Source organism: Hemiscyllium ocellatum, chromosome 15 (assembly GCF_020745735.1).
Source record: "Hemiscyllium ocellatum isolate sHemOce1 chromosome 15, sHemOce1.pat.X.cur, whole genome shotgun sequence".
NCBI classification, from domain to species: Eukaryota; Metazoa; Chordata; class Chondrichthyes; order Orectolobiformes; family Hemiscylliidae; genus Hemiscyllium; species Hemiscyllium ocellatum.
In genome coordinates, this window is record NC_083415.1 from 20093387 (window position 1) to 20237565 (window position 144179).

Below are 144179 nucleotides of genomic sequence, written 5' to 3' on the forward strand. Positions count from 1 at the left end.
GTACAGCACAGCACAGATCCTTCAGCCCTTGATGTTGTGCTGAACTTTTACCAAACTCTAAGATCAAACTAACTTATATACCCTTCATTGTACTATCATCCACGTTATTATCTAAGAGTTGTTTAAATGACCCTAATGTCTCTGACTCTATGATCACCGCTGGCATTGCATTCTACACACCCACCACTCTCTGTGTAAAGAACCTACCTCTCATATCTCCCCTAAACCTGCCTCCAATTACCTCAAAATTATGCCCCCCATGATAACCATTTCTGCCCTGAGAAAAGTCTCTGACTACTTTTTTGCAAGGTTTGTAGCTCAGGTTGAGGTTTAGGATGTGGGTTTGTTTGCTGAGCTGTAGGTTTGATATCCAGATGTTTCATTACCAGGCTCGGTAACATCATCAATGGTGACCTCCAAGTGAAGCGAAGCTGTTGTCTCCTGCTCTCTATTCATATCTTTCTCCTGGATGGGGTTCCTGGGGTTTGTGGTGATGTCATTTTCTGTTTGTTTTCTGAGGAGTTGATAGATGGTATCTAGATCTATGTGTTTGTTTATGGCAACGTAGTTGGAGTGCCAGGCCTCGAGGAATTCTCTGGCATATCTTTGCTTAGCCTGTCCCAGGATAGATGTGTTGTCCCAGTCGAAAGAAAGGACAACGGAGAACTACAAACCTGTGTATACAGAAAACTGACAAACACTGACCAAATACTTAACTACACCAGCAACCATCCTAACACACACAAACGAAGCTGCATCAGAACACTATTCCAACGAGCCACCGCATACTGGAGCACAGATGAACTTTGGAAAACAGAGGAGAACCACATATACAATGTATTCAAGAAGAACAGATACTCAAAAATTACAGTCCACAGATTCCTCAAGAACAAACCACGACAAACAGACCAAACACAGCCAGAAACCCTAACCACCTTACCATACATCAAAGAAGTTTCAGAAATGACAGCCAGACTACTAATCCTAGTAGCACACAAACCCACCAACACTCTCAAGCAAAAAACTAACAAACTTAAAAGAACCAGTACAACCCATGGACAAAACCAACATCGTCTACAAAATTCCATGCAAGGACTGCCACAAACACTACGTAGGACAAACAGGAAGAAAGTTAGCCACCAGGATACATGAACACCAGCTAGCCACAAAAAGACACGCCCCTCTCTCCCTCATAGCCCTACTCATGGAGGAAAAAAAAACACCATTTCGACTGGGACAACACATCTATCCTGTGACAGACTAAGCAAAGACATGCCAGAGAATTCCTAGAGGCCTGGCACTCCAACCACAATGTCATAAACAAGCACATAGATCTAGATACCATCTATCAACCCCTCAGAAAACGAACAGGAAATGACATCACCACAAACCCCAGGAACCCCATCCAGGAGAAAGATATAAATAGAAAGTGGGAGACAACAACTTCACTTCAAAGTTTGTGCGAAGATTTGTAGCTCGGGTGCTTGTTGTAGTGGTTCTGTTGGCCGAGCTGGAAGTTTTTGTTGTAAACGTTTCGTCCCCTGGCTAGGAGACATCATCAGTGCTGTGGAGCCTCCTGCGAAGCGCTTCTTTGATGTTTCTTCCGGCATTTATAGTGGTCTGTCCTTGCCGCTTCCGGGTGTCAGTTTCAGCTGTCCGCTGTAGTGATTGGTATATTGGGTCCAGGTCGATGTGTCTGTTGATGGAATTTGTGGATGAATGCCATGCCTCTAGGAATTCCCTGGCTGTTCTCTGTCTGGCTTGCCCTATGATAGTAGTGTTTTCCCAGTCAAATTCATGTTGCTTGTTGTCTGAGTGTGTGGCTACTAGGGATAGCTGGTCGTGTCGTTTCGTGGCTAGTTGGTGTTCATGTATGCGGATTGTTAGCTGTCTTCCTGTTTGTCCTATATAGTGTTTTGTGCAGTCCTTGCATGGTATTTTATAAACTACATTAGTTTTGCTCATGTTGGGTATTGGCTCCTTTGTTCTAGTAAGTTGTTGTCTGAGCGTGGCTGTTGGTTTGTGTGCCGTTATGAGTCCTAGGGGTCGCAGTAGTCTGGCTGTCAGTTCTGAAACGCTCCTGATGTATGGTAGTGTGGCTAGTCCTTTTGGTTGTGGCATGTCCTCGTTCCGTGGTCTATCTCTTAGGCATCTGTTGATAAAGTTGCGCGGGTATCCGTTTTTGGCGAATACCTTGTATAGGTGTTCCTCTTCCTCTTTTCGCAGTTCTGGTGTACTGCAGTGTGTTGTAGCTCTTTTGAATAGTGTCCTGATGCAGCTTCATTTGTGTGTGTTGGGGTGGTTACTTTCATAGTTTAGGACTTGGTCTGTGTGTGTTGTTTTCCTGTGTACCCTTGTGGTGAATTCTCCGTTCGGTGTTCTCTGTACTATCACGTCTAGGAATGGGAGTTGGCTATCCTTTTCTACTTCTCTCGTGAACCGGATTCCTGTGAGTGTGGCGTTGATGATCCGGTGTGTTTTTTTCTATTTCCGTGTTTTTGATGATTACAAAAGTGTCATCGACATATCTGACCCAGAGTTTGGGTTGAATTTGTGGTAGGGCTGTTTGTTCTAACCTTTGCATAACTGCCTCTGCTATGAGTCCCGAGATTGGTGATCCCATGGGTGTTCCGTTGATTTGTTCGTATATCTGATTGTTGAATGTAAAGTGTGTAGTGAGGCAAACGTCCAGTAGTTTAAGTATGCCGTCATGATCTCATTCGACGTGACGGCACTGTTCACTTCGATTGACAAAACCCTAGCCAGAGAAACAATAGCCAACCTACTGGACATACACAACAGAAAACAGGAGGCGGAACCTATCAACAAAGACGGCATACTTAAACTACTGGACTTATGCCTCACTACACACTTTACATTCAACAATCAGATATACGAACAAATCAACGGAACATCCATGGGATCACCAATCTCGGGACTCATAGCAGAGGCAGTTATGCAAAGGTTAGAACAAACAGCCCTACCACAAATTCAACCCAAACTCTGGGTCAGATATGTCGATGACACTTTCGTAATCATCAAAAACACGGAAATAGAAAAAACACACCGGATCATCAACGCCACACTCACAGGCATCCGATTCACGAGAGAAGTAGAAAAGGACAGCCAACTCCCATTCCTAGACATGATAGTACAGAGAACACCGAACGGAGAATTCACCACAAGGGTACACAGGAAAACAACACACACAGACCAAGTCCTAAACTATGAAAGTAACCACCCCAACACACACAAACGAAGCTGCATCAGGACACTATTCAAAAGAGCTACAACACACTGCAGTACACCAGAACTGCGAAAAGAGGAAGAGGAACACCTATACAAGGTATTCGCCAAAAACGGATACCCGCGCAACTTTATCAACAGATGCCTAAGAGATAGACCACGGAACGAGGACATGCCACAACCAAAAGGACTAGCCACACTACCATACATCAGGAGCGTTTCAGAACTGACAGCCAGACTACTGCGACCCCTAGGACTCATAACGGCACACAAACCAACAGCCACGCTCAGACAACAACTTACTAGAACAAAGGAGCCAATACCCAACATGAGCAAAACTAATGTAGTTTATAAAATACCATGCAAGGACTGCACAAAACACTATATAGGACAAACAGGAAGACAGCTAACAATCCGCATACATGAACACCAACTAGCCACGAAACGACACGACCAGCTATCCCTAGTAGCCACACACTCAGACAACAAGCAACATGAATTTGACTGGGAAAACACTACTATCATAGGGCAAGCCAGACAGAGAACAGCCAGGGAATTCCTAGAGGCATGGCATTCATCCACAAATTCCATCAACAGACACATCGACCTGGACCCAATATACCAATCACTACAGCGGACAGCTGAAACTGACACCCGGAAGCGGCAAGGACAGACCACTATAAATGCCGGAAGAAACATCAAAGAAGCGCTTCGCAGGAGGCTCCACAGCACTGATGATGTCTCCTAGCCAGGGGACGAAACGTTTACAACAAAAACTTCCAGCTCGGCCAACAGAACCACTACAACTTCACTTCACTTGGAGGTTGCCACTGATGATGTCACCTGGCCAGGTAATGAAACGTCTGGATATCAAACCTACAGCTCAGTGAGCAAACCTACACCCTAAACCCTCTCTGACTACTCATTCTATCTATGCTTCTCATCATCTTGCACACTTCTATCAAGATGCCTCTCAGCCTTCTTCGCTCCAATGAGAAAAGCCCTCGCTCCTTCAATCTTTCTTCATAAGACATGTCTTCCAGTCCAGGCGGCATCCTGGTAAATCTCCTCTGCACCCTTTCTAAAACTTCCATATCCTTCCTATAATGAGGCGACCAGAACTGAACACAAGTGTTCAAGTGTGGTCTAACTGGGGCTCCATTGAGCTGCAGTTTAACCTTGCAGCCCTTAAACTCAATCCCATTGCTAATGAAAGCCAACACACCACATGCCTTCTTAACAACCCTTTCAACTTGGATGGCAACTTTGAGAGATCTATGTACATGGACCCAAGATCCCTCTGTTCCTCCACACTGCCAAGAATCCTGCCTTTAAACCTGTATTCAACATTCAAATTCAACTTTCCAAAATAAACCATTTCATACTCTTCCAGGTTGAACTCCATCTGCCACTTAACAGACCAGTTCTGCATCCTGTAAATGCCCTTTGCAAAAGCCCTCCACCAACCTTCATGTCATTGGCAAACCTACTAACCCAACTGTCTAATTCCTCATCCATGTCATTTATAAACATCACAAAGAGCAGAGGTCCCAGAACAGATCCCTGCGGAACACCCTGGTTACTAAGCTCCAGGCTGAATACTTTCCATCTCCTCCCACCTCTATTTTCAATGGGCCAGCCAATTCCATATCCAGAGAGTCAAATTTTCCTGGTATTCCGTGCCTTATGACTTTCTGAATGAGCCTACCATGGGGGAACTTATCAAATGCCTTGCTAAAATCCATGTAGACAACATCCACTACTCTGCCTTCATCGAGGTATTTTGTCACATCCTCAAAGAATTCAGTAAGTTTTGTGAGGCATGATTTGCCCCTCACAAAGCCATGCTGACCATTTCTAATCAAACTATGGGTTTTTAAGTAATCATAAACCCTGTCTCTCAGAATCCTCTCCAATAATTTGCCCACCACAGATATAAGACTGACTGGTCTGTAATTTGCAGGATTATTTCTATCCGTACTCTTGAAAAAGAGAATAACATTTGCCACTCTCCAATCATCTGACACTACTCCAGTGGACACTGAGGATGCAAAGATCATTGTCAAAGGTGCAAAAATCTCTTCCCTCACTTCCTGTAGTGATCGTAGGTGTATCCCATCTGATCCAGTAGACTTATCTATCCTTACATTTTTCAAATTTTCAGTACATCCTCCTTCTTAATATCAACCTGTTTGAGCATATTAGCCTGGTTTACACTGTCCTCACAAAGAAAAAGGTCCTTCTCAGTAGTGAATATTGAAGCAAAGTATTCTTTAACGACCTTCTCTCCCTTCTCCGACTCCACGCGCAAGTTCCCTCCGTTCTCTCTGATCAGTCATATTCTCATTCTGGCCATCCTCTTGTTCCTCACATAAGTATAGGATGCCTTAGGGTTTTCTTTAATCTTACCCGCTAAAGCTTTTTCATGCCCCCTCCTAGCTCTCCTTAAGTCAATTCTTCAGTTCCTTGCTGGCTACCTTGTAACCATCTAGAGCCCTCTCTGATCCTTGCCTCCTCAACCTTAAATAAGCTTCCTTCTTCCTCTTGATTAGATGTTCTCCATCCATTGTCAGCCAAGGTTCCTTCGAGCCTACCACCCTTTCCTTGCCTCAGCAGGACAAACCTATCCAGCATATGCAGCAAGTGCTCCTTACCCTACCTCCACATTTCTGTCATGCATTTTCCTCAAAACATCTGTTCCCAATTTAGGCACCCCAGTTCTTGCTTAATAGCATTGTAATTCCCACTCCCCCAATTAAAGGCTTTCTCATACAGTCTGCTCCTATCCATCTGACTCCTGCCTGGTTCATTGCCAAGCACCAAATTTAATATGTCCTTCCCTCTAGTTGGCCAATCTACATATTGAGTCAGGAATCCTTCCTGGACACACCTGACAAAAACTGCTCCATCAAAACTATTTGAACTAAGAAGGTTCTAATCAATATTAGAGAAGTTAAAGTCACCCATGACAACAACCCTGCTACTCTGCAACTTCCAAAATCTTCCTCTTAATCTGCTCCTCCGTGTCTCTGTTACGATTGGGGGAATCTGTAGAAAATTCCCAATAAATTGACTGTTCCTTTCCTGTTTCTGACTTCCACCCAAAATGACTCTATCAACAAACCCTTCTCGATGACCTCCCTTTCTGCAGTTGTGGTACTATCCCTGAATAGCAATGCCACTCCTCCACCTTTTTTACCTCCCCCCCACCCCCCAATCCCTTTGAAATATCTAAACCCTGGAACATCCAATAACCATTCCTGCCCCGTGATACCCAAGTCTCCATAATGGCCACACATCATAGTGCCAAATATTGGTCCATGTTCTAAGTTCATCACCCTTATTTCTGATACTTCTTGCGTTAAAATAGACACATTAACCCATCATACTGACTGCAACTTTACCCTATCAACTGTCTAACCCTCCTCGCAGACTCCCTGCATGCTGTATCTGGCTGTTTACTAACTACTCCATCATCTGTTCCCACCCCCTGACAAACTAGTTTAAACCCTCCTGAAGGGCTCTTGCAAACCTCCCACCCAGGATATTGGTGCCCCTCCAGTTCAGGTGCAACCTATCCTTATTGTACCGATGCTACCTTCCCTACAAAGTATCCCAGTGATCCACATATCTGGAATCCTTCCTCCTACACCAGCCCTATAGCCACGTGTTCAGCTGCACTTGTTTTCTCTTCCAAGCCTCACTTGCCTGTGGCACTGGTAGCAATCCTGAGATTACCACTCTGCTCATCCTGCCTTTTAGCTTCCAACCTAACTTCATACATTCACTTTTCAGGTCCTCATCCCCTTTCCTAGTTACATCATTGGTGCCGATATGTACCACGATTTCTGGCTGCTTCCCCTCCCCTTTAAGAAACCTATGGACCCAATCTGAGACATTCCCTATGCTGGCATCCGTGAAGCAATATACCATCCAGGAGTCCCATTCGCAACCACAGAATCTCCTGTCTGTTCCTCTCACCATTCAATCTCCTATCACTAATGCTCTCTTATTTCCCCCCTTCCCTAATGAATAACAGAGCTAGGCTCAGTGTCAGAGACCTAGCAGCAGTGGCTTTCCCCTGGTAGGTATTCCCCCTCCCAATCTGTATCCAAAACAGTATACTTATTGTTGAGGGGGATGGCCATATGGGGTCCCTGCATTGTCTGCCTATTCCCTTTCCCTCTCCTGACAGTCACCCAGCTACCTTTATCCTATAACTTAGGTGTGCCTCATTATAACTCCTCTCTATCACTCATCCACCTCCCAAATGATCTGAAGTTCTCCAGCTCCAGCTCCAGTTCCCTAATGCGGTCTATTAGGAGCTGGAGTTAGGTGCGCTTCCCGCAGGCAAAGTCAGCAAGGACACTAGTGATGACCCCTACCTCCCACAACCTGCAAGAGGAGCATGCAACTGCCCTAGCCTCCATTCCCTCTGCTTTAAATTGCCGAGAGAGATTGAATAAATAAAAAAAAGAAAGACTTACCTTACCAACCCTCCTCACAGGGTGTTTCTTTTGTTAGAGGGGGAGGATGGATGGGAAACACTATGCATGTAGTATCTTGGGTCCAGCCACAGCCCGTTCATGTACCCAGCAGTCCCCGTGTCCATGTCCACTCCTGTTGAGCCTTCACTCCACCTTTTCTCAAGGTAATTATTGAACAGAAACATTTACCTTCTCGGCAGTCACCTGGTCCTTACTGTCACCACTCCCACTGCTGCAATGGAGTAATAAGGACGGTTCAGCTTGAGTATCATGATGGTAGAGGTTAAAAGATTTCTGATTACCGGTGACATACAGAGTTATGGGATGGATGAGTGTAAAGCATTGAAGTGTTTGATTAGCAATGATCGTACTGAATGGTGGGCAAGCCTAATGGCCTTGATGTTCTTCTGAGTGACAGTAATATGTAATCTTTTCAATATTTCAGTGACAATGTCTATTATATCAATATAACCTGTAACCAGGCGCTAACATGCAATTAACAATATCTTAGACCAGGAAGTTGTTTCATCAATGATACTAGACAAGACAGGACCTGTAAATTTTTACATTTAAAGGGGGTGGTGGCAGGATGGTGAACTGACATGTTCAAACAAAAGTTCGAAACATTTGAGTTCAAATCTTCGAGTGGACTTCTGCATTTTGTTGTCTTCTCCATCTGAGCACAAAGCTCTCCTCAAAAGAATCCCTCTGATTCGCTGTAAACAACATTTCAGAAGTTAACCTGGTCAATCTTTCAAATAGAATATGTCTTGCATTAATCGTACCTGTAGCATAAAACATCGTTTCATAAAAATTGTACCAATTGAAAAACTTTTTTAATGTGAACTCACTTTGCTATCACAAAGGTGTACTGTACTCATTCATTGAGCAACATCATAGAAAATTCATAAATCATCCAAAAGCAATGTTCATCTTTCGAGTAATAAATCTTATGCGCAATTTGCAAGGATTTTAAAGGTGCTACTATAGAAGTAGATAATATAAGATTGCCTTACATAATAAGGTGCAGTTTATTTTAATCATTCCATGCTCAGAAACCAAACCCCAGTGGGGAATTACTAAGAACTTAGATGTTTTAATCAATGTTTTTGGACATGTTGGTGATACACACCTCCAAGGCAGGTAGGGTCCAGAGGTAGGGACAGAGTCATTGTATCTATAAATGGGTCTTGTAGCCCAATGAACATTATTCATTAGGCATAATTTCAGGAATGAAATATGCTGCATCTGTTTAAGCCAACATGTGTACAAGATTAATTGTTCTCCTCCCAAAAGATTGCTACATAATCAGATTAGGTAGAACAAATTAACTTCAACAGTATCTTAACTTGCACAACATCACCTACCAAGCATTTTTATCATAGCTGACTTTTATCCATTCATGTATGTAACCACTTTTACATTTACAACCATTTCATCTCCCCTGAGTCTCTGACTTCACAAATGAAGGCAACATAAAGGTTATACATTTATTTCAGAATGCATTGCTTTCTGACATGTCAGATTTGTAGTTTTGGCTTATGGTCCTTGATTCTGATCTTTTGTAAATCACTTTTTTTTATCACAGAGATCATTTGGGAAGAGCACTATTTCAATAAACTCAGTAATTAGTTTGTCACCTCATCTAGAGAACCCTTATTCTCCAGAATTTTTTCCAAGTGAGTTCTTCCCTGTTGACTCAGATTGTTTCTTTAATCTCTTGGATATACATCATGGAAGATGGTGATCTGTTTAATTGAGGACTTTCTTCAGTGCAATATCCTGGATTTCTACACCAGCTAATTGTTCTTTGTATTGACAAAGTATTCTCTTTTTTGCAGTATCCTGATGTTCAGATCAATCAATTTCTCCTTTATGACTGTGTTTCTGAATCAGTGGACATTGTTTTCCTTCAATACTGAGATGATCAAAATTTGAAACAACCTTCATAGTTTGCTCTGTCTAATCTTTTATCCTTCAACTGAAGCATTGAAATGATTTTTATGGTCATTTAGCTCATTGCTGTCTATGTATGAAAATTAGGATCAACATGTCTCATGTTACAAAATATATGAAATTTCAAACATACCATATTTATTGCAAATAATTTATTTATGTTCCAATAACAAGGAATGTTGAAAGACACCTTGAAAATGCAATCCAATTGTTTGCAATCTAATGCCAGTACAGCTTCTGTCAATGTTGTTCTTTCTATTGTAGATATACGTATTTCAGGTGAATTGAAAAAGGTCTTCATCAATGGTTAATAACAAATATCATTGTAAGGTTCAGTGATTTCACTGAATTTTCGTTTTTGCTTCAGTTCAGTAGCTAAGTATAAACTATTCCATTAAGACCCAGCTGTTATTATCAGTAAGAATAACCATCAAATGCAAGTACATAGAAAACTATTGTTATTTGTGTATCGGTAACAACTCTATACTTGCTTCATACTTGAGCTCTATCTGAATAATACCTTCAGCTGAACCTTTCTATTATAGTGAAGCAATTTCTCAGAAAACAGCAATTAGGAGTTGTTTTCCATTTTCTGTGCAGCAGAATCTTCAGTTAAAAGGTCTGCAAGAAATATCAGGATTCTTCACAGCAAATATATTGGATACATAATGCATGACTGTAACACCAAATGTAAGGTTCAAGAAGAAAAAGGATATCTCTCCACATGCTCATCTGTGGCAGTGTCCCAAACCCAGCAATTGAGATGAATCCTTCCCCCTATGAATAAGAAACGCATGTTCAAAAAAAATGACCAGACTATTATTTTCAACAGCTGTGGGGATCTAGTTTCATTGCTGACTGTGTTTATTTCTGGCATTTCCAAAGTCTTTCTACACTTTCAAAATGTGTACAGTCCAAAGTAAACAACAACAGGCCTTCGCTTTCTCTGTTACATGTTGAATAAGAGAGGCAATAAGAAATTTGTTGGCATTGAAGTGGTTCAGACTACAGGTGAGGGCAAGATTGAATGGGTGGTGGGACATTCTGCCCCAAGAGTGGAAAAGCCCCTGCAAAACTCAGTTATGCTCTGTACAGCCATTTAACACTGTAAGGACTGTTAATTCCCTTGAGTGGGCTTCCTGCCATCTATATGTGGAGGAAGCCCTGCTTCTAAGAGTTGCTGGTCAAGCTACTTGGCTGGAAAGTCTCTGGTCTCAACAGTGCCATCGTGAGCAGTGTGTACTTCTTGGACTGCAATCAGCTTATAACTAGACCAAGGAACCTATAAATTGGTGCAATGTTTAGCAAGGCCGAGTAAGGACGTTTGGGGAGGAGGATTAGGGAGATGGGGGCTGAGATGCATAGGCTGGAGGGGTTGTGGGAAATGGGCTGTGGCTGGTGGCATGCCTCAGGGCAGACCTGCGAAAAATCAACACCTTTCCCACCTGGGCTCTCCCTCCACCAGCTGAGAAACTGCTGCCAGGTGGGAAGTCACGCTTAAGGCCTTACCAGACCCATTAAGACGTGGTCAGGTTGGGCGGTAGGTGGGTGGGGAGGTGGCAAAAAAGACACATAGACATTTCATGGATGCCCATACCTAAAAACCCATCCACAGTGACCATAAGATTGTGTTCCAAATCTTCAATGAATTATCACCCCACTTCCGTCTTACACCCATCTGGAGAGAGGGTTTGATGATGTATGATTGGAAATGTTTACGTCAGCATTTTGATGAGCTCCAGTCAGATGTATTTGCTTTGTGGAGTATTCAATAACTTGTTTAAGCACCCCAAACAGAGCAGATTGGTTATCCAAATGACTAGTTAACTGCGTTAACACAAATCCAGCAACTGTCTTTCTCACAACTCTGGAAAGTGCTGGTCAATGAAGCTCTTCTGAAGATTTTTCTGCACATTTCTGAAGCCAACTTACTTTTCCTGTGATTGGGTAGGAATATGAGAAATGAAAGCAATCAAGGATTAAATGATAAACTAAACCCCTGAAACTGAGAAATCAACCCAGTTAAAAGTGTTCTTTTTTAAAGGTCATTGAAATATTATATACAATCTATCGGCTGACAAATATCAAAAAGAGACAACAGGGACATTTTATAATTTGGTTTTTGAAAACAAAATAACATTTTCTTTCTGTTGAAAAATCAGACTGCTTGAACATATTTCGGCACACTTCTGTAATCATTTCATCCTAAGGTGGGAGTTGAATCTAGATAAAGATAAGATATGAATACTGTACTGTGAGATCCAATTTTATTTATTTTATTGAGATCTCTGACACTGAATATATGATTAAGTGATTTGTGGTGCAAATATTTTCTAACTCATCATTTTATGGAGTGAGAAGTGATAAGGTGATTGTCCAATCCATGCCTAATGCACCAATCCTATTACAGGGACCTCCTTTCCCACTTTGCACTGAACTCAGACCTTTGCCATCTATTATTGCCCAATCACCAAATTCTTTGGCCAGGATGACAGCCTCTCTTTCTGAGGGACATGATTACCTGGCACACTTCCACTTTACCCTGCATTCAGACGGAGAGTGAGTCTGGACGCATGATCTGATACAAATCATCTCAGTCATATGTCCATTTTAACAGGACTTAGAAGATATCAATGATGAGAGACAGATAGCTGTCTTCCACGTGCAGCCAGTCCTGAAGCAGCAGCTGATGCTCAGCCTCAGCTAAACCCTTACCATGTTGAATGTGTGAAAATCACAGGACCATGTGCATTATTTATGCTCACCCTGTTGATGCGGAATAGGTCATTGATGTCTTTGTAACTCTGTACCATATACCTTGCTGATCCCCAGAACCTTCAATACTCTCACCACTCAGATCTCCTTGACAAGACCAGATGCACTTTATCACCTTTATAGGGAATAGTACCTCCAATTATTCCGCTTGGGGGAGAAATGTTACTGAATCATGAGGCCACCATTTGTCTACCTTGCAATATGTTTCCTCCAAGTTATTCTTGTTCCACTCATAGAAGGAGGATAATAATTCTTCCGGGTGAGCTTGGAGTTGCAATGGCTTCAGTCGCAAAACAATTGTTGTAAGTTCTCAGTGGCTCCCACATGAATGTGGAGGCTTCATTCTCAATTCATTGAGATCCAGTAACCATTTCTAAATGGTTCCTGTTCTGGTTCTCACAACATTTGATACCAGGATTGGAGTTTTCTTGCCCTATCTCTCAACTTGACTGAACAATATCAATACCTCTAGCTTGTTGTTTCATCTCCCCCTGCATTACAGTCAGCCAGTCACTTCCACCCTGGCCCCAAACAAGTAAATATCTAGTTAAACTCCTCAGTAACTATTCAACTGTCTGCCAAATCCACTACTCACAATCTCAAATCCACATCGATCAGAGGGGCCTTTATACCCAATCTGGGTCTGCCTCTAGATTAGATTAGATTAGATTAGATTAGATTACTTACAGTGTGGAAACAGGCCCTTCGGCCCAACAAGTCCACACCGACCCGCCGAAGTGCAACCTACCCATACCCCTATATTTACCCCTTACTTAACACTACGGGCAATTTAGCATGGCCAATTCACCTGACCCGCACATCTTTGGACTGTGGGAGGAAACCGGAGCACCCGGAGGAAACCCACGCAGACACGGGGAGAACGTGCAAACTCCACACAGTCAGTCCCCTGAGGCGGGAATTGAACCCCGGTCTCTGGTGCTGTGAAGCAGCAGTGCTAACCACTATGGCACCATGCCACCCTCTAGTACTCACGTTTGAGGCATTAAACATCACACAGCTATTTTGCCAAGACAGAATCAGCATTACAGATAGAAAATTCAACGTAACCTCACCTGCAGCTGACAGGGAGCACTGCATAACTGTTTGATTTATCATTTGATTAATGGGGTAATATGTGTATGTTGGAATGAATGTAACTTATATTTTAGTCACAATATGATACTTTCATGAAATTCTGTTTTTCAAAATGGGATACAAAGTGGAATTAATAGCCTGAATTTTCTGATGATCAGATAATAATTTCTAAAGTGTAGGTGAGATTAAAGCATGGGATCCTGGCACTCCCAAAAGAATGGCTCAAGAAACTGAAGATGCTGCTGGACAATTCCCCGACACTGGGAACCTGGGAAGTAACCATTGAAATTAAAGAATTTGGGGGGCTCTGCTGCAGTTCAGCAAATGGTTACTCAGAAAAACTTCGACAATTAAACACCTAGTTAAACTCTTGACTAATTATTTAACTGTCCTCCTAACTCACTACTCACCTTTTCAAATCATATTTATCGGAGTAGTCCATACACCCTCACAGATCCCATCGATAAACCCCATCCAAGACCTGACATTCCCAACACCACCGCCAACATGGGACCCAACACAGCTCATACCCTCCATCTGACCTGATATCTCCCACTTCATTGAGTGACCTTAAATGTTCATCACTTACTAGACTCCCTTGTCATCTTGTACTTTAGCACAATACCTACCTAGAAACCTAATCCCTGGCCCCTCCCCTGTATCTACTGTTGGCATCCTACACGCATCCCTAACACATCCCCTATCTACTCATCACCCTACTTACCTGGCATCCTGTCCATACCTACTGTGCACTTTACCTACTGGCACCCTACCCATACCTACTGTGCACTTTACCTACTGGCACCCTACCCATACCTACTGTGCACTTTACCTACCTGGCATCCTACCCATACCTGCTGTGCACTTTACCTACCTGGCATCCTACCTTCTGCCTTCCTGGCATCCCACTTACTGAGCGTACTAACTTCTTATCCACCTGGCAAATTAACCTACTGACACCCTAATCCTACCATATGCACTTACTCTTTCTTAGGAGCTAAGATCTAAGGTATAAATATTTCTTATTGTTAGTCACAAGAGCAAACTTTACACAAAAAAAGCTAGTTTACAGCCTTGCTTTTGTAACGTCAACATGCAGTAGTTAAGTCTAATTCATCCTCCCAGTGCACTAAATGAATTCTTGTAGCATTCAAGCACAGAAACATCAGTTCATGCTGCTAGGGTTCACCTTTTCTACTTGGTCATGAGATAGGGGCATCACTGGCAAACTCCGAATCTGCTGTCCATACTTATTCACCCTTGAGAAGTTGTTGGTAAGGGTTATTTTGAATCACAGGAATGTTGCTACATTGCACACTGTAGATGGTACGCACAGATGACATGGTGCTTTTGTGGTGGAACAATTAAATGTTTAAGGCATTGGGTGAGACATCAAATGAGTAGGCTGCTTTATCATAGATGCATTGAGCTTCCTGAGTTTTGTTGGAACTGCATTTACCCAGACAAGTGGGGTTTATAATATCGCACATCACCAGATTTATTTCTTGCAGATGATGAAAGGGATTTGAGGCTGTTAGGAGATGACTTAGTAATGACAAGATGCCAAACCTCTGGCTGACTCATGTTGCTAGAGCAGTTATGTGTCTTGTCCAGTTCAAGGTCTGGCCAATGGTAACATGGATGTTGCTAGTAGAGGATTTTGTGGCAGTTGTCCTGTTAAATGTAACAGGGGGTTGGTAAGTTTCTCTTGCTAGCTTATTAAATAAAATATCAATCCAAATATAATAGAGAAATGCAGGAAATGAATAGATTTCCATTGTGATTGATATTGGTCCAGGCCCATGGATTTGCCTTTCAGCAGTAAATATTGAATTCACCAACAGTTTGTTCAAGCATCAATCGTTGATTGAAAGGAAGGGCGGAAAGTGATTTTCTCCTGCTGAAGTATGTTTCTTATGAATTTACTGACCTTACAATTTATAATCTAGATTTAAATGCAATAATTAAAGAAATAAACCTTTCTCCTCCTACTCCTCACTTTAAAGTGATACAGCGGGTCTCAGCATTATGATATTTAAATCCCTGAGTTGACCAAGAGAATCATTTTATAACAAAATAGAAATGAAATACTGCATGAATACTTGGGTCTGAGCTGTTGGGTAATATTATGTCCTCGTCTGTTGTTGTTAATTAGTCACAGAAAGTAACATTCACACGGGAATAGGCCATTCAGTTTCTCGTTTGTTTAGACATTCAGTTAGATTATGGTTGGTATAAACCTGAACCCCATCAACCAGCTTAGTTTCCTAGCTCTGAATATGCCTGCCGAACAAAATTTCATCAATCTCAGTTTTTGAAATTTCGAATTGACTCAGCCTCAATAACTTTAAGAGCAAAGTTATTCATACATTGTGGCTGTAGGGGACATTGGGTAGGCCACTTCTGGAGTATTGTGTGCAATCATGGTCTCCTTCCTATAGACAGGATGTTGTGAAACTTGCAAGGGTTCAGAAAACACTTACAAGGATGATGCCAGGGTTAGGGGGTTTGAGTTGTAGGGAGAAATTGAATAGGCTGGGGCTGTTTTCACTGGAGCATTTATAAATTCATGAGAGGCATGAATAGGGCAATTAGACAAGGTCTTTTCCCTGGGGTGGGGGGAACTAGAGGGGATAGGTTTAGGGTGAGAAGGGAAAGATTTAAAAGGGACCTAAGGGGCAACTTTTTCACGCAAAGTGTGGTGTATGTACAGAATAAGCTGCCAGAAGTAGTGGTGGAGGCTGGTACAATTGCAAGATTTAAAAGGCATCTGAATAGGTATATGAATAGGAAGGGTTTGGAGGGATATGAGCCAAGTGCTGACAAATGGGACTGGATTAATTTAGGATATCTGGTCGGCATGTACGAGTTAGATTGAAGGGTCTGTTTCTGTGCTGTACATCTCAATGACTCCACGACTCTATGACCTTCTGTAAAGTAGTGCTTTCTGATATTTACTCCTGAACAACATTTGATCAGTATTTTAGACATTCTGAACTGTATGGTCACTTTAAAATTAATGGATGAGCTCAAACTGGAGAGTCTTTGCTCAACGTTAGATATACAAGGAATTGGATAGGAATTTTGCACATGAAAGGGTTTGCAGTTCCTCTACCTAAAAAGCGAGGGAGAATGATCATTGCAGCTCCACAACAAGTTATTTCTCCAATAAAGGATGTCTCTGAGCCACTTCCATAGTAGACAGGAAAATGGGCTACAAACCCACTGGAAAGGCAAGGTAAAATTCTTCACACTGCCATTATATGTGCTGATGTCAAAGGGTTTCCTGTTAGCTGTTACAACCAGGTGAGCTGTAAAGTAATACTGAGGTGAATTGAGGGAGGATGACCTAAGCAGAAATTAAGCTGGCTTCTATTGCCTGGAATTAGCTGAAATCTTTGAAGTGCACATATTTTGGGCAGGAACTAAAATAAGTGAGTGATGCTCAGTAATACAGTACCATGGTGGTTATGTTAGTAAAACATTACCCTGAAGCTTAAAGAATCCTTGAGAAATGTGGACTTAATTTTCACCAGGGTGGCTGAGGAACCTAAATTCAGCTAGATCATAAATTCACCAGATTAATCTAATACCAATAATGGCGACCATAAAGCAACTAGATTTTTGTAAAGACCCACTTGATTCACTAATACCCTTTTGAGAGGAAAATATGCCACCACTGTTTGTTCTGGGCCACATGTGACTCCAGACTCACAGTAAAATACCTAACCTAACTGTTGTATGAAATAGCCCACTAAATAGCCTTGCAGTTGAATTCAGCAAGGTGACTCATTACCATTTTTTAAAGGTATTTGGGCATGGATGATGAATGGCAGTGAATTCCATATCCTGTGAATAATTCTTTTTAAAATCAGACACTTTTTCCCCTTTATATAAATTAGCACCAGATCTGAGTAGCCAAAATATCATTCATTTTTCATTTGGAAGAACAGAGCAATTATTGTTGTGTTAAAAGATCTTCATTACATTCCCAACATTAATAAGCAGTCATAAATGTTCTAAATGAATTCCATCTCTGAACACTCCCATTATTTAAATTTCAAGACTTCACACTGGATAAGAAATAACCTTCAGGCAATGGCAATGTATTTTACAATTCTTGTATGTAAACTATCATATTCTCTCATTAGTTAAGTCACTACTATAAAGATCATTTAAAAAAAATGTTTTTGATTGTGGGCTGAATTGGGAAAAGGCCTGTTTATAACAAAGGACTAAAGAAGGAATTGCACTTTTAAAAAGCAAGTTAGTGAAACTCATTGTAAGTTGAGTTTACACTTGTACTTTGCAAGCAATAGAGAGAAAGTGTAAGAGGAAACAACCCAGCTCTGGGGGCTGGGTCAGCGTAGAAAGTGAGAATGGCCAGCAACAGGTTGCTGATTAGTTTGTGGAGATGAGACTAGTTGTGGATGCCAAAGTCCATTAGCCTGATAACAATGATGAGATTTGCTTCTGAGCAGCTGAACAGCTTGTAGGTATGAACCAATACTGGCAGAATTCTTCAGACTACTGAAATGATAGATGGTGTGTGTCTCCCTTGTCATTAAAATACTGAAAGCCATTTTATTTTCTCCCATCAATTTATACATGATGTTGGTTTTAACCAATAAATCTGACAGTTTATAATTGTTGAACTTCAGGTGCCTCCTGTGGGAAAGTGAGAGAAGATGCCTCAGATTATCCATGATCACAAACTGCCTCTATGCCCATCTCCAACATACTCAAGCCTTCTCTACATTTCATTACAGGAAAGACTGGCCCACAATTTGACCAAGAGACCCAGAACTAGTGGGGGTGATGATGGTATACATCAGGTACCTTACCCACATGGAGACCGAATAGTTTAACTATTGGGGGCCCACTCACAGACTCATTCCTGTGAGTGATGGTGAGATAACAATGGACCATCAATATAATGCTTACTGGTCATGGAACAGCACTAACACCTTTCTCTGCTCAAACAGCTCACCAACTTCACCAGCTAATTTGCCCTCTTCTCTAATGCTGACAGGAGTGGTATCTCATCAAGTAAAATATATTTAATGCCACAGCCTGAACTCATCTTGTCAAAACTGCCTCTGAAGAGGAAGCCACTCACCCTCCAGCAACACAGAGAAAATCTATCCAGACTGGATTCTGGGTCACAATCTGGCAAGCATATCACTAAAATGTAACCTCGGTATGTGGAGGAAAATACAATCCAAAACTTTGACACTCAGAGGACCGAGGATAAACATGCACTTTTTCAGTCCCATGCTGAAGACATGCCACTGCATTCAGTCAGAAATATTCAGCAATCCTCAACCTGCAGAAACAGATGTGGGTACATCAGGCAAGTACATTAGGGGCAATTTAGATTAGATTCCCTACAGTGTGGAAACAGGCTCTTTGGTCCAACAAATCCACACCGACCCTCCGAAGAGTAACCCACCCAGACCCATTTCCCTCTGACTAATGCACCTAACACTATGGGCAATTTAGTATGACCAATTCACCTCACCTGCATATCTTTGGACTGTGGGAGGAAACCGGCCCACGCAGACACGGGGAGAATATGCAAACTCCACACGGACAGTCACCCAAGGCTGGGACCGAATCTGGGACCCTGGTGCTGTGAGGTAGCAGTGCTAACTGCTAAGCCACCATGCTACCCAATTGGTAAAATGTAACATAGAATGGAAGAATTCCTTTATGTCTTCCCTATTGTAGTGGCTCTGTCATATGCATGCATGGCTGTCTCCATGAAAATGATAATAGTCGCCTTGGAGAATGAGGTCCAGCAGAGCTGCTGCATGTACTATTGGACCGACATACCATCATTTTAACCACTAATGCTCAGCATCTATAGCAAGAATGAAAGGGGATAAGGGATTTGATCTCAATCCAAGTGGCTCTTTCTCTCAAAGCAAAAATGTGGTACTATCAGACATTCACACAGAGTAGGAGAGACAGTCAATCTGATGTTCTGTTATTTAGTGGAGGCTTCAGGGAGACCAATGCTATTGGCTGTGGAGATATCCATTGCAGTTGAATTAGTTTCAAGTAAAATTGAGAAAAGGAGGATGGACAAGTACCCCGAAACCCTTCAGGACTAAATGAAGTCAACTGAACTTAATGGGGATCTGCTCTGTTTTTAATGGTGAATTTTTTGTAGCACCAAGTATTTCGACTGCAGGGAGAAGTTAATCGGAAAGATAGGTTAATAAGTTGAGTTGTGTAATTATGAAATGCTAATGCATGCTAATATGCTTCTTGCTGGGAGAACCTCATTGTGTGTGCAAGCATCAATCTGATTTTTTGACTCTTGTTCACCAATATTTTTCCACCCAGGAATCACACCTGTATTTCATTGGCTATTCCACAAATATATAATAGTGACACTTGAGTGTTTTTAAGTTGCATATGGAAAAGAGTTTTTAAACGATCAAGCATATCATGCCCATTGCACCACTGTGTATATTGTGTAGAAAAGGAAGGTGGTTAAAATATGCAAACGACAAAATTTGTGGTTACATGAATTGTGCAAAAGGGGTTTATCCTGAAGGATCTCTTCAGCAATGTGGTAGCCAGAGAAGACATAGTGTCAATGAAATGCAGAGGACTCACAACAGATGCAGAAATGGAAGCTGCCAGTGACTGAGTATTTAGAAGTGTAATTTGCCAGATGTATGCCCTAGGTTTATGCACAACAGAGCTGTAACCTTTTACATATTATTGCTGACTCTTACAAAGCTGTCACACAACCTTACAGATTGTTTTATCCAGCACAGCATACACAGAATCTGCAGCTTACAAATGAAGATCAAGGCATGCTGACATCTTAAAAAGGGTTTAACGCATTAAAGTGTTGTAATGCAAATTAGTTGCAAGATGTATGGTTCCTTTCTGACACAAAGGTTGGCATCAAGGTTAGATTCACATCTATCACAGTCTACAAGCCCCTAGATTTTCTGCTCATCAGGATTATTTTTCTACACAACACGAAAGCAAAATGTGGAATTCTGTACCACAGAAGACAGTGATGGCGAAATCATTGAATGTGATTAGGAAAGAAATAAATTTTGTGAAGCAACACTGGTGAGGCCACTTTTGGAATACTGCATTCAATTCTGATCTCCCTGCTATGGAAAAGATACTGAGACTTGAAAGGGTTCAGAAAAGATTTATAAGGCTGTTGCCAGAGTTGGAGAATTTGAGCTATATGGAGAGTTTGTATAGGCTGGGGCTATTTTCCCTGGAGCATCAGAGGCTGAAGGGTGACCTTTTAGAGGTTAATAAAATCATGAGGGGCATGGATAAGATAAACAGCCAATATCTTTTCCCCAGGGGATGGGAGTCAAAATCTAGAGGGTTTAAGGTTTAAGATGAGAGGGGAAAGATTTAAAAGGGACCTAAGAGGCAACTTCTTTCACAGAGATGTTGGTGCATGTATGGAATGAGTTGCCAAAGGAGGTGGTGGACGCTGACACAACAGCAAACTTTATATTTAATCTGGTAGGATAAATGATTAGGAAAGAGTTAGAAGGATATGTGCCAAATGCTGCCAAATGGAAGTAGATGAATTTAGGATATCTGATCAGCATGGACGAGTTGGACTGAAGGGTTTGCTTCCATGCTCTACATCTCTATGACTCCGAGTCTAAAAGATGGAAAGGGCTATGGGGTGAGCAGGAGTAGGTGTTGAGATGGAGAATCAGTGTCGACAATTTTGAATGACAGATTGGGTTTGATGGGCTGAATAGACTATCCCTATTTTCTATGCTCCTATAGTGCAAATGCTTGGCTTTGTCGAGGGCAGATACTGTGACCAAGCTCACATCCGCCTTATTGATTGATTTCTTTCATGGTTCCATTTGCTGAATCTTTAACTCTCTGTGCTACTCCTGCATCCCTTGTAAGATTGCAAATACCTGCTAATTGTCCATGTCGATTGCCTTGAGTTTTACAAAATGTCTTCCGCACCTCCATTCATTGTTCAAATGAATGCCAGCCACCTTTGAAAATAATTAGAAGGAGCTAGAAGAGCCTGAGAGACCTGCTTGATCTGGATCTACAATATGCCACCATTCCTCTGTATCCATTCTTACCTTTGCAGGGCCAGTAAAATTCTGCCCTACATTTGAAGTTGATGAAATTTCAATGGAAATTTAGAAGTTAGAAACAAAGCAGGCTTTTAACAAATGGAAAGAGAGGAGTGTTGGGAAAATGACAAAATGGCAAGTCCATGATACAGTACAGGTCTCTTACTGGCTCTCCAGTTGGCAGGTGGGACACATGTCACCAACGGAAGATTCTACCCCAATCATAATTTCTCTCATGCCCTCGGGGGAACAGCTTCTCTCCCTCTCCTGAGTCTGACTTCACCCTACATTTATAAATAAGACTTATATCCATCCTTCACCTTTCCAATCACAGAGTCTCTTAGTAAAGATCACTCAGGACCAGCCCTAGCAATCAACATGAGTTCAATATAAATTTGACTCTGAGCCATGGTTTTGATACTTGTTCAACTTCTGTAATAATAAGTTTGAAAATGCCATCTTTCAAAGCTGGCCCTTATTTTGATGCAGATCACCTCACAGCTGACCAGCTCACAACTTCCAGTTTCTTCCATAGCTAAAGGTTCTATAGTTGTGAGCTTCAGGAGGTCATAGTAAGTGAATAAAAAATGCACAAGTTTGATGGAGCAAATAACACACCAGAATGGGACACCTATCCTGAAGACCATTGGTTGTACGGCAGTCACACACAATTTCTCGTGTACAGTAAACGCTGACATTGAAATATTGCAATGTCCTTCATTTCAATGCTGTCATTTCCAAGGGGAAAATAATGAAGACAATGCTTAATATATTTGTACTGTATATATTGACTGCTACTGCTATCTCACTTGAAGTACATTAGAATGAATTTAAGCCATAAAAGGTCAGGGTTGTGTGTGAATGATTCTATTCCAAGTCATTCTGTGAGCAATATGGTTTCCTCCTATTGTTTATGAAATCAGCAACATGGAAGCTAATTTATATGTGTTTGGTACATACCTGCATCAGTGAGGGTGTATCTCTGGCATTCATCTACCCCATAGGGATGATAACTCTTACTACTGTAATTTGAGCAGACCATTCAGGACTGCGTTGTGCCTAACTGTATAAGGCTTCATCAGTGTGATGTAGTTGTAGAGTCATATTGATGGGTTGGTGCCTCCCACTAAGTCTTAGATTGAACTCCGATATCCAGAGATGTTTGAAGCTAAACAGCAGAAGCAGTCAGCTCTGAAAGTTAATTGCCTGATCACATAGCCCTGCAGGAACACTGCCATTTTTCCATCTCCCACGTGTTACCTACTCTCCCCCTTGTTTTAAGGTACCTTGTTTTTATCTTCTTTTTCCAAAGTTACAAAATAATGCAGCAGCTTGTAGAACAATAACTACTGCTCCAAAAAAAAATCAAGGAAATCAACTCCAACAATGAAAACAAACCTCAAAAAAGGATCAGCTCATACAGCTACAATTTTCTCAGTGCATTCACTGTAGGAGGTGGGAAGTCATGTTGTGGCTGTGCAGGACATTGGCTAGGCCAATGCATTGAATTCTGGTCTCCTTGCTCAATGAATGATGCTATGAAACTTAAAAGGATTCAGAAAAGATTTACAAGGATGTTGCTGGGGTTGGAGGGCATGACCTATAGGGACAGGCTGAATAGCCTGGGACTATTTGCCCGGAGCACCAGAGGCTGAGGAGTGACATTATAGACGTTTATAAAATCATGAGGGCTATGGATAGGGTGAATAGTTAAGGTTGTTCCTCCAGGGTAGGGGAATCCAAAACTAGAGGGTGTAAGTTTAAGGTGAGAGGGGAAAGATTTAAAAGGGGCCCAAAGAGCAAATTTATCACACAGAGGGTAGTGATTGTATGGAATGAGCTATCAGAGGAGGTGGTGGGGGCTGGTACAATTACAAAATTTAAAAGGCATCTGGAAGGATACATGAATAGGAAGCGTTGAGAGGGAAATGAGCCAAACGCTGGTAAATGAGACTAGATTAATGTAGGATATTTGGTTGGGTTGGACAGAAGGGTTTGTTTCTGTATTGTACATCTCTATGTCTATATGACTAGGTCCTCCCATTAACCTGTCAACATGAAAAGAATTCAACCTCCATCATCTTGTAATGTCAGCTCTACCTGTTTATTATTAGGAATTTCTTCGTTAAATTGTTACAAAATGGTTGTGGATCAGTACCAATGATAGGCATCTGACACCAGAAGAAGGTGTGATTTCAAAACTGGCATAAAATCAGAGGAAAGTCTTCCCTGTCTCTTTCATAAAATCTAGTGAAATGCATTGGATAGAGAACTAGACATTGTAAAGTGATAAATCTTAATCTGATACTACCATTTCACAGGAAGTGGGGAGTTGTTTGAAAACATGAAGTACTTTCTTAGTGAAGAAAAATTGACCCTCCAATCACAACAAGGACAGAACGCCTCAGTCCTCACCCTACACCCCACCAACCTTCGGATATACTGCAACATCCTCCGCCATTTCCACCACCTACAAACAGGCCCCACCACAAGACACAATACCCAATACGCAGTACAGCAGCACTTCACAGGAGGCTCCATATCACTGAGGATGGCACCTAGAAAAGGGACAAAACATTTGCAAACCAACTTCCCAGCTTGGCGAACAACTACTGCAACTGATACCCGAGCTACAAGTCTTTACACAAACCTTAAAAATTCTAATAAATTTGTCCGGCACAATTTCTCCTTCATGAAATCACGCTGACTCTGTTTGGTTGCATTACATATTTCTGAATAACTCTGCTAACACATCCTTTATATTAGACGTTCTCCATTGACAGATGTTAAGTTAACTGACCTATAGTTACCTGATTCTTTTGTGCCTTTATAAGACAAGCATGTTACATTGCCGGTTATTCATATCTGTGGGACTTTTCCAAAATCCAAGGAGTCTTGGAAGGTAAAAAACAGTGCATCACAAAATATTCTTCCAGAAAGCTGTCCTAAGTGCACTATGAATTTTTGTTTGTGCTACCCCTGCCAATCTGACTTTCCCAATCAACATTAAGATAAAGTTATCCATGATTAATGTACTTTTTTTTCCTTTTCTCATTATATACTTTTTTCCCTATCCTACTATGAAACTATTACAAGGGAGCCTATAGACCACTCTCACCAGTAACTTCTTCCTCTTGTTGTTTCTCAACTCCACACACATGGATTCTATTTCATTCAATCCAAGGCTATTGCTTGCTGTTATACTTATTCCCTACCATACTAACATAGTTACCCCACTACTCTTTCCTTCCTTCCTGGCCTTTTGAAATAAGTGAGCATTTAGTTCCCAGCGTTGTTGTGGTTCTGTTCGCCGAGCTGGAAATTTGTGTTGCAGACGTTTCATCCCCTGTCTAGGTGACATCCTCAGTGCTTGGGAGCCTCCTGTGAAGCGCTTCTATGATCTTTCCTCCAGCATTTGTAGTGGTTTGAATCTGCCGCTTCCAGTTGTCAGTTCCAGCTGTCCGCTGCAGTGGCCGGTATATTGGGTCCAGGTCGATGTGTTTGTTGATAGAATCTGTGGATGAGTGCCATGCCTCTAGGAATTCCATGGCTGTTCTCTGTTTGGCTTGTCCTATAATAGTAGTGTTGTCCCAGTCAAACTCATGTTGCTTGTCATCTGAGTGTGTGGTTACTAAAGGTAGCAGGTCGTGTCGTTTCGTGGCTAGTTGGTGTTCATGGATACGGATCATTAGCTGTCTTCCTGTTTGTCCTATGTAGCGTTTTGTGCAGTCCTTGCATGGGATTTTGTACACTACGTTGGTTTTGCTCAAAGTCAGTGGTTAGAATGGGAACACTGTCTGATTTTTCCTTCCTTAACTTAGAGTGTCAGTGGAACCTGAAGCATTACTAATGCCACTGTCTAAAATCAACAAAATTGTCACAGACTAGCCAACCGGGCTGGCATCATGCTGATAGATGTGGCTTCTTTTTTCTCACAAGTTTAATTTCCAGTACTGCAGACCCAGAAAATGGCTCAGTCTTATTCCTCTACAAAATACTGCTCCAGGCTAACTTTATACTTATGGCTTATATTTTTAAGTTTAATCAAGAGACGTATCTCAATAAAACATATAAATAAAAAATAATCCTCTGCAAATTTACAGCGAGGCCCAAGGCCACACTTAAAACTATTCACTTATCTGACTCTGTGCTGTGACCTCTCCCAAACAGGTTCCTCCAAGGTTAGTTGTGAATTTCACTGTTTGTTAATTTTCCAGGTGCACTCCAATATCCAGTGAAACATGAATTCAAACAACAAAGGTAGTAGCTGCACAGGTTCACTGCTGTGTCAGTTAGCAATGGATTCCTTTCTCTCTTTGTCTCACAAACTGACTTCACCATGTGCTTCCTTTATCTGTTCCTCTGCCTGTTAAAAATGCTGTTGTTTTGACGTTTTTTTTCTCCAAAGTTCCAAAGCAATGTAAAAACATATAAAACAATAATTGCTGCTCCTGGAATTCGAGGAAATCACTTTCAAATGCTAAAATACCTCAAAAAAGAAGCAGCTGTTACAGCCAGAACTTTTCCCAGCCTCCATGTTGGATTACCCAGAGAAGCAATCAAGTGGGCTGAGGACTGGCAGATGGAGTTTAATTCAGATAAATGCGAGGTGCTGCATTTTGGGAAAGCACGTTTTAGCAGGACTTATACACTTAATGGTAGCTCCTCGGGAGTGTTGCTGAACAAAGAGATCTTGTAGTGAAGGTTCGTAGCTCCTTGAACATAGAGTCACAGGTAGATAGGATAGTGAAGAAGGCATTTGGTATGCTTTCTTTATTGGTCAGAGCATTTAGAACAGGAGTTGGGAGGTCATGTTGTGGCTGTACAGGACATTGGTTAGGCCACTTTTGGAATATTGCCTGCAATTCTGGTCTCCTTCCTATTGGAAGAATGTTGTGAAACTTGAAAGGATTCAGAAAAGATTTACAAGGATGTTGCCAGGGTTGGAGGATTTGAGTATAGTGAGAGGCTGAACTGGCTGGAGTTGTTTTCCCTGGAGCATCGGAGGCTGAGGGGTGAAGTTAGAGAGGTTTATAAAATTATGAGGGGCATGGTTAGGGTAAATAAACAAGATCTTTTCCCTAGGGTGGGGGAGCCCAGAATTAGAGAGCATAGGTTTAGGTTGAGAGGGGCAAGATATAAAAGAGACATAAGGGCAACTTTTTCATGCAGAAGGTGGTGCATGGGTGGAATGAGCTGCCAGAGGAAGTGGTGGAGGCTAGTTCAATTGCAAAATTTATTAGGCATCTGGGTGGGTATATGAATAGGAAGGGTTTGGAGGGATATGGGCCAGGTGCTGACAGGTGGGATTAGATTGGGTTGAGAAATCTGGTCGGCATGGGCAATTGGACCGAAGGGTCTGTTTCCATGCTGTACATCTCTATGACTCTATTGTTTTATGTCAATGCACTAAAAAGCAGGGTTTAAAAGATTTTTTGTTAACCCAGTTGATGAGTCAGGCTCAGAGTTAAACTCCAATTCAGAGCTGTCCAAAATCTTTCCGTTGTACCTTGAGTCGGGGAATGATATGACAGGAAGGATTGTGCTAGGATTTCCTTATGAATATCCTACTGAATATAGTCAGTGCTTTTTTACAAATGTGGGATATGGGTGTCTCACGCTAGCTGAAATTTGCAATAAAATTTTCCTGTGGAAGAACCAAAATAATTCAACTCGAAAGGATGGTTATGTTTTTCCCTATTTTTAATGTTAACAGATTTATGTTCAGAAATATTATAGAAAGTAAGCAACATATTATACTTCACTGATTCAGTAATAATACTTTGAGCAATGAACATAGTTTATTATATTAAATTGGAGGCACTCCAAATAATTCAATTTGTTGATGTACTCGTTATTCTGTCCTTGTGGATATAACAACTGCTCATTTTTTATAGTGTGTAAGTTAGGGGATCATGAATTACCAGCTATATTGTCCACAATGGGAGGCTGACATATTAATCATGAAGAAAAGAAGCAATCAGTGTTAATGCATGATTAACAAATGCACATTAGAGGAATAATTTCACATGAAGTGGCAGATTTTGAAAGTTATTTGCACCTGGTACATTTCACTAATATTGACTCTCTAGTGATCTTTTTGTGAACTACAATTAGATTGAAGCATGCCATTTGAGCTAATGGATATTTATGCTCCATCTTACTTGTTCCATCCCATCATAATTTATCTCTCCTACTCTTCTGTTTGTTTTTCCATTATACTTCTCCAGCTTCTCCCAAATACACAGGGCGGTATGGTCTCTCAGTGTTAGCACTGCTGCCTCACAGCGCCAGGGACCCAAGTTCGATTCCAGCCTTGGGCGACTGTCTGTGTGGAGATTACACATTCTTCCCATGTCTGCATTCCCATTCCTCCAGGTGCTCCGGTTTCCTCCTACAGTCCAAAGATGTGTAGGTTAGGTGAATTGTCCATTCTAAATTGCCCATAATGTTAGGTGCATTAGTCAGAGAGAAATGGTTCTGGGTGAGTTACTCTTCGGAGGATTGGTGTGGACTTGCTGGGCCGAAGGGCCTGTTTCCACGCTGTAGGGAATCTAATCTAATCTAATCTCAAGTAATGAATTAACACAAAATGAAAATAAGTATTTGTATACCAGAATCTCAAACTTCAGCGCCATAGTTTAACAGGCACCATTGATGTCTACTTTCCTATATGCTTCAGAGACTTGGATAACACACAGCGAACAACTCAAAGCTGTGAAGCCACTCAAGTGGACAGGGTTGTTAAGAAATCATATGGTGCTTTGACTTTCATTAACAGGGGTATTGAGTTTAAGAGTCGTGAGATCTTGTTGCAGCTCTATAAAACTTTGGTTAGACCGCACTTGGAATACTGTGTCCAGTTCTGGTCGCCCTATAATAGGAAAGATGTGGATGCTTTGGAGAGGGTTCAGAGGAGGTTTACCAGGATGCTGCCTGGACTGGAGGGCTTATCTTATGAAGAGAGGTTGACTGAGCTTGGACTCTTTTCATTGGAGAAAAGGAGGAGGAGAGGGGACCTAATTGAAGTATACAAGATAATGAGAGGCATAGGTAGAGTCGATAGCCAGAGACTATTTCCCAGGGCAGAAATGACTAATACGAGGGGTCATAGTTTTAAGCTGGTTGGAGGAAAGTATAGAGGGGATGTCAGAGGTGGGTTCATTACACAGAGAGTTGTGAGAGTATGGAATGCGTTGCCAGCAGCAGTTGTGGAAGCAACGTCATTGGGGACATTTAAGAGACTACTGGACATGCATATGGTCACAGAAATTTGAGGGTGCATACATAAGGATCAGTGGTTGGCCCAACATCGTGGGCTGAAGGGCCTGTTCTGTGCTGTACTGTTCTATGTTCTATGTTCTATGTTCTATGTTCTCAGTACCATTACTGGTGCTCTTGTAAGATCCTCCAAATCTAGCGGTAGCATAATCTCCCAAACCACCGTTTTCAGTATTGAGGCATTAATCACTCAATGTACTATGAAGCCTTGATGCCAGACTCCTAAAGAATAGCTCTACTTGAAACTTAACTGGAGCTTGCCAGGAGGACAGCAGCAATATAAATGTTTAACAATTAACTCTTAACTATTCTGAAGAGATTAAATATTTCAGCAATTCATGGGAAATCCTGGTGTGTGACTGAACAAAAATGGAACCAAGTTCTTTTCAAAAATACCAAAGACACCAAGAGACTTCAGTGTGAACACACAGTGAAGTGATCAGACAGAGTATTCAAACTACCAAACAACTTACCCACTTGACCTTTCGAACACCACCTACCCACAGCTGACAGAGAACAGAATTTTGTTTTAGCAACATTGACTGTGAAAGCAGGCCTAAAAAAGGACCTAATTCTACTTGAGATAGATGTGCAATATCCTGCATAATTTTGTTCCTTTTAGCTCATTAAATATGATAGCGACATAGAATGGGGTAGAAATGTCTGCCTATTGTGAGGACATTCTGGGCTCCCAAGTCCAAGGACCTGGACAGCGTTCCATTACCTAAAAACCTGGAGCATCACTCAATCTTTATTCATTGGTTGCATCCCTGGGGATATTAGAGACCAGGCCAAAAAAAAAGTGCACTGTGCTTTAGTAATGCCTTGCTATGTACTGTCTTGAAAGAGGTGAATAGAGAAGCCAAGCTCTTTTGCCTCAAGATGGGAACAGATGATCATCCTATATGATTGGGGCAGCCTGGACAGAGGTAATTTAGAGGTCAGCATCCATCGGTGGCTCAAGATATCTGTTCCGATTGGCACAAGAGAATTTATGATCTGCTACACCCTGCCAAGGTCTGTACCATTGTCTCTTCAATATTCTGTGCCCCTATCAACATAAGTTTGCATTGTAAGATTGCCACTGAAGAAGACCGTCAAACAGGAGAGTGGATGCCATATACCTCCATCAAAAACCCTTCGAAGTGAAAATTGCAGAGCTGGCAGGAAACCAAGAGCTGAAGGTGAGTTTGGATATCTACAGCCATCTAGTAACAAAGTCTACAATCTCCTATGTCTAGCTGCACATAAGCAGCTTAATAAAACCTTGGGTAATAGTGACCGCTCGCAACACTAACAATTCTTTGTGATTTTTTATGGAGTCAATGGATCCCACAGGTGGACTTGGACTGAAAAGAAGAGCCCTGGATCTGGGATCTGAATTCACCAGCCCCTCAAACCACACCATTGAGGAGGAAAAGGATGCATCAGTAAGGCCTTCCTACCCCCTTCCATCAATGAAAAGACTTTCACCACATTGAGTGATTTCTCTAGAGTAGGATCAGGATCGCATTCTGGTTATGACAGCACTGACCCATTGATGGAGGAGGATCTGACAACCCAAGGTCTTTAACACTTGGTCAAGTGCTAGTGAACCAGTCCATCCTGAACCCACGACAGATGTTGAACATTTTGATTTGATCATTTATCACTGATATAGATGAATAGCCAAACAATGACTGTCTGACAAGCAGTGCAGCTAGCAACGGATGAGTGAACAATATTGCTGAAGATATCTTCACATCTCTAGGGACAGCGTAAGCTTTTCTTCAGGAATTCCTGATAAAGAGCTTATGCTCGAAATGTCGAATCTCCTGCTCCTCAGATGCTGCCTTACTGGCTTTCCTTTTCCAGCACCATACTCTTGACTCTGATCTCCAGCATTTGCAGTCCTTACTTTCTCCCATGCTGTCCCTAGATAGCTGGTCATCTGGCAGCTATTGCTGGGAAACTTAGGGGACATGGCTATAACCACAATGTGAGACCCTTAAAGTAATACCAAACAGACTAATACAATGGAGCATATGCATTCATGGGGTCTTCACTGAACTGACGATTGTTGTTCTGAAGATGTGCTTCTGTTACCTAAACTGCTCAGGAGGAGCACTCCAGTACTCACCAGCCAGGATCTCCTGAATAGTGAATGTTTGCTGCACTTTGCACGACCTCACTGTACAAAGCCTAAGAACCTGGGAAAGGAGGAGCTGGACTAGCTCTCTGTCTTCTCAGATGAAGAAGAAGGTATATCTGAGGGGATGTTGTGCAAGCCAATGCTGATGATGAGGCTACTGAAGAAAACAGTGTAGTACTGAGACAAAGCAGCCAGGCCCAAGAGAACCTGATAAAAATTAAATTTGAGGCAAAAGATTTTGTGTTAATTGATGTGAGTAATCAGATCTATAAACCCATTATGGTGCAGAGGCATTCTTTCCCTCATGGCATGATTGTTATATATCTTCAAAAGATTACAATACTTTTCTTTGCCATTAATTCTCAGTTAATTTGTTTCTTTGCACCATTAATCTGTGTTAATTTCCTATGCAAAGCATCAGTTTGAGGTTATTTGTGAGGGCTCTGCACATATGTTTGAAACCTCAGTTTGTAAGAGGAATTTCCTATTTTGCGGAGGTTATATTCATCCCAGAGTATAGCATGGAGTGGTAGAGTCACTGCTTTCTGCATTGTGCCACATGATGTGTAGCTCAATGTGTACAGTGATCACCACCTCTCAAGGTAATCTACAAGAAACATTTAAATACTCAAAAGTTTAATGGATTTAAACAGTCTGGAAGGTGTCACATAAACAGGTTTATTTGTGTCAAGTATCAGTCTGTACCCGTGTGTTCCCAAAGTAACTTTCAATGTTGATTAATCTTTGTTTTCCAATTATTAAGTCTCAATGCCTGCTTGGCAGCTGTAGCTGAGATTGAGGAAGTCTTTGCCTCATATACATTTGGTATTTCCTCCTTGTGGTCCCAGGCCTGCTAGGGGATTTCTGCACAATTGCTAAAGCTTCAGTTTATAGGTTGGGTGAGCACCCGGCATAAAGCCACCTCTGCATCATAAGGTACATTGTCCAACATTGCTAATGGGTTTGCCTCTTCCTCGTTATACCACAAGTGAAGATCTTTGTAGCCTTATTTAATCCATAGAGCAGTTAGCCCAGTTTGATTGCTGGCAGCCTTCTTTATTCAATGAAACACAACCCTACAGCCAATCAAAAGCCTGCAGAATGGCTTCATTGCACATCCTTAATTATCAGATACATGTGCCTGTGAATGCTCCTCCATAGGTGCATGTGGAATAACCCTGTGTCTCCTCCACCATGATCACTGCTGTTTAATCATTCTTCTTATAGTCCAATGAATTATGAGTGTCGGGTGTTGATTCTGCAGTGAGTGTTTCCCATCAGCATTAAGCTCTGAATTGAGAGCTCACCCAACAGTAGTCTTCTGATTTTGTTTCAGTTCCTTCTGTTTATACTGCAGGTACATGCATAAGGATATCTTCGGCCTTTGCCATTCTTACTGCATATTTTTTGAGAAAGATAATGAAACAAAGGGATGGGTGGTTATAAATATTTCATGTGACTTATTCACACTTCACTGTCTACACTACACATTTCCCCCATCACAGTGGATGGTCTTGTATGTTCCTCTGGTGCCTGCACTGTCCTTCTTTAATCTCCTCAGTAATGTTCCTTCAAAGCCGACAGGAAACTGAATTTTTGCCGCCCACCACATTAACTTGCCCTTCTTGCTGTACTGAAGGGTCCAGGCAGACCGAGAGGACTTGTCACTGATTGTGCAGATTCCCCCATTGCTCTTGTCGACCATCACAGGAACCATTGAGTCAAAGCAGGAGTAAGTCACTCTGAAGTTTGAGGTACTGCCTAACTTGTAAGGAGAAGGTATTTGATACGCATGGATTGTTAACTTAATACAGTGGTATCTGTTCAAAGATATAAGTACTTTTCTTACTGTTTCGCCGCTCTGTTTACTGAAGCTGAAAAGAACCATGAGGGTAATTGAAACTTCCCAAACTGAATAGCAGCATTCACAAGGTTTAAATTGAACAGTAAAAACTTTACATAGGTCATGCTATCTGTATGTATATTGCAGTTAAATTGAAAGAAAATCAGATGCAAAATCACTTCTCACTGTTCTTGCTGAGATCCTAAAAAGCATGCTGCACTGTACTTCCAGGGATGACTTAGGAAGATTTTGTTTTGGGAAGTAGTCTAAATTTCAGAAACAGAGATTTATCATATTCAATTCATTAAAATATTGTCCACCTTGATGGCTAAAGATGTCCATTGACAATATTTTGCAACTAGAACAAAGTTTTTTTTGGCTTTCATTTATTCCTTGAACATTTTCACTGTTATAGAAGAGATATTTCCCAGCAGGGAAAGATCATGTTTAAACATTATGATAATATTTTATAGTTCATCAGCTCATTACTTTTGGAATAATAGGCTAATGAAGTGGGAAAGAACATTCTGGATAGATTTTGGAATATAATAATTGCAGTAATGGACTCATCCATCCTTGAACATAAGCACCATTTCTCTCATGATTCACCAATTAGAGAGGTTTAAAAATGCTGAGCCCTGACACTGAAATGCCTGCCCACAAACTCTCCACATGCTCAGGTAGTTTCCCTGGGGTTCGCTGTCCAGTTAATGGAATACACTGGGACAGATTTCTCAAGGTCTGGCAAGCTTGCACAGCTGGCAACTCCACTCAATTTTTAAAAAAACAAAAGAGTTCTGGATTTCTGGCAGGGATTTCAGGTCTGGTGTTGGAGGCTGTACCAGCTGCTGGGATTCGGCCATCAGAAATAGGAACAGGATGAGACCATTTAGCACCTTGAGCTTGCTCTACTATTCATCGGAATCATGGATGATCTGACATTCCTCATTTCCCGTTCTTTCCCTAACCCTTGATTCCTCTGCTGGGGACGTCAGTTAAATCACTTGGCTGGACAGCTGGTTAAATCCCTGCACCTGAAAGAGGTTACAATGAAGGAGCCTCTTTCTCAACCTCTCCTTGCATGGGAGGTAAGTGACTCTCAGGTTAAACCACCACCCGTCGTGTCTGTCTAATGAAGGAGCAGCCCAATGGTCTGGTAAGACATGTAATTTTATCTTTCGATTGCCTCCAATCAAGAATCAATCCCCACCTTAGATATACACATGGCCACATCGACTTCTGTTGTAAGAAGTTCCAAAGATACACAACTCTCCTCACCTCAGTCGTAAATTATTCTGAGACCAGGACCTCTAGTTGTAAGCTCTACTAGAAAGGGACGTGTGGTTGAGGGTGAAGGATAGGTCAGGAGTCATTTGAATAGTTACTCAGGTTTTAAACTAGCTATTTCATAATCTTTTCCTGACTAACTAGTTACTTAATTGTTACTCTCTGCCTTCTGCCAGTCAGCCAATCCTCTACTCATGCCAGAACTTTGTCCCTAACACCATTAACTGTTATCTTATTTTGCAGCATCCTGTTCATCATCTTGTCACAAGCCTTCTGGAACCCTCCAATTGCCCAGAAGGATCTTGAATTAAAATATAATATTATCTTTAATTTCCATAAGGGCATAAAACTATACATTATAGGAGCAGAATTAGGCCAAGCAGCCCATTAAGTCTGCTCTACCCTTCGATCATGGCTGAATATGTTTCTCAACCCCAATCTGCTGCCGTCTCCCGGTAACTCTTGATTTCTTCACTAATCAAAAACATAACTATCTCTGACTTAAAGACACTAAATAACTAGGCCATCACAGCTTTTGGCAGTAATGAATTGCCACTCTCACATTCATCACCCTCTGATTGAAGAAATTCTTCCTCATTGCAATTCTAAAGGAGTGTCCCTTCATCTGAGGCTGTGTTCTCGGGTCCTACAAGTTTAAACATCTTCTCCATGTTCACTCTCTCAAGACACTCAGTATTCTGTAAGTTTCAATCAGATCCCCCAAAATCCTTCTAAAACCCATCGAGGACACACGCAAAGTCCTCAACTGTTCCTTATATGAAATCTCTTCATTCCCGGGATCATTCTTGTGAATCTTCTTTGGACCACCTCCAAGGCCAGCACATCCTTCATTAAATACAGTACTAAAACTACTCACAATATTTCAAATACAGTCTGACCAGAGCTTTATATATCCTCAGCAGTATACCCCTGTCCTTGTATTCTAGCTCTCTTGAAATGAATTACATTATCCTTCCTAACTGCCAACTAAACTTACATTTTAACCTTATGGGCGGCACGGTGGCACAGTGGTTGGCAACGCTACCTCACAGCACCAGAGACCGGGGTTCAATTCCCGCCTCAGGCGACTGTGTGGAGTTTGCACATTCTCCCTGTGTCTGCGTGGGTTTCCTCTGGGTGTTCCAGTTTCCTCCCACAGTCCAAACAATGTGCAGTTTAGGTGAATTGGCCATGCTAAATTGCCTGTAGTGTTAGGTTAAGGGGTAAATGTAGGGGAATGGTTCTGAGTGGGTTGCGCTTTGGTGGGTCAGTGTGGACTTGTTGGGCTGAAGGCCCTGTTTCCACTCTGTAATTAATCTAAACATGGTCATACCCACAGAGTCAAAACTGACAGACAATGCCCCAGCACACCAGCACCATCCCTGGATATGTCCTGTCCCACTAGCACAGCCAACCCAGCAGAGGTGACGGCACAATGCTATACAACTGGGAGAGAGTTGTCCTGGGAGATATCAACATTGATTCTAGACTCCATGAAGGTTGAAGCATTTGCAGTAATCTTCAGCCAGAAGTGCCAAGTGGATGATTCATCTTCTCCTCCTCTGGTAGTCCTCAGAATTAGAGACACCAGTTTTCAGCCAAATTGATTCACTCTGTTCAGAGGCAATGGATACTGCAAAGGCTATGGACCCTGACAGCAATAGTAATAGTACTCCAGCAATAGTACTGAAGCGTTGTGCTCCAGAAATTGCACTCCCCTAGCCAAGCTATTCCCATAGAGTTGCAACACTGGCATCTGACAATTTAGAACTTTGCCCAAGTATTTACTCCACAAAAAAGTAGGACAAATCCAACCTGATCAATTACTGGCCCATCAGTCTATTTTCAATCATCAGTAAAGTGATGGAAGGCGTCCTCAACAGTACGATCAAGCAGCACCTGCTCAGCAATAACCTGCTCAGTGACACCCAGTTTGGATTCTACAGGACCACTCAGCTCTTGACCTGATCATAGCCTTAGTTCAAACATGGAAAGAAAAGAGCTGAATTCCAGAGGTGAGGTGAGAGTGACAGCCCTTGACATCAAGTGTAGCATCAAGAAGTCCTAAGAAAACTGGAATCAATGGGTATCAGGGGCCAAATGCTCTGTTGGTTAGTGTCATACCTGGCACATCGGAAGATGGTTGTGGTTGTTGGAGGTCAGCTTCAGGACACCTCTGCAGGAGTTCCTCAGATAGTGTCTGAGGCACAACCGCCTTCAGTTGCTTCACCAATGACCTTCCCAGCATCATAAAGTCAGAAATGGGGATATTCCCTGCTGATTGTATAATTTTCAGCATCATTTGACAGAAGAAAAATTCACCTAGAAAATAAAAGGAGGGAGAAGATTAACTATGAGGGTAAGCTAGCCAGTAATGTAAAAGAAGATATATAAAGGGCAAAAGAGAGGCAGAAATAGACATTAGGCTGCTGAAAAATGATGCTGGAGAGATAGTAATTGGGATCAAGGAAATGGCCGAGGAACTGAACAAGTACTTTGCATCAGTCTTCAAGGTAGACAACGCAAATAACATCTCAAAAATTCAAGAGTCGAGGGGCAGAGGTGATTCTGGTGGCTATCACCAAGTAGAAGGTGCTAGAAAATCTGAAAGGTCTGAAGGTGGATAAATCACCTGGACCAGATGGACTACACCCCAGGTTCTGAAGGTGACAGCTGAAGAGATGTGGAAGTTTTCGTGGTGATCTTTCAGGGTTCACAGGAGTTAGGGGTCTCTCTGGAAAATTACTAGTGCAGTCCCCCTGTTCAAGAAGGGAGTAAGGCAAAAGATGGGAAATTACAGGCCGATTAGCCTGACCCTGGTAATTGATAAGATTTTAAAGGATGAGATTTCAGAATACTTGGAAGTGTATGGTAAAATAGGGCAAAGTCAGCATGGTTTCATCAAGGGGAGGTCATGCCTGACAAATCTGATAGAATTCTTTCAGGAGGTAACGGGCAAGTTAGACAAAGGAGAGCAATGGATGTTATCGACTTGGACTTCCAAAAAGCCTTTGACAAGATGATGAACAGAAAGCTGCTGAGTATGGCCAATGGTATTAGAGGCAAGGTACTAGCATGGATGGAATCTTGGCTGTGTGGCTGGAAGTAGAGAGTGAGAATAAAAGTGTCTTTCTCAGGATGGCAGCTGATAACTTGTGGTGTTCTGCAAGCCTCAGTGTTCGAACCACAACTTTTCACTTTATCAGTAATGATCCAAATGAAGGAACTGGGGGCATTCTGTCTTAGTTTGTAGACAATACAAAGACAACTGGAGGGACAAGTAGTGTTGAGGAGATGGGGAGGCTGCAGAAGGATTTGGACACATTCGGGGAGTGGGCAAAGAATTGGCTGATGGAATACAATGCGAGAAAGTGTGAGGTCATGCACTTTGGTCAGAAGAATAGAGGCATGGACTATTTTCCAAATTGGGAATAAATTCAAAATCTGAAGTACAAAGAGACTTGGGAATCCTCTTTCAGGTTTCTCTCAAGGTCAGCTTGCAGCTTCCAGTAGTTAGGAAGGCAAAGACAATGTTGTCATTTATTTCGAGCAGACTAAAATATAAAAGCAGGAATGTACTTCCAAGGCTTTATATTGTGAGAAATTTTGGGCCCCATTTCCCAGGAAGGATGTACTGGCCCTGGAGAAGTTCCAGAAGGCGTACATGAGAATGATCCCAGAAATGAAAGGCTAAACATATGAGGGCTCTAGGTCTATACTTGATGGAGTTTAGAAGGATATGAGGGGATCTAATTGAAACTTACAGAATACTGAACGACAGTACAGAATACAGAGTGGATGTTGGGAAGATGCTTCCATTAGCAGGAGAGACTAGGATCTGAGAGCACAAACTTAGATTAAAGGGAAGACTCTTTAGAATGTAAATAGGAGAAACGTCTTCAGCCAGAGAATGGTGAATCTATGGAAGTCATTGCTGCAGAAGGCTGTGGAGGCCAGGTCGTTGAGTATATTTAAAACAGAGATAGATCGGTTCTTGGTTTTTAAGGGTATCAGAGGTTACATAGAACATAGAACATAGAAAGATACAGCGCAGTACAGGCCCTTCGGCCCTCGATGTTGCGCCGACCGAATCCTACCTAACCTACACTAGCCCAATAACTTCCAAATGCCTATCCAATGCCCGCTTAAATGACCATAAAGAAGGAGAGTTCACCACTGCTACTGGCAGGGCATTCCATGAACTCACAACCCGCTGTGTAAAGAATCTACCCCTAACATCTGTCCTATACCTACCACCCTTTAATTTAAAGCTGTGTCCCCTAGTAATACCTGACTCCATTAGCGGTAAAAGGTTCTCAGTGTCGACCCTATCTAAACCCCTAATCATCTTATACACCTCTATCAAATCTCCCCTAAACCTTCTCTTCTCCAATGAGAACAGCCCCAAGTGCCTCAGCCTTTCCTCATAAGATTTTCCTACCATTCCAGGCAACATCCTGGTAAACCTCCTCTGCACTCGTTCCAATGCCTCCACATCCTTCCTATAGTATGGCGACCAAAACTGCACACAATACTCCAGATGAGGCCGCACCAGAGTCTTATACAGTTGCAACATGACCTCAGGACTCCGGAACTCAATTCCTCTACCAATAAAGCCCAGTACACCATATGCTTTCCTCACAGCACTACTTACCTGGGTGGCAACTTTCAGAGATCTGTGTACATGGACACCAAGATCCCTCTGCTCATCCACACTACCAAGTAGCCTACCATTAGCCCAGTAATCCATCTTCTTGTTACTCCTACCAAAGTGAATGACTTCACACTTAGCTACATTGAATTCCATTTGCCACATTTCTGCCCAGCTCTGCAACTTATCTATATCCCGCTGTAACCTACCACTTCCTTCCTCACTATCCACAACTCCACCGACTTTTGTGTCATCCGCAAACTTGCTTACCCAGCTTTCAAGCCCTTCCTCTAGATCATTTATAAAGATAACAAAAAGCAATGGTCCCAAAACAGATCCTTGTGGTACACCACTAGTAACTGCACTCCAAGATGAACATAGTCCATCAACTACTACCCTCTGTCTCCTTCCAGCCAGCCAATTCCTAATCCAAACCTCTAATGTATCCTCAATGCCATACCTCTGTAGTTTTAGCATTAGCCTACCATGGGGAACCTTATCGAACGCCTTACTAAAATCCATATACACAACATCTACTGCTTTACCCTCGTCCACTTCCTTAGTCACCTTCTCAAAGAACTCAATAAGGTTTGTGAGGCACGACCTGCCCTTCACAAAACCATGCTGGCTATCCTTGATCACGTTATTCCTATCCAGATGTTCATAAATCTTATCCCTTACCATTCTCTCTAAGACTTTGCCCACCACTGAAGTCAGACTCACTGGCCTATAGTTACTAGGGCTATCCCTACTCCCTTTCTTGAACAAGGGGACCACATTCGCTATCCTCCAGTCCTCTGGTACTATTCCCGTTGACAATGACGACATAAAAATCCAGGCCAATGGCTCTGCTATCTCCTCCCTAGCTTCCCATAGGATCCTAGGGTAAATGCCATCAGGCCCAGGAGACTTATCTATTTTCATCCTCTCCAATATTCCCAGAACCTCTTCCCTGCATATTTCCAGGCCATCCATTCTAATCATTTGTGACTCCATATTCACATCAGCAACAGTGTCCTGTTCCTGAGTGAATACTGATGAAAAGTATTGATTTAGTGTCTCTCCAATCTCCTCCGCCTCCACACACAACTTCCCACTACTATCCTTGACTGGACCGATACCTACCCTAGTCATCTTTTTATTCCTGCCCTAGTCATCCTTTTATTCCTGGTTATGTGGGAGAAGGTGGGAAAACAGGGTTCGGAAAATTATCCACCATGATTGAATGGTGGAGTAGGCTCGATGTGCTGAATGGCCTAACTTCTGCTCCTGTGTCCTATGATCTTATGGTCATTCACAGCTCCTCAGGTACTGAAGCTGTCTATGTTCAATTGCAACAAGACCTGGGCAATATTCAAGCAAGGGCTGATAAGTGGCAAGTAACATTCACCAGGCAATGATCATTTCCAATAAAAGATAATCTAATTACTGGTCCTAGATATTTGATGGTGATTCCCCCACTATCAACATCCTTGAGGCTACCATTGACCACTGATTTAAATGGACTTGTGACATAAACACAATGGCTGCAAGAGCAGATCAGAGGTAAGGAATGCTACAGTGAATAACTTAAATCCTAACTCCTCAAAGCCTTTCCACCATATGCAAGGCACATGTCAGGAGTGTCATGGAATACTCCCAACATGCCTGGATGAGTGCAGCTTCAACACTCAAGAAGATTGACACCATCCAGGACAAAGCAGCCTGTTTGATTGGCTCCACATTCCCAAGCATCTACTCTCTCCACCACTGACACTTAGTAGCAGCAGTGCATAGCATCTACAAGATGCACTGCAGAAATTCACCAAAGATCCTTAGAGAGTATCTTCCAGATCCATGACCACTTCCATTTAGAAGGACAAAGGCAGCTGATGCATGGGAACACCATCTTCAAGTTCACTTCCAAGCCACTCATCATCCCATCTTAAAAATATATCACTGTTCCTTCATTGTCATTGGATCAAAATCCTGGAGTTACCTCCCTAATGGCATTGTGGATCAACCCACAGCAGTTGTGAACTGTAGCGGCTCCAGGAGGCAGGTCACCATCACCTTTCCAAGGGCAACGAGGGATGGGCAACAGAAATGTTGTCTAGCCAGTGCCACCCACAATCCATGGGTGAATTAAAAAAAAACATCAGGGCAGAATATGGCTTGGATGGAAGCTTGCAGGTGGTGGTGTTCCATTTTACAATACAACTTCCTTAAAATTAAGTGATATTTTTAAATTTCATGGGATGGACAATATGCTTGAGTTTTGTTTTATTATTTCATGATGGGCATCACTGACAAGGCCAATATGTGCTGCCCATCTTAACGACCCCTGAAACAGGTGGCCTGCTAGAGAACAGTTAAGACACAACCACATTGCTGAGGATCTGAAATTACACATATATGTGACTGAGTAAGCATGGCAGATTTCCTCGACGGTTATTATCAATTCTCTAAAAAGTTCAAGTTCCTTTCTTTGTGAATGTGAAATCTGCAAAACCTATAACAATTTTGGATATGTTACTAGTTATTGGAAAGGCATATAAATTCAATGTGATAAATTCCAGACAAGATGCGTTACAGATGAAGATATGCTCCCAAAATATTGTCCTTGCCCGATCATGGTGGATAAAGTGATTTGGTTTCTGAAAAGTTATGAATAGTGAATTATCACCAGCTCAAGAAGTTCAGCCTTGAAACTGTGTATATTTAGGCAAGATTTCGGAACAATGAACTGCAGAAATACAACCATGAGTGCATTTTGTGTACTAAATCCACTATTCAAACTATGCATATCCTCTGATTTTCTTTAGTACTTCTGCATCCATTTGACCATGGTAGGTCCATTGCTGCTGACTGAAACATCCACTTGGTCATTTTCAAAAAATGTGAAATGCTCCTCCAATCCCCATGTACTCATCAGTAGTGCACCTTAAGGCTTCATCTTTGATTATCTGACATCCCCTATCAGATGCTACCTCTCAGCAACACTGCCGATAACAACTTTGCATTAGTTTTCGACACTGTCTTGACTCCAAACTATGCCATACTCTGAGACTATCTCACCAACACAATGTTGTGAATGAGCTAGAACTGTGTGCAAAATATATGAAAAGTTTTTCAGCTTTTATTCTGTTCTGCCTTTCTCACCCTGTTTTCAAGCCAAGTTTAATTCAAGTTAGTTAGCAGCGAAATATATACACTCCACAATTCTTTTAAATTGCTTCCAATCATAGATGAACAGTATCTAGCCATTTTTCAGGTCCGTGCCAATGGAAACAAAATCATTTGTCAGGAATTGTGAAGGATCTAATTTAATGTGAAGTGAGATTAAGAAGTCACTAGTGACTGATGAAACCCTCTTAATGATAACATCAACTAAGATGATATTAAGTATCATTTCATCTTTGATATTATATCTAAGATGTAGAGCTGAAGCTTCTCAAGAGTGAGCTGAGACACTGAATATTTAATATTTGCCAGAATCAAATTGATTTGAGAGTCTCTCCACTACATTAAGCAATGTTAATCTTACATCACACATTTAATGTAGCTTACTCTTTTTATCTTGGCTTTGTTCTTCTGTCTCTCTGTTCAATTAAGGTAATAAAAATAAATGATAAGAGATAACCCAATATGTTAGCAAGGAACTTCCAAGGCCTTATTTATAACCTCAGTGTCTATGTGCAATTCATTGAAGCTGTCACTCTAAATACCATGATGTATTGTAATGTGTTGTTGCGATTACAAAGAGACTTAAATTGCCCTGAGGGTGTTAAAATGTGCAAACAAATGGCAATGGATTAACAACAATGTGTATCGTGGAAGGGAAGCAAATAGGGGTTTTCAATTTCAATACAACACCACAATTATTCAAGCTGTATTTAAATGTTCACTTAAAGATAATTGCATCCATCTCTTTGCCCCACAGTAACACCAAAAATACTCTAATGACTACTTCATTAAAGGAAAAAGGCCTAGTCTAAACAACTTATACAGAATATTCCTCTCATTTCAGGTTCCTGGAAGAAATTCATTTGTATAATTCAATCGATGCCAGGAAAACAAATTGCATTCTGTGAAGAGCAGTCGTTAGTTATTCCAGAAAGATCATTATTAGCTTTCCTTTCAGCGGTACTCTTCAACTTGAAAGGCATGTTATTAGGAGAAAACTAATCAAGGGGCTATGCTTTATGGTGCCCCACAGTGAATTTGCAGGTGCTGGTGGAGAAGAGAAAGGCAGACACTGTTCAAAATTCCAAGGGTACCTTTCCCAGTGCTTCCCTGTTTGAGCCCAAACCGGGAGAGGTTTAACAGGTAGCATACAAGCCCTCAGATATTCCACCTGCCCACATGCCATGTGAGGCCGTGAAGTGGGCAATTATTGAAAACTGAAGGGCTCTCCCCCTAATGCCATGATTTTGCACCCCGACAGGATGAGACACTAGGACACATGGCAGATAAGCCTGCCTGTGCCATGGGTTAGGAAGATTATTTTCTTCAGGGTCTCTGTTCTAATTGGAGAGGTCCCTTCAAAATTAGCATGTGTCGCCACCCCTAGCTGTTGCATCTCAGGACCACACCCTCACACTACCTGTCTCCCATCCTAACCTGGCACAACCAAGAATAAAACTCCTCCCTATAATTACATGTCAATCAATTACTGGCTGTTCTCCTTTGTTTGTGGGCAGAGGCTGGATATATTCCAAGCAGTGATACCACTTCTTTTGACACTACTAGGACCTGCCAATCATATTGTCCAGCAGTTCTTAGAGATTACATATTCTCCCTAGATGTGGGCAGAATGCCCGTCTCTAGCTAATTAACAACTCCCAAGGCATGTTAAATAGCTGGAAGAATGCATAACAGACAGGAGGCAGGTTTTACAGTGAGTTATCAGTGGCAGGACAGAAAGCCTTTCTAGGTGTAAAATTCTGGCCAAGAACTGCAATTGCTGTCCAGAAATCAGGGTGAGTTAGTAACTCTGACAGACTAACAAATGTGACAATGTAATTTGAATGTGACATGCTGGACTTTCGCAATGTGATTAACATTGTCTTGCTCTGCATTGTTTCCTCATTTATCATTTTCAGAACCCACTCTCTAACATACTCAAAATAAGGCTAATATAATCCTAATCTCATTAGGTATGACCCCATAATGGGATATTTATGAAATCATGGTCTTGCCATTTATTATTAGTCATTCTCCCCTTTTATAGTTGCAACCTCAGTAAATTTACTGCATTGAAATTAACTTGTCTGATATTATCACAAAACATTTAATATATTTGCATTAAAACTCTGTTTTAGTTAATTTAATATAGTGCTAACCTTTATATTAAAATATGTTAAGGGCTCCATTAAACATCAAACAAAGGAATATTTGACAAATCTAAGCTAGCATTAGCACTGCTGCAATTAGTAAAGTTGGACCTCTACATAGAAAGATGTTTAGCAAAGCTGACACTTCATTAAAATGCTGACCTTTCTCTTAATTAGTGCACTCATTTATAGTTCCATAATCCAACGTAAACTGTGAAGGTGAAATAAGAAGAATTAGGAATTTAGAATAGTGAACAGCTTCATTGGTATATTGTATACATGCTGCCTATGCATTTACCTGAAAGTCTAGATTAAGGTCGAAGATAAAAATAACCTATTCCTGAATCGCTTGTGCATTGCAAAATTAACATTTGTTATTGCAGACAAGCCTATGTTCCTGTTTTCATGGTGCTGGCTGTGTTGACACAGCTTAAGTAATTATGTCAAGTATAGTGTTTTTCTTCTTGTATACTGGATTCAATTCACTTCATGTTGAATTTGTGAACAATGCTTAGCACCAAGAGAGAAGTTTTCTAAGAAATTAGCTCAATCTCAGACCATTTGCATCATTAATTGCTAGGTATTCCCAGTTTATGAATATTTCACGTGTCAGTTTCAACATAGTCAATTAAGATATTGATATTATCTATTGGACAAGTTTGGAAATGTCTTCCTAATCCTAAAGCAGCAAAATAAACAAAACGGTGAGCATAGTGTATACCATGATCATGTTTTGAGGTTGATGGAATAATTCACAATTTATAAAAAGCTCCAAAGGTGGAAGCTTAAGCCTCTGTCACAACAATGGAACTACATTTTAATCCGGACTCTCTGAACATTGGATTTGCTTTTATCAGACCAAACCATTTGACACTAGGGTCCCTGATCAATTGGTAAGGGTGACAGAGATGAGGTGATCACTCTACCATGAAGTTAACAGACCATGGCATAGGTCAGCAAAGCACTCCAATGTTTAGATTTTTAAGGTTGAAGCAATCAGAAATATAGAGAGGAGTCCTGGAAAGTGCTCTTTACTTATCCTCATTGTGGAAAGATATGTTCCCTGGGATCAGTGTTGGGACCCTTGCTTTTTCTGATTTATATGAATGATTTGGAGATGGGTGTTGTGGGTAATATTTCCAAACTTGCAGATGACACTAAATGTAGGCAAATAGTAAATTGTGAGGATAAAGCTGAGCAACTTCAGAGGAACATTGATAAGTTGGCCAAATGGACAGATACTTGGTGGATGAATTTCAATGCAGAGAAATATAAGATGATTCATTTTAGTATAAGAAACACAGAAAGGCATTACAGGCTCAATGGTACATCTCTGAGTAGAATACAGGAGCAGAGGGACCTCAGGGTCCACACGCATATTTGCCTGAAGGAGGCCAGGCAAGTTGAAACAATTGTTAAGAAGGCTTATAGGATCCTTGGATTTACAAATTGAGGCACAGGGTACAAAAGAAAGGAGGTGATGCTACACCTCTGCAAATCATTGGTCTGGCAACATTTGAATTATTATATTCAGTTCTGGGTATCTTATTTAAGGAAGGATATTAAAGTCCTCAAGATAGTTTAAAGGAGATTTACTAAAATTATGCCAGGAATAAGGGATTTTAGATGCAAGGAAAGATTAGAGAGATTCCAAGATTCCTTCTTGGAGCAGAGAAAATTACAGGTGACCTTATTATGGTGTTCAAATTTATGAACAATTTTGACAGGGTAAAGAAGGATATTCTGTTTCCACTTGTTGATATGTATAACTCAAGGTCACAATTTGAAGATTGTTAGCGAGAGAGCTGGGAGTGAGATGAGGAGAAACCTCTTTACCCAGAGAGTTGTTGGGATTTGAAAGACACTGCCTGGGAAAGTGGAGGAGGCTGATTCCATAGGAGGTTTCAAAAGAGAGCTGGATATATATTTGAAAGTGATGAAGTTAGAGGGCTACGGAAATGGGGCTGGAGAGTGGGACTACATGTGTAGCTCTTTCTGGAGCCGGTATATTGGTTGGCTAGCCTTCTTCTGCACTGTAAAATTCTATGATTCTAATTAGCCTATCATAAAGTGGTGGCATTCTTAGGAAGGAAATGTTTTGAACAGGAGTCTCTCAAAAACTTATTCTGATCAAAACCACACAAGCTGCTAGTATCCACCCGTGCTCCCCACTCCAACCCCAATTCCCAAAGAAGCATATCATGTTGTGCATTTACCTCAGTTGCCATGGCAAGTTTCCAATATGTCAGGACTAGGTTCTGTGGGTGCAAAAATTGAAGAGAACAAATCGGGATACTGACACCCAAGGTCCATTTCTGAGCTTTTTCCCTTTATTTGCAATGGCCTGGGAAAGGTCTTTTCCCAGTCTCTCAACTTAAAAAATTTTATTTGATGTCTAACAATGGTGCAAAACCTAACTTTGCATCTGTCTTTACCCCCCTGCCAGACAGATGTTGCTTGCTTATTTGCTTATCTGAAATGCACAGCACAGGAGGTGGATCTTGCGTATTTAAGGGGGTTCAACACCCCTCTCCTCAATTTTGAAGTAATGGACAATTGTTCTCAGTGATCTTCAAGTTTCTCAAAGCTCAACACTAGAGGTAAAGTCTCCTTTTCCCATAACACTCAGATTAAAACTTGTCTGCTTGCTAAAGGTAATTTGGCTGATGCTGCTAAGGTTTGATTAAACGTTCAGGGCCATGGTGATCTTGACAGCCATGCTATTCCTGTGATGGAAGTTTGCTGGAGGTCAGATTCTGGGAGATTGTATAAGTCTGTCACAGCCTCCCTAGTGAAAAGAAGCATGCAAAGTCAGTTTTAATGTGAGATTCCTGGGTAGATGTGACTCTGCTGTTCAAGGTGACTGACTCCAAAGCCAACTAAGAATAGATTACACCTAAAGATTTGGCTTGCAACCCTCTTTTAAGTTTTTACACTGACATATAACATAAGGAAGGAATCCTTAATTGCCTCAATACCTGTTTTCTAAATGAGAATTACCACAGGCAAATATCTGTTAGCCCAGAACACTGGTGAAATATTTTAAAAATATAGAAATTACAAAATATAGGCCTTAACAAAAGTGAACGTGATAAGGGAAAGCTCCTTACCATTTTTGCTGGTGATATCTGAATGCATGAGATGTTTCATGGACGATTATGAAGGTTCCTGGTGGACATATGCAAACCTGATTAAGTCGTTATTGGGCTTTCTACATTAAAGCCCGGAGCGTGGCACCCCTTGCTGTAACTGAGGTCATTCTTGGGCCACCTTTAGTCTTGACAGTTGTCTCCCCTTTTTACTGGAGAGTGTATTCCTTTCAAGTGCTCACTGAATGTGATACCTAGTTAAAACAGGGTGAAGCTCTCGACCATCCTGAATCCCTACTGAGAGCCCACCATGTCTTTGTTGGAAGTCCTATCTACTAATTTCATTTATAAATACTTTTAAATACTTCAGTTGAAATTACTTTTTGCATATCTGCACAACATGACATGTATTCTTTGACATACCCAGTCGTATTATAATAAGCTAAGTGCATTGAAATGTTTTGTACTGACCGACTGAAATGTCTTTTGTACATTTTGTAATGTTTCTGATATCATCATCCAATCTGGGGGTGGCACTGTGGCTCAGTGGTTAGCACTGCTGCCTCACAGCACCAATGTCCCAGGTTCGATTTCAGCCTCGGGTGACTGTCTGTGTGGAGTTTGTACATTCTCCCCATGGCTGCGTGGGTTTACTCCGGGTGCTCCGGTTTCCTTCCACAGTCCAAAGATGTCAGGTCAGGTGAATTGGCCATGTTAAATTACCCATCGTGTCAGGTGCATTAGTCAGAAGGTCGGTTGCTCTTTGGAGGATCGGTTTGAACTGGTTGGGCCGAAGGGCCTGTTTCCACATTGTAGGGAAATCTAAACTAAACTCTGAATGCTCCTCCAAATGACTTTAATTCATGCAATTTTATGCAACCGGCTCTCCTGGAATAGGGATAGTAGGGATGTCATACAGAGGTACAGCACAGAAACAGACCCTTCGGTTCAACTCGTCCATGCCGTCCAGTTATCTTAAATTATTCTAGATGTGTGGCTGCATAAAGCTGCATACGAAAGCAGAAAAGCAGTTGACAGAGTGTAATAATCAGAAATTCTCCTCGATTATGGAAAGGTTGCAGTGGCTTGGAAAAAAGCACATGTAGCAATGCCATTCAATAAAGGAGAAAGACAGAAAACAGGGCATTTATGGGATTGTAGACATTGCTGGCAAACGTACATTTGTTGCACATCACAAATTCCTACAACTGAGTGTCTTGTTAGGCCATTCAGAGGGTTTAAATGTTGGTGAGACTCAGACCAAGTATATAATTTTCTAATTAGGGTTTAATTTCAACTCACATGTCACCAATTCACACCAAAACTGATTCTTGTTTTCTATATTCTCTAATATCCCCCAATTGTGCCCATTTAACATATTACTGCCATGTCATCCCAAACTCCATTTGGCTTCAGGCATTCCTGTCAGACATGACTAGACAAGGACATATTCTCCTGTGTTCCTTTAAAATGAATTAATATATTAGATTACTTACAGTGTGGAAACAGGCCCTTTGGCCCAACAAGTCCACACTGACCCACCAAAGCGTAACCCATCCCCCTTCACCTAACACTACAGGCAATTTAGTATGACCAATTTACCTAACCTGCACATTTTTGGATTGTGGGAGGGAACCCAGAGCAAACCCATGTGGACACGGGGAGAATGTGCAAACTCCACACAGAGAGTCCCCTGAGGAGGGAATTGAACCCAGGTCTGTGGTGCTATAAGGCAACAGTGCTAACCATTGTGCCACCGTGCCGCCATTACAGTATTACTGAAAAAAAACGAAACAAATGGAAATACAAAGAAACAACACACTTACAGAGGAGGAAATGCTGGATGTCTTGAAATGCATAAAAGTGGATAAATCCCCAGGACCTGAACAGGTGTACTCTAGAACTCTGTGGGAAGCTGGAGAAGTGATTGCTGGGCCTCTTGCTGAGATATTTGTATCATCGATAGTCACAGGTGAGGTGCCTGAAGACTGGATGTTGGCTAACGTGGTACCACTATTTAAGAAGGGTGGTAACAACAAGTCAGGAACTATAGACCGGTGAGCCTGAAGTTAGTGGTGGGCAAGTTGTTGGAGGGAATCCTGAGGGACAGGATGTACATGTATTTTCAAAAGCAAGTACTGATTAGGGATAGTCAACATGGCGTTCAACCAGGTTCACCAGGGAAGATTGATTAGCTAGGTTAGATCTCATGGAATACTGGGAAAACTAGCCATTTGGATGCAGAACTGGCTGAAAGGTAGAAGACAGAGGGTGGTGGTGGAGGGTTGTGTTTCAGACTGGAGGCCTGTGACCAGTGGAGTGCCACAAGGATCAGTGCTGGGTCCTCTACTTTTTGTCATTTAAATGAATGATTTGGATGCGAGCATAAGAGGTAGTAAGTTTGCAGATGACACCAAAATTAGAGGTATAGTAGACAACGAAGAAGGTTGCCTCAGATTACAACTGGATCTTGATCAGATGGGCCGATGGGCTGAGAAATGGCCGTTGTAGTTTAATTTATATAAATGCGAGGTGCTGCATTTTGGGGAAGCAAATCTTAGCAGGACATATCCACATAATTGTAAGGTCCTAGGAAGTGTTGTTGAACAAAGAGACCTTGGAGTGCAGGTTCATAGCTCCTTGAAAGTGGACTTGCAGGTAGATAGGATAGTGAAGAAGGTGTTTGGTATGCTTTCCTTTATCAGTCAGGGTATTGAGTACAGGAGTTGGGAGGTCATGTTGCGGCTGTACAGGACATTGATTAGGCCACTGTTGAAATATTGGAGGGATATGGGCCGGGTGCTGGCTGGTGGGACTAGATTGGTTTGGGATATCTGGTCAGCATGGACGAGTTGGACCGAAGAGTTTGTTTCCATGCTATACATCTCAATGACTCTGTGACTCTGACTTTTGTTCCACTTTTTTTTAGTGTTCCTTGGCGTTCCTCTTTTCGAAATTGTCTAAATATGACCATTCCTCATAGGTGGAGAGTAAAATCTTCTTTTTGATCAATTTTATCTATGATATGAATAACTGGCCAAACTTTTTCAAATCATTACCCTCTAATTCAGGGGGAAAAAAAACTTTTTCTATTTTTTTATAAGGATGAAAGTCTTCCAAACCTACAACTATAACCATCAAGAAGGACAAGGTCAACAGACACATGGGAATACCTTCACCTGCAGGTATCCCTCCAAATCATTTACTAATGACTTGGAATTGTATCGCTGTTCCTTCAGGGTTGCTGGGTTAAAATCTTGGAACTCTCTTCCTATTAGCATTGTGGATATACCTATACCAAATGGACTTCAGCAGTTCAAATAGACTGCTCAACACTACCTTCTGAAGGGTAACCAGGAATTTGATATTGTCCCTATCAGGAGGCCTGAATTCAAGTCCCACCTATTCCAGAGGTGTGTAATAATATTTCTGAACAGGTTGATTCAAAACTTAGAAACAACAGAAAGGCAATCCTTGACGGGCAATAAATGCTGACCCAGCCAGTGATATCGACATCCCATGAGTGATTTCAAACATAAAGTGCAAAGTCATACAGGGTTTACTCTTCAGTAAATATGTAAAGCAAGTCTACATTCAAGAAAGCAGTTTACATTCAAGAAACAGAATTGAGTATTCACAGCATGACATTTCATATTCAGGCATCTCTCTGAAGTTTTCACCAAATCCCTCTCTGGTTAGAATAATGTTTAGATTTCTATCTTTGACATAGAAACAGCTAACCCTATCGCTCCACTACTGCTATTAAAGAACAAAGAACAGTACGCATAGGAACAGACTCTTAAGCCTACAGTTAACAGCAGAGATTTAATGTTTTTTGGGAAATAATTCAGGAAAATGCTTTCTAGTCAGTTTTATTCCAACTCTCACACCATCAATTTCCACCACCACTGATTGCCTAGTTCTGAAGAAGGGTCGCTGGACTTGAAGTGTATTTTACTATACTCTCTCCACAGATGCTGCCAGACCTGCTGGGTTTCTCCTGCAATTTTTTTTAGGTTTTATTATAACTGGTTAGTTATTCTCTATATATGTGCACACAGCTGGTTAATGTCTCTCCCGCTGACTCTTAATTATCCTATAACCATCACTTGTTCCAGAATTCCACATGACCTCAGGCATCTCTGCCAGACTCTACCAGGGTAAAAATCACACGACACCAGGTTATTTAAAACCACAAACTTTTAGAGCTTCACTCACCTGAAGAAGGAGTGATGTTCTGAAAGCTTGTGTTTTCAAATAAACCTGTTGGACTATAACCTGGTGTTGTGTGATTTTTGACCTTGTCTCACTCAATCCAACACTGGCACTTTCACTTCAAGGTTCTACCAAATAATAAGAGTTTAAAGTCAAGCAATTTTCTGTGGGTCTGGAATCATATGTAATAACTAAGAACAGGAAAGAGTGGCTGCTTTCCTCCCCAAAAGAGATATTAGTGAAGCAGATGGATCTTTACAACATTCAATGATAGTGTCATTATCGCTATTACTTTCAATTCCAGCTTTTTATTAAGTAAAATTAAATTTCACAGCGGTATTTGAACTTGTGTCCACAGTGTATAGTTGTAGCTTCTGGAATACTCATCCAGTAGTATTAACACTATGCCACAGTCTGCCCCTAATATAAACCCAGCATCTGTCACTGGGAAATTGCTGGATTTGATTTGTAGGCAGTAGTAGCAGGGCATTCAAGAAATCCTGATCTGATCAAGTGAATTGAACATTTGTTTGAGAAAGAGAACTCATGTTTAACAAATTAGTTAGAGTTCTTTGAACTTGTTGTTAAAGGAAATTGGCAGGATTACAATGAAGAATGAGGGAAATCGAGAACCAACAGTGGACTGAGAAAGCTAAGGAGCCACACCTCCTTGGTGACAAGCATACCACCAAGGGTTTCTTCAGTGCCACCCAATTCAATATACAGACCCAACACTCTTGGCCTTAATTGGTGCTGAGTAAGAGTAGAACACTTCTGAGAGATAGAGAAAACAACAGTCTCTGATGGAGAGATCACTTCAAGTAACTCTTAAACTGCAATACTATTGTCAATGAAGATGTCATTAAAGAAAACCCACAATTCACCATCAAACATTACCTAATGTGACCATTAGACACACGAGGAACCGATAAGTGCAGGAGTAGACAGGAGATCCCAGCAGTGATTTCTAAATTTGGAGGAGAGGAGCTTACCCCTCATCTCCATCAACTGTTTCTGAAAATCTGGGACAAATAAAAAATCCCTGCTGATCTCAGGGATTCTGTCATCACCACTGGCTTCAATGACGGAGACAAAGTAGACGATGGGAATATCAAGGAATTCTCCCTATTCTCTATCACCAGGAAGATCATTGCCAAATCCTCACTCAGTGCCTTCTCCCAGTCTCTGAGGAAATCCTTCATGAAAGCCAATGTGGTTTCCAAGCAAACTATGGAAATGTGGACATCATCTTCACTGCTCAGTAACTCTAAGAGAAATTCCAAGAACAATATTAACCACTCTGCATGGCCTTCATCAATCTGACCAAGGCTTTTGACTGAATCAATAAAGAAGTGATGTGGAAGACCCTTCAAAGCCAGCTGTCTTGAAAAAAAATTCATCAACCGTCCTCCATCTTCCACAAGATGTCAACAATGCTCCTCACTGATGTTAATATGACAGAGTCCTTTCAGGTCAAGACAGAGTAAAGCAGAGATGTGTCATCATCCCCACCCTTTTCTACACCTTCCTTCATTTTGTCAAGAACAAGCTTTCCCTGTGGACATTGTCTACAGGATGGGTGGAAAACATTTCAACCTCGAGTGATTAAAATGCAAGAAGAAGAAGGTGTCACTGACGCCATTGTGGGATTTCAATATGCAGACAACAATGTTAGCTCTGCTCTCCAGGAAGAGAATTTTCAAACCTTTCTTTGGGAAGCAGACTAAAGAATTTATCTCATCTCAACTTCAAGAAGATTCAAATCCTTTGTCAGTCCAACACCACTTAATCTTGTCTGAATAAACATTGAGACATTGAAAAACAGATCACAAAATGAACAGAGGATGGTTTGTGTGTGGAATGAACTTCCTGAGGAAGTGGTGAATGAAGCTACAGTTAATTTAAAAGAAATTTGGATAGGTACATGTGCAAACTCTACACAGAGAGCCATCCGAGGCTGGAATCAAACCTGAGACCCTGGTACTGTGAGGCAGCAGTGCTATCCACTGTGGCACCCATTCTCTGTGAATCTCTGAGCTTTGTAGTTTTTTTTTCAGCCATGCCATCAGTGTTGGCATAAACATATATTTTAACGTCTATAAATTAACAGCTTCAAATACAACGGATATTTGATCTAATTCTTGTCTGAACAAACATAGCCCTGCTGTGAATGGTATTTTTGGATTGGTATTGTCAAATACAGCTGGGAACAGAGCTTCAAACAAAAAGTCAGATACATAAGCTTAGAACCTGCAACACCAGAGACAACTACCATCAGCTCCAAATACTCCAGGAAATGGATGTTTTTGAAGAATGAAGAGAATGTTTTAAAACATAAAGCCAATTCTTTGCTTATTTGCATACATCTGCTTCTGTTTCCTTATTCTTTGTCAAATCTTTCGAATATCTAAAGCAATGTTTTCCCTAAGTCTTGTGAGCATGTGGCAATCTGGAATTGCACAGTTCAATAAATAGGCCATGTACATTGAAGAAACATTAGAGACAGCATTTTGAATTTACAGATCTCCTTTTCGTGTTTATGGGTAAATTAACTGGTCATTTTAGTCTCTGCCGTACTGGTGCTACAAACATTGTACAATGGGCGAGAGTGGGAAATTCAGCTATGGAGAATCCTGACCAGGTTATGGAGAATCCAACCCCCTACAATTTTCCAAATGAGTTAAACGTGCTCTTAGGTCATAAAGGATTTGTAGTAATTCTGAAGAAGTCATAATTGATGTGAAACATTAACTCTGTTTCTCTCCATAGATGTTGACAGACCTGCTGAGTTTGTCCAGCATTCTCTGATCATTTCAGATTTCCAGCAGCCACAATATTTTGCTTTTATGGAGGTTCAATGTGCATGTTACATTGGCTTGACCCATTCTACAGCTGTCATAATTTATTTGTGGCTGGAGACAAAGCATTAAACTGCAACTTTCAGAGCTACAGATGGACTTGTATCCATTTCCTAAGATCTGCATAATTATGCCAGAATAAATGTACCCATATGTATTGCAGTTATGCAATAAACCTTCTTGTTATCTAAGAACAGTGCCTGTTCTGCAGCAGTTTAGTGTCGTTTTCCATTAATCATCAGATAAGCCCAAAACAAAGCAATGATAATGGAGGACTGGTGGCAGCAAACTATCTTAAGCAACTATTACCCAGGATCACACATTAATAGATACGGAAAATAGGACAAATACCAGAAGTGATACTATTTAAAACCCAAGTGTTTAAGCAAGCATTAAGTAATCTGACCTAATATCTGCATGCGACTTGCTGCCATACTTTATTTTATAATGTTTCTGTGAAAAGCTTTGCGTTTAAAAATATTGTAAATGTAAATGTTGTTTTATAACAATGTAGCAACATTTATATTTATTTTTTATGTATATCTCTGATTTTAGAAATTTAAAGGATGACCTAACAGGACCGTTTACAATGATAACTTGTTTTAAAAGAATAACACATCTTTGCTCCCACTGCATTGCAAACTGAACATCAATGCTTTCAGCTCTGTTTTTTTTCTACAGATGCTACTTGACCTAGTGTCAGGATGCTCTTCAAAAGCTCTCAGAGCATTATTGTACCCACCATACAACCAAACCTCTACCACAATTAGATCACCAGATACCTGATGTTCAACCTAAATCACTCTGGTTTAAATTATTTTGTACACTACTAATTCTGTTAGCTTTTGTCTAATTTTAGATGACAGTCATTTGATCATTAGTTAATAAGGCCATAAAGTAGTTTTTGTTTACAGAGAGAAAATAGTTTTCTGCCCAATATAGCTTTTCCCTAAATTTCAGAAGGGACTGTAGGGATGAAAGAAAATAATATCCCAAACATAGGAATCTACGTTTGTTACCCATCGACTATAGATTATTACATTGATATTATGGATATTTTAACAAAATATCAATACAAGTTGCTTCTTCTCCATTAGTAGAAGCAGAGAAACTTCAGAAGAATTTGAAATCCTTATAGCCAAGGCAATCTTTCTTTTGTATGATAATACAAAGCTCACTCAAAATACTCGATTCTTTATCCCGTGTTTCCATAGTAACAGATAGTTAGCTATAGTGGAAGATTTTACAAACATCTCTCTTTTCTCTGCTGATCATCGAAATGAATAATCAAGCATACTATCCACCAATGTATGCAAAAGGACCAGACTCCAACAAGATTCAGTGCTAACTATCAGTCACACAAGATAACTTAACATATTCATTCTTAGCAAATAATAGAGATAGATATTCTACAATTGGAGTTCTTGTTCACATTCGCGCTCACATATGATAAAACTTAAAAAGTCACTTGGAAGCCTTGATAGCTTCATTACACATTATGAAGATTAATATTTCTTTTTATGGTTTATTTTACTTTGATTTTTCATCAACAGTCTTTTTTGTTCCAAACAGACTCCTTATTCTCAACACCAGAATTTAGAAATTACTATTGACATTATAAATGCATCAATGTTTTCCTAAGAAAACTAACAGATTAGTACTTGTTCATGATTGTTTCACTGTTGGCGATTTAATGCAGGCATTAAACTTTTAATTTAACAGAGCCAACAGCTCTGTGGTCTGCTTATATTATCAACAGTAAGTTCCAATCTCAGATATTTATGAGCTCACTGTTCAGTTGTTTCTTATTATACTTGATGCATGGAGATGAATAGATTCATCTTCTGACAAGTTATTGTGGCACAAAACACTTTACAGCTAATGGGTGACGTAGGAAATGTGGAAGTCAAAATTCACTTGATCAATTCCATTGGCAGCAAATGAATGAAAACTGAAAAACTTGTTTCTGGCTGAAAAATGTTTGTTACCTAGTATCTTGGGAATTAACGATGGTTTTCTGTAGGTGATGCTACCTGATCAGGACAGATTCAGTTTATCAGCCCATCTCTGAAAATGATGCCATCTTTCAGTGTTAGACACATGTGGCACTACGGATTGTTTTCAAAGGTATTGAGAAAAATAGAAAAAAAAAGATTTACAAGCATGATACCATGTCAGAAACATTGTAACAATCAAGTAAGGATGAACAGGTTGGGAAACTTTGTGCTCAAAAGAGAAAGATGAGGGTGACTTATGATAAAAGGTATAGATGGAGAAGAATATAAAGGCTAGAGATGGAGAGGATGCTTCCATTTGTGGGATAAGACCAAAACTAATGGTCATATATCTATGAAATCCAATAAATAATTCCTGCCCTGTTGCCTCCTCCAGCTTATCATCCAGGCCAATAGCCTTACTACAAAGCCTAATTAACCTTTAATTATTTATTGACATTTAGCAGGCTTGCTGCTGATTTTGGTACCTATCCACATTGGTTATTATGAGTATTGGTTCTGGTATGGGCAGAAAAGTGATGGGCAGGGCATCTGATCTGTTGATGTACACCCTGCCACAAACAGGATGAGCGAAGCACATCGGATCCAACCACTCGGTGCACACACATTTACATACATATACAAATGAGAATCCAGACCCAGATTCTCTCTTTCTCTCACCCACACACACCCAGACTCACAGACACACATACACATTGATCCCTAGCTCACACACCACATGCACACCTCATACCCACAAAAAGCATCTCACATAGTAACCATGTATACATGGAAAGAATGCCTCCCAATGTACATATACAAGAAACATCCCGTCCCCATCTCCACATACAACACACATAACAATCCATGTGCATCCACAAACATAAATTGACACACACACACAAGCAATGTTTTCATTCAGTGGCAATGTGCATTGGTGGCTGGGGCAGCATTTATTGCCCTTGAGAAGCTGATAGTGAACTGACTGAATAAACTGAGACAGTCATTAGAGTATAGGGATATCCATAGTGCTCCTTAAAAGAGAGTTTCAGGATTTTGACACAGCATCGGTGAAAAATTGCAGTTTCAAATCAAGATGAAGTGTAGCTTGAAGAGGAACCTGTACCTGCTGACCTTGCCCTTCTAGCTTGTCAATGTCACATGTTTGGAAGTTGCTATCGAAGGAGTTTTGGTGAACTGTTGCTATTTATGTCATAGATTTGATCCTGTGCATAGTTGATGGAGGAAGTGAATGTTTTACAAAGAGGTGTCAATCAAGTAGACTGTTTTGTGCTGGATTGCGTCAAACTTCTTGAGTGTTGTTGGAGCTGCAGTCATCCAAGCAAGAGGCGAGTATTCCACTACACTCCTGACTTGTGGCTTGTAGATGGTGGATAAAACTTTGGAAGTCAGAAGATGAGTTACTCACTGTGGGATTGCCAGTCCCTGATATGCTGTTGCAGCCATAGTATCTACATAGCTGGTCCAATTCAGTTTATAATCAGTTGTATCTGTCAGGTTATTTAAAGTGGAGGATTCAACAGTGCTAATGTCATTGAATGCTAAATGTTGATGGTTGGATTCACTATTGTTGGAAATGGTGATTACCTGGTACTCACACAGTGAATGTAACTTGCCAAATATCAGCCTGAGCCTAAATGTTGTTCAGGTCTTGCTGCATTTAGACATTATACATGCTCCAGTACCTGAGGAGTCACAAAATGTGTTGCACATTGTGGAATTATCCCCACTTCTGAGCTTATGATGGATGCAATATTTTCATGGGGAAGTTGAAGATAGTTGAGCCTAGAACACAACCCTGAGGAGCTTCTGTAGTGATGTCCTGAGTTTGAGATGATAGCTATCTTCCTCTGCATGATTATGCCTCCAACCAGTGGAGAAAGTGAGGTCTGCAGATGCTAGAGATCAGAGCTGAAAATGTGTTGCTGGAAAAGCGCAGCAGGCCAGGCAGCATCCAAGGAACAGGAGATTCGACGTTTCGGGCATAATCCCTTCTTCAGGAAGGGCTTTGTCAGCAACACATTTTCAGCTCCAATCAGGGGAGCCTGGTTCTCACTGACTTCGGTTTTGATGAGCTCCTTGATGCCACTTTCAGTCAAGTAATGCCTTGATGTCAAAGCCAGTGACCCTTATTTCCTCTCATGTTCTACTTCTTCAGAAGTTGACTGGGCTTGGCAGAATCCAAACTGAGCAGATTATTGTTTTTCAAGGGCAACTTCAGTGCATTATTGAAATCACATTCCATCACATTGCTGATGATTGAGAACAGACTTTGAAATGGTAATTAGTCAGATTGGATGTTTTTTTGTTTTTTGTGGATGTGACATACCTGGTCAATTTTCAGTATACCAGATAGATGCCAGTATTGTAACTGTACTGGAATAACTTAGTGTTATTGCTAGTTCTGAAATGCAGACCTTCAATTTTATTTCCAGAAAATTGCCTGGACCCAGGGCCTTTGCAGTATCCAATGCCCGCAGCTATTTGTTGATGTTGAATGCAAACATGCACATTCCAATATGAAACTTCTCCATGTTTTTCCTTCAAACCCCGGGAATGCTGAGGCTTTCCTAGTACTGCATCCATTGTGATCATCTCACAAAAGAACCAAATAATTAAACTGTGGTCTCCCATTTCTAGATGTCTCAGATGCACATCTCCGGTGCAGGCAAGTGTGCATTATAATACACAATCATCCCTAGTCCATAAGCCTTTCCCCAATTCACATTTTTCCATTAATACCAAATATAAGATGAGATTCTGGACTACTTGGAAGTGCATGCTAAAATAGGGCTGAGTCAGGAGAGTTTCATCATATTTTTGAATTCTTTGAGGAAGTAATATGTTAGTTAGACAAAGGAGATTCAGTGGAGGCGATCTATTTGGGTTTCCGAAAGACTTTTGTCAAGGTACCGCACAGGATGCTAATAAATAAGAACCCATGGTGTTAGAAGCAAGGTACTGGCATGAATAGAGAACTCACTGACTGGCAGAAGGAAGACAGTGGAGGGTAAAGGGGTCTTTTTCAGTATGGCAGACAGTGACTGGTGGAGTTCTACAGGGGTCTGTGTTGGAAGCACAACTATTCACATTATACATTAACAACCTGGACAAACGTAGAGGGCATTGTTGCCAAGTTTGCAGGTGATACAAAGGTAAGGGGAGAGACAAACAGTGTTGGGGAAGCTGGGAGGCTGCTCAAAGAGCAGTCTGGGAAAATGGGTGAAGAAGGAGCAGATGGAAAACAATGTGGAAAAGAGTAAGGTTCTGTATTTTAGTAGGAAGAATAGAGGCATAGACTATTTTCTAAATGGGGAAAAAGCCTTAGATAATGAAGCAGACAAGGATTTAGTTCTAGTTCAGGATTCTCTTAAGGTTAACATGTAAGTTCACTTGACAGTCAGGAAAGCAAATGCAATGTTTGCACATTTCAAAAGTGTGAAAATACAAGAGCAGAGATATACTGCTGAGGCTATTTGAGGGTCTGGACAGACCGTATTTGGAATGCTGTAAACAGTTTTGGACCCCATATATAATGAAGGTTGTGCTGGCCTTGGAGGAGGTCCAGAGGAGGTTGACAAGAATTATCCTGGGACTGATGGGTTTTCATATAAGGAACAGTTGAGGACTCTGGGTATGTACTCAATGGAATGTAGAAGGATGAGGGGGGATCTATTATATTACAGAATACTGTGGGTCTGGATAGAGTGGATGTGGAGAAGATGTTTCCATTAGTAGAGAGACTAGAACTGGAGGACACTGCCTCAGAGCGAAGAGATGACCATTTAGAGTTGAGATGAGGAGGCATTTCTTTGTTAGAGAGTGGTGAATCTGTGGAACTCACTACCACAGGAGGCTGTGGAGGCCAAGTCATAAAGTGTCTTTAAGACAGAAATAACCAGACTCTTGTTTAGTAAGTAGGTCAGAGGTAAATGGTAGGAAAATGAGGTTGAGAAACGTATCAGCCATGATCAAATGGCAGGACAGACTCGATCGGCTGAGTGGCCTAATTCTACTCCAATATTTTACAGCCTTATGGTCCTATTACAAAACTGTTTTTCTGAATCCACATTTTTTACCACTAAAGTAGAATTTCAAAACCATACCATTTTAAAGAACAGGCTATTGGTGACCAAAAGTAACTACAGCTCGTTCTGTTATAACGCCTATTTCATTAATATTTATTTGCTATAATACGATTGACAAACTGGGGACACTGTTTGTAAAGTGTGAGCATTTAAAACGTGTATTGGTTATAATGTGATTCCAGCATCAATAGTTTAAATAGTGCTGCTATTACACGATTTTCTTCTCATATGGGACTGCGCGAGTACAGGACGACAGTGTTATAGCAGAACCAACTGTATTCCAACTCCAATACAAAGATCATTTCACATGAAATTATCAGTGGGTGCAATTTCCAGTAACCAATTCCAATTAAACTCCTTAAGATAAAAGTGTCTCAGAGGATTGTCTTCTGCATATGTATCCAAGTCAGGAGTTATTTAGATAATGAGTCCAGAGCAGCCAGAATCAGCACCATTTCTTAGAATAAGTAAAATAGCTACCCACTGGACCCTTCAACATTTATCAGCGTGGAAGCAAAAGCTGATATTCATTATGCTCAGGTAACAGAAAGTTCTCACCATAGGTGGCTCTGAAATACCCTAATCTATCATGCCTATCATCTTGAGTCGTGCAATTACTTGGTGTGCTGGTACGTTTTCTTAAAGCTGTCAGGGAATATATGTGAAGATCTTACGATAACTGCAAGATCAAAATTTGCTTGCGGCCCACAGTTTAATATGTAAATAAAGTTATATTTTATTGACTTTTTGATCTCGTTTACTGAATTGCAAACCCTAAGCTTGCCTTGAACAAAGTACATGACTAAAGTAGATTTTTATTGTCATGGTTATACTGCTGACTGTTTTGGGCACTACCTTTGCTTAGAATGTTAAAAGGTTTAACCTGAACTAATGTTCTAGTATGAACATTTGACCTTTTTAGTTATATTGTGTTATGACACGGGGAGATCCCACCCCCCATCCACCCAGCAAAATTCAACAGGCAAAGAATTATTCCAAAAGTCACTATTTAAAGTAAAACTGAGTAACTTTATTTGTTAAAGTCTAACAGAGAATAATTAACTAACAACTATTCACAACTCATTTATCCGAACCTATCTTTTACCTTCCCCTCTGTAATAGTGGACTGATAAAACCCCCAATTAAGATTTATAGAAAAGTTCAAATTTCAAAACCAGCCAGCTGCTGAATCTTCTTTGTATCTCTTCCTTAAATTTGCTTTCCAGATTGGTGTTGATGCTTTTTCCTGAGAAAATTCCTTCTCCAGACAGGTACCTCTCAGAGAGCTCTTATGAACAACCTCCATCTGTTGGTCTTTTTGGTAGTTCTCCTCCAACTGTTCAATATTTTTCACTTTTATACCCCAAAACTAATTTGTACTGTGCGTCATATAATCATACAATCTGTTATAAGACTCTTTAATGTATAGTTCTGTTTGTACTGCTTGCATTAGTGGTTCAGTGATAGAATTTTGAAAAGGATCCTGAATAATCTAAGATGGAGGATGGGAAAAATTTCTGGCTGCAAAGGTTGCTACTTTTTGGAGTTATTTTAGGTGCTGGAGGTGATTTCCTCAAATTCCAAGAGTAGCAATTATTCTTTTATATGCTATTGCAATTGTTTTGGAACTTTGGAGAAAAAAATAGTTAAAACAACAGCACTTTTAAAAGAGAGACAGATAAAGGCAGCAAGCACATTGTCTGTAAGGGAGAGAGACAAAGAAACCCACATTGCTAACTGACACAGCAGTGAACCTGCACAGTTACTGTCTTTGCTGTTTGAATTCATGAATCGCTGGACATCTGACTGTGTCTAGGAAAACTTAACAAACAGCAAAGTTTGCAACTGATCTTGGAGGTACCTGTTTGGGTGAGGTCACAGCACAGAAACAGATAAGTAAATAGTTTTAAGTATAGCCTTGCTGTAAATCTACATGAATGAGTAGAGTGGGTTATTTCTGGATTATATGTTTTTTATTGGGATCTGACTTTTGATTAAATTTAAAAATATAAGCCATAACTATTAAGTTAGCCTGGAATAGTGTTTTGCAGAGCAATAAGATGATGGATCTGTTAATTGGAAGGACTAAAATGGCCTTTAGTAGAGTGATATGCTGTTTTTGTCAGATGTGGGAGTTTCAGGAGAGTTTAAGGGTTACCGAGATTCATATCTGCAATAAATGTTGGTTGCGAATCCTGTCAGATCGAATGGATCGTTTGGAGTGAAAGTTAGAGGCAATGGGGAATTTACAAGAGCTGGGGTTGTGATGGTTGGCAGTTATAGGAAGGAAGAAATGCCACAAATACAGTCAGGTAGATGGGTTAACTCCAAGAAAGGTAGGAGAGGTTGGCAGGTAGTACAAGAGTCTTCTGTGGCTATCCCCATTTCAAAAGATATGCTGTTTTGGAAATGTAGCGGGTGATAGACTTTCAGGAGAATGTAGCACAAACATTTTAATGTACTGGCAGGGAGACTTGCTGGAGTTGCTTGGGAAGTTTTAAACTAGTAAGGTGGGACCCAGGGAGATAGTGAGGAAATAAATCAATCTGAGACTGAAACAGTTGAGAAAAGAAGCGAGTCAAACAGTCAGGGCAGGCAGGGACAAAGCAGAGAACAAAGTAGGACTGATAAATTCAACTGCATTTATTTCAATGCAAGAGGACTAACAGGGAAGGCAGATGAACTCAGGTTAGGAACATACGATTGGGATATCATAATAGTTACAGAAACATGGCTCAGGGATGGTCAGAACTGGCAGCTTAATGTTTCAGGATACAAATATTATAGGAAGGGATAAAGGGAGAAAAGAGAGGAGGGGGAGTGGCATTTTTGATAAGGGATAGCATTACAGCTGTACTTAGGGAGGATATTCCCAGAAATACACCCAGGGAAGTTATTTGGGTGGAACTGAAAAATAAGAAAGGGATGATCACCTGATTGGGATTGTATTATAGACCCCTTAATAGTTAGTGGAAAATTAAGAAAAACATTTGTAAGGAGATTTCAGTTATCTATAAGAATAATAGTGTGGTTATGGTAGGGGATTTTAACTTTCTAAACATAGACTGGGACTGTCATAGCGTTCAGGGTTTAGATGGAGAGGAATTTGTTAAGACTGTCCAAGAAAATTTTCTGAGTCAGTATGCAGATGTACCTACGAGAGAAGGTGCAAAACTTGACCTACTCTTGGGAAATAAGGCAGGGCAGGTAACTGAGGTGTTAGTGGGGGAGCATTTGGGGCCAGCGACCATAATTTTATTAGTTTTAAAATTATGATGGCAAACAATAGACTAGATCTAACAGTTTGAAGTTCTAAATTGGAGGAAGGTTAATTTTGACGGTATTTGGCAAGAACTTTCAAAAGCTGATTGGGTGCAGATGTTCACAGGTAATTGGATAGCTGGAAAATGGGAAGCTTTAAGAAATGAGATAATGAGAGTCCAGAGACAGTATACTCCTCTTAAGGTGAAAGGCAAGGCTGGTAGGTGTATGGAATGCTGGATGACTAGAGAAATTGAGTATTTGGTTCGGAAAAAGAAAGAAGCATGTCTCTAATGATAAGAAAGTTAGCATTAAGGCATTTTACCTGAATGCTCATAGCATTCGTAACAAAATACATGAACTAATGGCACAGATCATCGTGAATGATTATGATATGGTAGGCATCACAGAGACGTGGTTGCAGGGGGTTCAGGACTGGCAGTTAAACATCCAAGGATTTACAACTTATCGAAAAGACAGGGAGGTGGGCAGAGGGGGCGGGGTGGCCTTGTTAGTTAAGAACAAAATTAAATCTATGGCACTGAATGACATAGCGTCGGATGATGTGGAGTCTGTGTGGGTGGAATTGAGGAACCACAAAGGCAAAAAAACCATAATGGGAGTTATGTACAGACCTCCTAACAGTGGTCAAGACCAGAGGCGCAACATGTACCGGGAAACAGAAAAGGCATGTCAGAAAGGCAAGGTCACGGTGACCATGGGGGACTTCAATATGCAGGTGGACTGGGTAAATAATGTTGCTAGTGGATCCAAAGAAAGGGAATTCTTGGAATGCTTACAGGATGGCTTTTTGGAACAGTTTGTCATGGAGCCCACAAGGGAGCAGGCTATTCTGAACCTAGTGCTATGTAATGAACCGGACTTTATAAAAGACCTTAAAGTAAGGGAACACTTAGGAAGCAGCAATCATAATATGGTAGAGTTCAGTCTGCAGTTTGAAAGAGAGAAGGCAAAATCAGATGTAATGGTGTTACAGTTAAATAAAGGTAATTATGAGGGCATGAGAGAGTAACTGTCAAAAATCGACTGGAAGCAGAGCCTAGCAGGGAAGGCAGTAGAGCAAAAATGGCAGGAGTCTGTGGGTATAATTGAGGACACAGTACAGAGGTTCATCCCCAAGAAAAGAAAGATTATCCGGGGAGGGTTTAGACAACCATGGCTGACAAAGGAAGTCAGGAAATGTATCACAGAAAAAGAGAGATCCTATAAAGTGGCCAAGAGCACTGGGAAATCAGAAGATTTGGAAGGCTACAAAAACAAACAGAGGATAACAAAGAGACAGATAAGGAAGGAGAGGATCAAATATGAAGGTAGGCTAGCCAGTAATATTAGTAATGATAGTAAAAGTTTATTTCAATACATAAGAAACAAACGACAGGCAAAAACAGACATTGGGCCACTTCAAACTGCTGCTGGAAAGCTAGTGATGGGAGATAAGGAAATAGCAGGAAAACTTAACAAGTACTTTGTGTCAGTCTTCACAGTGGAAGACATGAGCAATATCCCAACCATTAAAGGGAGTCAGGAGGCTGAGTTGAGTATGGTTGCCATTACAAAAGAGATAGTGCTAGAAAAGCTAAAAGATCTTAAAATTGACAAATCTCCTGGCCCCGATGGGCTACATCCTAGAGTTCAGAGGGAGGTGGCTGAGGAAATAGTGGAGGCGTTGGTTGAGATCTTTCAAAAGTCACTGGAGTCAGGGAAAGTCCCGGATGATTGGAAGATCGCTGTTGTAACCCCCTTGTTCAAGAAAGGATCAAGACAAAAGATGGAAAATTATAGGCCAATTAGCCTGACCTCGGTTGTTGGTAAAATTCTAGAATCCATCATTAAGGATGAGGTTTCTAAATTCTTGGAAGAGCAGGGTCGGATTAGTATAAGTCAACATGGATTTAGTAAGGGGAGATCATGCCTAACAAACCTGTTGGAATTTTTTAAAGAGGTGACAAGTAGGTTAGACCAGGGAAACCCAGTGGATGTGGTCTATTTAGGCTTCTAAAAGGCCTTTGATAAGGTGCCACACGGGAGACTGCTGAGTAAGGTGAGGGCCCATGGTGTTCGAGGTGAGCTACTGGTATGGATTGAGGATTGGCTGTCTAACAGAAGGCAGAGAGTTGGGATAAAAGGTTCTTTTTCGGAATGGCAGCCGGTGACAAGCAGTGTCCCACAGGGTCCAGTGTTGGGGCCGCAGCTGTTCATGTTATATATTAATGATCTGAATGAAGGGACTGGGGGCATTCTAGTGAAGTTTGCCGATGATATGAAGTTAGGTGGACAGGCAGGTAGTACTGAGGAAGTGGGGAGGCTGCAGAAGGATCTAGACAGTTTGGGAGAGTGGTCCAGGAAATGGCTGATGGAATTCAATGTGAGCAAATGCAAGGTCTTGCACTTTAGAAAAAAGAATACAAGCATGGACTACTTTCTAAACGGTGAGAAAATTCATAAAGCCAAAGTACAAAGGGATCTGGGAGTACTAGTCAAGGATTCTCTAAAGGTAAACATCCAGGTTGAATCTGTGATTAAGGAAGTGAATGCAATGTTATCATTTATCTCAAAAAGGTTGGAATATAAAAGCAACGATGTGCTACTGAGACTTTATAAAGCTCTGGTTAGGCTCCATTTGGAGTACTGTGTTCAGTTTTGGGCCTCACACCTCAGGAGGGAGGAGGCACTGGAGCGTGTCCAGCGGAGATTCACACGGATGCTCCATGGAATGGTAGGTCTAACATACGAGCAATGGTTGAGGATCCTGGGATTGTACTCATTGGAGTTTAGAAGGTTAAGGGGAGATCTAATAGAAACTTACAAGATAATGCATGGCTTGGAAAGGGTGGACGCTAAGAAATTGTTTCCATTAGTTGAGGAGACTAGGATCTCTGGGCACAGCCTTAGAATTAGATGGAGTCAATTCAGAACAGAAATGCAGACATTTCTTCATCCAGAGAGTGGTGGGCCTGTGGAATTCATTGCCGCGGAGTGCAGTGGAGGCCGGGACGCTAAATGTCTTCAAGCCAGAGATTGATAAATTCTTGATGTCACAAGGAATTAAGGGCTATGGGGAGAATGTGGGTAAGTGGAATTGAAATGCCCATCAGCCATGATTAAATGGCGGAGTGGACTCGATCGGCCACATGGCCTTACTTCCACACCTATGTCTTATGGTCTTATAGGTATAGACAAGAGAAATTGTGTGAATCCTTAGAGCATAAAGTCAGTAGGAGTATCCTTAAGAGGGAAATCAGGATGGCAAATGGGACATGAAATAGACTTAGCAGATAGGGATAAGGAGAATACAAATGGTTTTTACAAACACATTAAGGACAAAAGGTTAATTAGGGAGTGAACAGGGCCTCACAAAGATCAGCAAGGTGGCCTTTGTGTGGAGCAGAAGGAGATGGATGAGATTCTAACAAGTATTTTGCATCATTGTTTACTGTGGAAAAGGACATGGAATATAAAGAATGTGGGGAAATAGATGGTGACGTCTTTAAAAATGTCCATATTGCAGAGGAGGAAGTGCTGAATGTCTTGAAACGAATAAAGGTGGATAATTCCCCAGACGTGATCAGATGGTACCCTAGAACTCTGTGGGAAGCTAGAGAAACGATTGCTGGGCCTTTTGCTGAGATTTTTGTATCATCGATAGTCACAGGTGAGGTGTCAGAAGACTGGAGATTGGCTAACGTGGTGCCATTATTTATGAAAAGTGGTATGGAAAAGCCAGGGAATTGTAAACCGGTGAGCCTGACATTGGTGGTGGGCAAGTTGTTGAAGGGAATCCTGAGGGACAGGATTTACACATATTTGTAAAGATAAGAACTGATTAGTGATGGATTTGTACATGGGAAATAATGTTTCACAATCTTGATTGAGTTTTTTGAAGAGGATTGGTGAGGCAGAGTGATGGATGGGATCTATACGGACTTTAGTAAGGCATTCCAAAGTTCCCCATGGGAGACTGGTTAGCAAGATAAGATCTCATGGAATACAGGGAGAACTAGCCATTTGGATACAGAACTGGCTCAAAGATAGAAGACAGAAGGTGGTGATGGAGGGTTGTTTTTCAGACTGGAGGCCTGTGACCAGTAGAGTGCCACAAGGATCAGTGCTGGGTCCTCTACTTTTTGTCATTTATATAAATGATTCAGACATGAACATAGGATGTATAGTTAGTAAGTTTGAAGATGAAACCAAAATTTGAGGTGTAGTGGACAGCAAAGAAGGTTACTTCATAATACAATGAGATCTTGATGAGATGGGCCAATGGGATGAGGAGTGGCAGATGGAGTTTAATTTAGATAAATGTGAGGTGGTGCATTTTGGGGGAAAAAATCTTAGCAGGACTTATACACATAATGGTAAATTTTGAGGGCGTGTTGCTGAACAAAGAGACCTTAGATGGTAGGTTCAGCGCTCCTTGTAAGTAGAGTCGCAGGTAGATAGCATAGTAAAGAAGATGTTTGGTATGCTTTCCTTTACTGGTCAGAAGATTGAGTATAGGAGTTGGGAGGTCATGTTGCAGCTGTACAGGACATTGGCATGGCCACTTTTGGAATACTGCATGCAATTCCGGTCTTCTTCCTATCGGAAGGATGTTGTGAATCTTGAAAATGTTCAGAAAAGATTTACAAGGATATTGCCAGGATTGGAGGATTTGAGCTATAAGGAGAGACTGAAGAGGCTGGGGCTGTTTTCCCTGGAGCATTGAAGGCTGAAGGGTGACCTCATAGAAGTTTATAAAATCATGAGGGGCATGGATAGGATAAATTGACGAAGTCTTTTCCCTGGGGTGCAAGAGTCCAGAATGAGTGGGCATAGGGTTTAGGATGAGAGGAGAAAGATATAAAAGGGACCTAAGGAACAACGTTTTCACAGATGATAGTATGTGTATGGAATGGACGTCCAGAGGAAGTGGTGGAGGCTGGTACAATTGGTACTTTTAAAAGGCATCTCGATGAGTAGCCCTCAAATAAAAAATGCTTAGAAGCTGTCGATAATTGGTTCTGTCTGCACTTTAAAGTTAGGCACGGTTTGCTGAATTTATGCAAAAAATCAATTAAATGTCAATTTCTGGGAGGATCTTGAAGGGTTTCCCTCTGTAAGCCAGAACAAATTTTCTCAGCTAATTTTACTTTGCTCACCCTAATCAGTATGCATTGCATTTCCATGGCACCATTCTGATTCTATCTTGCAATGAGTTGTGGAATAATGTTTACTGTGCCAGGACCTGCTATGTTCACGTTGTAGTACTGCATTAAAACCCTTGCTGTGCACCATGTCCAACACTACAGCCTGGTCTGGAGTAGCCACACAAGTCAGTATGGTGAGTGTGGTTTGAAAGAACATGCAGTAATGCTGCAAGAAGTTTATTATTTTGCTGCACTTTGCAAGGGTAAGTGACATCACCTTCTGTCCCCTAAATATGAAGACAGAATTATCATCATGAAGTTGGTGCATAAGACGACAAAATGCGACTTCATGAAGTCAGGTCCACATCAGTATGACTCACTCCATAATGAACATCTAGCCAAGATAGCTACAGTGGACAAAGTCCTTGCAATAATTAATGACCAAAACTGACCTACCTATCTACTTTACTAACTGTGCATGGACATCAATCTTGTTTCTGCACCAATTGAAAGCATAGTGAAGTAGCTTGAAAATTACAGATGAATACTTCGATTTCATACAAGGCTACTTTTTTAAAACAACCTTAGCCACCAAAACTAAAAAAAACTTATACACAATGTAAGGACATATGGCATCTGGAGCATGCACTTTACAATAATGCCAGTAGCACCATGCTTCGGAGATCATACTCTCTGGTAACATTCAGAAGTTTATGAGTAAGTGCTAATCCAGGCATTATGCACAAACCTTTAAGTGCAGTATTAAATGAAGTACCTCAATAACATTATGTTGAGGTCAGAAAGTTATTGCTGACCATTTCCAACATAATTTCCTACAGCTGGGAGGGTTGGAAAAAAGACCACAGTGATTTTATTGTGAGGATTGTGAGGAAAAGGCTAAGGCTGAAATAAATGGGTTCTCTTTTGAAAGAAAAAGATTTGCATGTCATCCTTGAGAACTGAGAGGCTTGGAGAGTGTTTTAAAGTCCTAGCACTTGTTTGTGAAATTAATATTCTCGTGCGCAGTTGCCCACCAACCATAGATATTAGGAAGTTGGACATGCACAGTTAGAAGAGTTCACTCATCAGAAAAAGGTATTCCTGGCTCACTATGACCAGTATATCATTGCATTGAAGAAGTGAAAGGAACACCATGGAACAAAAAAATTATCACAGCATGGTAACTGCTTAGGATTAACGTCAGTAAATTTTGCTTTAGTAAATGTAAACATGGTTTTAAAATGACTGCTGATATTTTCAGTTCATCAATATGACGTTGTACTTTGCAAAACCCTGCCCCTGGTAAAGATACTGTTCCCTTTTTTTCCCTCAATGAATGTGGTTCTCTTTGCAAAGGTCATCAATAGGCTGTACAAAGTTTTAAATGTGAGCGAGATGAGTTCAAAGTTAAGTTGTTGATCAAGGTGACCCCATAATGTAAGAAAGTGAACTGCATGTATTATGTTTTTTGGAATTTTTACACAAAACTAGTTGCATCAATTCAAAGAAGCCTATCTTGAATCTGATTATAACACTTACACTCTATCTTCCTTTCCTATGACCGACAATGGCTAAATAATATATATGAAATTCTGTATAATAAATATAATTGTTTCAATGTATAATTTAATTTTGTGGCACATCTACATAAGTGCTTGCTCAGTTGTCTTTAGAGAATTTGAAGAGTTGTAACAGCAAAAGGTGTAGATTTGAAACCTGGAATAGATTGGGACATTATTCTTACAGCCTTACAAGCCAAAACACAGCAAAACACAAGTCAGCATGAGGCAACAAGAGACACACACCCAAAAATTAAGATCTTCCAACTGTTTACACATATCCTGACACCACAAACCTAAAACTTGTAACACCAGCCATGAAAGCTTGGCTCCAGGGATAAAGTTGGGTAGACTTCAAATGGTTGAGTTGCAGTCATATATTCCTTTGTCTTCATTTGCATCTTTCTCAATGTCCATCAGTCAGTGGGATACTTAGTGGAATTTCAGTGCTGAATACCATGGTTGCTGATCATTATAGTTACTGGGACCCACAATAACCACCAGGCATATCTAGCACACAATTAGCAAACTGTAGATTAGTATGGTTCATGTAATGTCTGTTTAATTTATAATAACACAAATCAAAGCAAACCACCAGTTAATTTTTTGTTTAAACAGATTAAAGACTAGTTTATTACAATTTATTAGTAAATTTTCTTTCAGGTGAAGGAGACAAAGTTAAAAACAAGAAATTACCGATAGCAAGGAAAATGAATACTTATGAGAAGAAAGTTGCTGTAAGTCTCTGAGTATTTGTTTGGATCGAATCATTCTAGTTCCTTGTTGAAGCAAAGAGGTTAACACATGAAGTCAGACCCAACAGCTGTGATGCCTTCTGTACTTTGATCGTTGTTTTTTTTAATCCACAGATGGCCTGACAGGACTGCATATTTTAGGAGGGAGAGAAGATTAATTGTTCTCTACTAGATATTTTCACACTGCATGATTTTCCTTCACCAGGTCAGTATTTAGTTTCCGTATGGCAATTCTCGTAATCATTCCCCAGACAAATATCCCATCTCTCTGAGGTTCGCAAAGCCGCCTTCTTGGAGTTCTGTACATAGCCTGTCCTAAATCAGGTTCTATTTTATACAGTTAAAAGTTAATATATTAGGATGTTAATTTTGAGAAATTAAGTGTTGCACAAAGCAAAATAATTAATTATGTCTAGACACTTTGAAGTTCTTACCCTTGTTCGCTTTTTCTCTCCAAAACTAGAATTCTGACTCACACATGGTCTGTTTGAAAACAAGAGTCATAGCCAGAGAGACATAATGATCTATAGCACAGAAAATAGCCCTTTGGCCCAACAAATCTGTGCCTGTTAAAAATATTCAACTAATGACTCTAATCCAGTTTTCCAGCACTTGGCCCACAGCCTTCTATGTCTTGGTATCACAAGAGTGCATCTAAATACATCTTAAATGTTATAATTGTTCTGCTTCTAGCACCCTTACAAGCAGCGAGCTCCAGCCAGTTACCAGTCTCTGAAATGCTTTTCCTCACATTCTTTCTAAACCTTAAATCTAATACTCTGGTCATTGATCTCTCCATCAAGGGGAAAGGTTTTGTCCTATCTACCCAAGCTAGGCCTTTCATATATTATACACCTTAATCATATTCTCTCTCAATTTTCCGTGCTTTCTTGCTGGAAAACACATTTGTATAGAATCCATACAGTGTGGAAACAGGCCATTTGGCCCAAAATCTCATGGACTACAGGGAGAACTAGCCATTTGGATACAGAACTGGCTCAAAGGTAGAAGACAGAGGGTGTTGGTGAAGGGTTGTTTTTCAGACTGGAGGCCTGTGACCAGTGGAGTGCCACAAGGATCGATGCTGGGTGCTCTACTTTTTGTCATTTACATAAATGATTTGGATACACATTTAACAGTTACGGTTAGTAAGTTTGCAGATGACACCAAAATTGGAGGTGTAGTGGATAGCAAAGATGGTTACCTCAAATTACAACAGGATCTGGACCAGATGGGCCAATGGGCTGAGAAGTGACACATGGAGTTTAATTCAGATAAATGTGAGGTGCTGCATTTCGGGAAAGCAAATCTTAGCAAAACTTATACACTAAATGGTAAGGTCCTCGGGAGTGTTGCTGAACAAAGAGACCTTGGAGTGCAGGTTCATAGCTCCTTGAAAGTGGAGTTGCAGGTAGGTAGGATAGTGAAGAAGGCATTTGGTATGCTTTCCTTTATTGGTCAGAGTATTGCGTACAGGAGTTGGGAGGTCATGTTGCAGCTGTACAGGACATTGGTTAGGCCACTGTTGGAATATTGCATGCAATTCTGGTCTCCTTCCTATCAGAAAGATGTCGTGAAACGTGAAAGAGTTCAGAAAAGATTTACAAGGAGGTTGCCAGGGTTGGAGGATTTGATCTGTAGGGAGAGGCTGAACAGGCTGGAGCTGTTTTCCCTGGAACATCGGAGGTTGAGGGGTGACCTTATAGAGGTTTACAAAATTATTAGGGGCATGGATAGGATAAATAGATAGTCTTTTCCCTGCGGTTGGGGAGTCCAGAAATAGAGGGCATAGGTTTAGAGTGAGAGGGGAAAGATATAAAAGAGACCTCAGGGGCAACCTTTTCACACAGAGGGTGGTACGTGTATGGAATGAGCTGCCAGAGGATGTGGTGGAGGCTGGTACAATTGCAACATTTAAGAGGCATTTGGATGGGTATATGAATAGGAAGGGTTTGGAGGGATATCGGCCGGTTGCTGGCAGGTGGGGCTAGATTGGGTTGGGATATCTGTTCGACATGGCCGAGCTGGACTGAAGGGTCTGTTTCCGTGCTGTACATCTCTATAACTATGACTCTATGTATTCCCTTTCCCAGAGTGTTTAATATCAGTTCTTTTCATGTGTAACTTCATGTAATCCATAAAGAAATTATAATTGCATTATAATTGCATTGTTTTGTAACAGCTACATTATTTTTCTTATTTCTGTCTGATCACAGTTGAACTAACTTCTTTATGAAATGTTGTAGGCTTTTATAGTTGTTATTTTTTAAAAAATTACTGGAACATTATAGCACATTTTTGAATATATATGATGGAATACACAAATGCAGCAATAATTACCTGTAATTACACTGAATGGATAAAAGGATACAACAAAGCAGAAAAGCTTTTTAAACAAAAGAGAATCTACTTAAGTTGCAAATCTCTAAAAGGAAGAGCAAAAGGTTCCAATCATGTATGCTTAAAAAAGGATAACAAGTCTGAACGATATCAAAGGTGATACCTAATGCTAATATAGGAACAATGATTATTATGCCATTGATTACAATTATGAGATTTACTAGGGCTCTTGCATATTTTGTTGAAGGTTAAACCACTGGATTTATTGCTTGCATCTAGGAACTTGATTTGGCAAGACATATTGTACAACACTGTGATGGTACATATGCTGAATAATCACCTAATTACCCCAACGTTAGTCAGGTTTACTGATCATGCATTAATCTATTGGAAGGCTCAGACTTTAACTGACAGCTTCCTAATGGAAATCTTCAAGGCTTTTTGGTTTTCCTGGCATTTACTGGGGTTAATTTCATAAGACTTCTGTGACACTGCAATTGCCTCTGGCAGCACCTACTGTTCGCCTATTCAAAATATGCAGAGAAACATCCAAGCATTGCCTTTTTCTCAATTATAGTAGCACTCAGGAACTGTTGACATGTCAAGCACCTTCGTACACTTTCCAATTTCATTCCTTTTAATGTTGAAGTCAATGCTAATTGTCAGGAGCGATGCAATCATTCCTAACTTGTTTTTTTTAAAGATTCTGGTTGGCTCCCCATCTTTTAGATGAGATGTTAAATCAATGTCCCTTCTGTCCCCTCAAGCAGATGTGAACTATCCAATTACAGTTTTCTGGGAAGAGGAAGGGAATTATTTGGAAACAGTTACCCCTTAACCAAGGTTATAGAAATGGATTGTCAAGTTCTGTTTGTGATTTATTTGTAGGGCCGAACTGTGTACAAATTGGCCAGCACAATTGAAAAACTGATTAAATGTCAACAATTTTTAAAAAAATCCCATTTCATTGTTCATAACACTTTTGGACTGAATAAAAGTGTAACAGAAATTAAAGTTATTTCTCTTTTCTTATGACTTTTTTCATGATGAAACCCCAGCTCTTCTTTGAACAATCATTTGTCTGAGAGAACAAATTGAACTGCAAGTTTAATACCTCAACCAGAAGACATGCAGCCCAGGAATCTCAAGAAACATAGAAATCATTGCACAACCTTTGCAAAAGTGGACATGCAAATGACGCTGATATTCCTTTCTTAATGTTAGCGCATGACGGTGAAACATTTACTTCAAATGGCAGAATTGAACAGCATGCGCAGCAAAATGGATTTCTGGAAATTGTCACCTCTTTCCATTATTGTGCAACACACATTACACTTCCATTTGTCACCAATGAACCAGTATACCAGCTGAGATATTAAAAGCCACATTTTGAGACTTACTGAAAGGTTTCTTCCATGAAATTCACAGTCCAGACTTTGAGATACTTTTAAACTTTTCTTCAAACTGAAGCTAGTTTATATGTATATGTTGCATTATAACTTTCTTTCAAATTAACACAAAAAGATTAAAATTAAAAAGCATTCCCAAAATTAAATCAGGAGTGTACTTTAACAAATGCATTTTTAAAAATCTCTTCATTTTAGTTTTTATTGTGCCTACCTATTAACTTTCAGAATCTATGTCTTATCTCCACTGAGTTTCATTATCGCCTGAATTTTCACTCACAAAACAAGAGTGCAGAGTTCGGACAATTCCCCACCTTACAAACGCGACAGGAAAAAGTGCACCGAAGGTTTGCATTTGGGAGGGAGAATTGCAAGTAAAAATGGGAGTAATAGGAGGAAAAACTGGAAAGAATTTAGAGGCTTCTGATTACGCAAATGGGTTGCGTGGAAGTCCTGCTGTGGTCTAACAGCATTTCGTCAAAGCTGTGAAAAATATCAATAATACAGGCCTCACACCCCACAAAAACTCCCAATGCTGTGTCTATGTGAAACCTATATTGCCTATAGTCTTTGACATCCTTCATACCAACCTTTGCCCCTCCAATCCCATGGTCCTTTAAGTTCCTGTGTCAATTTATTGCCAATTTATTTCCCCCATACACCACCCTTTGCTATTGCACCTATCCTGTAAACTCACCCATGTTTTCCCATAACCATTTCTCAGGTCTATATTTTGAGATTAAGGAATTTACATTTTTTTATTGATGAATTTGCTTTCTTTAAAAAACATAATTGATAAACACCTCCAGTGATCTTCAACTTGATTTAATCCCATATAAAAACAAGCATTCAAGTTCACAGTCCTATTTCAAAGCATTTAAAAGCACTTGGAGTTTTCAGTTAAATTTTGAACAGACAGCTACCCAACTGTGATAACGAAATGTTGTATGATCAGCTGTGCAGCACAAACCTTGTCATAGTAACTGCCAGGAAGCTAATAATAATCCTGTCATAATAGCTGCCCACCAACGGGCAGAGTGAAATAGCAATCAATATGGGAAAAAAAGGCACTGCAAGTTTTTTTCACATTTTTAAGGGACAGGAGATGAAATGACAGTTTGAAATTGTCTCTTGACAGTTCCAATGATCATGATAGGTTCAATAATTTTAGGTATATTTTACACAATTTCATATCCATCTTTAATAATCCCAAAAAGCACCTTACTTCTTGATAAGATATCTTGACTTCTTTCAAAAGGGATCATTTCACTAGAACCAAAAAGCTACCCTACCTCTCGAAGAAGGAGTCCTATACTTCAAAGAGATCTGGAAACTTTAGACATTCTTCTTTCAGATCTAAAGTGCACGAGTCATGTTTTGGATATTCCCTCAGGACAAATCAGCCCTAACTCAGGCAGCTGCATCTTAAAATCCAGAAGTGATGATGATTTTAATGCAGGAACTGACTGAAATGGTCCACAACCTTTTCCATTATGATAGTGCGCGGAGTCCATCCATCAGGATGAAAATTCAACCCGTTAATTCTATGGGATGCGTAAAATGCAGTGTGCTGACAGTCAACTCTAGATGTAAAATTCCTTTTCCCTCTCTCCAATTATTATTTTCAAATTCATGAAAGTCTTCTCTAATACTCCATTTCTAGCTCCCAGAGCAACTGCCTTTCTAAGTTCTCTGAGTGAAGTTTGACATTTAATGCTGGAACCACAGTGAGCAGGAGGGGGATTATGGTTTCCTGAATCTGTTTCTCACAAGGGGAACCAATGTCTAAAGTCTATTTGAAACTCAGTTTTTGGAGATGGAAGTACAGTGTACAACACCACACTTGAGTCTTTAAATTGAGGCTGAGATTTTGCCCCTGGCAGTTTCACTGCCAGGAAAGGAGCACATCAGGAACTCTGTTTGGTATGCCTACTCTGCTGTGACACAAATTCATATTGTACAAGATGGGGACTATATCTGACAGATAGAATCATCTGATCATTTGGACACTTCTTATATTATGTAAAGGAGGATGAGGTAGGGGAGGGTGTGTTGAAGAAAACAGAAGTGTCCTAAAGATATTTCTAACAAATATTCTAACTGCAGCAAGTTCTCAATACTAGAGCTTCTCATTCCTACATAATCAATAGTCGAATTTCCATTACTGACCTGGGATATCTCGATAGGGAAAGGCAGAAAAGATGAGAAACTGTGAAATCACATGGTTTCTCGAACTTGGCACATTTTTCTCATATAGAAGTGACAAGATCAGTAAAGGGAATCAGTTGGACTCTTTAGGAGGAGGATTCTAAATGAATAGACAAGGAGTGGACATTCAGTAGTGAGTCTTCCTGTTCCATTTTCTGGCATAATACCATCTGATTTCAAATAGTTTAACAAAGAAAACAAGAATAAGGGAACTGTTGGTTGTGTGGGGTGCTAAAAATTGAGTTGGAGTTATTCAAATAGTTCTAGAACACCTTCCAAAGTGTTGCCAATTATGCATAATTATATGCTGATAGTTATTATGTAAACATTATTATAGAGAATACATTCCACATACAGAATTGTCATACAGTTTATACCCATTAACCATCAGTGTTGTTTCATTAAGGGACTCTTTTTCTGAATGCTAATTAATTACAATGAGAAAACACTTTATTTTCAACAAGATGAATTATCACCTTCCTACGCTATGGTTGTATCATTAATAATTATACTGTAAATTTATGTATTTTGTTGAGAGTGTTATAATCAGGTTGTTTGAATAAGATTTCCTATTAGTTTCTTTGATAAAACTTCTTTGGATCTGTAATAGAACATCACTGGTAAATTGGTAAGTGCTTAAAATGTACAATTTTGGAAAAACTAGTTGTTTAATACCTTTTGTTTTATATCACAGGTTCCTTAGCTCTCTATGGAGTTTGATGAAGTATGCCTACTTTTGCAATGTGCACATTGTGAGCCCTGGCCGTGCATAAAACCATAAGACATAGGAGCTAAAGTAAGGCCATTTAGCCCATCGAGTCCACTCCGCCATTTAATCATGGCTGATAGGCATGCAGACTTATTGGCTCCAGTGGGAAGCAGAACTTGTCCCAGAAGCCTGGAGCAATAAGCAGCATTCCGCCAAAAAGGCTTGAGTCTTCTGAGGTGCTGGTGCTCCAACTTTTTGAGAGAGCTGATCCTCTTCCTCTAGACTATTTGCCAGGGCTGGAATGGGTTAAAGCTGGAGTAGATAGAATGAGAGTTGCTCATGCTGAACAAGTGGATGTGCTAACAGTCACATACACAGTGGATGTTAGTTGGCTCAATCAATGAAAAGTGAGGCAGTTCTGTTACCTGACTGGAGAATCAACACTTAGCAACATGACATAGATGGCTCTGGTTGGGTAAACCGAAGAGGGATCAAGGATAAAACCCAATTTGATCCAAGCCCTTTAGTGTAACTCCTGGAGAAACATTGTGCATGAGAGATGAGACAAGACGAGACACTGGCCAGCTGAGCATTCCTGGGTAATGTGTTTCGGTTTAAGTGTGGTATTGAGTGAGCAGAAGGGTCACTAGTGTGGTTTCTTATAAATGTTTACAGTTTGTATTTGGAAATGTTTTGATATTTGGATACTTTAATATTTAGTATTTTGAGATCTTTGAGAATAAAAACGTGAATTTAATTTATGAGTACTTTGCCTTCTTCACTCACTTTCACTGAGGTTAGCTGTTGTCTCAGGTGGAGGCAGTCAACAGGCTCTGTTTACATGGTTTCCAGGAAACGCATTCCTCAGTTCATGGCTTTATTTTATATATTGTTTACCGTTCAGTTGAAATTCAGTCTGGTTAATGTTGTGCCTTTATTTAAGAAGGACTGCAAGGAGAAGCCTGGGAAATGTAGACCAATGAATCTGATGTCAGTAGTGGGTAAGTTTTTGGAGAATTTGGAGAAGTAAGGGCTAATTAGATATAGTCATCATGGCTTTGTGTGTGAGAAATTGTGTCTCCTAAACCTGATTGAGTTTTTTGAGAATATGACCAAAAGGATAGATGAGGACAGAGCAATAGACATTGTCTACATAAACTTTACTAAGGCTTTTGATGAGGTTCTACATGGTAGACTGGTTAGTAAAGTTAGATTGCAGGGGATTCAGGAAAAGCTTGCCAATTGGATACAAAATTGGTTAGACAGTTGAAAACAGAGAGTGGTGGTAGAGGGTTCTTTCTCAGACTGGAGGTCTGTGACCAGCTGTGTGCCCCAAGGATCAATGCTGGGTCCACTGATCTTTGTAGTTTATATAAATGATTTGTATATGAATAAAGGAGGCCTGATTAGTAAGTTTGTAGATGGCACCAAAATAGATGTTGTAGTGGACAGTGGAAAAGATTATCTCAGAGTACAATCTGGCCTTGATTAAATGGGCCAACAGACCAATGAGTGGCAGATGGAATTTAATTTAGATAAGCGTAAGATATTGTATTTTGGTAAGCAGAACAAGGGCATGACTTATATAGTTAATGGTTGGGCCTTGGAGAGTGTTGTACAACAGAGACCCAGGAATTCAGTTATATACATCATTGAAAATTGTGTCACAGATAGACTGAGTAGTAAATAAGGAGTTTGGCACACTTGCCTTCATTGCTCACTCCACTGAGTATAGGAGTTGGGGTGTCATTTTGCAGTTATACAGGACATTGGTGAGGCCACATTTGGTGTACTGTATACAGTTGTGATTGTCCTGCTATAGGAAGGATATCATTAAACCGGAGAGGTCACAGAAAAGATTGTCAAGGATGTTATCGGGATTGGATGACTGGGGTTATAAGGCATAGATAAGTTGAGTAGCAAAGATCTTGTACACGAAGGTGAATTTAAAACTATAGGGCATAATTTTAAGGACAGAGCAGAAAGGATTAAAAGAGACCTGAGGGGCAACTTTTTAACACAGAGGGTGGTTTGTGTATGGAAATAACTTCCAGAGGAGGTGGTAGCTACAGTTACACCATTTAAAAGACATTTGGACAGGTAACTGAATTGGAACCATTTAGAGGTATTCTGGCCAAACACAATCAAATGGGGCTAGTTCAGTTTGGGAAGATCAGTTGGTATGGATGAATTGGACCCACAGGTCTGTTTTCATTGTGTAGGGCTCTATCTTTCTATGAGAGAAAAGTTATCCAGATCATCTTTTGTCTTTCTGAGAAAACCCTTTTGGAGAGTTCAATGTGAGACATGAAAAAACAGCTGAAGCTTGTAGTACTTGGTCCTTTTAAGAAATGATTGCTGTGGAGAGTGTCATGTGATCTGCTAATCCAATTAGGGATGGAGTTGGGAACATGCACAAGATGTACGGGGATTTGACCAGCTGTTGATGTGGGGAGCAAGGTGTGTAAACAGAATGTAAAGTACTTGGTACATAATTGCTATTATTGAGTTAAACCATTGTTAAATAGGGTGACGTGGTTGTCACTGCCGCCTCACAGTGCCAGGGACTAGGGTTCGATTCCAGCCTCGGGTGACTGTCTGTGTGGAGTTTGCACATTCTCCCTGTGTCTGTGTAGGCTTCTTCCCACAGTCTGGATGGCATACTCTTCAAAGGGTCAGTGTGGAAGTTTTGGACCAAGAGGCTGCTTCAACACTGTAGGGATTCTGTGATTCCTCTGTATTCTGTAAATTAACATGCAGATCCAAGTTTTGAAGTTAAATGGGAGTTCACCTGAAAAGCCTTTGATTTCTCTATGATTTCTGAATGCAGTGAACATCCAAGTGACAACTTTCTGTGTTTAGTGACACCCATTTCCATCTGTCTGGATGCCAAATGAAAGCCATCTTTAATGATTTCTACATTATCCTTCCTCCCCTTCAAGAATTCATAATAAATGGTCAAAGTGGTTTTCTTTTCAAAGTTAATCTCTTCAGACTAAGTATTATTTTTAAATGTATGTATGCTGGCTTATTTAGAGTAGGAGATAATAAGGATTGCAGATGCTGGAATTCAGTCAATGTAAAGTAGTGCTGGAAAGGCAGCATTGAGGAGCGGGGGAGTCGCTGTTTCAGGCTAGGACCCTCTGTTGCTGCCTGACCTGCTGTACCTTTCCAGCTCCACTTTATACTGACTATTTAGAAGTGCAAATATTTTTGCATTTATGTTTCAAATGATATGTTAATACAATTTGATCTTTGTTTTATATATTGTTTTCACAATAAATCAATATTATTTGTTATGGAAGAATCCTGGTAGATTTTGAATTTTTCAAAGTCAAATATAGATGATATATATAATTTGTCATGTTGGTGGGCAAAGCAGTTAAATTTATGTTATGCCAGTGGTGGGACTAATCAGCAATAGTGCACTCTCCAAACCTCGTTCATATCAAGGAGCAGAGCACAAGTTGCAGTTCAATAAAATTATTGCAGCCAGCAATTGTCAGCTTTCTTCATGAAGTTGGGGCTCACTGACAGGTCTTGGAATTGAGAAATCAGTGGAAAATGATGGATCCGCACTGCTGGGCATTTAGGTCATAGAGTCATAGAGATGTACAGTTGGGAAACAGACACTTCGGTCAAACTCAACCATGCTGAACAGATATCCCAACCCAATGTAGTCCCACCTGCCAGCACCCGGCCCATATCCTGCCAAACCCTTCCTATTCATATACCCATCCAGATGCCTTTTAAATGTTGTGATAGTACCAGCCACTACCACTTCCTCTTGTATTTCATTCCATACACACACCATCCTCTCCGTGAAAAAGTTGCCCCTTAGGTCTCTTTTATATCTTTCCACTCTCACCCTAAATCTGTGGCCTCTAGTTCTAGACTCCCACTCCCCACCCCAGGGAAGAGACTTTGTCTATTTATCCTATCCATGCCCATCCTGATTTTATAGACCTCTATAAGTCATCCCTCAGCCTCAGATGCTGAGAGAAATACCCAGCTGAGCGGAATTGAAAGCAAGGCATCTGCTGGGGAGCTGGCAGTCAGGTAGAGAGAAAGCTTGCAAGCCACATCTGTCTGTTTGTGAAGATGGCAGTTGGAAAAAGGGATGTGAACAGTTGGGTTCTGCTCAAAGCAGTGAGAAAGCTGAGATTGTACTTCTGAACTGCAGCCTTGTGGATCGTAAAGGTTGCATTCTAGGAGATGAGACCAAGCAACTGGAAGGCGAGCAGGCATTGATAAAGTCCATCTTGGATCGGCGTGTGGTGATCAAGAAACTATCATCGATTCTGTTAAAGGCCACTTGATTCATCACTGGCCTATAAAGGAGGAAACTCACTTTTTAGATTAGAATCAGTATTAACATTATGGCACAGACAGGGAACACAGGGGGCTAACACTTTCAACATATTGTCTGGCTAACATCAATTGTTACAGTTAACCTGAGAATGTGACTTTTTTAAAATAAGGTTTTTTGATTTACACATGAAAGAAGTGAAACTATCATGGTATTCGAACGATGAAAGACTCAACAGGCAATCAAGGTATTTTTCAATGTATAATTTCAGTTACATCATACTGTAAACTTTTATTATAAATTCAGTGTCTTACAATTGTGTTCTCCACAGCCACCTGATGAAGGAGCATCGCTCCAAAAGCTAGTGCTTCCAATTAAACATATTGGACTATAACCTGGTGTTGTGTGATTTTTAACTTTGTACCATTAGAAGGAATTAGAGTTATAGAGTCATAGAGATGTACAGCATGGAAACAGACCCTTCGGTCCAAACCGTCCATGCTGACCAGATACTTGTTCAGAAGATACTGTCCTTGTCAATAAACAAGATCATCGTTTCTCAGGAGTGTTCTGAGGAAGGGTCACTGGAGCTGAAATGTTGACTCAGCTTTCTCTCCACAGATGCAGCCAGACCTGCTCAGCCTCTCCAGCAATTTCTGCTTTTGTTTCATCTTTTCTGGATTGTCTGACAGCCCTGTTGACAGTGTTATCTTGCTTGGCTATTTGACATTTCATTTTGTCAGTGGATGTTCCCACTGTCCTATCGCTGGGGGTGTGTACATTGAAACTCCACTGATCATCAGCACCAGCTTTTCCACACTGGTCAACTTTGAGAGGCAGCTGGAAGGCAACCCATGGCCATCATGCCCACAGATGCTTGGGAAACCTGGATACCATACTAACCTAGTGGCCATAATCAAAAGGCACTGATAGGTGTACTCCGCATGCTTTTGGTTTACCCACACATTAGTGACGGACAATCCTCCCCTCCACTCTACTAACACATGTGACAATTAAAAGACAGGCCACAGTGTTTTGTCCATTGAATGATACATTAAACAATCTTATAGTGATCATTTTAACATGGTTTTAATTTTGCATTCATTTGCTCTCGACCATTGAGTTTTATTTTGTGTTTTACATTTTCAATTCTTTTGATGATGAAGTACTGAAATTTCAACTTATTAATGCTCAACAGCTCAAAAATGCAACTACAGACATTTTTGTTAACTGCTAACGTCGACAAACATACAGGTCACGTACAATTAACGAGATCTTTTAATCAAGACTTGACACTTAGAGTCTTAAAGTTATAGAAATGTACAGCATGGAAACAGATACTTCGATCGAACCCATCCATGCCAACCCAGATATCCCAACCCAATCTAGTCCCACCTGCCAGCACCTGGCCCATATCCCTCCAAACCCTTCCTATTCATATACCCATCCAAATGCCTTTAAATGTTGCAATTGTACCAACCCCCTCCACCACTTTCTCATTCCATACACATATCACACTCTGCATGAAAAAGTTGCCCCTTAGGTCTCTTTTATGTCTTTCCCCTCTTACCCTAAATCTAAGCCCTCTAGTTCTGGACTCCCCCACCATATTCCAAAAGTGGCCCAACCAATGTCCTGTACAGCCACAACATGACGTCCCAACTTCTGTACTCAATACTCTGACCAATAAAGGAAAGCATACCAAAAGCCTTCTTCACTACCCTATCTACCTGCGACTCCACCTTCAAGGAGGTTGACTGCATCAATTTCAGAAAATTGGAACACAATGAATATATTTCAGGATGTCAATCTGACGTGATATCAAATGCTTTATTTTTGAGAAGTGATCTCCATGGAACTATTATAGGACATGTATATCATGATTTTGGATTAGTGATGCTGGAAGAGCACAGCAGTTCAGGCAGCATCTGAGGAGCAGCAAAATCGATGTTTCGGGCAAAAGCCCTTCATCTGGAATAAAGACAGAGAGCCTGAAGCGTGGAGAGATAAGCTAGAGGACAGTGGGGGTGGGGAGAATGTAGCATGGAGTACAATAGCTGAGTGGGGGAGGGGATGAGGGTGATAGGTCAGGGAGGAGGGTGGAGTGGATAGGTGGAAAAGAAGATAGGCAGGTAGGTTAGGTCATAGGGACAGTGCTGAGCTGGAAGTTTTGAACTAGGGTGAGGTGGGGGAAGGGGAAATGAGGAAACTTTTGAAGTCCACATTGATGCCCTGGGGTTGAAGTGTTCCAAGGCAGAAGATGAGGCGTTCTTCCTCCAGGCATCTGGTGGTGAGGGAGTGGCGGTGAAGGAGGCCCAGGACCTCCATGTCCTCAGCAGAGTGGGAGGTGGAGTTGAAATGTTGGGCCATAGGGCGGTGTGGTTGATTGGTGCAGGTGGCCCGGAGATGTTCCCTAAAGCGCTCTGTTAGGATGTGTCCAGTCTCCCCAGTGTAGAGGAGACCGCATCGGGAGCAACGGATGCAATAAATATTTCAACCACAGTTTCCACATTTCTGCTTCCCCCACCTCACCCTAGTTCCAAACTTCCAGCTCAGCACTGTCCCCATGACCTAACCTACCTGCCTATCTCCTTTTCCACCTATCCACTCCACCCTCCTCCCTGACCTATCACCCTCATCCCCTCCCCCACTCAGCTATTGTACTCCATGCTACTTTCTCCCCACCCCCACCCTCCTCTAGCTTATCTCTCCACACTTCAGGCTCTCTGTCTTTATTCCTGTTGAAGGGCTTTTGCCCGAAACATTGATTTTGCTGCTCCTCTGTTATGCTGCCTGAACTGCTGTGCTCTTCCAGCACCACTAATCCAAAATCTGGTTTCTAGCATCTGCAATCATTGTTTTTACCTATGTATATCATGATATTAATCATTTCCCATTGAAAACAACATTTATCATGACTAGCATTTAATTGTGTTTCTTGGGACAGTACAATGCTATCATGCAGTGTTGTTAATCTTCAATAAAAGGCCTGCTGTGTTTCAGGATAACCACTTCCAAACACAGTTGAACTAATGTTTCTTTAAGTGAATTTGGAAGGCAAGTTTAAAAGAAAATACCTCAGTGTGAAGCTGGGAATGAACAATTTACCCACTCCCTCCTGAATACCCCTCCTTCCCAACTGTACCATCTTCAAATACCCCAGCGTCTTGATTGCCTCCTCCTCCTCCTGAACATTGCTCATCCCAATTGTTTCCTATCATCTTCCTTCCCTCACCATGCATTGATATCTGCAGCTAATTCACAATATGTGGATGAAGCATGAGGCCTAAACATTGTCTGACATGGACCATGCCTGAAAATGAACCGTGCTTGATTTCCATCCCCCCAACTCTAATTTGATCCACACACTATTGAGCTGTTGAGTAATTTTAAGTCTAGTATGGTCTTCTACAAAAATAAGTTCAAGCTTTTATTAAATCCAGTTTAATAGCAGCATATAAAGGGCTGTATTTAATAGAGGCGACAGTGGTCTCACCTGCTGGCTAGAGAATTGGTGAAAGCACCATGTCACCTCTCTTCCAGAAGTTCTGACAAATTTAGTGCCAGTCAAGACTTGACAGGGTAGCAGTAGACTTAACTGGGATCAAAGACCGTGGGAGAGGAGCCCTTCCCTCAATTGAATGGTAACATCACTTCAGGGGCAGTGCTTGTTACCAGCATGATATCCATTTGTGATCTTAGATTGTGGACAGTCACAGGAAGAAGTGAGTATTGGTGGGGGGAGTGGTCATGCATTTATGGGGATATTAGGGGATAGTTCACAAGACATTAGTGTCACTCAGCATGACTCCCTTTTCCCAAAGCCTCAAACAGGCATGAGGAATGAGGGACCAGCACCCCCTACTCCCAAATCCAAAACCCGGAGAGCTTGTGGGTTTGCTTATTGTGTTCCTAACATGGCCTAACCCGACTTGTTGTTAGTTAATACCACCAGCAGCAGAATCTGTCCATTTGTTGCCAGTTAGGCATTGCAACTCGCAGTGGCCTTCCCACAGGGGGGTTAACTGGGTTGCTGTTGAGAAAAGAATCTCCTGATTAAATGGCAAGAAGCAAAAAACATAGTAATGGCACCATTGGAACATCCATATATTATGGTACTGGAGACCAGTGGTCACATGGTCATAACGCTTGTAAAACTGGCCATGTTGCTCAAAATGCTGATTCTGTGGCCAGTCACACAGTACTAGTACTGGCTATGGAGCCAGTCATATCAGCCATAGCACCAGTGTGCATGCAGTAGCTGTGGTCTTGTGTACAGGTGCCTCTTTAAGAATTTCAAAGCTATTTCATTGTAAATCTAAATCAGAAATGTATAGTCATAGAATAAAGGACGACAATTTATATGACTTACTGTGACTAAAACAAACATTAGATATATCCTCTGCCTTCATCACTGCAACATGAATGATCATCTTCTCTGATATAAAAGTATGGAACCCCACTTGCTCATTCTAGACAGGTTTAGCCCCCTTATCCTTTTATATCTGAGCTGGTGGCCATAACATCCTGCAAATGGAGAGAAAAGAGAGAGAATGGCGGCAAACACAATAAAGTCATAATGTAGTGAAACATTAGGAGCTAGGATGATGTTTGAAGGTATTTTAAACAAACAGGTAAGGATGGAACATTGGTGAGTGTACAATAAGGAAAATCTGCAGCAGACATGTCACCATGGATCCCATGCATCTTCATCTTCCGGATGAGCCTACCATGAGGGACTTTGTCAAAAGACTTATTAAAATCCATGTCGACAACATCCACTGTTCTACCCTCATCGATCACCTTCATCACTTCCTCAAAATTCAGTCAAGTTAATAAGACATGCACAAAGCCATGTTGGCTATGCTTGTCCAAATGCACATAAATCCTCTCCCAAAGACTTCTCTCAAATAGCTTCCCAACGACCAATGTGAGACTCATCAGCCATTAGTTTCCTGGATTATTGCTATTTCCCTCTTGAATAGAGGAACAATATCAGTTAGTTGCCAATCCTCCAGGACTTCTCTGGTAACTAGCAAGGATGCAAAAATCTTGGTCAACACCCCAGCAATCTCCTCTCTTGCGTCTCTCAATAACCTGGGGTAAATACCATTGGGCCCTGGGGACTTATCCACCTTAATGCTCTTCAAGAGGTCCAACATCACTTCTTTTTTGATCTCAAAATGCCCTCACACATGAGCATGTTTCACATAAATCTCACTGTCCTCCTCCTGGGTGAATAGAGATACAAGTACTCACTTAGGATCTCACCCACATCCTCTGCCTCCAGGCATAGGTTCTCTCCTTTATCGTTGAATGATTCTACCTTCTCCCTAGTTATCCTCTTGTTTTTAATGTATGTATAGAATGCTTTGGGATTCTCTATAGCCCTACTTGCCAAGATTTGGAGATGCCAGTGTTGGACTGGGGTGTACATAGTTAAAAATTACACAATCCCAGGTTATTGTCCAACAGGTTTACTTGGAAGCACACTAGCTTTCGGAGTGACACTCCTTCATCAGGTGATTGTGGAGAGCTCGATCGTAACACAGAAGTTATAGAAAAAATTTGCAGTGTGATGTAACTGAAATTACACATTGAAAAATTGGTTGTCCGTTAAGCCTTTCATCTGTTAGAATACAGTGATAGTTTCACTTCTTTCAAAGTTGCATTTTCGGGTTAGCTGTTAACAATGGTGATAGTTAGACAATATGTTGAAGGTGTTAGCCCCCTGTGTTCTCTGTCTATGACCTGATGTTTAGATTGATTCTAATCTAAAAAGTGAGATAACAGAGTTTTACATAAATTCATGCAGTTTTTGAGCTCAGAGTTCTACATGAATGTATGCAGTTTTTCATCAAAGTGCAGTGTAACTCTGCAAGTACAAATTCACCACACAAAATATATGTGTGCATGTGGGTCTTTGTCTGTGTGTGTGTGTCTGTCTAGGGTGGGGATTGTGAGTGTGAGAAAGTGTGTGTGTGTGTGTGTGTGTGTGTGTGTAGTGAGTGCAGAGTGTCTTAAGTCTGTGAAGGGGTGCATGTGTGAGTTTGGGAGTGTGTGTGTCTGTAAGGGTGTGTGTGGGTGTCTGTGTGCGCGTCTGTGTGTATCTGTGTCCGTGTGTATGTGAGAGTGTGTGTGTGTGTAGGAATATCTGTCTCTGTGTGTAGTGTAATGTGACATGAACCCAAGGTCCTGGTTGAGGCCCTCCCTATGGGTACCGAACTTAGCTATCAGCCTCTGCTCAGCCACTTTCCTCTGCTGCCTGTCCCGAAGTCCACCTTGGAGGATGGTCACCCAAAGGTCCGAGGCTGAATGTCCTGGACCACTGAAGTGTTCCCCAACTGGGAAGGAACCCTCCTGTCTGTTAATTGTTGTGCGATGCCCATTCATCCGTTGTCGTAGCCTTTGCTCGGTTTCCCCAATGTACCATGCCTCCGGCATCCTTGCCTGCAATGTATAAGATAGACAACATTGGCTGAGTCACATGAGTACCTGCCATGTACAAGGTGGGAGGTGTTCCCACGTGTAATTGTGGTATCTATGTCCACAATCTGACACGTCTTGCAGCGTCCACCATGACAGGGTTATATGGAGTTGTCCCGAGAGCCGGGCAGTTTGCTACGAACAATGATCTGTTTGAGGTTTGGCGGTTGTTTAAAGGCAAGTAGTGGAGTGTGGGGAAGGTCTTGGTGAGGTGCTCATCCTCACTAATAATGTGTTGCAGGTCATGAAGAACGTGGCGTAATGTTTCAGCCCCTGGGAAGTACTGAACAACGAAGGGTACCATGTCAGTTGCAGCACATGTCTGTCTCCTGAGGAGGTCATTACGTTTCCTTGCTTTGGCACATCGGAACTGTTGGTCGATGAGTTGAGCATCATACCTCGTTCTTGTGAGGGCATCCTTGAGTACTTCCAGGTGTCCATCACGTTCCTCCTCATCTGAGCAGATCCGGTGTATGCGTACAGCCTGTCCATAGTGAATGGCTGTTTTAATATGTTTTGGATGGAAGCTGGAGAAGTTGCCAAGGTCATTTCATGGTCCCTTCTTGCTTTCCTAAGCTCTTGTTGAGTTCCTTTCTACTTTATTTATACTCCTCATGGGCTCTGTCTGATTTTGCCTTTCTAAACCTTACATATGCTTCATTTTCTCCCTTTGATTAAATTCATAAACTGCCTTGTTATCCAAGAATCCCTTACCTTGCCATCCTTGTCCTTCCTCCTTACTGGAACATGCTGGTCCAGAACTCTCATAAACAAGTCTTTAAACAATTCCAACATGTCAAATGCAGACTTGCCTGCTAACAGTTCCTCACAATTAACACTCCTTAGCTCCTGCCTAATACTGAAGTAATTTGCCCTCTCCCAATTTTGTACCTTACTACAAGGTCGTGACGTATCCTTGTTCATTGGTATCTTAAAACCAAAGGAGTTGTGATCACTGTTTCCAAAATGCTCTCCCATTGAAAGGACAGTCATCTGGCCAGACTCATTAGTCAATACAAGGTCCAGTATGGTCACTCTTCTAGTTGGACTATCCACATACTCTTTCAATAAATCCTCTTGGATGAACTAACAAATTCAACCCCAACTAAGCGTCATGGTCTAAGGGAGTCTCAATCAATATTGGGGAAGTTAAAGTCACCCACTAGGACAACTCTGTCATTCCACCTTTCCATAATCTGCCTAATATCTCTTCTTCAATGTCTGGGTGGTTGTTGGATGGCCTATGGTATAATCCTATCAGAGTAATTGTGTCTGTCTTATTTTTGAGCTCTAACCATATTGTCTCAATGGATGAGCCCTGCAGTATGTCCTCTCTGAGTGCAGGTGTAACATTTTCCCTGATTAGTAATGCAACTCCTCCACCTCTTATACATTCCTCTCTAACTCGTCTAAAAAATAAAACCGTGGAACATTGAACAGCCAGTCCTATCCCTCTCACCAAAGTCTCTCTAATTAATGACCGCATATCATACAGGTTGTATCAGTACATGGGACTAAGCTCATCTGCCTTAGCATTCAGCATAACAGGAGCAAGTGCAGGTTTGGATTCAGGACAATTATCTGCGATATTGAAGCAATCAGGCACTCTGCCATGGACCAATGTGTCATGGTATATCCAAGCTCCAAACAGTGACTTTCGGGATTTACCAAACGACAAGTTTGCCTTGGAGCCAAGAACATTTTTCCCATTGGTGCTTTGTGATCTGTGGACAGCTCTGCTATTGTACCTGGTGGGGGTAAAAGGGCAGCCTGGGAAGTCTGGAACAAAGCACAATACAACACAGGGACAGGCCCTTCGGCCCGCCAAGCCTGTGTCGACACATTTTGCCCTTCCATACTAAAGATGTCTTCACCCTCCCTCCCTTCTATTTTTGTAACCATTCAGGTGGTCCTTGAATGCTGCTATTGTGTCTGCTTCCATCACCTCCTCTAGCAGCACCTTCCGGCATTCACCACCCTTTGTGAACACCTTGCCTCGCTATCTCTTTTAAACCTCCTCCCGTACCCCATCCCCACACCTTAAACCTGTGTCTCCTAGTAATTGACTCCTCCACCCTGGGGAAAAAGCCCCATACTTTCCACTCTATCTAAGCCATTCACAATCTTTTCAACTTCTATCAACAAACCCAGTCTATACAACATTTCTTCATAGCTCAAATGCCCCATACCAGGCATCATCCTGGTAAACCTTTTCTGTACCCTCTCCAAAGCATTCACATTCTTCTGGTAGTGTGGTGATCAGACTTGAATGTAATATTACAAGTATGGTCTAACTAAAGTTCTATAAAGCTTGAGCATAATTTGTCTATCCTTATATCCAATGCTGCTTCCAATTAAGGCAAGCATGCTATAAGCATTTTTTACTACCTTATTTACTTGCACTGCCTCCTTTAGTGATCTGCGGACCTACACACCCAGATCCCTTTGCATATCAATATTCCTAACAATTCTGCCATTCATGATATAAGTACCACCTGTATATGACCTTACAAAATGCATCACCTCACATTTGTCTGGATTAAACTCCATTTGCCATTTTTCTGTCCATGCTTCTAACTGATCCATATGCTGCTGTATCCTCTGACAATCCTAAATACTATCCACAACTCCCCAATCTTTGTATCATTCACAATCTTACTAATTAGAACAGCTACATTTTCCTCCAAATCATATGTAGATCACAAAGAGCACTGGTCCATGTGGAACACAACTAATTACGGTCCTCCATTTGGAAAAGTATCCTTCCACCACTACCCTTTGTCCCCTGTGACTAAGCAGTTCTGTATCTATTTTACCAGTTCACCCTGATACCATGTGACTTCATCTTTTGTGCTAGTCTGTCATGAGAGACCTTGTCAAAGGTTTTACTGAAGCCCATGGAGACAACATCAACAGCTTTTCCCTCAACAATAATCTTCGAAACCTCCTCAAAACCCGAACAAGATAGTGAGTCAAGACTTCCCCCACACAAAACCCTGCTGTCTCTCCCTAATAAGTCCATTTGCTTCTAACTGTCTGTAGATCTTGTGCCTGAAAATATTTTCCAATAATGCCCCTACCACCAAATGAGACTCACAGGCCTATAATCTCCTGGATTATCCCTGGTACCCTTCTTAAACAATGGAACATCATTGGTTATTCTTCAGTTGTCTGGGACGGAGCTGGTGCTTTCGTGGACGATGGGCTCTCCCCTATGCCATTTGTTGGTGGTCAGGATTCTCACTCACTTATATTGATCGGGATGATTTGATTTGGGGGGGGGCACCCTTCCCTACTCCTGACTTTCCACAAGAGAGGACATTAAATCTCGCAGCATGTTCCTGACTGTGAAAGCAGCATGGTCTGTGTTAATAAAAGAAGTTGAAGACTGATTGAAAATTAAAGTTAGTATTAGAATGCTCTTGTAAAATGTTGAAGAAAAGGGAGAAATACAGTTTTTTGTTCTCAAAAGTAATCACGTTTGGGAATTTTCATTTATTGCCTTGAAGTATTGTCAACTGCAGGTTTCCTTTCCTTGAGGAGAATAAATCTTAAAGATACAAAGTTCACCAGCAAGCAGCAAAGATAAAATTGAGACTGTGTGTTCATCATGGGACTATTACGTAAGCATCTATTTTAGTTCTCAGTTCTTTCTTTCGCCGACACAATGTCACTTGAACCAGAGGATTCTTGCTCATTACTGTTTCAATATGACTCATTAAATACATTTATTTTCAAGTCAAGAAACACCTTTGTGTTCCAAATGTATTTTTTCCCCTGACATTTCTGCTTGAAAATTATTGTTCTCAGTCTTCTTCCTGTTTTTTCCTCCGGTCCATCGGTCAAATGCTAACTCGCTCAAAAGCACTGTGGACTCATAACCAAGAAGAATGTGAATCTTACCTTTGGATAATTATTCCTCTTCTCAGGCTTGTTGGCATATAAGGCAGATAATGCAGGTGATTGTTCTTTCCTACAGCTAGTTTTCCCTTGAGCAGATAACTATTTTATTGCCAGAAGGTTTAGTTTAAAGGCATCACTCCAACCTTAACATGGCGACTCTCCCAAGCCAATCCCCAGCCAGACGTGTATGGGAAAGCTGACTATTAATCTGTTTGAACACATTATATACTCTCCATGGCTAAGTTCTGGAGTGTGACTCAATCCTGAATCATTTATTGTGGAACAGACCTTCATAATTGCCCTTCCTTGCTTCTGAAAAACTGTACGTATTAAATAGTAATTCTTTATAGTGAACTATAACTAAAGTTAGGAAACCCAAAATTTGAGGACAATGCGCCATTTGTAGTACAAACTATCAGTGCCCCAGTGCAAAATGTGATTGGATTTGAGAGTTTTTGGGAATGAAACAGATCGTACTAATTTGTCAACAATATCACGTCAGGCTAAAACTCTCACTAGCTGATGCTTAATCAACAGACCAATCATTACATTTCTTACGGGGTGTTCTTGTGTTGATTCTTGTGCAACAAATATGAGTATGAACAGTGAGTTTGTGATTTCCCTACAAATACTGTGATGATTCAAAAAAATCATTTTCCTTCTCCCTCATGGCTCAGCTTTATAATTTAATATTTAACTTACGAATATTAAACAACATTTGGATGGCATTAATTATCACTTAACTGCATGTCAAATTACCTTGTAATTGCACCAATGCAAATGTCTGTGGTCCAATTCCACAGGAATTCTGCAGTAGAGCTTACCAAATGCTGAAATTGTACAAGGACAGAGCAATTGCATATGCATATCAGTCATTGAAATTCCAGTCAAAGCAGTGACATACAAAGTTATTTCAGATTAATTACAGGCAGCACCTGCGTCCTATATCCGAGCTAATTTCATATGCTTCCACATGCACAGCACGGTTTTTGCAAGTTTAATTACAAACAGGGCAGCTCAAATCACTGATAAAATTAATTCTGTGATCATCAAGATACAATTTGTTTTACATTTGTGAATTTTTATTTACTGTTCTGCTCCTCTTTATCATTCCACCTTTGTTTGTCCCTTATGCCACAAATAAATAATATTTAATCCACAGTAATTGGTTCAATTAGTGATAGCAATTGGCCTTACTGCATGTATGTGGATTTGTTCCATTCAAGATAATACATTTGTGCTATGATGTGAAGTTTACACTTAACAGAGGGTGAATAATCCTTTTCAGTCTTATATTTCCAATGTGTATTGCAGTATTGGAATTTTTGTTTTTCATTCAATTTTTTTTCTGCGATCTTGATTGCCCTTATTTCCAGCATTGAAAGGATTGATTCTTCAGACATGATACAACTTTATGATCAGACTTGCTACCTGGTCAAATTATCTTGATAGTAGTAGTGGGCAGTTATTGCAGGCTATTATATAGCAATAGTCCCCAAATTAGGGACAAAGGCTAACTTTGCCTTTTTTTTAACCCAAGAGATACTGAAACAAATTTCTTTCCCTGCTCTATCTGTAATCACCTAACCCTCTGTTATAAACTAGAAAACAACACTCAAAATTTCATAATCTTTATCCTCAGCTGCTGATGAATAAACTTGTTCAGACCACACTGGAGCCTTAGCTGCAGAGTTCAAAACTAAGCTAGGTGTTAGATATGAACTAAATTGAAGGGCTTTGTTGGAGAACTAATTTAAAAGCTTACTTTTTCATTGGTGGTCTTAAGTGTCCTTTCAGCTCTGAGATCTCATTTTCTATAATGAGAATTTCTTTCAACCAGAGTGTCCTAAATTCCTGACCATGGACGCTTAGAGTTTTTCATTTAAAATTGAAGCATGGAAGACAATTTTTTTGTTATTGGTGACAGATGCAAATTTGCTGTGTTGTCTAACCACAATAAAAACCTAAGGGGAAGAAATGGGATTGCTGTAAAATTCAATTGGAGTGAATATTTCTTTTTCAGTTATGATTAGCTTGATAATTTACAATTGGAAGTCTGCAGAATAAGCACAAACAGTGCAGGAAATAGCTTTTTGAGAAAATGGCAGATACGCAGAGTCAATAACTACCTAAATTTAGATTATTACTCAAATGCTATTTTATACATTCAATATTTCCCATTGTATTTTCTGTTGAAACACTCCTGTCTTACCAATATTTCAGAGTTACCAAATATGTCTAAATTTTCAGTTCAAATTTTCCTTGTCTGCTTTATTTTAATTGGATTTCTTCCAGTTTGTTCAATGAATGAACAAAGTTTAGAATCGTCTGTGGAAACAGTTGTTTTGTTGTATCAGATCAATTCATATGGACTTCAATAGAAATCTCTTGGCTTGTACATATAAAATACTATATCCAATTTATTTATCTATTCTATCTGTTCACTCAGTTTGTCACAACTGTCATAGAGCTAGGAGAAAGTGAGGACTACAGGTACTGGAGATCAGAGTCAGAGTGTGGTGCTGGAAAAGGGTTAGTCAGGAAGGATTTATGCTTGAAACATCAATTCTGCTGTTCTTTGGATGCTGCCTGACCTGTCATAAAACTAGATTATATTCAACTTCCATTTTAATACCTGAGGACTTCCAACAAAAAAAAATAAAAAACAACTACTGACCTAAAATGACTGCTTTGATCGCCTGACTACGTGTTACAACAAATGCAGGGATTCTGTACAAAATAATGTTAAGATGATCATGTTATCTAAAGACTGAAACCAGCCAACTGCACCACTCGCATCTCCTGATGCATTCACTTGCATGATAAATTCACACGTTTAGGACGTGAAAGCTTGCCTGTGGATGAATTGGCTTGGAAAGACAATGAAGCTGAGTTGGGAACTTAGAGATGAACCTACTGGGTGACCAATTTACGAATGGCTGGCTTAGAAATGCTCACTCATATGAACACTATGACAAAAGAGAGGTATAACTGTAAATATCCACAACAACAAACTTTTCCTGTACATATAAATGGCTGCTTTATGTTTTCTTGTATCATGTTCTGACTTGCAAATGGATTTGGGAATGGAATCCATTCGCAATCCAGGATCTGTATTTACACCAACATCGAAGCAGAGGGGGAATAAAAAACACTGAATTGATAACAATGAGAAATTGGAAGTGTTTTTCACCGTGTCTTTCTCAAACTTAAAGACAATGTCATACAAAAGCAACTTGGTTCAACAACCATTCATCAATAACTTGAGATCTGCAAACTTTACCATTGCTGCAAATTATGAGACAACAGTTAAACAACTGGCCTCTATTTTGAAATCTAAAACCTCAAATGGTCTTAAGGGACTTTGCTAAAATAAAGACATCTTCCTGTCCATACTAAGCCCATGGGTGGAATTCTCCCAGCCCTTGAATAACAAGAGCAATCGTAAGACATTTGGGAGAGTGTGGCGAAGATAAAAGTACTGGATTCTCAATATCAAGAAAATGCCTGATTGCATAAAGTTTAAATAGCTAGCTGAAAATCTTGCTACTAAGTAGCGAGGGGGCTATTTGCCTGGATTAACAACTCACAATTAACTAATTTGGCCACATTTTTATGCAGATTGAGATTTTACCAAGTAGCAGAGAGAAACTAGATGATGGGTTGGTACCTGGGAGTTCGATGTTGTGGCTATTACGGAGACATGGTTAGAACAGGGACAGAATTGGTTGTTGCAGGTTCCAGGGTTTAAATGTTTTAGTAGGGTCAGAGGTGGGGGTAAAAGAGGGGGAGATGTGGCATTGCTTGTCAAAGATAGTATTACAGCGGTGGAAAGGACAATGGATGAAGACTCGCCATCTGAGGTAGTTTGGGCAGAGCTTAGAAATAGGAAAGGTGAGGTCACCCTGTTAGGAGTTTTCTACAGGCCTCCTAATAGTCCTAGAGACGTAGAAGAAAGGATTGCGAGGATGATGCAGGAGAAGAGTGAAAGTAATAGGGTGGTTGTTATGGGGGACTTTAACTTTCCAGATATTGACTGGGGAAGCTATAGCTCGAGTACGTTAGATGGGTCGGTGTTTGTCCAATGTGTGCAGGACGGTTTCCTGACACAATATATAGACAGGTCAACAAGACGTGAGGCCATACTGGATTTGGTTCTGGGTAATGAACCAGGCCAGGTGTTAGAATTGGAGGTAGGTGAGCACTTTGGGGACAGTGACCACAATTCGGTGACTTTTACTTTAGTGATGGAGAGGGATAAGTGTGCACTACAGGGCAAGAGTTATAGTTGGGGGCAGGGAAATTATGATGCGGTGAGGCATGACTTAGGATGTGTGGCTTGGAAAAGTAGGCTTCAAGGGAAGGGTGCAATCGATATGTGGAGCTTGTTCAAGGAGCAACTATTGAGTGTCCTTGATAAGTATGTACCTGTCAGGCAGGGAGGAAAGGGTCATGTGAGGGAGCCGTGGTTCAATAAGGAATTGGAATCCCTTGTTAAAGGGAAGAGGGCGGCCTATGTAAAGATGAGACGTGAAAGTTCGATTGGGGTGATTGAGAGTTATAAGGTAGCCAGAAAGGATCTAAAGAGAGAGCTAAGAGCAGTAAGGAGGGGACATGAAAAGTCCTTGGTTGGTAGGATTAGGGAAAACGCAAAGGCTTCCTATAGGTATGTCAGGAATCAAAGAATGACTAGGGTAGGAATAGGTCCAGTCAAGGATAGTAGTGGGAAGTTGCGTGTGGAGGCTGAAGAAATTGGAGAGACACTGAATGAATACTTTTCATCAGTATTCACTCAGGAACAGGACATTGTTGCCGATGTGAATATTGAATTACACTTAATTAGAATGTATGGCTTTGAAATATGTAGGGAAGAGGTGTTGGAAATTCTGGAAAGGGTGAATATAGATAAGTCCCCTCGGCCTGATGGCATTTATCCTAGAATTCTCTGGGAAGCAAGGGAGGAGATTGCAGAGCCATTGGCCTTGATTTTTATGTCCTCGTTATCTAGAGAAATAGTGCCAGAAGACTGGAGGATAGCAAATGTGGTTCCCTTATTCAAGAAGGGGAGTAGGGATAACCCTAGTAACTATCGGCCGGTGAGTCTTACCTCTGTTGTGGGCAAAGTCTTAGAGAGAATTGTAAGGGATAGGATTTATGAACATCTGGATAGGAATGATGTGATCAAGGATAGTCAGCATGGTTTTGTGAAGGGCAGGTCGTGCCTCACAAACGTTATTGAATTATTTGAGAAGGTGACTAAGGAGGTGGATGAGGGTAAATCGGTAGATGTGGTGTATATGGATTTTAGTAAGGTGTTTGATAAGGTTCCCCATGGTAGGCTACTGCAAAAAATACGGAGATATGGCATTGAGGGTGAGTTGGAGGTTTGGATTAGGAATTGACTGGCTGGAAGAAGACAGAGGGTAGTAGTTGATGGTAAAGGTTCATCCTGGAGTGCAGTTACCAGCGGTGTTCCGTAAGGATCTGTTTTGGGACCAATGTTGTTTGTCATTTTTATAAATGACCTGGAGGAGGGGCTAGAAGGTTGGGTGAGCAAGTTTGTGGATGATATGCAAGTTGGTGGAGTTGTTGACAGTGAGGAAGGATGTGGCAGGTTACAGCGGGATATAGATAAGCTGCAGAGCTGGACAGAAAGGTGGCAAATGGAGTTCAATGTAGCTAAGTGTGAAGTGATTCACTTCGGTAAGAGTAACAAGAAGATGGAGTACTGGACTAAAGGTCGGATACTTGGTAGTATGGATGAGCAGAGGGATCTTGGTGTCCATGTACACAGATCTCTGAAAGTTGCCACCCAGATAAATAGTGATGTGAAGAAAGCGTATGGCGTACTGGCTTTTATTGGTAGAGGAATTGAGTTCCGGAGTCCTGAGGTCATGTTGCAGTTGTATAAGACTCTGGTGTGGCCGCATCTGGAGTATTGTGTGCAGTTTTATTCACCATACTATAGGAAGGATGTGGAGGCACTGGAATGGGTGCAAAGGAGGTTTACCAGGATGTTGCCTGGTATGGTAGGAAGATCGTGTGATGAAAGGCTGAGGCTCTTGGGGCTGTTTTCATTGGAGAAAAGAAGGTTTAGGGGTGACTTGATAGAGGTGTACAAGATGATTAGGGGTTTAGATAGAGTTGACCATGAGAACCTTTTTCCACATATGGAGTCAGCTATTATGAAGGGGCATAGCTTTAAATTAAGGGTTGGTAGGTATAGGACTGATGTTAGGGGTAGATTCTTTACTCAGCGAGTCATGAGTTCATGGAATGCCCTGCCAGTAACAGTGGTAGACTCTCACTCTTTATGGGCATTTAAACTGGCATTGGATAGGCATATGGAGGAAAGTGGGCTAGTGTAGGTTAGGTGGGCTTGGATCGGCGCAACATCGAGGGCTGAAGAGCCTGTACTGCGCTGTATTTTTCTATGTTCTATGTTCTATGCCAATTCTTAACATAAAATTCAGACTAGGTGTCTGTTGCTGCAGCATGCCAGCATCTTTTTTAGGTTTCGGACTACATTTCCCAACATCTCAGGGTATGTTCTATGGGCAGACATCACCCTCACCCTCCATTCACAAGTTGGCATCAGCCAAGTACCAGTCTCACCACTTCAAGAGCCTCAGGGTGAAGCCCGGTATGGGCTTGCATCAAGGTCCAGCATGAACTGGAGACCAGGTGCCAGCGTGGGCTTTTTTGGAAGGACTGTTGTTCTGAACTTCTTACTTCTCTATTTTTAATTTAGTCCTATGATCTGTAATGCCGCACTTTTTGTTTCTTCATTTTTCTAATTTTTTTCCCTAAGAACTTGTATGAAGAATCTGTACCCAAGATGGTGCTCTAAGGGGAGACTTGTAAACTTCACTGTACTCATTTGAATACATGTGGCAATAAAGCTAATTGAATCCATCACTGTGACACATCATGGATCTACTAATTGTACAGTTCAGCAATTCAATACTGCCTTTTAGAGCCTACCAACAGATTACATTGCATTGCTGCTGCCATGAAGGGCTGGCAACCATTAGAACAAGGTGCATTTCTGAACTCTTGGCTTGCTTACTTAGCTTTCAGTGACTTTGAATCTACTTAACAGTTGACTGCATCTTGTTTTGACCAGCCTTGTCTTTGTGTGCATTGGCACCACAATCACAATTTAAAAGCTGACAGTACTTCTGTCTTGCCTTGACCTTTAATGCAGGCAGAAAGCCAGGCAGTTTGTCAGGTTTACTAGCAATGGTCAGGCAAGGGGTCAGACATGTTGTATGGTACCTTGCTGCATCATTGTGACACCTGCAACATCCCATTTCCTCTCTTGTCAGAGTCCTTCCTGTCTCAATGTTAATTACATTTTATTTGAAATGTGATGGCTGTAAGCTAAAAAGAAATAAAATATATTTGTGGTGACCAACCTGAGAAGGGTATAAAAAAAAGAGGGCAATTGATCACTCCTCTCACTTACTTTGTACAAGATGAATGTAAAAGATCCTGAGGAACTATTTCAAGTTATAGCAAAGTAGTTACCCCTGGTGGAGTTCTCTATCCATCTAGCTAGAACACCCTGGACCTCTTGCGACTCCACCTTCTTCATCAGCCTACCATGGGGAACCTTATCAAATGTCTTACTAAAGTCCATGTGTATGTCATCTACCTCCCCTCCCTCATCAATCAACTTTGTCACTTCTTCAATGAATTCTATTAGGTTAGTAAGACATGACCGTTTCTGTACAATACCATGCTGCCTCTCATTGATAAGCCCATTTTCTTCCAAAGGGGTACATATCCTCTCCCTTAGTTCAGATTGTGAAAGCATCCCAGTGTAAGTACAATCCAACTGCTTGAACAGGCTATCAGATTTTTTTGGGGGAAAATTTAATCAAATGTATTGACTGGAAACTATTTTCCTTCCCTAATCCAGGTTATGGGCAATTTAGCATGGCCAATTCACCTAGTATCCAGAGATGTGTAGGCTCAGTGAACTAGCCATGGGAAATGCAGGATTACAAGGAATAGGGTAGGCGAGTGGATCTGGGTGTGGTGCTCTTTGGGTGGTCAGTGTGGACTCAACAGGCCAAATGGCCTGCTTTCACACTATAGAGATTCTATGCTTCAATGGATTCCTTGGGACTACCAAAATTAAGGTCCAAATTCAGTAAATTCAAATAATTCCTTCATAGATCTCATTTGAATACCAATCTGTAAAACTCACTGATACCATAAAAGTAAATGGTTTGCATCTGTTAGTTCTGGAAGGAGCTGAAGGGAGGATTTATTTCCCCTTGCTGGCATTTAATAGTGTCGACACATAAAAAATAATCTTTCAGTAACATTTCAGATGACTGAGGAGTGAGAAGTACAAAGTACCTTCACAACAAGACTTCGAAATGAAGAAAACAGATGTTATTATACAAGTCTGGGGCTTGTGGGGCTCTAACCTGAGCCCAAGAGCTCCCAAACATCTTTTATATAAACGTTAACAAAGAAACTTGTGAAAATGTCTCCCCCCTCAAGACCCGAACCAAGACCTGAACCAGAAAGCATTGTGAATGGACCTGACTGGCTTATTTCTAAATCTTCTGAACAAGAAGAACAACTGTTTGACCACATGTTGTATTCACCAGTAACTAAAACTGCATTGAACCTTTATTGTAACTGAAGATGGAAAGGATTAGTAAGCCCTTCATCATTTCTCACAGTGGGTTTAAAGGACTCTGTAAGGCCTTAGCTGGCACCTTCCAGACCTTGCAAATGCCAACACAAAATGACGATGGACACAGGCTAAATTATCATTGAGCAGGAAATATCTACAAAGATAGACTGCCACAATCATACTGTTGACATGCATATCACAGATTCAGAAACAACTTTTAGGAAGATAGTATCATCGTTAAACTAATTTATATGAAGGGAATAATTCACTGTTCATTGTCCAATTGTACTTTGAAGACAACATGATATTTACTGATTCATCAAAGGGATTTTTGGACCATGCTGCATGGATTTGAAAGATCATTTATGTTTGTTTCACATTTCAAGTTATTCTCTCATTAAAGTATAAATCATAAAATCTAAGAAATAACATAAGCAGTGGGCTGGTTACACACATTGCTTAGCTGTATATATATATATATATATGCACTCTGTTAAATCTGACGTTATGGATTAAATAAGAATGGTAGAGGTCATCCAATTTGCTAAAAGCATTTAGTCTTCCTTTGGAATCCATACTGATTATGTTTTGTATATTTAATACTGTACCTTTTTGACACCAGTAATCCTTCTTAGTTTTTTTTTGAAAACTTCAATTGATCCAGCATTTATAGTACTTCCTATGTTATTTATCTGACAATAGTGATCATTTACTTTGTGTAAGTCACCACTTCTGTGATGATCAAAGTGAAAATAGAATATCTAAATTCAAATTTCATCATTTGGCTTTAACATCTGAGGCTTTAGCTAATTATTAATTGTTTTAAAAAGGTCACAACTGATCGAAAATGTCACTAGTTTCCTCATTTCCTCTGCCCCCACCTTATCCCAAATCCAACCTTCCAACTCAGCACCACCCTCTTGATTCTACCTGTCCATCTTCCTTCCCACCTATCCACTCCACACTCCTCTCCGACCTATGACTTTCACCCCCCACCTTCATCTACCTATCACACTCTCAGCTACCTCCCCCAGCCCCACCTCCCTCCCATTTATATCTCAGCCCTCTTGGCCCACAAGCTTCCTTCCTGATGAAGGGCTTATGCATGACATGTCGACTCTCCTGCTTCTTGGATGCTGCTTGACCTGCTGTGCTTTTCCAGTACCACACTCTTGACTGCTGTGACCACCTAACAAGTCCAGCTCTGTTCCATATTAAAAGGTACAGAAATTCACAAAATTTGCACGTCTTACTTTACTCATAGGTCTCCTGTAAAGTATCCCATTTGAAAAAGACACTGGACAGAATTGTAGAGGGATCTGAATAATGTAGATTATGATGAGATTAGTGGCAGAATCAGATAAGACTTCTGGTGCGGTCTCCCTCGATGTTGGGAGCAACTCATTCCATCTTCCCGGCGGTCGCTGAGCAAGGAGGGACAACACTTGGTTAGCCTATTCGACGGGACGATGCTGGCTGCTGTCGAGGATCGGGTAAAACCAAGGAAAATGTCAGCGAAATATTTCACAGACTTCAGTCAAACTCGAGCCAAAAAGTGACTTTATTTGTGAAATATCATGGCTTTTTAAGCAATGTCCTGTGTTTGTACATATTTTATTGATTAAATGAAATAAAAAAGTCTGTAAACATGCTTTTTAACATAATTATGCTGAGTATGGTTTCCCTTGTTTACGATCAGATCAGTTATCTGAACAATCAGGTATCTGAACAAAGTACACCCTGTGTGTCTCATTCGGATAATTGAGGTTGTTCTGTATACATGCCTGTAGGAACCATGCCCTTGCTTTACCTTGCTTTACTGATTAGCACAGTCATACAACCAGGAAACATGTTTTGTTGGTCAGCAGCCTTCAAATGAGGGGGTCATACATTTTGCTGTATGTCACTGTACTATGCCAATCTCACAATCTCTGTATTATGCCTTACATTTTAAGGAGCATAATCCTCAATGAAATCCATGGAGCCACTCGTCAGCCAGTGGGTCCTGACACAGTACATCAAGGCTAGTCTCCAAAACCAGTCCAGGGGGTTTGACCACAGTTAGGATGTTCAGTTGAGGTGATCTCGATCTGAGGTCCATCTTCTACAGTTCAGGGAGTGGGTATTATCAAGTGCTGTGACTTCATAGCAGCCAGTTTGGGAAGTAGGGCTCATAGAGTCTGGAAATAGTAAGACAAGGACCATAGATGTTAGCAGCACCCTGTTTACACACTCAAAAAAAAATGTTAATGCTGAAAATCAGAAACAAAATCAGAAATTGCTGGAAAATCTCATCAAGTCTCCCAACATATGTGGAGAGAAAGCAGAGTTAAGGTTTCAGATTCAGTGACCCATTGTCCTGTACACACCTTGTTCCCTTTGTCTCCATAAGATACAGCAGCCTTTCAGCACAGATAACTACACATGGGATTGGCTGCTTGGTCAGGAAGTTATACCTCATAATGAAACAATGACATTCAGAACTACACAAAGAGACAGACTACCAGATAGAAGATGAAATTAATGACAATTACAAAATGGAAAATCATATACCGTTCAGTATCACCTGTGCCATCAAATTGTTCTCAATAGGTTTGCTTTTATTTCCCCTCTCTCCCACTACCTCTTAGTATACTCCCAGTTTCCAGGTGGAAAGAGCCTGCTTAGCAGAGGAACCTGTTGGCCCTAGAGGATTGATTAGGCAACCCCGGGGGCAGTTGTGTCTGAACAGGGTGGGCATGCTGAGAATCTTCTTGCCAGGGCTGGATTGACCCTGGCATTGTTCATGTTCCAAGGGTGGAGGTGGAGGGCTTGGCTATGTCGGAAGGGGCCTGGCTGGAGACCTTGGAGCTAGCTGCACATAGTCGCCCCTCCAATGGGTAGCTCATGGCACCATTCTGTCTCATTGTGAGGAAGGGTCTGCTGGAGTGTGTGCCCAGCCCTCAACCCTCTGTCATCATACCTCAAATCCTGAGGACCAATAACTGAGCCAACGGAATGGGGTGTGTATATATGTGTGTGTGTGTGTGTGTGTGTGTGCGCGCGCGCCGAGTGAGTGAATGAGAGAGAGAGAGTTCCTCTCCAGCAGCCTCTGAGCATTTTGAGCCTGACTCTCTACAGCAACTTGTCCATGGAGGCAGCTAGATGGTCAAATAAGGGATCTTGCGAATCACATGCCTGTCTGACTCTCCTGTTCCCTGATTGCCAACACCCAGGGTCCTCTCCTGCCTGGGGCTGAGCAAGTCACTGGTCTCTAACAGAGTGCCAAGGGCCTGGGTCTTTCGTCCTCAGCTAGATGTCACACTGAGGTACTAACCAGCTTGTGGTCTCACACTCTCTAAGTGTTATGTTTCCAATGAAGTGTCACTACCTGAGCTGATGGGCATTCCAGGAGGCAGCTTTGCTAATGCTTCCTCTGAGGCTTCTGCACTCTCACCTTCAAAAGGTTGAGAATCCTGACTCTGGGAGAGCCAAACATTTCATGATGGAGATGTGTGAATGCTTGCTGTACCTACAAGACATGAGAGAGAATGCATTGTGGCAAATGGTTAAATGTGGTGTGTAATGAATTGCACTGACAGCAGAGTTAATGTGAGGATGGACTGGAATGCATTGTGATATTTATTCACTTGGCAGGAAGTATATCTCTTGGTAATCCTGCAGGAACAATCCCTGAATTCTTGTGCAAGAGATAGGATTATCTCCTTATAGAGACTAAAAAACCAAACTTTTCACCCCTATAATCTCTCTCTGCCTTGTAATGTGCTGTCTTCTCCTTTAATTAGAGAAAAGGAGGAACTGAGTGAAATGAAAGTGGGTGGCACAGCAATCAGTTCTAGTTCAAGCAGGCAAAAGGTGGTCAGGTGTTCCAAGGCAGTGAAGTTGCAATGTAGAGGCCAGATATGGTTAATGGTGTAGCAGGTTGTGGCGAGATGAGAGCAAGTGCAGGAAGGTATTGCAGGAAATAATAATTCTGGAAAAGCATGAGCCTTGGTGGGAAGTGGTTACAAAAGAGATATGTGTGGTGATGCCAATGTTGAACAGAGGTGGACAAAGTTAAAAATCACATAATACCTGGTTATAGTCCAACAGGTTTATTTGAAAGTACAAGCTTTTGGAATGCTGCTCCTTTGTCAGGTAGCTAGCTAGTGATTGGCATTTGGGCGATAACCTGGTATTGTGTGATTTTTAACAATAGAGAAAGAGTGAAGTCACAGAGAGAAGAGTGTGGCACTTACCCTGACTAAGCATAGAAGGTCATTTTCCTTATATGGTAATATAGGCTGTTCCTCTGGACTGGGTGCAGACCTTGGACCAGGCTGCCAGGATCTAGTGGTGTGGCCTCCTCTGCCAGTCCTCTGGGAAGAGTGCGGCCTTTATGAATTAAAGTGGAAAACCCTCCAAAACACATGTCATAACTTGGACTTAGCCAAAACAAAAATGATGAGGTACACTTCAATGGTGCTAAGCATTTAGTATAGACTGACTGATAATTCAATCATTTATTTGGACAACAAAGGAGAGAAAGCAATATGGATTCATCACAGCAAGCATACTGAAATCTCTTCTCTCTTTCTCACCAAAAGTCAGTGCTCAGTGAATACAACAACATAGAACAACCATCATTGACTGACACCCCAACATTTGCAAATTTTACCACTGCTGAAGCCACACGAAACTAACTATATACTTGAGCCTCAGGTCTTCCTATAATTCAAGGATTCCCAGAACTTTACCTTTATGTCTGCATAGATAACTCTTGTTTTTGACTTTTTACCTGTGCACTTTAAAAAAAATTAAAGGGGGTTTAAAAGAGGAGAATTTGGTCACTCCTCCACACTTTGTCATAACAAATCCATGATGTTCCCAGAGATCAACATCAGAATTGGGTAAGGGAATCAAATTGTTCCTTCACAAGCTATTTATGCTAAATTGTCCATTGTGTTCAGGGATGTGCAGGTTAGGTGTATTAGTTAGGAGTAAATGTAGAGTAATAGGGGTATGGGAATGAATCTGGGGGAGTTACACTTTGGAGGATCACCGTGGACTTGTTGGGTCAAATGGCCAGTTTCCACACTGTAGGGGTTCTATGACAAATGATTTTCTTGAGGCTTGAAGATTAAAAGTGCTAAAGTAACGTTGTTAAGACTTTCACAGACCATAGCCAGAAGCGTCGTAAAGGATCAGAACAGATCTGGAAGGAGCTGGAGCTCGGCTAATCTCAAAGGAGGAAGACAAGTAAGGCCAGGAGAATGCAATGGTATAGTCTTAATTAGTGGAAGAGCTGCAATGAAGAATAACAGAAGCTGGAAGTCTATTTAATGTCAACAATATTCCAGGAAAAGTGGAACAGATTAAGATGAAACATAGTTCCTGTTCACTCCCAACCCCAGAAAAAAGAGAAAAAGAACAGAACATACTTGACAGTAGACAGCACTGATGAAAATCACCAGAATTACCCACTGAAAGATTAAAGGAACAGACCCATGTCTCAAAATCTCATGCAGTCAAACAAAGTTGATGAACAGTTAAATAAGGGCGAGGTGCAGGATGCAAATCCAAAATTCCTAGAGGAATCATACCTCAAATTCCATCACATCAGCCTGAAAATAATCAAACCTTTAAAATATATACATTCTGGCAGTGAAAGCTTGAAATATGTTAAATGTAACAGCTCCATGAGCAAATCCAGCTCTTACTATCTAAGCAAGTTATGAGTCCAGATTAGGAAGAAGAAAGTAAACATGAACTATATGCATGTCGTCATCCCAGTCTTTATATTGTCCTTTCCTATCGATCTTGCAATGAAATGCTCTCCACAAACAAAACAGAAAAAATACCGTTTGTGCCTATTCTTCATGCTGGGGCAGGGTGGGGTTGGGGTGTGTGCGGTTGTAGAGTTGGGGGTGGGGGGTGTTAGGATTGAAGATGTTACTGACATAAAACGGCGGCACGGTGGCACAGTGGTTAGCACTGCTGCCTGACAGCACCAGAGACCCGGGTTCAATTCCCGACTCAGGCGACTGACTGTGTGGAGTTTGCACGTTCTCCCCGTGTCTGCGTGGGTTTCCTCCGGGTGCTCCGGTTTCCTCCCACAGTCCAAAGATGTGCAGGTGAGGTGAATTGGCTATGCTAAATTGCCCATAGTGTTAGGTAAGGGGTTAATGTAGGGGTATGGGTGGGTTGCGCTTCGGCGGGTCGGTGTGGACTTGTTGGGCCGAAGGGCCTGTTTCCACACTGTAAGTCTAATCTAATCTAAAAAAAAACAGCTACTCTGATCACCAGACAAACTCTGGTAATCCATCTGGAATACATAGCACAGGCTGCAATGGAATGACCATTTAATCAAGAGGCACTGAAATTCAGTGAAGTGTCAAAAATGTGAATCCCTTATATTACTCACCCTTGCATAATGAATTCATATATTATAGATGAAATGTTATCTACAGAGTATTCAGTTTGAAAAAAGGTAACGGAGCTAGATTTGGAATATTGAATATTAACCAGTCAATTACTTTTGAGCAGCAGAGAGAGAAATAATATGGATTGTGAAAAGTAAATATGCTGAAAGTTCTTCTCTCCCTCTGTCTCTAGCAAAAAAAAAGGCAACTTAGAACAATCATCATTCACAGAAACTTAATATCTACAAACTTTGCCACTTTCTGAAGAAACAAGACAACAGCTATACAGTTGGGACTTGGGTCGTTGTCAAAGCTGATGAACACCTCAATCTATAAACTGAAACGAACTTTGCATTCCAGTGTGTAGGGTCATTCTTACCACCCTTCTTTTAAGATTATCACCTGTGGTTGTGTACATCTTTGATGCACTGTTTGTATCCTTCTTGAGGAACAGAGGACTGGACTTAGTGGTTATTGAAATTATTCTTTCTTTACATGGAAGGGCACCTTGGAGTTGATTAATTAATTTTGATCTAGTTAACCAGGTTTGAACAGAAGTGTGATAACTGTGTGCTAAATAAAAAAATCAATAAAAATCTTTGTTACAAAGCAACAGAGGGGTTTAAAATGACGGAAGCCGATGACTCATACTAACTTCTTATATTAATTGGAATGTGTATCCTCCAAAAAATTACTTTATGTGATTGTTTTCATCTGAATAATTTTATTTAAATCAGTTAACATAACCAATAATGCACCTCTTTATGAAACACATTTCTATTACCTTTTTGTCATTTTTTTCTATTTTTTTTAATTGAAGAAGTAACTTTTGAAGTTACACATTATTTTATTACTGTGTTTAAATTATTGAGCATGCTGTAAGTTCAATTATTGAGTGGACGAACTCACATGGACATTCAATCATTAAATTTTCCTTATATGAGTCCAATGATCTCTCTCACAATAAATGTCACGTTACATATTTTTAATTTACAGGATTAGGATTCTAATCTTTATTAAATACAGCAGTGGCACTGGCAATTTTGCAAACTTCTGCTGTCATTTCTGTGCCCAAACTGTTGCCAAGCACCATTTTATCTTCCAAATGCCTCCTCTCCTGAAGCCAATGAACAGTGTATTAGTACAATCACAGAAGGGTGGAGTGATCCAACACAAAGCAAGTTGAATCAGGTAATCCTGTCCACCTTCTAAAAAATGGTTGCCCTCCAGAATGGAATAGTCATCAAATATCAATCCCAGTGTTGAACAGTGATGATCACAATTTAAAATTGTGATATCTGGTATTTCAGGAACCATAATTAAAAGCTAATAGCTGACCATTATTTTACCTCAGGTTAGGAAGGTCAAATTTGAGACTGAATTTTCAGGAATCCATCAAGCTTGGATAGAGGCTGGGGAGAGTAGTTAATGAGGAGGTTTGGAAATTGAAGAAAATGCCCACTGGGTATTGCAGACTGAGCACTGCAGGCTGCAGGTTGTATGTAGACTGAGCACTCAATGCTCTGGCATTGAGACAGGTTATGATTCTCTTGACAACACAGAAGTGGAAAAGAACAATATAAGGATCAGAATCAATTAATCTTCTCCAGCCTCACTTTCCAATGGTCTAATATCCACTTTTGCCTCTCTCTTAACTTTGTATATACTTAAAAAAAACTTGCAATCTCCTTTTAGGTGACCGTCTATCTTCCCCTTATATTGCATCTTCTTGCCCCTAATCTTTTTCAACAGTTTTCTGTGCGACACTTTGTCAAAGGTATTCTGGAAATCCAAAGAGGTCAATAGATGGTCATGCCTGGCATATCCGTTCAAATTTATTTGAGGAGGGAATGAGCAAGTTAAACAAAGAAGAACCAATGGATATGATGTATTCAGATCTGCAGAAGGCCTTTGATAAATTGCAGGACAGGAAACTGCAAAATAAAATAAGAGCCCATGAGGTTAGTGGCAAGGTACTGGTATAGATAAAGGATTGGCTGATTGGCAGAGAATGGGAAGAAAGTGGTCATTTTTAGGATAGCAGCCAGTAACTAGTAGAATTCCTCAGGGGTCAGTGTTGGGACCACAACTATTCACATTATACAATAACAATTTTGACCAAGATACCAAGGAGATTGTTGCTAAATTTTCAGATAATACAAAGATAGATGGAGATACAGATAGTATTGAGAAAGCAGGGAGGGCTGCAGAAGGACTGGACAGGACAAGAGAGGCAGCAAAGAAGTGGCAGAGTGAGACTGTGTACTTTGATAAGAAAAATAGAGGCATACATTATTTTCTAAATGGGTAAAGGCTTTGGATTCCTAGTTCAGGATTCTCTTAAGGTTAATATATAGGTTCCTTTGGCATTTGGGAAGGCAAATTCAATGTAAGCATTCATTTCAAGAGGGTTATAATACAGGGTAAAAAGTGAGGTCTGCAGATGCTGGAGATCAGAGCTGAAAATGTGTTGCTGGTTAAAGCACAGCAGGTCAGGCAGCATCCAAGGAACAGGAAATTCGACGTTTCGGGCCAGAGCCCTTCATCAGGCTCTGGCCCGAAACGTCGAATTTCCTGTTCCTTGGATGCTGCCTAATCTGCTGTGCTTTAACCAGCAACACATTTTCAGCGGTTATAATACAGGTGCAGGATTTATTGCTGTAGCTGTATAACGCTATGGTCAAACTACATTTGAACAGAATGAGCACTTTTGGACCCTGTGTCTAAGGAAAGCATGGGCGGGTGAGCACAGGAGGTTTATAAGAATGATTCTGGGTATGAAGGGCTTGTTATGTGAGAAATGGTTGAGTACTGTAAGTCTGAGTCAATGGGGTTTAGAAGAATGAGGGGAAATCTGATTGAAACTTATAGAATACTGAGAAGCCGTGATAGAATTGATGTGAAGAAGATGTTTCCACCAGTAAGAAAGACTAGGGCCCAAGGGCACAATCTCAGAATGAAGGGATGATACTTTAGAGCTGAGATGAGGAGAAATTTCTTCAGCCAGAGTGTGGCTAATCTGTGAGATCATTGCCACAGAAGGCTGTAGAGGCCAGGTCATTGAATATATTAATGACAGAGAAAAATAGGCTCTTGATTTTTAAGGAGATCAAAGGTTTTAGGGAGAAGGCAGAAGAATGGGGATGGAAAGCATTTCAGCCGTGGTCAAATGATGAAGCAGAATTTATGGGCTGAATGGCCTAATTCTGTCTTAATGTCGATGAACAAAATAAGTTAGCCATCTTTTCAAGGGCAATTAGAATTAGTCAACAGAATGCTAGCATTGTCAATAACAGTCACATCCAGTCACATCCTCCTGCCCATGATTTTCATGCTATATCACCCAATCTACAGACTACAAACCGAAAGAACATATCTGATCTGGTGGACAGTGCAGTCAGAAAATGTGATGTTTCTCTTCCTTGTCGTCTTCCAAATTCAGAGAGAGTAGAAGCTGTCATGGGTTGTAGATCTAACCCTGGGAGGCATGTACAGATGATGAAAGCTGGCCTAGGAGAATACATTGCACTGCAGTGGATGCTGAACTTTGTGAATATTACACAATGTGCAAGAACCTATCAGAGGGGGTGGACTCCACTATACTCTGAATAACCACATTACTCTCTGTCATTACTAGGTCCATCACAAACTACTCATTCATCAGTTTTGCCTTGCTCTCTTGCATCTATCCTGGTTATCGTCAAAGCTGCCTGTTTGATTGGGATGTTGCAGAAACTCTTCCTCCCACCTGGGTTCCTTCTCAGACATTTCAAACAGTTTGAACAAGCAAAGGAAACATATGACACTTTTGTCCTTTGTGTCCAATGCCATCTGACCCTATTCATTCTGACCACCATATCTCAGTGGTGATGGGTACTCAGTAACATAACAGCTGTGACCCATTCTGAGGGAGTACGAAGTGCCCTGGACATACAACCCTCCCATGTTCAGGAAATACACAGTCACATCAGGTATTGGAGGTCTCAAAATCTAAGACATTTTTGATGGGTTGAAAGAAGTTGCACTCACCTTGTCTGAATATTTCTGGCATTTGAAACATTTTATGGCACCAATTCCAAGTTGTTCTCACAGCAAGGTTTCTCAGGTTTCGGCTAATGCATCCCTTCTGCCATTCCCTGTCATGAGGGTTTCCTCTCATCTGAGGAGCAATCCTGGCCTGGCTGTCAGGTGACCAACTTTCCTGGGAATATCTCTTCCCTTTGCTGTTGTGGAAGGCCTTGACACAATCTGCAAATCCTCCCTCAGCTGGTGGCTGCTGCTAGGAACCTAAATCAATTCCACAGTTCATTTAACCCACCTTACTATAGCTTCCATTGACTCTAGTTGGACAGGAAACCTGAAGGATTCACCTCTGAGAAAAATGGTACTTTAATCTGTTCCTGCCTGAGGCAGGATTCTGATCCGAAAAGAGCCCCCAGCAAAAAGTCAGGTGTTTTGTGTGTGCACATGTATGTATCCAGGTCCCCAACACAAACAATAAACAAGATACAAAATTAATTCATTCATATACATAGCTATTTAGACAGATCTTTTTCTTACTTCATTATTTTTTTCTGTCCATCAGAAATTTCATTTAAATAAGCTGAACATCTACTCCATCTTATTGGCAATAATCCTGATTTACTTGTGATAATACGACTCAGTATTTCTCAGATTTTCTTGCTGATGCATTGCCGTTATAATTCCAGAATTTTGATGAGTAATTTACACAAATTGCAGACGACCTGCATAATTAAATCAGTAACTGGCTCGTGTATTAAATCCCTATGTGTGCAGAATGCAGAGATACGGTTATTCAATGGTCTGTCAAATAATTTAGCCACTGGTGAAAAATCTGCCAAACTCGCTTGACTGATGACCCCCAGAAGTTAAATGCATAGGCAGGGCATTGTCTGTCCATAACATGTGTTGCAACGTGCAGCCATGAAAAGAGACATTGTCACATCATATATCACCATGACAGCATATGAAGAGTAACATAGTCTCTACTGCTTACATCATTTCATGTGCTCTTATGATATACTGTGGGTGTAAGAGTTCAGTTCATAAAAAAATTCAATGCAAGAATAGAAAAACAGTAAAATTTCTACTTCCCATGGGTCGCCAACACAACATCCACTTTATAATGTTAAAATGTAGGAAAATATTCACTGAAAGAAAGCTACTGCTAAGAAGCTGCCACACTTGCATTCTTTCAAGATCACCAGGAATATTGAGCAGGAGATGCACTGCCCAGACATCTCTTTTAAAGCGCCTGATGAGATCAATCCTTTTGCAAACACTTTGAAGGGCAAGTGTATCGTGTGTCAACTTTTCAGTTAGATTGTGGCTGACCAGTACTTCAAGTGGAATTAGCCATCTTTGGTTCATATCCTTGACACCCTCTCCTAACAAAAATTTGAAAATTAATTTTAGCTCTTCATTTCATTGCATTCATTTATGCAATCATTTGCAGAAATGTTTTTATACCATTCTAATTACTTATTTTTAGGTATAGAAAACGTTATTGCTCTGTATAGGATGAATGTTAATTTGCAAAAGATACTGCCACATACTGAAACGTGATGCTCTTTAAGACCAAGTGATATCGGTCATTGCTGTTAAGGTGCATTGAGCAGCAAGCACAATATTTAAACAACAAAAGAAGTTTTAATATCACTGGATGTGAAATAATATTAAATCTGCTCTAGGTTAAGGGCAATCATTGGAGAATTTATTTTGACTTGTGGATGATCGGCCATTTCGCAATTGTATTGTTGTAAATGCCTTTAATTGGAATTAATTAGAACAGGGTGATAAACTAATGGCAGAATGTTGGTGCTATTAAAGTTAATATGCACAAGGAAGGAAACTAGTAATTATTGTAATACTGCAGCAAGGACATTTTGTACCTAGGAACACGGATGCCAAATCATGGAACAGACCAAGCTTTATCTCTGGGCTGTACTCTTACTGTTATGGTGTTCAATCATTCTGAATCTATTTGGACACTCACAGGATCCCTTCCTTGCCTCGTCTTGCTTTGCCTCTTTGCACTTTACCCCCTCAGTCAGAGGTTCCATGGTCACTGTATTATTACATCTCCACGCTGTTTAACACAGGCACAAAGGCAAGAAGAATGTCATGGTTGTCAGTAGGCTTTAGTCAAGTCAAGGTGGGGGGGTGGGGGGCGGGGGTGCTAGCATTCGCTCAAGGGGTACTGACACAGTCAGCCAAAGGCTGTTTAGAACCAGACCAAAGACATTGATACAGATCATCATGCCCTGTGGGTGATTAGAGTCAGGACTGCTTTCCACATAAGTGGTGAGGAACTGAATATTAGGCAGCTATGTGCCTGCCTTGACTCTTTCTGTTACGTTATGGGCTGTTTTCCCCCTGGAATAAGAGAAAGGTAAATATTAAGAGGGATGAAAGTGAGTGGTACAGCTGATATTTCTGATGCAGGTGGAGAAATGTCCAGGGTGAGTGAGTGGACAAAGCAGAGGGCATGTAGTTTTAGTGGTGTTAGGAGTTGGGCATTAGGATTCAAAATAGGTGACAACAAGTGAGCAAATGTGGTCCAGGCAGCAGTGAGAGCAGTAGACCGTGAGCTTTGCTGAGAGATGTGTACAATAACAAAGATGGGGGTGGTTGTGGTGGTGGTGATGGTGGGGAGGTGGAGAGAAAATGGTGGCACATATGCTATCACAGAGGAAAGGGTCATTAAATCTCTTACTTATATTGCTGGAGTCAGTGAGCTCTGTTTGCTGGATGGCTGGCTTGTGATAGAGTGATATTAACACACTTTATTTTAGTTCACGTTGCTGGACATTGCTCCAAAAGACTGAGAAGGCAACTTGGACCATGGTCTGGTATTATGACCTACTCTGCCACTCTTTGGGGAATTGCAAATCTTGCAACAATATATCCAGAAAAAACTTCATATCCCTGCCCATAAAGTGGAATTCTAAATTTCAGCAGTTAGCAACTGATAATGTAGCAAGCAAAATGACTCATGTTGGGCTTGGGAGGTGCAAATGGACGAAAGGTTTCCTACAACTTCAAAACTATACAGCTGTCCTGGGATTGATATCCAATGAAAGTGTCATTCAAACTTGCATGTGCTGTTAGAATGTTGGTGTGCTAGAATATATCTGATAAAATAAGCAAACATTTACAAAATAAATAGACAAATGGAATTAACAATATAATAAAAATCAATATACTAGTGGAAAATTACATGAAAACAATACTGAGCTTACTTTCATATAATGAATGGCATTGTACTAATGAGAAGTAGTACTGAAAGATGGCAACAAACACAGCAATCAATTAATGCGCACAGGTTATGAACAGAGACTAAAGAAATACCAATGCTTTCATTTTTTTGCAGTCCTGGAATCCCTAGAGAGAAAGGCTGCAAATGTCATATACACCTATAAAGAAATATTGAAAATTTTTTTTATGCTTCAAAGGAAATTGATTTAAGGTCATTGTGCAGAGGCATTTGTGATATCTTGCAGAATCAAAAGGGTTAATCGAGAGCCTATATCAACCTGAATTGTCATAAATTCTTAAAAGGAGGAGAAAGTGAGGACTGCAGACATTCTTGATGAAGAACTAATGCCCGAAACGTCGACTCTCCTGCTCCTTAGATGCTGCCTGACCTGCTGTGCTTTTCAGTGCCATACTCATAAATTGTTAAAAGATACGTTCAAGACTATTTCCAGAAAGTATGCCTTCAAACTGAGTACTTAATAAGTAGAGTAGACTTCTGGATATTGAACATTTGTGTCAGCAATTCTAGACTAATTCAAGAGCCAGACAGACACTGAAATACAATATCTATAATTCAAAGGAATGATGTGTTACACAGAGGCAGAATGTTGTTCCAGATCTCTATTTATCTTTATAAACAAATTGCTCAAAATTGAGACCAGCAGCAAATACACCCGAATGTCTTTGTTATCTCCAGGTTTTCTATCTGATATTCACTATTAAACATCGCTTGAAATGTTAGCTGTTGTCTGGTTTCTCTGTTTGCATATATTAAGAATCAATTCAGCATAACTTCCACAAGATTATGTTCTAATTGGAAAGTCCCCAGACCTCATTTTAAATTTATGTTAATTACAAACTCAGGCAGATTTCTCTCATTTTACTTGTTGCACTCCTTCCTCATTTAAATAATTCCATATGAATGTATTTCTTTGCCCCTGTAGCTGATAGGAACTGCTAATTAAATTTCTTTGTGACAGATTTGAAATGTGCAATATTTATAACTAAAGCAGTTTTTTTCACCAATGTTTAGCTTTTTTATAAAAATAGCCGTTTTGTTTTCTGTGCCATTTTCTGTTCAAATCCTTTTAGACATCATTTAGACACCATTTTAGACATCACATTTATTATGTTTAACTTACATTCTGCTGCATCTGTCTGTTAAGGAAAGTTTTATTAATACTCATGCATTCCTCAGGGCAATACCTTGTTCATAATGCTTTTTCATATTTGTTTAAATCCTTCAGGTTATCAGGAATATAATGATCATTGTCACCAGTTTCCTAATTTTGCAATTTCTCAGTTTTTTAGTGAGTTTTAAGAAGATTTGTAGCTCAGATTGAGGTTTTGGATGTAGGTGTGCTTGCTGAGCTGGAAGGTTCATTTCCAGACGTTTCATCACCTGACTAGGTAACATCTTCAGTGGGCCTCAGATGAAGCAAATCTGAAAATTCCTGCTTTCTATTTATATGTTTAGGCTTCTTTGGGTTGGTGATGTTATTTCCTGTGGTGATGTTATTTCCTGTGGTGAAATCACTTCCTGTTCCTTTTCTCGGGGTGGTAGATGGGGTCTAACTTGATGTATTTGTTGATAGAGTTCTGGTTGGAATGCCATGCTTCCAGGAGTTCTTGTGCATGTCTTTGTTTGGCTTGTCCTAGGAGAATGTGTTGTCCCAGTCGAAGTGATGTCCTTCCTCATCCGTATGTGAGGATAGTAGTGAGAGAGGGTCATGTCCTTTTGTGGCTAGTTGGTGTTCATGTATCCTGATGGCTAGTTTTCTGCCTGTTTGTACAATGTAGTGTTTGTTACAGTCTTTGCATGGTATTTTGTAAATGACATTAGTTTTGCTTGTTGTCTGTATAGGGTCTTTCAAGTTCATTAATTGCTGTTTTAGTGTGTTGGTGGGTTTGTGGGCTATCATGATGCTAAGGGGCCTGAGTAGTCTGGCAGTTATTTCCAAGATGTCTTTGATTTAGGGGAGAGTGGCTAGGGTTTCTGGACGTGTTTTGTCTGCTTGTTTGGGTTTGTTGCTGAGAAATCGGCGAACTGTGTTCATTGGGTACCCATCCTTTTTTGAATACAAGGTATAGGTGATTTTCCTCTGCTCTGTGTAATTCCTTTGTGCTGCAGCTGTGCTCAGCTTTTTATTTAATAAGGTATTCATATCATCAAATTAGCATGAATGTGAAGATTTGAACCGCCGCTGAATTTCTGCAGCCTAAAACCAAATGTTAAAGTCTTAACTTTCTGAAAGGGAATAAAATCACCAGCATTTTCTAAGAATTGGTCTAACTTATTCTTTGGTCCATTCACCATCAGGCCAGACCATCTGAAGGTACTGGGGATATGCTTCAGAGGGTCAAAGCATGTATTAAATGGAAAGGAGTGTGTAGCTGCAGTGAAGCAAAAATAAGAGTGGCATGGTGGCTCAGTAGTTAGCATCGCTCCTTCACAGCACCAGGGACCCGGATTTAATTCTACCCTTGGGTTACTCTATATAGAGTTTGCACATTCACCCTTTGTCTGCGTAGGTTTCCTCCAGGTGCTCAGGTTTATTCCCATTGTCCAAAGATATGCAGGTTAAGTGGATCAGCCATGCTAAATTGCCCATAGTGTCTAGGGGGTATGTGCAGGCTAGATGGGTTAGCCATGGGGAATGCTAGGATGGGGGTAGGGGTGAGTCTGGATGGGATGCAGTTCAAGAAGGGCAGTGTGTATTTGATTGGCTGAATAGCCTACTTCCATACATCGGAGTTTTATGAAAGGCGTGTAGGTGTGACCACTACCTCCCTAGTGTGGATAAGAATGTCATCATCCAGTATGAGGCACTCTTGGTGTTGCTGTAAATGTCATAGGTCTGGCCCATAACTTTTGTCTTCATCATTATGGTCATCAAATCATCTTCAAAAAAATTTCATTTTGCAAGAAATAGGAGCAGGAGTAGAGCACATGTACCTTCAAGAATTCTCTGCTATTTAATATGATGATTTTATTTTTGAGGTTCAAATGCACGTTCCTGCCTGCTTTCCATTTTGTCTCAATTCACTGTGAAATCAAACACTGTCTATCACACTTTTCAATGAGTTCTGTTTTGGAGCATCAACAACCTCTGCGGTATAAATTTCCAACTCTTCGAGCATTGATTTAGTCTGAGGCTGAGACCCCACAGTTTAGATTCCTAATAGCGGAAATAAGCTTATAACCAGTCCCTTAAGGATTCTGTGTGTTTCTCATTCTCATAACTAGACAATACAGGCCCAAATTACTCAGATTCTTATCATGAAAGCCTCCCCGTCCCAAGGCCCTATTTAGTAAATCAAAAGCAAAATACTGCTGATATTGAAAATCTGAAATAAAGTCAGAAAGTGCTGGAGAAACTCAACAGACTAGCAGAATCTGTGGAGAAAGAAACAGAATTAACATTTTAAGTGAAAAAAAAAACTGTCCTTCCAATTTTACTCAAAGTGTTAAATTTGTTTCTTTTTCCTGTTGTCAGATCTGCTGACTTTCTTCAGCACATTCTGTTTTTACACCGATTTAGTAGCCTTCACCCTGCTATCTCTAATGTAATTATAATCTCCCTTAAATATTGAGACAATAAATGCAGACAGTATTCCAGATGTCTCAGCACAGCTCGACACAATTGCTGCACGACTTAGAGTCACAGAGTCATTGAGATGTACAGAATGGAAGCAGACCGTTCAGTCCAACTCGTCCATGCCAACCAAATATCCTAACTTAATTTAATCTCACTTGCAAGTACCTGTCCAATATCCCTCCAAACTCTTCCTGTTCATATACCCATCCATCCAGATGCCTTTTAAATGTTGTAATTGTACCAGCCTCCACCACTTCCTTTGGCAGCTTATTCCATACACGCACAACACTCTGTGTGAAAAAGGTGCCTCTTAAGTCCCTTTTAGATTTTTCTCCTCTCACTCTAAACCTATGCCCTTTAGTTTTGGATTCCCCCACCCCAGGGAAAATATCTTCTCTATTTACCCTATCTATGCCCCTTATGATTTTATAAACCTCTATAAAGTCAACCCTCCTCTTCTGACGCTCCTGGGAAAACAACCTTTCAGCCTATTAAACCTTTCCCTACAGCTCAAATTCTCTAGTTCTGGAAATATCCTTGTAAATCTTTTCTGAACCCTTTCAAGTTTCACAACATCCTTCAGGTAGGAAGGAGACCAGAATTGCGCGCAATATTCCAAAAGTGGCCGAACCAATGTCCTGTTCAGCTACAACATGACCTCCGAATTCCGATACTTAATGCTCTAACCAATAAAGGAAAGCAAACAAAACACCTTTTTCACTATCATATCCACCTGCGACTCCACTTTCAAGGAACTATGATCCCGCATTCCAAAGTCTCTTCTTTTTTTTCAGCGGCGGCGGCAGCAGCAACTCAAAGGGTGGCAGCTTGCACCAGGGAGCAGTGAGTCACTGATTTGAGCCTTTAAAAACTTACCACGAGTGCGGGGGTCCTCCATTTCTGTTTTTCAGCAGCAGCAGCAACTCAAAAGGTGGGAGCTTGCACCAGGGAGCAGTGAGTCACTGATTTGTGCTTTTAAATTTGAAGTCAGAGAGCAGAGATTTCTGGGAAAGGAGGGACTTCTTATTTTTATTTCCTCCTGCTGTATAAGTCAGTGTCTTCTCAACCCGAGACCTTGCCTTTGTCAGGCCTCCCACCCAACCACTTCCTCTAACCTTAAAGACCAGGGACCTATCAGATAAGTGTCTCTTTTTTACTTTGTGACTAGGGAACAAGCGGGGATGGCAGTGCAGGGAGAGCAATGTTCCTCCTGCATGATGTTTGAGGTCAGGGTCGCCAATAGTGTCACATCCAACTACATCTGCAGGAAGTGCACCCCAACTCTCGCTCCTCCAAAATCGTGTTAGGGAACTGAAGCCGGAGCTGGATGAACTTTGGATCATTCAGGAGGCAGAGGCTGTGATAGATAGGAATTACAGGGAAGTAGTTATCCTAGGCAAGAAGAAAGCTGGGTGACTGTTTGAAAGGGGAAAAAACAGTCAGTCGAGGGATTCCCCGTGGTTGTTCCCGTGAAAAACATGCATACCGTTTTGGATACTGTTGAGGGGGACGACTTACCAGGGGCAAACAGTGGGGCCCACGTCTCTGGCACAGAGCCCGTCCCTGTTGCACAGAAGGGAAGGAGGGAAAGGAAGAGAGTGTTAGTCATTAGGGACTCAATAGTTAGAGGCTCAGATAGAAGGTTTGTAGGGAACGAACGAGACTCACAGTTGGTGTGTTGCCTCCCAGGTGCCAGGGTCTGTGATGTCTTGGATTGTATCTTCGGAGTCCTGAAGTGAGAGGGTGACCAGCCTCAATTAAGGTACCAACGATATAGGTAGAAAGAGGGACAGGGATGTAAAACAGGATTTCAGGGAGCTAGGGTGGAAGCTGAGAGCTAGAACAAACAAAGTTGTTATGTCTGGATTGTTACCCATGCCATGTGATAACAAGGCAAAGGATAGGGAGAGATATCAGCTGAACATGTGGCTGCAAGGATGGTACAGGAGGGAGGGTTTCAGGTTTTTGGATAATTGGTGCTCATTCTGAGGAAGGTGGGACTTGTACAAAAAGGACAGTCTTCACTTGAACCAGAGGGGTACTAATATCCTGGCTAGGAAATTTGCTGGTGCTATTCAGGTGGGTTTAAACTAGCTCAGCAGGGGGATGGGAACTGGAGGTGTAGCTGCAGTGCACAGGAGGATGAGAGTAGGAAGGACAGGGACACAATTTCAGGGTCACAGGAATGTGGTTGGAAGTGTGTCTACTTCAACGCCAGAAGTATCTGAAATAAGGTAGGTGAGCTTGCAGAATGGATAGGTACGTGGGGCTTTGATGTTGTGGCCATTCAGAGACATGGATAGAGCAGGGTGAGGAATGGACATTGCAGGTTCCAGGGTTTAGATCTTTCATTAAAAACAGGCAATGCAGTAAAAGAGGAGGAGGCGTGGCCTTGTTAGTCAAAGATAGTATAATGGTGACTGAGAGAACTTTTGACGAGGACTCGTCTACTGAGGTAGCGTGTGCTGAGGTTAAAAACAGGAAAGCAGAGGTCACACTTGTTGGAGTTTATTATAGGCCTCCGCAGAGTTCCAGGAAGGTGGAAGAGAGGATTAGCAAAATTATTCTGGGTAGGAGTGAAAGGAACAGGATAATCATTATGGGGGACTTGAGCTTCCCCAACATTGATCGGAAATGTTATAGCTCTAGTACGTCGGATGGATCAGTTTTTGTCCAATGGTTTCCTGACACAGTATGTTGAAGGACCGACAAGAGGGGAAGCCACTATGGATCTGGTGCTCGGTAATGAACTAGGATAGGTGTTTGATTTGGTTGTCGGTGAGCACTTTGGAGAGAGTGACCATAATTCAGTTACGTTTAGTTTAGAGTTGGAAAGGGATAGGTACATGCCACAGGTCAAGAGTTATCGATGGGGCAAGGGCAATTATAATGCCATTAGGCAAGAATTAGGATGCATAGAATGGAAACGTGGAGCTGGTTTAAGGAACAGATATTGAGTGTCCTTGATAGGTATGTCCCTGTCAGGCAGGGAGGAAATGATAAGGTAAGGGAACCGTGGTTTACAACAGAAATTGCATCTCTTGCTACGAAGAAGAAAGAGACTTCTGTGTTGATGAGGCAAGATGGTTCAGATGAGGCGATGGAGAGTTACAGATCAGCTAGGAAGGATTTAAAGAGAGAGTTAAGAAGAGCAAAGAGAGGAGACAAGCAGTCTTTAACAAATAGAATAAAGGAGAACCCTAAAGCTTCCTATAGGTATGTGAGGAAAAAAAGGATGATTAGGGTAGGAATAGAATCAGTCAAAGACAGAAGTGGGAAGTTGAGTGTGGACCCTGTAGAGATTGGAGAGCTGCTAAATGAACATTTCTCATTGGTGTTCACTCAGGAAAAGGAGAATATTGTAGAGGAAAAGAATGCGTTATGAGATATTAGATTAGAAAGGATCGAGGTTAGTTATGAAGAGGTGTTATCAATTCTGGAAGGAGTGAAAGTAGACAAGTCCCCTGGGCCGGATGGAATTTATCTGAGCATTCTCTGGGAAGCTAGGGAGGAGATAGCAGAGCCTTTGGCTTTGATATTGGAGGATTACAAATGTTGTGCCCTTGTTCAAGAAGGGCAGCAGAGATGACCCAGGTAATTATAGACCAGTGAGCCTTACCTCTGCCATAGGAAAGGTTTTGGAAAGAATTATGAGAAATAAGATTTATAATCATCTAGCAAGCAACAATTTGATTTCAGATAGTCAACATTGTTTTGTCAAGGGCGGGTCATGTCTCACAAACCTCATTGAGTTTTTTGAGAATGTGACCAAGCATGCAGATGAGGGTAGGGCAGTTGATGTGGTATATTTGAACTTCAGTAAAGCCTTTGATAAGTTTCCACATGGTAGGCTGTTGGAGAAAATGCAGAGGCATGGAATTGAGGGTGATTTAGCAGTTTTGATTAGAAACTGGCTTTCTGGAAGAAGGCAGCAAGTGGTGGTTGATGGAAAATACTCAGTCTGGAGTCCAGTTACTAGTGGTGTGCCACAAGGATCTGTTTTGGGACCACTGCTGTGTGTCATTTTTACAAATGACTTAGACGCAGGCATTGGTGGATGGATTAGTAAATTTGCAGATGACACTAAAGTCGGTGGAGTAGTGGACAGTTTGGAAGAATGTTACAGGTTGCAGGGGGACTTGGATAAACTGCAGAATTGGGCTGAGAGGTGGCAAATGGAGTTCAATGCAGCAAAATGTGAGGTGATGCACTTTGGGAAGAATAGCAGGAAGGCAGAGTACTGGGTCAATGGAAAAATTCTTGACAGTGTGGATGTGCAGAGGGATCTTGGAATCCATGTACATAGATTCCTAAAAATTGCCACCCAGGTGCATAGTGCTGTTAAGAAAGGCATACGGTGTGTTACGTTTCATTGGTAGAAGAATTGAGTTCTGGAACCACAATATCATGCTGCAACTATACAAAATGCTGGTGCTGCCACACTTGGAATATTGTGTACAGTTCTGGTTACCCCATATTTCGGGAAGGATGTGGAAGCATTGGAAAAGATGCAGAGGAGATTTCCCAGGATGTTGCCTGGTCTGGAGGGAAGGTCTTATGAGGAAAGGCTGAGAGACTTGGTCTGTTCTCATTGGAGAGAAGAAGATTGAGGGGTGATTTGATAGAGACGTACAAGATGATCAGAGTATTAGATAGGGTAGACAGTGAAAGACTTTTTCCTAGGTTGATGACGTCAGCTTGTACGAGAGGGCATAACTACAAATTGAGAGGTGATAGATTTAAGACAAATGTCAGAGGCACGCTCTTTATGCAGAGAGTGGTAAGGGCGTGGAATGCCCTACCTGCTAATGTAGTCAACTCAGCCACATTAGGGAGATTTAAACAATCCTTAGATAAGCACATGGATGATTTTGGGATAGTGTAGGGGGACGAGCTGAGAATAGTTCACAGGTCGGCACAACATCGAGGGCCGAAGGGCCTGTTCTGTGCTGTATTGTTCTATGTTCTATGTTTCTATGTTCTTCAATCCTGAAATATAATTTCTTGCAATAAAGACAAACCTGCTATTTGCCTTCCCAGTTGCTTGAAGTACCTCTGTGCTAACCTTTTGCGTTCCTTGCATAGCCTTGTGACCAAAGTTTCTCAAAACATCAAGAAGTGTCACATCATTAAAATTTTGAATTCTGCTTCAGAATGGAAGCTATAGCACAGTGGTACTGTTATTAAGCTAGTAATTGGGAATCCCTAATCTTCTGGAAGTCTGGGTTCAAATCACACTATTGTTGGTGGTGAAATTTAAATTCAACGTAACATCTGGAATTCTAAGGCTTGCCTAATGGTGACCATTTGTTGATTTCCATAAATGTGTATCTTGTTCATGAATAGCCTTTATGGAAGGAAATCTGCTGTATTTACCTGGTCTTGGTATCACAGCAAGGTAATTCACTCTTAATTCTGAAATTGCCTAGCAATCCAAGAGCAATAAGGTATGTACTGACCTAGACGGTGATGCCCACATCTTATGAACAAATTAAGAAAAAATAAGACTGCTTTTACAAACAGCTACGATTTAACAACAATAGGAGATAGCTGGGAGTCAGAGATGGACTGGGGAGTTGTTGTGTCAAACTCCAGAATCAGATGCAAGTTCTAAAATTTGCTTCAGTAATACCTGCAGATATGAATGCACTCATTCATATTTAGGTCACTTGTTCAAATGACAGGGTATAAGTTGGAAAATCTCATCAGGTACATTCCCCTCTGGGTGAAACCTAAACAATATTGAGCATCAGGAACACCAGATTATTACACCTGAAAAGGCATAAAGTATAGAAAGAATATTTCTACAGCTGCCCTAGAAAGTGGCGATGAGCAGAGTGGATTCTCTGCCTTACACTGAAGGCAATCTGTTTGGCAAAAATGCACTTCAAAATTTAAATGAATGGGAACTTCAAAACATGCGTGGTTTGGATGGTATAGGGATTGAGATAACTATACAACTCTGGCATCAGGGCAAAGTTAAACATTGTTTCATCAGTGCTATAGTTTTAGGGTGAATGCATCATGAAATACTTTATTCATCATTATATTGTTATCCCCAAATGATTGTCATTCCTCTCTGGCTCCACTTGCAGTTTTTAAATTACCCTTTTTAATTGAAAAGTACCCCTCCTTGCTAAGGACACTCAATTCAAGTGAAAAATCAAAGTGAGATTTAGTGCTTTAATGGATGTAATGGTGAAGTTCAAGGCTACAACCTAGTTATCATAGGTCAAAGTTACTAAAGCCTCAATTTCAGCCATAACAGAACGAATCTCCACTGCATTAAAAATGCTGGAATCCTGAGTGCTGCTCCTGAACTTGACATTTCACATTTTTATGGGAGTGGGATTGGAGGAGGTGTACAGTTTCGTCAGTGAACAGTTGTAGCTATTTGAGAGTGTTTGTTCTCATTAAATCATTATTGAATGTGTGCTACAAGGCTGATTTCCCAAAATATTGTTTGTACAATTGTGTACCTATGCATGAACAGGCCCTCTTGCTCATTGCTTGGGTATTTCTGAATACATATGGGATTAATTGAAGGCATTTACAATTGCTTAAGATTTCCTAAGACACCTGGCCCTACTCCCAATCCAGCAGAAACGCGACTGAAAATCGAAAGAGTGAATGACCATTTTTAACTGTGGTGTTCATAGAGCCAAAACATTTCTCCATCTTTGCAAACCTTGGGACAATTACAGGGGACTTAAGGATACATTCTCTCTCAAGGTTGGGAAGCAGAAAGTGGGACTGTTCCTAGCTTTCAAACAATTTCCCAAAGGGAAATAATCATTCACTGGGATTTTCATGTAGTCTGCCTTAATTGACAATGAAGACAAATTCTATGAGCAAGCTGGATGGACTATTAGAGGCCTTCCAAGTTTCAAGATTGAACAGATATAACAGAGAATAACAGAAAGCTCACTTCAATGGAAAGACACACAGTTACCATCTCTTAAAATAGTGAGTTAGTTAGAAAATGATTCTTCAAATCAGGCTATCAACATGGTTGAGGAATCCATCAGAGAACAATATGTAGATGATTTTATATCCAAGCAGGAAATTAGGTCCTTGAGTTCTGTTTAGCCTCTAACCTGCCACTGGAGACCCTCCATCCAGGTTCCAAACTGGCCCCAGTCAACACAGGAAACTGGTGGGCTAGAAAATTCCAATTAGTCTTCTTTGGAGTTAACAAGGATCTTAATAAATTAATAAGTCTAATCAGCTATACATTGTGCGAAGGCAGTTAGCCCTATTGGTTCTGATCTCACATTCTTTAAAGCAATGGCACGGGGAATGCTGCCAACTGAATGGCACATTGAACAGGGCGAACATTTTCATGCCTCCAATCTACCTCACATTTTGCCCCTTTTGGGACTGGAAATCTTATCTTTGATCTCAAGCATAGAGCATAACACAGTTGGATAAAGCTAGGTATTGAATAAATTAGATTTAAATATTACCGAGCTACAAACCCAATTAAATGAAAGTGACATAAACTATTCTGAGCATTGTCAGAATAGTCATTATTAAACCAATGACACAAACATTTATACTGTGAATTTCAATATCTCTCTTTCTATTAGACTATAATACATTTGCATTAAAATGAGAATCATGGCATTTCTACTGTCTGGAGTCCAGTCAGTTTTATCTCTGTGGAATAACATACAACAGTGGAAATTAACTGATGACATTCAGTCATTCTTTATGAAATGTCTTGAATATTTTAAAAAAAACTCCTTTACAACATATTTCATTTTTGAAATATAGTCAGTTCTGCTGGAACACAGTTGTTCCATTCTCATGTAACCTTGTGTTACAAGTAAATCCTGTAATAGCAGCACAATTTAAACTAACGGGGCCAGAATTGCATTATAACTGATACATGAATTAAAAGTTTGCACTTTAGAAACGGTGTTGCCAATTCATCAATTGTGTTATAGCATATTCGCATGAACAACACATGCATTATAGCAGAACAAGCTGTAGTTATTATTGCATCAATGTAAATGCTCTTGAGGTGTTCAATATTTTTTGTTACACAACGTACATTAACCTAAAATTTTAAAAGATGCATTGAATTCCAATACTTAATAAAAAATAAGGCTACATAGCTATTACCTTTTGTAGTTGAACATGAACGAAACAAAAGAATGAAGAACAACTTATTGCATGTCAACGCTTTCTGCTTCATTTTACCAACTGAAACCCGATTACACAACAGCAGAAAACTAAGTTGATCGATAGAGTTTTGTTGACATTGTTTTCAAATATGATCTTCAGTTATTGCTAGAAAGAACTGTGACTCAAAGGTTGCAAGGACATTTAAAAGATTATTAACATAATACCTTTTAAAATATGAACAAATTATCATTAATATATGTAAAGCATATCTTAGTGATGAAAGGTCAGAATATCCCTAGGTGCTGCAGGCTCAGTGAATTTTCCAAGGTGTCCTTTAGGTATGAAAAGATTGCGGTAAACAAAACTTGAGCTGGTTGGATGGATGTTCTGCTGATATGAAGATAAGTCCAGTGTTAAATAAGCCCTTGGTCTGTCGCTGAAAACAAGGTTTTAAAGTATCAGAGCTGAACTTTATTTTCCACAGAAATGTTCAGGCACATCTTTACGTACATCGCTCTTTGAGTTTGATCTGCGCTATGTTCCAGTCATCAAATTGCTTTGTGGATCAAAGACCTTTTATTGCACATATATAAATGAGATATTTCAGCAGGCAGTACAGCTCTATTCAAGATTTTCTGTCATTGTAAATCAGGTACCTTAAAGTATAATGTGCAGTTGTAGTGAATGGAAACTATCTCCAGAGATTAGAAGTGCAGTCACTCATGTTAAAGAAGAGGCATGCCCACACATGTAAAAGCATGAACTTCAGCTTCAGTAATTGGCTTGACATACTCTTCTCATCATTATAATGCTTTTTATTTCAACTTTGTGCCACAGCTTTTTCTTTGGAGCAAGCATTTTAATGAGATTTGAGCCATTACAATTTGTACAAATCTCAACATCAGCATGACAAGGTAATATTCGATTAGATATATGGTTGGAGATTGTGGAGGATGCTTGCCATTTTGGCTAATGTCATATGTACTGTGTATTTCCGATATAACTCCCTCCCATATTTCCTTCAATTTTATTAATTTTCTTACATCGTTCATTAACTTAACTAAATTACCTCATTCTTGCCATTGACACATGTCTTGTGCTTAAGTCAAACTGCTTAATTTATTTCATACACCTTCCAGCTTCAATAAATGCATCTGCTAACTAATTCATATGCTAGGTTCAGGAGAATTGAAAACTGATTTGCATACGTTATTTGATTATTTCTGTATGTGCATTAGTAGACATGTTCACCAGCATATTCTCAACAATATCTTCTTGACTCTATTTCCTTACAAAATGTTTTACTTACTTCATTTCACCAAAATTATCCCCCACTTGTAAATTTAATAGATTTCCATGTTGAAAGTATAATGGAAATGCATAAAACAAAGCACTAAATAATTTGTTGAGATTTTGTAAGTGAAATATAGAATGTTAAAACAATAAATTTTTATTAATGTTAAGTCTTTATGGGAAGCAATTTTGAGAAGAATTTGCGCAAGCTTGATGATTTAAAACTTGGAGCCTGACAAAGTACCATAATCTTTGTTACCTTTTCATTTTTAAGGGATTATAAATTCTAGTGTTTGCTAATTTTCCTTTCCTCATTTTGTTCACTAAAAGCCTATACCAATGCTGTGGTATAAGTCTAACAGCACCCTCAAGATCTTTTAATTGGCGAAATGTGAATCACATTAATTTTGGTGGAGTGAAACTCCCATAAGACTGGGCTCTCATCATATCTTATTAAATTTTTTTGTATTAGTTGCTGTTGTAGATGGAATCGTGAATATCACGTTGTATTATCATCCCATCTTACCATGTACTGATTCTGGAGGAACTCATTATTACTACAATTAGCTCTCACCAAGACTTCTACTCTTGACACTCACTGTGTTACATGCAACATCTTCCCTCAATTGATCCCATATACGCCATCCTCCCATACCACTAACTTTGCATCCCCTTCACGCTGCATCCTCATCTCCTCATAAAGTCTTTACACATTTGCCCAACATACACCAGCACCTGCATTCCATCTTCCAAGGCATTGATCCTCAGGCCAAATACCAGGGTGAGAGGGGACTAGTGACCTTTGACCTCACATGGAGAGCGGGTGGTGTCAGAGGCAGCCAGCTGGAAGAGAGGTCACATCAGTGGTTCTTGTCAGTGTAAGCTCAGCAGACTGCAGAGGAGTGTAGTCCCTCCACCTCCACCATGGCTTCAAACCCACCCGCACCCCCCCGTCCAACTCTTGGATGGTCAGGCTGGAAAGGGTCACCTTGGCTCAAGCATGTCTAGCCCAGTCAGATACAGATACCACTGGGATTGCCTCACTGAATCTGCAGAACCAGCTGACTCTGCTACAGAGCAAGCCCCTTTACTCCAGGTGAGATGAGTGAGATGTAGCAGGAGAGAAAGGAGATTAAAGGTCCTGTAACAGCATGTAAGACCCAAGGCTGACACTGCTATAAATTATTTGAGTTCCTGATAAATGTTTGTTTTCCACCTTTCGTGTAGTCGCCTGTATCTCTGTGTAGGGCGTCCATTCCCTACAGCATCACTCCTTGACCCATGGACAGCACATTAGCTCAGTGGTTAGCACTGCTGCCTCCTGGTGCAAGGGACCTGAGTTTGATTCTACCCTTGGGCTACTGTCTGTGTGGAGTTTGCACATTCTCCCCATGTCTGCATGGATTTCCTTTGGCTGCTCTGGTTTCCACCCACAGTCAAAGATAAGCAGGTTAGGTTAATCAGCCATGCTAAAATACCCATAATGTTGAGGGATCTGTGGACTAGGTGAGTTAGCTATGGGAAATGCAGGGTTACAGGGATAGCCTGGGTCAGGGTGGGATGCTTGTTGGAGGGTCAGTGTGGATTCAATGGGCCAAATGGCCTGCTTCCACACAGTATGCATTCTATGATTTTACAGTGAGGATAAGCAATGGTGGAAGATATACAATGAGCACCATTTACACTTTGTTGGATCCGGGTTCATAGTGCATGTATATGGCATTGGCTCATTCTGAAACCTAAGTGCCCATCCCCCCCTAACCACACTATTGCTCTCTGTTCAACTCATTGGGAGTTTCTATCTCAGGCAGTTCCCCAGCAGAGATGATGACAGAGAGATGCAACACACAGCGAAGGCCAATGTACAGGAGGACAAAAGCCTGTATCACAAACACATCATGTGTTCCTCCCTTGAGAAGGCCCCATGACTGACTGTAAATGTAGTCACCCCTCCTTCACTCCACCTGTCCCCTCTGAAGTCAAAGGGCTCACCATCACCCACGCCCTGGAGATTAAAGGTACAGTGCAAAGCTAATCTGATTGAATGCTTGACTGTAGCCAATATCTGGGAATGGTACAGGAGACTGCCCTTCATTAACTGCTGTGGACCCACCCCATGACTGATAAATGCCCGTCATGGAATTAGATGTGGACCACTCCCCTAAGACTTTTCGACATGTCCCACTGTTTGCTACAGCTGCACTGAATTTGGTGCAAATGCTGCTGCCCAGTGGTACAGGTGGCAGCCTGACATTATTCACTGCCATACAGAATGATTTTGACTGACTGAACAGAGCACTATTGCACAGCATGCCTCGTTGTTTGACTGTGCCAATTGCAAAGTAAGGAAGGGCAAGGCTTGCATATTGTTCCTATGCCTGCAAGCAGCAAGTAGGTGTGTAATGAGAGGGCAAATGGGCAGTCCTAGTAGACAGTGTGATCCACATCAAAACTGGGTGCCTCTTGCCGTATGGCAATGGTACTCAATGAAGCCATGTACTACTGGTGTGACCTGCTACACATGTATAAGATTGTGGGGTGCAATGCCAGGACATGGCATAGATAGTAGAACATTGGCATTGGATCTCTGAAAGTCGGGCACTAGTGTCCATGGTGGAAGGGTATGTGTAGCTGGTGCTCAACCACAATGCTGCTCTCCAGCAAAACCATGAGCAACCTATTGGCCGTTTGGATGAATTCGCAAGCTCAACATATCAGGTACCCATTCTAATTTCCATATCATGTTTTCCTGATGCCTTGTTTGAATGTGATATTTGGTAAGATTGCAATCTGTGGTCTATTAGGCTATTAACCAGCCTTTTGAAAAGCAATAAAGGCTGGCAATTCGGAACTTGATGCTCCCTGACAAGAACCTTACCACAATATGGGAAAAAATGGGTCAAGTTGTATCAGAATGATTTTGATGTTGAGATGACCATTTCACCACAGCATGTGTTGTGAAGTTGTCTATAAGATTCCACCCAACGTTTTATGCAGTTTATGATACAGATTGCAAAAAAAATCCCTAATCCCCTGCTGGAATCTTTGTAAGTGTGCTCAATATGCAGCATTGGAATCCTTCATCAGATAATTGGTAGAAGTCAAATTACAAATTCAGATACATTTCCAACAGGTATTCTTTTGAAATCTTGAAACAGTTGAGCTAATTAAAGGGTTTAAAGCTAAAGGATTTTCTTTTTAAATTAGATGCAACAGTTTCACCTTTTGGATTTGCAACATCATAATAACTTTTCCACGAGTCAGAATCAATTGAATTCCTTCATATTAATATTCAACATTCCAACAGAATATAATGAAAGACAATAAAGAGACTTTCAACAGGATATTGCTAAATTGTAACACAAGAATGATCCTCCCCGGTCTATTATTCTCCATCTGATATTAAAACACATTTTTAAATAAATCTTCCTGCTTATGACATCCACCAGAATAACTAATCCTTTGCAACTTTGCCCACTATTGGATTCTGAAATAATAATTTGGAAATGGGATTTGTTTAGCAAAAGCAAAACAAAAGATCCCTTCAAAGTTTCAGCAGGTCATAAATTACAGAGAAAGGTACAGAGGGATGGACTGGCAGTCATCTTTTAATGTTTCCTGGATTCAGAGGCAATGCTGTAGGACTGGAGAACTGAAGAATTAAGAAATATGAGAAGGATAGTGTACAATTTCAATGGAGATTGACAAGTTGATGGAGGAGGCAGATAGGTGCCATTTGAAGTTTAATCTGGAGAATTGTGAGGTGATACATTTTGCTACAAAGCAGTTGGAGAGATGAAAGAACATAAACAGTGACTATTCTAAAGAATGTGCAGAGTAACGTTAGTTTTTATGTACATTAGTGGGGCAGGAAACAGAGAGAAGGGCTGAATACCACTACCACTGTTTTAACTAGCAGAGACAGAGGAACAACCACACAGGAAACCTAAAAGACAACCCTTGTCTAAGTGGCTTATGAGCTCCAAGGGGATTCCTCTTTCAAAGGCACTCAGTGCCAGACCAAGAACACCTGGAAGGAAGGTAGCTACTGTCAGTCAACTCCCTATCCATGTCTCTGACCTCTTCCTCCCTCATGTGAACCGTCACCTCACAAGTTCCATCTAGCCCTCACTCACCCTGGACTTGGATCCCTTGTTGTTCTTAGATTATTGTAATGCTGATGGCAGACTCCAATGTCTGTGGTGCATCTAAGAGTTTCTGGCCTCTGATTGGCTGTTAAATCGCAGGATACAGGATTTCTGCTCCTTTGGTCCTGAATCCCAGGAAGGGTAGCTGGTGGCTGATGTCACCAGCTCATGTTAGCTCATGTCACAATAATACCACAGGCAGAGGTTTCTTGAGACAAACGTCTTGAAGTTTATTTAAAACTATTTACAAGGCTACAATATCACAGATTTACAAACATAGTCAGAGTTCTACTTATACTGATGTGACTGTACATTACACAAACATGACTGGGACAGGTTCCAGGGCAGAGCGAAAGACAAACAGAAAGTGAGGGAGCGACTTTTATATTGGATTATCGCATGTTGTGATATCATACAATTACCTTAAAGATACAGTGTTTGTGTGGTCATGAATCTGAGCCGTAATATAACAAAAGCCATGTCATGGTTCTTTCCCAACAAAGAGACCTTTGCCTGGATTAAATTACACCCATTGTGTTCCTTCAGAATGTGGTAGGCCTTCTGAAACAAATGTCATACTGCCATCACAGAGTGCAGTTAGGGATCGAGCACATTGAGGTGGGAATGGAGCCGCAGATAGGACAAGCGTGGTGAGGATAGTAGGCTCCTTCCTTTGAAGGCGTTTGTGAACAGTAGTCTGACAGCTTCACAGTCACTTTTACTGATGGAAGCTTTTTCTCTCTCAGCACTGCAGCTCTGTACCTAAGCCTGAGGATTGGACCAGGTTTGTCAACATGCTCAAAATTTATTAAAAATTGATCTACTCAAAATTCAAAAGCTAAGAAGTGATTGATTGGAAACCTAAACTGAGACTGGCTCCAAACCAAAATGTCACTATTTGTACAGCTGCTTCTCACAAGCATAATGGAAATAATGGGTACATCTATCCAGTGTTTAACCATTAGTGAACAGGATTTTTTTTCTTTTTCGGATATACTAATTCTATTTCCACTGCAAATGCTGCTAGGCAACCTTTGTACTGTGAGTAAATCACAAATGGTGCTGCATTTGTAGAAAATCAACATAATAACTGCAGAGCTAAAGCAAGTGCAATAAGCCAATTACTAATCTGCATCTGGTGTATCAGCTTTACTCACAGGTGCAATTCTGGCTTAGCTGAAATTAGGTTAAACAACGCTTATGTATATTGCAAGCTCCAGTAAACTCGTATCCTGGTAATACATATTGGTGGCAAATCTTTGTTTGGTAGCAGCTGCCTTATCACAGCCAAAGGATTATAGGAGTACAAGAACATGTGCTTTGGGGCTATAAATATATATAGCAGCAGACACATTATTTAGTCTTCCCAGAACAGCAATATCTCAACTGATATCAGCTCAGTATTCAAGTTCCTATAGATCTGCACTATTAATTGTTGTACTTTAGAATCATATTTGGTATTCAATTCACTTTGCCTCTGTGTAAACGGTCCCTTGCTTTAATTAAATTCTATATTTCTGCCTCTTTTCAGGCTCAATATCCGAAGAAGCTCTATGACTGTGATCCCCATACACTCAACTTCTTTTACAAAGATGTTTGAATTTCCAGTCACTGACTGAAAGAAACACATGACAAGATTTGAAGTTTTGAGATTCTTACCGTGACAAATAAATTTAAAGCAACTTTGATGAGCCACTGTTTATTTGGCAACTTATGCTTCAAACAACCTAAGTAATCTAAAATGTAACTTCCATGATGACTTATGATTCCACACCAGGGTTATATTTTACACTGTCCGATAAATGGACATCTCATGCTCCAGGGACACATCTAAAGCTAGTGTCAGCTCAAGATAGCTTTTCCTTTTCCCTTTCTCAGCCAAGTACATCCTAATATATGAGCTAGCTTTCACTGAGGATTACACTGGAGATTTATTTCCTCTAGCCCACGTCAGGAAAATCTTCCAAATCTTCCTTCAAAATTTGAAATTTAGTAGTCAGATTTCCTCACTATCTTAATTGAGAAATCAATTAGTGGCTTTTCTACTGCTGTCTATTCCAAAACCTCTCTGTTCAATATTCCTCCAGTTCCATGCACTATAACATTGACCTAATTGAAACCTTTATAGACAGGCCCTGAATGATTTGTTTACTGTTCAAACTCAATGTCAAAATAGGGGAGCATCAAAGCCATCCTAAAGTATAATGGTTACCTTAAACGGATCATTTTTCACTGTCTATTGCACACACTCAGAAATGGGCATAAGGCTGTCACTTTTGATGCTTGAATGTTTTATTTCTGGTTAAGATTATGCTGGAAGAGTTTAAAATTAAAATTCCAAACAAGAGAGGGAAGCAGCATGAATTATGTCATCGATATACCAAGAGAAACTTGTTGAGAGGGATCCAAGTTGGACTGGAACTAGGAATGTTCCATGCATCACGCAAGGACACAAGCATAACTGGGGCCTAAATGGATTCCAATGGCCACATCTTTGACCTGAAGAAAGTGAGATGAGTTAGAAGAGAAATTGTTCAAAGGGAGGTCGAACATGGACAGACAGAGGATGGTGGAAGTGGATGGAAATGGTTAAGGCTTTCTCTCAAGGATGAAGCTGACTTCCTTAAAACCAACCTGTATCATATCAAACAAGCCCATCTGGTTTCATATATAAATTTGATTTCTTGACATTATTCCATATTAAATTATTTGAAAGGTCAACTGTTTTAAATATTTTAATCGCAAAACTCATCTTATGAAGAATGAACTAAAAATTTCCAATGAGTTATAGCAACTTCTTAAACTGAAGATACATCATTAGCACTAGTTGATTCCTTTTCATGAGTCGTATGTTTAACAGTTGTGGACTATCAAATTCTCGACAATAATATCTCAGTTGATATCAGCTCAGCATTCAAGTTCGCATAGATGAATGTTGGCCTATAATTCTAACCCTGCATTTGCTACATCTTTGCAATATGTATTCATAATTTCGACCATAATTTCTTTGTTTTGTAATAATTTTGTGGAAAACCTTGCAATCCCAAGATGTGCTTTTTTTTTCAATGCCCTCATGGAATATGGGTATTGCTGGCCGGCCAGCATTTATTGCTGTCCCTTGTTGCCCTGAAGAACGTGGTAGTGAGCTGCCATCTTGAAACACTGCAGTCCACCTGCTATCAGAATACCCTTAGGGAGGGAATTCCAAGATTTTGACCCAATGATAGTGAAGGAACAGGGATTTATTTCCATGTCAGGTAAATGGTTTGGAGGTTGTGGTGTTCCCATGTATCTACTACTCCTGTCCTTCTGGATTGAAGTGGTTGCGTGTTTGGAAGGTACTGTCTAAGGATCTTTGGTGAGTTTACGCAGTATATCTTAGCTGGTAGTACACATTGTTGACACTGAGCATTGGTGGGGGAGAGTGAATCTTTAGGAAATCGTGCCAATCAAGTGGCCTTTGTCCTAGAGGATGTCAAGCTTCATGAGTATTGTTGGAGTTGCACCCATCCAGATAAGTGGAGAGTATTCCATCATATTCCTGACTTGCACCTGATAGTGGATAGACTTTGGAGAGTCAAAAGGTGAGTAACTTGCAATAGTATTCTTAGCCTCTGACCTGTTCTTGTAGCCACTGCATTTATGTGGTAAGTTCAGTTGAGTTTCTGGTCAATGGTAACCCCAAGGATGTTGATTGTGGAAGATTCAGTGATGGTAACATCATTATATGTCAATTGGACATAAGTCATTCTACTCCTGGAGGTGGCAGAAGTGACACTACCTGGATCAGACTATAGACAATTTCATTTGTGCTATTTAGAAAACAGTATAGCTGTACTTGTGAATTTACAATTGTGGAGTTTGCCTCAGAGAAGAAATACATTCAGCCCATTGCTTCCATTCCTGCTGTCTGGAAGAGGATTCCATTAGTCCTGATCATTCCACATAGCTCTGCAGTTTATTTCTCTTCTGGCAATTTTCGTTGAAAGGACAAATTTGTGGTTTTTAAACATACAAACTAATGCATAATACTGAGACGTACAGAAGAATGCTTTATTTCTGATTAAAGATTAGCACTGAATTATAAATAACACTAAAACGTCGTACTATCTAATCAACTATCAAATTTCAATTATTTCGAACAGAATGTCCCTCCTATTTTACTGCCAGCGTTTCAATTCACATCCAGTAAATGGAGTTTGATCATCAATCAGTTTTTTTTTATTCGATTAATTATTTTATCTACTGTCAGTTCTCTTTTATTCATTTTCCACTTCAGTAGATCAGGGAGAAAAATTGGTTTCTGAATGCCAAATTTTGAGATGCATGTCAGCCTGCTACTAATCAACAATCAGGTCATAAATGTTTTCTGATGGCAGGTTTGTTATCTTGGGACAATAGTGTGTGCACATTTACAGAATGCTGACAGTCAATGTGAAATGCTGATTTGATGTCATTGCTGACGCTGTGGGACTCTACATTCTAACCAACACTCCTCCTTATTCATGCACAGCTGATTACATGTTCAATAACATGCAGGACCCCAGAAATGCTAGTTAAAGGGATCATGGACCACTTTCAGGTTAGTTACTGCATTATTCTTCTGATAGTTGGTACAATTGAACATGTTTTTACAAGTTTCCTGCATTTGTGTAAAGTTTCAATATGCTTGCCTTACATACTCATGTGGCCACTTTCTACTCAGACCCAATTGACAAGTTTGCTGACATCATCGTTGTAAGTTGGATCTGAAACAACGACAATATAGAATACAGGAAAGAGTTGGAGTGCTCAACAGTATGGTGTAAAAACAGTAATGTCTCTATTGACATCAGCAAAATGAAGGAGCTCGTCATTGACTTTAGGAAGTGCAGTCAAGAGCTTGCCTCTGTCTGCATCAATGGTGATGAGGTGGAGATGGTCAACATTATCAAATGCTAGGGAGTGATGATAACCAACAATCTGTTCTGGTCCAGCTACATTGAAACAATGATTAAGAAAACACAACAATAGCTTTACTTCCTCAAGAGGCTAAGGAAATTCAGTATGTCTGCAAAGACTCTTACCAAGTTTTATAAGTGCACCATAGAAAGCATCCTATCTGGATGCATCATAGTGTGGTATGGCAACTGCTCTTCCTAAGACTGCAAGAACCAACAGAGAGTTGTGAACACAGTCCAGTCCATCAGGCAAACCAATCCAATAACTCCATCTATACTCTATACTTGCCGCTGCCTCTGGGAAGCAACCAACATAATCAAAGACCCCTCCCACACCAGTTATACACTCTTCCACCCTCTTCCATCAGGCAGAGGATATAAAAGTTTGAATACATATATGAACAGACTCAGGAACAGCTTCTTTCCCGCTTTTATCAGACTTATGATCGGACGTCTCAAATGTTAATTCTCTCTTTCTGCACCTTCCTGGTGGCTGTAACATTATATTCTGTACTCTGCCTTGCCACCCTGATGCACTTTGTATGTTACAATCTGCCTGTATAGCGCACAAAACAACATGTTTCACTGTACCTTGGTACATGTGACAACAATAAATCAAGCAAACAAACTCAAACAATAGATGACAGCAAGTTGTTGATTAGGTCTTGAGGTATTTTTCTGTTTATTTATGATGTTGGTCTGCATTTTTGATCAGTAACTAGTCAGGAGTACTCACTGTTGACTGTGCTAAAGGTACACAGTTATGTAACTTGTTGTTGGTGGCAACACGGTGCGCTGTTGGGAGAAACAGCAAGGCCGTGCAGCAAAGCACATTCTGGATGAAGCCAAGCAGACCAATAATATCAACATCTGCAACAACACCCATTCAGGTCATTCTTCAACTCAGAACATAATCATCCGTTATACCATTAAAAAACAGTGGAACTTTTGTGAATTTAAGAAAGCTATGTAAAATTGTAAATTATTTTAAACAAAACTTAGAATAAATGAACTATATAAATTACACAGCATTTTCTTTGTTTCACAAAAGATACTTATTTTGTTTAACAGGGCCTCCAGAAACAAGTAGCAATGGTGAGAGAGGGCACGGAACAGGGGACCTCGAGTAGGTGAGCAGGCCATCTCGGAGAAAAGGAATTTCTTTGTCAGAAAAGGAATCCTCATGGATATGGAGAGAGAGAAATAGAGAGGGATAAGTTCTTCTTCAAGCAAATGTGAACTACTGGCTTAATCAACTGACTTCCCAGTTAAATTTTAATTTCCCTTTATGTTTGTGATGACCTACTGCCAGTGGAATAAAGAATTCCAGCTTCATGATATTTGGCCCATCCATGTGATTGACTTCTGGATTATCTTTCTGGCTGAGTCAGCAGGATTCCACAGTGCAGGTATCAAGTTATTGTGGCCTACATTGAAAGGTTCCTTGCAGGGATAAAACAGATACAGAAGATTAAAACTGATCATGTTAACAGTGGAGCCAAAGCTGTTCTAATAAAATTGTAGGCTTAAGGAACAGTGGAGAAAATTGGATTTTCAGACCAAACCTAGACAAAGGCTTTTCATCTACATTCTCTTAAGGCTTTGGAGAAAGGGAATAGTAGTCCAGGGGCACTCTTTACCATGGTAGTATCAAGTTCCCCCTCTGTGTTCCCAATCACACTTTTCATGGTCTCATGTTACTGGTCTTCATGACATGATTGTGGAAGTTAAGATGTTGAGGTCAAATATATGAAGAGATAGTTGGGTGTCCTTGCAAAGCATGTATAACAATGGCTCCTGCAGTATATTACATAGTCAACAGTTCAATAGTCTTTGACACATAAGAAGGGTCAGCCTGTATGGGACCACAGAATCCATCTGCACCATGACTGTACTTGAAGTCTCATGCCATCTGTCTCTAACTGTTCAATATTAGGCCTTGCCAGAACAACCACATGCTGGTTCTCTGGGAGTCACCCTTGTAACTGTGAGGGAAAGGGCAGATTGATAATTTCAGTGATAAACCTCCAGCCAAGAATGCTCACTGGAGCCCTTAAATCTGCCAATGATCCCTCAACTCAAAGTTGGCCATTGGTGAATGTGAAGGCTTGGTGGATGCAGCTTTTTCCACACTTACCAGGTACAGTACAAATTTCAGTAAAGGTGATGATTCGGTATTATGATCTGGTTAGTCATACTATGGTGAATTAAGGTGAGCATCCCAGTAAAAGTTCCTCACGGTGTGCTCCAACCCCATCACTGGGAGAAAATCTACCTACATAAATCTTTGGTGCGGGGAATCAGAGTCAAGAGTGTGATGCTGGAAAAACACTGCAGGTCAGGCAGTAGCGAAGGAGCAGGAGAATCGATGTTTAGGGCATAAGCCCTTCATCAGTCCTCACTTTCTCCCAGAGTTAGGAGTCATTCAAGATGTCAAGTCCATACATCTCATCCACAGTCTTCGTGAGGCAGAAAAAAAACGCACTCAACGCAAAAACTGATAAGAATGCAGACTGTCTACAGGATTGCAGAAACATTTCAAATTTTCAAAGGTACAAATTATTCTTTAGGCTCCAACAAACTGTAAGCATATTATTCCTGTTGAAACATCAGTATTGGAGCTGATGGGTGTTGTAGGAGGTTGGTAGGATCTGGATTTCTCAGCATCCCCTAGGTAGAGCTTATGGTTTCTTCTGCAAGGGTCAGGATTGCTCCTAGTATAGGATGAATAGCTTAATGCACTCAGTGCTATGCAGTAATATGCACACTCTCAGCCCCTCTCTCTCTCTCTCCATCAACACTACCTCATGCTGTCCCAGAGATGTCTTATCCCCCAGTGCCACTTTATCCTCCAGCTCATTCCACATTCTACCAAGAATGTTTTTCTCTTCCTTTCCAACGCTAAGGAATGCAAGCTGTGACAACTCAATGATATCCACATCCTTCTGGATGCTTCGTCCCCATTCTCTCCCCTCTGACTCCATCCTTTTGCCTAACCCTACCTCTGGTTGAGTATTTACTATCCCTTTTGACCTTCCATTCTTTGATACTGAATGTTCTGTACTCAGCAAAGGTCTCAGTTTTATCCCTCTATGCCCCACCTCAAGGAATTTCAGGCTCAACAGATCATGAAAGTAGTGGGCGGCACAGAGGCACAGTGGTTAGCACTGCTGCCTCACAGTGCCTGAGACCCGGGTTCAGTTCCCGCCTCAGGCGACTGACTGTGTGGAGTTTGCATGTTCTCCCCGTGTCTGCGTGGGTTTCCTTCGGATGCTCCGGTTTCCTCCCACAGTCCAAAGATGTGCGGGTCAGGTGAATTGGCCATGCTAAATTGCCCGTAGTATTAGGCAAGGGGTAAATGTAGCGGTATGGGTGGGTTACGCTTCGACGGGTCGGTGTGTACTTGTTGGGCCGAAGGGCCTGTTTCCACACTGTAAGTAATCTAATCTAATGAAACTCTATTTCCATCGACTTCTACTGAGCGCCTATTTCTTGGGACAAGAGTCCTTGCCCTGTCCCCCAGACACCTTCACCTGCCTCCAATGCTTTCCCTACAGCTGGACCCCTCCCTCTGGCACTTTACATCACTCAACCTGCTCATTGAGGACTGTCAATGTAACATTGGTCACCTTAATTTCTCAGCTCCCCCCTTACCAATTTGAAGCTATTTCCCTCTGAAATGACTGCACCTCATGCTCTCAGTGTGGTGCTGTTGTCTGGCGTACTGACCTCTTAAAGGGTGGAGGCTGAGCACTACTCCCATCCACCTCCTATGTATGTTTACATACCGAGGGGCTACACAGAGCTTGATGCAGCTGCGTACAAGTTGTTCTGTTCCTATCGCACTTAACAGGAGGGAATAAACATTCTGGAAAGAGGCTGTGATGTAAGGTGATACACAAGGTCTCCTATTAAGTCACATTAGCATCATGTTATGTCTCCTGAGTCAGGCACTTCTAGGTGGGAGTGACTGAAAGTCAGTGCTGATAAAGAAGAGGCAGACCATGCAAACTCTGACAGAGGTCTGCTGTCTATCCAGTGAAAATCTCCCAAAAGTATTAAACATGCAAGCAACACAACTATCAAAGTCACTTCTTCTTTGACATTTTATGCATTGGGCTTCATTCAAACAAGCACCAGTGACATTTGTAGTGCCAACCAGTTTGCCATTCATAGAGGTATCAAGGTCACAGATGCATTATTCAGCAGGGCCAAGAACTTAATTACTTCTCTATCTCTGATCAGTAAGAACAGCACAAAGGGCAGCATGATCTACATGCCTGTTACTTTTCAAAGATAAGGGGTGTTGACTGCAATTCTTCTACTTTTGGCTTCCCCACACCCAATGCACTATCCTTATAATGGAATTTATTCCACAACTTTTCAGTTAGCTGATGAATGGCAAAGAACAATGCAAATGAATCACTTCTTCCCTGAGAACTGGAAGGTGACCTGCATACAGAGTCTACCCTTTACCTGTGACTTCAACATTCTTAGGAATGACACAAAAGTCGGTACAGAGCTAATGCTATTGAGGAAGTTAAAAAGCCACAAATGGATCAGTTCCATTGTTTACTTCTCTTTCAAGGCATACTGGGGACTCAAGGGTTAAACATTCCACTACCAAAGAGACTCACTGCAGTATCAACTGCATGTCTGTCCTCTTACAGAATAGACAGAACATCTCAGTAGGGAGGAGGCTGACTGAATCCTAGAGAAGGAATCCATTGGAGCCACACATGTGGATTCCTCTGCAGCTTCAGGCAAAGGTAATTGTCCTCCCCAGACAAGACTGGTAGCCTTGGCCACAACCCTGTTAAACTGCCTCCTGCTCCCATTATCTTGCTTCCCCTCCATAATAGCATAGGTATGTGAATCTCCTATTGAGAACAGGCAAACCCTTCTGTTTTAATCTCTTCATCTCAACATCGGATCATGAAGAAAATGATAATCAGTCCCTGTAATCCATTCACTCGTTATCATTGGACATCGACATTCATTGGGCCTTGTAAAATTATAATTGCCCATCTTAAACAATGTAATAGCAATCAACCATGTGACTTATAGATCTTTTGTATTATTCCTATAAAAAGTACTGTCTTTGTGTGTAGAGCAGAGATTCGTGGAGAAGTGTCACCACAAGTAGATGCACAACTACTTTTGGGGACATTGAGAATCTCTCACTGGCTGTCCGATAATAAAGCATCTACCATTATTCTGAAACTTGTGTCGTCTCGATTTGTGAAACAAAATATATATCAATACTACAACCAAGATGAACATTGAACTCAGCATTGACAGCCTCAAATGTTTCTTCAGACATTTTAACAATTAATGTTTGGGTTAAAATGCAGCTCTCACCCTTTCCCATTACTGTACTCTCATGAATAACTGTGGAACATTGCATTCTACAAAACATAAGCCTGCAGAAAGGCCTCACTATAGGCATAAAAGAAGAAGATGCACTAGATAATATGGAAAATACATGAGTGTCACATCCCTAATCACGATTTGGAGCAGGAGTCACGACAGCAAAGGAGAGAGAACTAAACTGACCATGTTCTATAAAGTATTAAATAATCTATGGAAAGTTATAGAAACAAATAGCTGGTGCTCTCTGTCAATCACCAACCACAAAATAACTATTTACACAAGTTACAAAGGCCATTTGTTTCCAATATAGTATACTACAATCTTTCTTTCTAAAGACATTCTTACATTGGAACATGCTGCCAAAGGAAAGAGTCATAGACTCGATGACTTGAAATCCTCAAGAGCCATTCTTAATGATTATTAGAATCACCACTTTAGCACGTCCTACCTTGTTTAGCTAGTAGCACTCATCCAAGTGTTGGCTGAATGTGGATATTAGTCTGTGATGTCACAAATAAACACTGAAACCATATCGTAACACAAGGTCAAAAGTCAAAATCAGAGATCGACTGAAAAACAATCAATCAGTCTAGTTTTAAAAAAAGGCATTCCAGACAGTCTGAAACTGTGGATATTCAACTCTCCAATGTTCTGGAAGCCATTTCTGCGTATCTGCGGGCAAACAGAATTAGATCAGCTAAGGCATTTGTGTATCCGTAGCTCAGGCTTTTCTACCTGAGTAAATAAAACAACAACCTAAGCTTTTTGCCTCTATTACGAGCATCTGTGACACTTCATGTTGTTAGAACTCTGGATTATGCTACTGCCTTTTTCAGGAATCTGTGGTATTTCATTATTCTTCACTCATCTTAATTGGGTTGGGATTTGGTAACATTTTTGAACATAAGTTACATGGCTCAATATGTTTACTAATTTTGATGAGTGGCTGGACTGCTATCTAATAGATAAGTAAATAGCCCAACATACAAAGTATTTGCTCAACTCTATTAATGACGTACTTTAAATGTGAAACCGAGCTGATTAAAGGAGAGAGAGAGAGAGAGAGACAAACAGATAATATCATGTTCTAAGCAAGAAGAGAGAGGGGGATTAGATTCAAAGCATGAAAGAGGATAAAGCAAAAACAGCAGTGGTTAAAATAGTGCCACAGATTAATTGCATGGTAACAATTGTAGCAAAACTTAAACTCAAAAATATATGGTTTTCTTCACAGTCATCAAATATCTCTATCATTAGTCTTCTACACAATGCTTATTTTGTCCATATAGATTTTCATAATGTAAGTCAGTTATTCATTTTTAAACTGGAAGATTGATGATTCTTCTCAAAATCTAATCTCTATGACCTCGGAGGAGGAGACAACAAGCACATGGGAACACTACCACCTACAAGCTTTTCTTCAGGGAGGCACATCAGTCCAAATTGGCAACATATCAGCATTCTTTTATTGTTAAAGGGTCAAAACCCTGGAAGTCTCCATCCTTGTAGTACTGTCAGAGTGCCTTGAACAGATGTGGTTTCTGAAGGAGGTTTGCTGTCATATTCTCAAGTGCAATGATGGATCAGCAGCAAATACTAATCTTCTCAGAAATGCCAACATGTTGTGAATGAGCAAGTGTCAATCATAGTAAGGGTAAAATTGTCAATGTCCCAAAGGACCAGAGGGCTGCTGTCTCATTAGAAAGAGAGAGAAGCTTGAGAGATGATTTAACCCAATAGTCACCACGCTACAGGCAAGGGCTAAGACTGAGAATGTAAGACTTTCATGATAACCTCGGCTGGTGTAGGAATTGAACCTACACAGTTGGAATCACTCTGCA